The 144,179-nt window shown below is 30.4% G+C and overlaps 9 protein-coding genes and 1 non-coding gene across 17 annotated transcripts; 3 read left to right on the top strand and 7 right to left on the bottom strand.

Annotated features, from left to right (window-relative positions):
- The first annotated feature begins 16,514 nt into the window (after window positions 1-16,514).
- LOC113851757 lies at window positions 16,515-16,621 on the top strand. The gene has a single exon (XR_003502322.1). It is a non-coding gene; the product is annotated as a small nucleolar RNA R71 (small nucleolar RNA).
- Window positions 16,622-45,345: 28,724 nt separating this feature from the next.
- Window positions 45,346-51,142, bottom strand: LOC113851488 (putative disease resistance protein RGA1). Its single transcript, XM_027481985.1, has 4 exons — window positions 51,041-51,142; window positions 47,064-50,183; window positions 46,125-46,199; window positions 45,346-45,657 (listed from the first exon to the last, which is right to left on the bottom strand). The coding sequence occupies exons 1-2, from the start codon at window positions 51,082-51,084 to the stop codon at window positions 47,075-47,077; spliced, it is 3,153 nt and encodes a 1,050-aa protein (XP_027337786.1). The 5' UTR covers window positions 51,085-51,142; the 3' UTR covers window positions 45,346-45,657; window positions 46,125-46,199; window positions 47,064-47,074.
- Window positions 51,143-54,409: 3,267 nt separating this feature from the next.
- On the bottom strand, window positions 54,410-58,253 carry LOC113850621 (probable polygalacturonase At3g15720). Its single transcript, XM_027481201.1, has 8 exons — window positions 58,110-58,253; window positions 57,795-57,921; window positions 56,198-56,298; window positions 55,817-56,024; window positions 55,587-55,668; window positions 55,228-55,336; window positions 54,711-54,835; window positions 54,410-54,581 (listed from the first exon to the last, which is right to left on the bottom strand). Exons 1-8 carry the CDS (start codon window positions 58,251-58,253, stop codon window positions 54,410-54,412), a joined length of 1,068 nt encoding a protein of 355 aa, XP_027337002.1.
- A 6,099-nt stretch (window positions 58,254-64,352) lies between these two features.
- On the top strand, window positions 64,353-67,834 carry LOC113849085 (2-alkenal reductase (NADP(+)-dependent)-like). Of its 4 annotated transcripts, XM_027478693.1 has the most exons (6): window positions 64,428-64,476; window positions 64,618-64,652; window positions 65,221-65,398; window positions 66,329-66,495; window positions 67,054-67,136; window positions 67,260-67,799. In XM_027478693.1, exons 1-6 carry the CDS (start codon window positions 64,428-64,430, stop codon window positions 67,636-67,638), a joined length of 891 nt encoding a protein of 296 aa, XP_027334494.1. In that variant the 3' UTR covers window positions 67,639-67,799. The 4 variants fall into 4 exon arrangements, with proteins under 4 accessions (XP_027334490.1, XP_027334493.1, XP_027334492.1 ...); XM_027478689.1 differs by having other exon boundaries at window positions 64,353-64,652; window positions 67,260-67,834; XM_027478692.1 differs by having other exon boundaries at window positions 64,353-64,652; window positions 66,386-66,495.
- Window positions 67,835-73,376: 5,542 nt separating this feature from the next.
- LOC113849743 (splicing factor 3A subunit 2) lies at window positions 73,377-76,500 on the bottom strand. 3 transcript variants are annotated; one of them, XM_027479870.1, is made up of 6 exons: window positions 76,049-76,500; window positions 75,899-75,964; window positions 75,288-75,362; window positions 75,130-75,204; window positions 74,279-74,441; window positions 73,659-74,230 (listed from the first exon to the last, which is right to left on the bottom strand). In XM_027479870.1, the coding sequence occupies exons 1-6, from the start codon at window positions 76,445-76,447 to the stop codon at window positions 74,007-74,009; spliced, it is 1,002 nt and encodes a 333-aa protein (XP_027335671.1). In that variant the 5' UTR covers window positions 76,448-76,500; the 3' UTR covers window positions 73,659-74,006. The 3 variants fall into 3 exon arrangements, with proteins under 3 accessions (XP_027335669.1, XP_027335672.1, XP_027335671.1); XM_027479868.1 differs by having other exon boundaries at window positions 73,377-74,441; XM_027479871.1 differs by lacking the exon at window positions 75,288-75,362 and having other exon boundaries at window positions 73,647-74,441.
- A 1,202-nt stretch (window positions 76,501-77,702) lies between these two features.
- Window positions 77,703-86,967, top strand: LOC113848899 (protein SCAI). Of its 2 annotated transcripts, none has more exons than XM_027478305.1 (10): window positions 77,703-77,972; window positions 78,576-78,963; window positions 80,284-80,490; window positions 80,641-80,862; window positions 82,416-82,452; window positions 82,605-82,667; window positions 83,157-83,248; window positions 84,031-84,207; window positions 84,333-84,469; window positions 86,449-86,967. In XM_027478305.1, the coding sequence occupies exons 1-10, from the start codon at window positions 77,845-77,847 to the stop codon at window positions 86,672-86,674; spliced, it is 1,677 nt and encodes a 558-aa protein (XP_027334106.1). In that variant the 5' UTR covers window positions 77,703-77,844; the 3' UTR covers window positions 86,675-86,967. The 2 variants fall into 2 exon arrangements, with proteins under 2 accessions (XP_027334106.1, XP_027334105.1); XM_027478304.1 differs by having other exon boundaries at window positions 82,416-82,482; window positions 86,449-86,965.
- On the bottom strand, window positions 86,942-99,875 carry LOC113848900 (glutamate--tRNA ligase, chloroplastic/mitochondrial). The gene is made up of 13 exons (XM_027478306.1): window positions 99,604-99,875; window positions 99,378-99,496; window positions 99,105-99,226; window positions 97,874-98,053; window positions 97,108-97,226; window positions 96,979-97,027; window positions 95,506-95,607; window positions 95,242-95,344; window positions 95,066-95,129; window positions 89,503-89,617; window positions 89,235-89,335; window positions 88,763-88,919; window positions 86,942-88,431 (listed from the first exon to the last, which is right to left on the bottom strand). Exons 1-13 carry the CDS (start codon window positions 99,822-99,824, stop codon window positions 88,204-88,206), a joined length of 1,680 nt encoding a protein of 559 aa, XP_027334107.1. The 5' UTR covers window positions 99,825-99,875; the 3' UTR covers window positions 86,942-88,203.
- A 2,669-nt stretch (window positions 99,876-102,544) lies between these two features.
- LOC113849392 lies at window positions 102,545-106,650 on the bottom strand. Its single transcript, XM_027479279.1, has 5 exons — window positions 106,451-106,650; window positions 106,304-106,353; window positions 105,277-105,382; window positions 105,094-105,152; window positions 102,545-103,078 (listed from the first exon to the last, which is right to left on the bottom strand). Exons 1-5 carry the CDS (start codon window positions 106,556-106,558, stop codon window positions 103,027-103,029), a joined length of 375 nt encoding a protein of 124 aa, XP_027335080.1. The 5' UTR covers window positions 106,559-106,650; the 3' UTR covers window positions 102,545-103,026.
- Window positions 106,651-108,199: 1,549 nt separating this feature from the next.
- Window positions 108,200-114,777, bottom strand: LOC113849390. The gene is made up of 4 exons (XM_027479278.1): window positions 114,630-114,777; window positions 113,096-113,222; window positions 112,907-112,979; window positions 108,200-109,176 (listed from the first exon to the last, which is right to left on the bottom strand). Exons 1-4 carry the CDS (start codon window positions 114,655-114,657, stop codon window positions 108,904-108,906), a joined length of 501 nt encoding a protein of 166 aa, XP_027335079.1. The 5' UTR covers window positions 114,658-114,777; the 3' UTR covers window positions 108,200-108,903.
- A 4,342-nt stretch (window positions 114,778-119,119) lies between these two features.
- LOC113849004 (2-alkenal reductase (NADP(+)-dependent)-like) lies at window positions 119,120-132,506 on the bottom strand. Of its 2 annotated transcripts, XM_027478518.1 has the most exons (7): window positions 132,416-132,506; window positions 122,909-123,209; window positions 122,591-122,610; window positions 120,514-120,691; window positions 120,203-120,369; window positions 119,660-119,742; window positions 119,120-119,539 (listed from the first exon to the last, which is right to left on the bottom strand). In XM_027478518.1, exons 2-7 carry the CDS (start codon window positions 123,135-123,137, stop codon window positions 119,161-119,163), a joined length of 1,056 nt encoding a protein of 351 aa, XP_027334319.1. In that variant the 5' UTR covers window positions 123,138-123,209; window positions 132,416-132,506; the 3' UTR covers window positions 119,120-119,160. The 2 variants fall into 2 exon arrangements, with proteins under 2 accessions (XP_027334319.1, XP_027334318.1); XM_027478517.1 differs by lacking the exons at window positions 122,591-122,610; window positions 132,416-132,506 and having other exon boundaries at window positions 122,913-123,228.
- Between the last annotated feature and the right edge of the window lie 11,673 nt (window positions 132,507-144,179).

The raw sequence follows: 144,179 nt of genomic DNA, 5'->3' as shown, positions 1-144,179 counted from the left end.
AAGTAAATGTTCTTAATTGGATCAAGAAGAAATCCGACTTTGGGAAGGTTATCTTTGAGGGAAAAAGGTGGGAGAACAGAGAGAAAGTGAGGGGGATCATTGGTTTGGTGAGAAATGAAAGTTTTCAGCTCAAAACCCCCTTAAATATCCCTCAACTTGCGATCTTCTCGCTATAGCGAGCATCTCTCGCTACGACAAGATATACCAGATAGTGGAACATTTTTGTTGTCTGTCATTTACGCTGCAGCAAAATTTTTTTCGCTGTAGTGAAAATCTTATCACTACAACTAGAGAGCTCTAGAAGGCCATATTCTGGACGACTCATTCTCGCAACAGCGAGATATCCTACAGTTCAACATCAATCAAAATTCTCCAACTCACACAACATGCATCAAGTTTTTACTCAGCAACCATACAACTTATACATACATGAATTCAAGCCATCTTACACCATAACTAACATACCACATCACATTAAAAACAAAGAGATGTCATAGTTAAATGAATACATTGTTAACTCTAAAAGAAAATAAGTATACACCTAACACAGGCCTGACATCATGGATAGGACCACCAAGGAGGTCAAGTTGACATCATGATCTCTAGAAAGGACGCTTGACATAGACATGTATAGAGAAAGTGAGGATGAAGTCATGGAAACTTAGGTGTTTTCTGACCCCCCAATATTTTTGGTAAGGTTTTGTATAAAGATATGGTGTTATCTGTTCAAAATCTAGATCTAACCCTAAAGGATGAAGATATTGTAAAATCTATTTTAGAATATTTTAATATTAACTCTAAAATTGATGAACAAGATTTACTTGAAAATGATTTTCCTCTATGTCTTGACCATAAAGTCCCCTTTGAGGACTATAAGCAATGGTGCTCTCCATGGAAATATACTTCGATAGTTAAACTGTTAGGAAAATCTTTAAGTTTTAATTAATTTTTTAAATACATGGTCACATTTAGGGTCAGAATAGCACCTTAAAAATTTTAAATCTTAATAACAATTTCTTTTTAGTGAAATTTGATGACATTGAGGATTACAAACATGCTTTATTTAAGGGTCTTGACTAATCATAGACTATTATCTTCTCGTTCAACGTTGAAGGCCTCTATTTAGGCCTAAAGACTATACTATTAGGATACTAGCTGCTTAAGTGTGCATCCCAAATCTCCCCTTAGAATTGACTCCAATGCTTCTTTCCTATCTAGAGGTAGGTTTGCTAGGATTTGTATAAAACTTGACCTTAGGAGAAAACTGATTCCCTTTTTCAATGTCTTGGGCCAAAAATTTTAAGTTAAATATGAAGGCTTACACCTTATATGCTTCCACTATTGGAATTATAGCCATAGGCAAGAATTTTGTCTTGACCCCTACCTACCTACTATAGAGCTTAATTCTAGTCCTATGATTTTAGAAGAAAATGGAGACAAGGATCCCATATCCCAATAGGAACCATATAGGGTAGATAACCAAGGGCCTCATGAAAGTAATCTTGGTGAAGAGTAGGGTCTTTTTAGACCCTGGATGCTAGTTAAAAGACCAATTAGGAAAAAAGTAGGGTCTCAACACCCAAGTTTAAATACAATACAGAATGATATGAATAAGGAACCGTTGTTAGAAACTAGCTCTAGATTTGATATTTTGTGTAACCTAGACCTAAACTCTGAATAGGAAACAAAGGCATGTCTTGAGGGACGCTTTAGGATATCCAAATAGGAATGGAGAGGAATGTAACCCTAATAAGAAAAGAGTAACTAAGAATAACAAGGATTAGGGTAATCTTTAAAGGAAAATCCTCAAAGCAAACCTAAGTACAAAACTGATTACAATAATAAGGAAGAGGAGGGGACTAGCCAGAATAGGATGGTAAATAAGGAAAACACTGAGACTATCATTCAAAACTAGAAAGACCAAAACCATAATGAAATTTTTTTCATTATGCATAGGATGAATAAAGAAATAAATAATAACCTGTCTGGTAGTAGATCCATCCAAGATCTACTTAGAATGAACATTCATAAGTCTTAGAAATTCCAAGACTCTAAAGTTGCCAACCCAACTGACAAGCCCCCTAACCAAGCCCCCTAATGGAGTTGGATACCTCTGCTAAAAATATTAGTCCCTCTGTGACCTGTGAACTCTCTATCCAGACCTCATCCCAACATCCTAGAGATGCTAATAAATACTCCTCTCTCTGATTTTTATGAATTGTCTTTTTTGAAATTGTACGGAAGCTAGAAGTAGATCTTTTATAGACTAGTCAATGACCTTATTGTAACATCTTAAATTTTTAAATTTTAAAAATTGCTTATTCCATTTATACAAACTTAGCATAATATATAAAATTTTCATATATGGCAAATATTGTAAGTATAGATAGATAAAATATCTATTTTATGAATGAGGTTGTTTACTAAGTTTGCCAATCTGAGAAATATTAAGTAAATAGCAGTGAACATAAGTCATAATTAACCGAAATAGATTTTTACAAATATTAGTACAAGACCTGTATTTATACATATTTTATACAGTACTTTACAAACTATTTGTTAAAACAGGTGGAACTCCAAATACTATTTACATTACCAAAATAATTACATTAAAAAAGCAATTTAAGTCCTAGAGCAGCCCCAAAATACATCTAACACTGAGAACTCGATGCTAGTCATTCCCATGCCAACTCTTAATCTCTGCTAAATCCTCATAGTCAAGATCATAATTTGATCCGAGGTATAGATCTCCTGAGTTGGCCATAACCTCAACCCCTATGACTCGTTCCCCAGTAACTTGGGTTAGCCTTCTAAGATGATTATGGTCGTGGTATCTAAATAGATATATGAAGGCTACTGGAGTTTTAACAATACCTCTATAGATATAAATACATAAAGTATGGTGTATTCTACTCATAGAAAAATAAAAAAGGGTGCTATAAAATAGATCCATTTCTAACATGATAAAGTCCTAGGTGCATCATCGACACGGATAGCAAACTTAAAATAACATATCCTCTGATACTCGTTAAATACATAATTAAGCATAACACTATTTTAAAGACTAACATTACAACATAATCATAATCATGGAACAAAAGATAACATGATAACATCAATTTCAACAACAATATATTACGTACATATATATTCCATCACAAGTCATTATATTCCCCTTTTCATATACACACTCCCAATGCACTGTAATCACAGATATTTGATGCCTTCAGCAGTTCTTTAGGTCTTACACAACTAGGTAAATAGTCACTGGTTAGCCTATGCATACGGATACAACGTATACAATAACAGGCTCCTTAGCAAAGGTATAGTTAAGAGTCTAGTTAGGAAACGAGTGTGAGGTCATGCAACGCATTTGCTCTTAGAAAGAGTACACATGCGCAAATGTCGCTCACCACCCTATGTTTTTCCCAGATTTCCCATCGTCTTCGAAGTCTATATCCCTAGTATATCTCTATTACTATTTACACTAGATCCATTCAGCTTTTTACACTTATCCCATACTCCCTTTCGTACTAAACTCATCACTCAAGTATAAAAGATTGTGCTTAGTAAAGCACTTTTGGACTAAGTTCCAGACAAGTATACTACTCAAACATATCATTAACACCCAAAATCAACCAAATATACTTTCACAACAATCCAATGTCAATCAATCATAAAAATCATACAAGAACACATATTATGCTTAAAATCACGAAATAGAGCCCTTCTTACTTTGAATGAAGTTTTGAAAAAGGGTTTGTGAAGGGTTTTGGTGAAAGAAATAAGTTTTGCCTAGTTATCACAAAAGAGAACATTTTAAGAAGGGGAACACAGAAAACAACTAAAAAGAGACAACAAAGCTCTAAGAACTTACTTGGAGTTGATTGGTTGAGTTCCCAAGCTCGGATTCGAAGAAGAGTTGAGATTTTGGGGAGATTTTTTTGAGAAGAGAGGGTTAGAGGTCGAGAGAACAAGGGAGAGCTCGAAACTTGGATTGTAATATAAGTTTTCTAACTTGAAAACCTTTAAATACCCCTTGACTCGCGATATTCTCGCTACAATGTGCCATCTCTCACTACAACAAGCCCTTCTCTCGTTGTAGCAAAAAAACTAGATAAAATTTTACTTTGTTGTTTTTCATTCTAGTTATAGCGAGAGAATCCTTACTACAACGAGAGAGCGTTAGAGAGCCTAATTTTGGATGTCTTTGTCTCGCTACAGTGAGATATCCTGCAGCTTATACCATTTCTCTCTCCAAAACTCAATTAATTTCATACATACAATCAACATTCAATACTATAATAGTAATATAAAAACAAGGATGTTACACTTATAACTATATATAATCTTGATTTTATTGTCCTTTTTGAATCTAGGGTAAGCTCTAAGGATGCTAAGCATATTATTAATAGAATTAATTTTAATTAATAAGAAATAGTGGATGCAATTGGTTATTATGGTGGCATTTAGTGCCTTTGGAATAATAATTTAATATATGCCTCTTTGGTTGCTAAATCTAAGCTTTTTATCCAGTTTAACATTAAAACCCTGGTCATGAGGATTGAATTTTATTCTTTGTGTATATTAGTCCCCAAGAGTATCTTAGAACTAGATGCTGGAAGGAACTTATAGTGTTTAGTTCCTCTTTTAGTTGCCCTTAGAGTTTGGTTGGTGATTTTTACTCCATTCTTTTTAATTCTGAGAAAATTGGGGGAGACCTACTAATCTTGGAACCTTAACTAGTTTTGCTGAATGTCTCCTTCAGTGTAGCCTTTCTAATATGAGTTTTAAAAGCAACATTTTCACCTGGCATAGGGGAACCTCAAAGAGAGATTATAACATCCTTATCTCAAAATCAGTACAATGTATAGATTATTCTAAAACAAGTTATTATTTGCGAAATTCAATGAACTAATTATATTAAATTTATGAACTTCTATAAGATATAGTACCTTATACGAATAGTTCGATATAAATCAATACAAATGATACGACATTATTTCTAAAAGGATGAATTTAAAACATAACCAAATGATTCTAATAAAAAAAATTAAACATGCATTCCATAAAAAATGTATATTAATTTACAACTATTTGTCAAAATATAAAGGACTTAAGATAATAATTACATAACCCAAAATATGTACAACACATACAAGTGCAGAGTAGTCTTCCTCAAAACCAACTCCTGAAGATCAGTCCTACTCATCCACACTGTGTCAGTTTTCTATCTTAGCTAAGTCTTCTGAATCCAAATTCTCGTCTGATCCCAGATAACAATCACCTGAATTAGCTCTAACCTTTGTGCCGGTGACAGGCTCAAAGGTCCATCTGGACAGTCTTCAAAGAGAGTTATGGTCGTGGTAGGTAAAAAGATAGGTGAGGGCTACTGGAGTTCTAACTGTACCTTTATACATATATACACGTAGTGTCTAGTGTATTCTATTTCTAGGGAAATCAAAAGGGATGCTACGAAAGTAATCCATTTCTATCATAACAAAAATCCTAGGTTCATCTTTTACTAATACAGCAAATTTAAAATAACATACTTGTTGATATTCATTAAACACATAATTCAACCTATTATGTACTGAACTATTTATTAAGTTAACTCTTCCTAGAGGCTCTGTCATCCTGATTTCCTGAAAAATATTAGTAAGGATGAGCGTCTATTCTATTCTATTCTTTCTCAAACATTATATCATCAAATCATAATTTATATTATAATGGCAACATATTCATTTTCCCATAAACATCACATTACAAACATGTTCACATATACATCAATCATAATTCACTGTCTATCATCCAATTTCTCATCTCAATACGCACTCCAGTGTACTGTGATCACAGATATTGATGCCTCTAGCACTTCTTGAGGTCTTACTCAACTAGGTAAATAATCGCTGGTTAGCCCATGTACACGAATACATGTACAGTAATCGGGCCCCTTAGCAAAGGCATAGTCAAGAAACGAGTGTGAGGCCATGTGACGCATTTGCTCTCAGAAAGAGTGTGTACACATATGTGAATGTCGCTCACAACCCTACGTTTTCCCAGATTCTCATCGTCTCCAGATTTTATACCTCCAGTGTATCTCTGTAACTATTCACACTAGATCCAATCCAAATTTGACTGTTAGAGTCATTCTCAGAATTATTCTCTTTCTCACTCACAAGATCATGCTTAGTAAAGCACTGCCAGACTAATTCCACTCTAGGCTATTACATATCAATATCATTTCAATATACCATTTTACTCAGATATATTTCATAACATTTCATGATAATCATTCAAAAAATTTAATCATCTTCCACATTAAGTGCTCATCTATGTAATACATATGCACATATATCAACCACTCAACCCAAGCAACCAAATATTCCAAACAATCAAACAAGCATCTTTTCAACCATACTCAACATAGCATATACCATACTTATTTATTTTCATACCATATTCACATAATAGTGCTTTATGAGCACAACATACCTACTATAATAGAAAGATAGAATAGAGCTCTCCTTACCTCAAAGATGAGCTCAAGGAGATATATTGAAAAGGGTCAGAGAGTCAAATATGGAAGTTCTCCTGAACACCAAGAGATATCCATAAGAAACCAAAAATAGGAAAACGATCATAAAAACTCAAGTTTGATCCAAAGAAACTTACGTAGAATCACTTAGCTTTATTGTCCAAGCATGATTATGAAGAGATACCAGAGTTTCTGGGGCTTTTATATAGGTGAAAGGAAAAGAGAGTTCAGAGAAAACTTGAGAGAGATACGCAAGTTTGAAATAGAATGAATTTCTCATACAAGAAATCTCTTCAATACCCCTCAGCCTCGCGCGTTCTCGCTTGAGCAACAAGCATCTCGCCTGAGCAAGATATGTAGACAATGGTCTTGCTTACTATTTTCTGATATACTCGCTTGAGCGAGCTCCATCTCGCCTGACCAAGATGGTGTCCAGAGAGCATGTCATTTCTCCTGTGGGTCCTCACCTGAGCGACCCATCTTGTCTGAGCGAGATCCTCAGCTCGCCTAAGCGAGATCACTCTCGCTTGAGCAAAGTGACAGTTGGGCAACATTTATCTTATCTTGCTTGCGCAAGATCTACTGCACCAAAATCCTTCCACAAATCCTCTATATTCTCTTCTAAATACACTCTAATACTACTTAACATTAAATAAACATAAATTACTGAAAAGTAAAAAGAGAATGTTACAAAGGCTGAATAAGTTATCAAATTATTCTTGATCAAGATAAAACCTTTTGGCATTACCATTATAGAGCCAATTGGATGTCTATAGGGGATCATAAAACTAGATTCTTTCATAGAACTACCATAGGTAGAAAGAACAAAAATTAGGATTGAAGCCCTAAAAGATGATACCCAGAATTAGGTCTATGATACCTCTGAGTTGGAAGCTCTGGCTGTAAACTACTTTACTACTATCTACTCTGATCCTAACCCTTAAGATTTCACCCTTAATACCCACACCTCTTTTCTCCCATTATTAGATTCAAACCAATTGTTCCTCTTCCTACCTGTCTCCATTGAAGAAGTTAGGACTGAGCTATTTAGCATTGGCAACTTTAAGTGCCTAAGACTTGATGGGCTTCATTATCTATTTTTTAAAAATCAATGGCCTGTTTTAGGTCAACATATCTATAATTTTGTCCTAGCTTTTTTCTAGGATCCTAGAAAAATTAGGGATGTCAATGAAACCTGCATCACTTTAATCCTTAAATCTGATAACTCTGTGTCCATCAAAGAGTTCAAACTTATCTATCTGTGCAATGTCAGCTACAAGATTATAACTAAGATACTAGCTAATAAGTTAATAGAGTCTTTGCCTCGTTAAATTTCTATAAACAAGTGCAGTTTTATTCATGGACAACAAAGGATTGATAATGTTCTGATTCTCCAAGAGATAATTCACTCTTGCCATAACCTTCAAAGCAAAAATGGTTACATGATTGTTAAACTTGACCTAAAGAAAACCTATGACAAGCTTAGGTGCAATTTCATCATAGATACTTTAGAAAGAGTTGACTTTAGTCATGATCTAATTACTCTTATCAACTCGAACATTACTTCTCCTTCTATAGCATTAAATTGGAATAATAGTGTTACTAGGACTTTTAAGCTTAGTAGAAGTATTCGCTTTATATCTTTTTGTTTTATGTATAGAAAGACTTACTCGTCTCATCCAGGATAGTATTAGTAAGAATGATTGGAGCCCCTTCTATTTTGGGAGCCATGATATAGGTATCATGATATTATCCTAATTACTAACGCTGACATTGTTCAAGCTTCCACCATCTAGGATATTCTACATTCCTTTTACCAAGCCTCTGCCCTAACAATTAACGCTGGGAAATCCTCTTTGTTCTTTTCTAAGAATACTTCTTTTGATCTAAGAAAGGAGATTGGTGAGGTTTTAGGTATCAAGTCAACAAGCCAGTTTGGCACATACTTAGGCATTCCTATTAGCTGCCATAAACCTTTCAAGTCCTAGTTCTCTTTTTCCATTGATAAGATTAGGAAAAAATTGTTCCTTTGGAAGATGAAAACATTTTCATTAGCTGGCAGGGTTGTTTTAGCTTAATCCTACCTTATAAGCATACCTTCTTATGGTATGCTAGCCACTATCATTCCCAATATTGTTATGGCTGGAGTAAAATTTGTAGACTTAAAAATTAAGGGAGTTTGGGGTTCAGAGATCTTTCCACACTTAATAAAGCCTACATTATAAAACTTTGTTGGCGACTATACATTTCTCCTAGTAACCTGTGGGCGCAGTTTTATGTAAGAAATATAGATTTTCTATTGAACAAAATTTGGAGCTTAGGAGTAATAATAGGGTTTCTCCTTTTTGGCAAAGCATTACATCAGTTTGGCCTCTGTTCTATAGAGGTATGCATTGAGGTTTAGGAAATTGCCTTTCAGTTAGGTTTTCAATAGACCACTTGTGTTCCTAATTCCCCTAACCTGTAATGTCATTCTCTACACCCGATTCCAAAGAGGGATTTGAACATCTCTATGACCTTTTTTCTCTATTCAAGGAAATTGGGATTGGGACAAACTTCGTCCCATGCTTCCTGAATATATCTATGAAGATATTGCTAAAGTTCAGCCTCTTAACCTCTCTAGGAGCAAGATTCTGTCTCCTGGGCTTTATCTAGTAATGATTCCTTCTCCATTAAATTTGCATATTAGTTAATCTCTCAACCCCCATTCTTTCATCTCTCTATATTGATGTTTTTAAACAAGTTTGGAAATGGGATGGTCCTTCTAAAGTGACCTTTTTTCCTTTGAAAAATCTTCCATGGTACACTACTCACAAATGAGGAGAGAGGTAAGAGGGGAATGACTGCTCTTGCTACTTGCCCTAGATGTGATATTGCCCATGAAATAATAATGCATGTTTTAAGATATTGTTATTATGCTAGAAGCATTTGGGATCATTTTATTTTCTCTAATTAGTACGCCTGATTTTCTTCTGTAGGTTTATCTGATTGGATATATAAGAACCTATCTAATCCTAATATTAGCATATTTTCCACTTGGCAGAAATTTTTTATTTCATTTTATGAAATCTGAGGAAAGAGAGAAATGCTTACTTGTTTCATCATTCATCTAACCAGGTTTCAACTCTAATCCATAAAATTTTTCGTGACACTAAATACTTTATTTTTTGTTGTAGGAATAGGCAACTCCATCTTCCCAATCTAGCCAGGGACCAAGCTTGTTTTAAGTGGATTCTTCCTCAAAGGGGTCAACTAAAGTTGAACATTGATGGCATTGTTCATTCTTACTCACATAAGGCTGCTTGTGGAGGCATTTTTCAAGATTGGAAGGGTGATTTAGGGGCAGGGCTTTTCAAGTCTCTGCCTCCCTGTTGTCCATTAGAACTTAACTTTGGAGCATTTTCCATGGGCTTCAGTTGATTCTCCTGCAGCAAACTAGACTACTTTATGAATAGAAACTAATGCCAAAGAAGCGATTAGAAGCATTTAATCTATTCTTACTACTTCACACCATTTTTTTTTATGTAATTTGTAAAATTAAGGATACTGTAAAAGTTGTTAAATCTATTAGTCTGAATCATATATTTAGGAAAATCAACTAATGTGCTGATAGATTAGTTAAACTTGACCTGAAACTTTCTTCTCTTCTAGTCACTTTTAGTCAGGCCCCTAGTGTGCTGCTTCCTTCCTTGTACTTGGACATTTGTGGTATTTGGACCCCTAGGTCCAATCCCTAGTGTGTTATTTTCTAGGCTTCTAAACCCTTCAATAAAAAAAAAAAAACTATTATATATACGTTAATAATTTTATAGTAAACAGAATTAATAGAAAAGTGATTAAGGACAATATATATATTAAATGATTAAATTTATTATTGGTTTCTCATAAACTAAATATTTTATAAAATCATAAATAAAAAATAATATAATGAAATTACAAAGTAAAATAGTAATTTATAAAACTAAATATAATGATAAAATAAAAAACTAAGAATAGTTAACTAGTGTTAAAATTATGGACAATTTGATTTCAATGGAATAATAATATAGTAACAGTGTGTTAAATGCTAGTCAAATGTTGGATTCTATTAAATATTGTTCTTGAAAGTGGCTTACAACTGAGCCGTTGAGAAGATTGATTATGTATGTGAATTAGATTAAAAATTCTTTGACATGTATTTTTAATTTCTTTTAGAGTTATAAAGGGTTGGAGTATTTATTTTTGATTTTATAAAATATTTAGTTTATGAGAAACCAATAATAATATAGTTAACTAATGTTAAAATTATGGACAATTTGATTTCAATGGAATAATAATATAGTAACAGTGTGTTAAATGCTAGTCAAATGTTGGATTCTATTAAATACTGTTCTTGAAAGTGGCTTATAACTGGGCCGTTGAAAAGATTGATTATGTATGTGAATTAGATTAAAAATTCTTTGACATGTATTTTTAATTTCTTTTAGAGTTATAAAGGGTTGGAGTATATTTTATACTCTGAATTTGTCTTTAATAAAATGTTGATACTTAACAAAAAAAATATTAAAATTATTAAATAATGAATAATAAATATTTTTAAAAAATAAAATAAAACAAAATAGCGTCATACAAATTAATTATATCGATAAATATTTTTTCAATTTTTTACTAAATTAATTTTTTTTATTATATATTATTGTTATTTATTACTTTACAATTTTTATTATGATAGTATTATATTACTATTTTTTTAATTTTACAATATTTTGTAATAATATAATAATATTACCTTACAAATTGTTTATTTATTAGTATTTGTGTTTTTACCGTATGATTTACTACATTTGGATGATATTATTTATTTTCAATTCTTCTTTTACTTATTATACGAGATAGAAAATAAAAAAAAAATATTTTATCTTTTCTTGAAATTGATTTCAATAAGATAATATCACATTAAAAAAACAAAAAACTATCGTATTACTCATGATTTCCATCTTATAAATACAAGGAACTCTTGGAACAAAACAGTTAAAGGTTTAAAAATTTAACTCTTTAAAAAATTATTTGAATAAACAAGAGACCCTTGGAATAATAGAGTTAGAGGTTCCATGAGCATTTTTGCAAGAAGCGCAGGTACTCTTCCTAGTTTAGCATAGACAATGTTAATTTGATCCAATACAATGTTGAAACACTCCATGAGCAACAATCTAAGTTAATAGCTTTGTCATCTCAAGATGTTCCTTGAAACCTACTGTCAATGCTTTGTTCTAATTTTCACAAATTCAAAATGTAACTTTTATAAGTTATTAATAGAAAATCAAGTTTAAATCATAAGATAAAATATTAATGTAGAGTCTAAGTATACACCTGTCCATCATATGTTTTTTTTCATTTTTTTTGCCCGAACTACACCTGCTGTTAGTGTTTTTTTTTTTTTTTTCCATTTTTCTTAAGCAAAAGTGAAAAATACCTTTTGTGCGCAATAAGAAAGATAATCCTTTCAAGTAGTGAGAGGTAGAGGAAAAATATTTGCTTTTTCGATATATCAGTAAGCTAAAAATATTTGTTCCATTTTCTATTTTAGTTTTATCTCAAGCTTTTTATCTTTAACTCTCAGTTTTGCCAAGTCACATCCAAATTAATGTTACAGAATTCAAACCAAGAATTTCTAATACATGACTGAATTTTTATGTATGTGTTATTAAATTAAATTACTTGTAAATAAAAAATTAAGAGCATATTGCAGTATTTTTTAAAAATTATAGTTTTAAAAAGAATAAATATTTTTATTATTATTAATAAATATATTATATTAAATAATACTAAATTAAAGAATAATTTTTTTAAATTAATGATTAATTAAAAAATTCTTATATATCAATATAGGTCAAAATTTACCATTGACATTAAGCACAACAATGCTCCCAAATTTTTGTTTATTTGAAATATATTTTCAATTTGATACATTTTATAAAAAAAAATTAAACTTAATTTAAAATCAAAATAAAAAATTATTGGAAAGAATAAAAATTAACAAACATAGTCAAAGACTTAGTGCAAAAGTAAAAAGTTACTCGATGATAAAAATAATAAATCTTAAAAAAATTTCCATTTAAATTAGCAGAATAGATTGAAAAATACAATATCTTGCCACACTTATATTAATTATAGATCTGAATTCTCTATCGTTACTGCAATAATCGGATGTCTAGTTCTATTCTTCGAATTTAGTGTGTTTTTACATGAGAAGAATGAGAGATGTGCTAGGAATTTGGAAAAAAGAGGGTTGGGGATTGGAAAGCGAATGGTATAAGGGTGGAGGAGCTGGTATAGAGGTGGAGAGAGGAAGAGTTAAATATAAAATGTAAAGTGGAAAAGAAGGAGTTGGAGAAAAAAAGATGGAGAGAGAGAAAGAGAGAGAGGAATAGGAGAAGGTTGAAGGAGAATGTAATATCTTTATCTTAAAATCCGTATAATGTATAAATTGTTCTTAATCGTGTAAAACCGAACATCAATTTACTTAATTTAATGGAAATAATTATAGTAAATTAATGAAATTTTTTCTATAAGATATAATGCCATGTACAATTAATTCAAAGTAAATCAAAATATAAATGGTAGAACGGTAATTTTAAAATGCTTAACTTAACACATAATCAAACGATTTAAATTAAGAAATTTTAACATACATTTCTTAGATTGATTATATTAATTTACAAACTATTATTCAAAAATATATGGAACTTAAAATAATAATTACATCATCAAAATATTTATAACACAAACATATACAAATCCCAGAGCAATCTTCCTCGAAACTCTTTATCTCAGCTAAGTCTTTCGAATCTAGATCTTCATCTGATTCCATATAGAGATCTCTCGAATCAGCTCTAATCTTTGTGCCAGTGACGCGCTCAAAGGTCCATCTGGATAGTTTTCCGAGAGAGTCACGATCGTGGTAGGTAAATAGGTACGTGAGGGTTGCTGCCCTCCTAATAGTACCTCTATACATATATACACATAGGGTCTGGTATATTCTAAACAATATCTTTACTTCTCTCTCCTTTCAATCATATATAACTCTTTTTCTTTTCTTTTTTCTATTTTTCATTTTCTTTTTCATACTTTCTTTCTTTCTTTTTGCACGTGAGAGATATAGAGGAGAATTTATCAAACAATTCAACAACTCAATTGCTTCATTCATAAACTCAAGGTTATCAAAATATTTTATAAATTTAATGCAAGGGACCAAGAAAAATCAATAAAGCCCAAAGTGGGCAATTAGTTGTATCTCAAACATGCTGAAGGTCAAGAATAAAAATCCTATTATACATCAATCATATTAAAAACATGCAATTAAAAACAGAAGTCTTAAGTTGGTTCCAAGTCAAGTTCTAGAACACAAATCCTAAGAAGATAATCACACAAAACAATGAGGAAAGGGGTACAATTAATTAAATTAAGATAAAAATCTCCTTTAAGAATCAAAATTCACATCTGTTGGTTAAAGTTTAATGTAGAACATAAAAGTAAGGAACTTAGCTAATTATTAGTTTTCAAATGAAAATAATGCCAATAATAATTACTCAACATGCTCTTCTATCTGTAAAAATTGGGTTCCATGAGGGAAAAAGTTTTAAATTATCATAAAAAAATAGCAAAGACACTTTACTCAAGAACATGCAATAACAATCATATAATTAGGAACTACTCCCTCATAGTTAAAGCAAAACATTGTCCTCAATATTTGAAAGCAATCAAATTAAAAGCATGCAAAGCAGGCAATTGAATAAAAGGAAAGAGGTTCCCTGATAATTCTTAGTGCGACGGCTTCAAGTGAGGGAGTCATGCTGAAATCTTAAACTTTCTCTCACAATTGCAATTGAATGCACGACCAGGTATGGGATGAGCACAGGCATGCTTTCTGATCAGAGCTCAAAAGTGTGTGTGGGAACTATCAACTCAGTTCTTGCAATCCTTCAATATGCTTATTCTTTATTCTAAAAAAAAATAATAGCAAAATTAAAATAAACAAAAAAAAATAAAATTTAAATAAAATAAAAGACACAGGTTGCCTCCTGGAAGTGCTTGTTTAACGTCACAAGCCTGACGTTCCTGTTAAATCATGGTGGGAAGCAGGCATAAGTCTCAGAGGTGATTCCCTTTATATGTAATTGTCTGCCCACCAGCTTTGGCTCTGTAACACCTATTACATCAGAAAAAGTATTTATAAGATGGGGATTAGAATAAAGAGAAGAAAATTTAAGCTATAAATTAAAAGGCTTGTTAATGGATGGTTTAAGCTTTTGTCGTTTCTTCTTCTTATATTGCTTCCTCCTAGGCCTTCTTCTTGGGGTTCCATGCTTTACATAACTTGGAGGAGGAGAAGCAATATCCACAATGCTCACAAAGTAACAGGACTCTTGGCTAGAAAGGTACTTGAAAGAATTGAAAACTTGAAATACAACTTCTTCATCATCTAGCCTTAGTGTGAGCTTCCCTTCTTGTTAATGGCCCTTGCAGTGGCCAAGAACGGTCTCCTAGTATGATGGGGATATCATCATCTTCCTTCACGTTATGCACCACAAAGTCAGCTGGAAATATAAACTCCCCAACTTTTACAAGTACATTCTCCATTATGCCTTTGGGGTATGTGATCGACCTATCTGCCAGCTGAAGTGACATGGAGGTTGGCTTAGGTTTATGCATTCCAAGCTTCCTGAAAACAGAATAAGGCATAAGATTAATACTTGCTCCTAAATCACATAAAGCTTTATCAATATGAGTTTTTCCAATTATGCAAGGAATAGTAAAACTCCCTCGGTCCTTAAGCTTAGGTGGAAGCTTTTTAAGGACTATAGTTAAGCACTCCTGGGTGAGCTTCACAATTTCATGTGCTCTCAACTTCCTCTTATTGGTCAAAATCTCCTTTAAATATTTAGCATATTTCGGCATTTTGGAGATAGCATCAATGAAAGGCATATTGGTGTGCACTTTGCCTAATAAGTCTAAGAACTTGTAAAACTCTTCATCATAAGAAGGGTGACCTTGCAAACGCTGTGAGAAAGGTATCTTAGGTTCATAGGGCCTCGGTTGAACAAGAGGCTCTTCCTTCTTTTCTTTTCTGGCTCTTCGCTTGAAGCACGGTCTTGCTCATAGTGATGCACGGCTGTGCTGTTATCATTGTCATGGACGTGCTTGTATAAGCACAGTCATGCTTCAATTTCAGCAGGGGCATGCTCATCAGTAAGCACAGTTGTGCTTGTAGAATCAGCATGGGTGTGCTTCTTAGTAAGCATGGGCGTGCATGTGCCTCTATTCTACGATTCTTTTCATTTCTTTCCATTTCTAAGGGTGATGGCATTGCATTGCTCCCTTACATTAGGTTCAGGCTGAGATGGTAGTGTTTCCATCACTCTTTGACTCACAAGGTTCGTAATTTGCTCCAATTGTGCACTCATCTTAGAAGAGTTGGCCTGTATTTCAGATTTGACCCCTGCAAACTTTTTATCAGTTCTCTCAATATGTTGGTCCAACTTGGATTCAATCTCTATCATCCTCTTATCAGAGTAATGCACATATTGCATCATTTGTTCTTGAAAGTTGAACTAAGATTTAAGGACTTCTTTCCCTTCTGGTCTTGCTTCTTGATTTTGCATATAGGGAGAGCGATACAAGCTTGAATTTTGACTTCCAAAGCCATTTCCTCAAGAGTTAAAAGGATTACTCCTCCACCCCGAATTGTGATTGCCCATGAAATTTGCCTCTTCTTACTTAAATTATGGGCTTGCAAGAGCTTTTACATGTTGGTCTTAAGCCTTAATTAAAGATTTTAGTTGCTTTGCGAAAGCTGAAAGATGCCATTTCATCTATTAGCTTGTATACATCATCTAAATCTTTTCTTATGAGGGACACTCCTGCTGCGACATCAATTGTAACCCTGGTGGAAATTGATAAACCACTGTAAAAGATTTGCACCTGTCTCCATATTAGGAAATCATGATGAGGACACCTCCATAAAAGCTCTCCTAATCGCTCTCATGCCTCAAATAAAGATTCAGCTTCATGTTGTTGGAAGCAACATATCTCCATCATGAGTTTTGAGGACCTTGATGGAGGAAAGTATTTTTCTAAAAATTGTTGAGTGAGATCCTCCCAAGTTGTGATGGAATTGGCTGGGAGTGAGGAAAATCATGCATTCACCTTTTTAGATACTGAGAAGGGGGAAAGGCGGAGTCGAATAACATCATTGGAGACTCCATTGTATTTGACGGTATCCGTTAATCAGAGGAACTTTGTCATATGGAGATTGGGGTCTTCATTAGGCATGCCTCCAAATTGTATTGAGTTCTGGACCATAGTTATGAGTGCTGGTTTAAGTTCAAAATTGTTGGCCTCCACATTAGGGGCCGCGATGCTTTTAGGGATGCCTCTAGCAGTAGGTGCCATGTAATCTTGAATTGATCTTCTTCCCTCTGCCATTCTTTGCTCTCTCACTTCTTTTCTTTGTCTACGTGTTGTTCTCTCAATTTTTGGATCAAATAAACAAGTTGTAGAGCACTTAGAACGAGTGAGCATACACTAGAAAGAATTGTGAAATAAAATAAAAATGAAAATTATAAAATAAAATAAAAAATTTAACAATAAACAAATATAAAATTAAAATAAAGTAAAATACAAATTGCTCAAATCAATTAAATTTGAGATTTTCTTAATATTGAAAAAGCAATTCCCAGCAACGGCGCCAAAAACTTGTTCGGAGGACAAGTGTACCCATCGAGAAGTAATAAAGGGTTCTTAAATTAAGTTCCCGAAATATCATCCCACAAGGATTATTTTCTAATTACTAAGAATTTTCTAATTCAATTGTTTAAGCTTCAAAAATACGAGATTAATTAAAACAAAAATTTATAAAAGCAATTATAAAGTTAAGATCAAGGAATACAATACACGTCTTGGTTACACTTATCAGAAAAGAACCTAGGACATATGAGTTTTCTCGTTCAATCCTTTATGTTATTTTATTGTTTAACTCTAAATCTGATTTCCTTGTGATTACCAATCATTCATACGAATACTATTAATACCCAATGGTCATGCAATATTAATATTCTTTTATCTAAATTAACATCCTCAATGGTCATGCAAGACATCAATTTAAGAAAGCTTAAGGAACCTATGAACTTGTTAATTTAATAACGATTAGAAGAGAAAGATTAGTTGGATCTACCTAATCCTTTGTCTCGTTTTACCCTATAGATCTAATAACTAACCGAGGTACAGTTGCCTGATGATATAATTAATTAGGATTAATAGAGAAGCACAATAAGATAAAATTTAATCACAAAACAAAAATCCAATTTAGATTCAAATGTCAAAACTCCATAAATTCATAAAAATAGTTCCCAAAGCCCTAGCTATAGATTTAGTTACCCATGCTAAAGAAAGGAACTGAAACAATCATAAACAAAGTCATAATTAAAAGAAATAGCAGAACTAGAGTGTGAGATGTGTTTCCAGTCTTCAAGTACGATCGCTCGAAGCTCCAAGTCCCACTAAGAGTGTGCCAAAGATCACATGCAAGAGAGACGAGATGAGATGTATCCTAAAGCTAAAAGCCAAGGTAAAAATGATGTCAAAAATAGTCCCTTTACGATGCCTGATGTCCCTCTTTTAATAGAGTTTGAAAATCCTAAAGACTTTTCATAATTGGGCTTCCCGCAGCTTAGCACGGCCATGCAAGGCCTTAAGTACTACCACGTATGGGCTCAAAACACCCCCCCCCCGTGCTTGTTGAAAGGGTCTGGGTGTGCTGACTGCTGCGAAACTCTAATCTTCCATCATTTTGGGCCTAAAATGCACCTAAAGTCCACCTGCAACATCTTTACACCAAACTGTGTAATTAATATATAAATAAATTATTGTAAACCCCAAATAAAATATAGGTCAAATATGAATTTATGGATGATAAAATAAGGCCTAATTACAGACTTATCAGGCACTTCTTGACAACTGCCTTCGATACGTGCTTCTTCTCAACTGTTGTTGCCCATTTTTCATAACCGTTCATGATCATGCATTTTCAATAACTGCTATTACCCACGATGTTGTTACCCACGATCGTTTCTTTGTGCCCATGATCTCTAATCTTCAACTAGTGTTAATTGCTAGTAACCATTCCTTTGATAGTCGCTTCAGACCTTATGATTTTTCGTCACATTTCCTCACTTCTTGGACTCCATCTTGCCTGTAGGTCTTAGAATAAATTTCTTGTCATTTTATGTTTTGACAAATTATGAGAAAATCTGTCGAGAACTCTCATGAAAATAGAATATTTTTCCTTTGTTATCCTATGTTTTTGACTAGTTTTGAAAGAAATCTTGTAAGCTCGTTTAGTCTTGTGGACTTAAAATAATTTTTCTATCAGTTTCTATTTTTCTACCAATTTTGGAGGAAATCTTGTTAGCTCATTTAATCTCATGAACTTAAAATAATTTTTCTTGTTGATTATTGTTTCAACAAGTTTTGACAAGCATGGGTACGTTGTAGTAGCAAATTCTTTCTAACACTAACAACTTTAATTTTTAATAAATAATTATTTTACTATTATATATATATATATATATATTTTAAAACAATAAATAACATAATCTCACTTCTTATTTAATAATTTGTATTTGTTATTTAATTAAACTTACGTAAACCTCACTCATACATAGAAAATATAGTAAAAAGAACATATTATTACTAATATATTCCTCGACTTATTTATATTTTATTATTTAAAGTATTAATCTCTAATTCTCGATTGTCCCCGAGTAGATGCTTATTTACTCACAGGCAATGTCTTGATTCTGGCTCCATTTGTGGTTCCCGTGAAGCTGCAATTTTTTACATGAACTTCTTCAATTGTTTCATGACCTTGATTTCTACCAAGACTGCCAATGCTGATTCATTCATAAAATTTTTATGAGAAGTGTCGAAAAGAGTAATCACAAATTTGCAATAACAGAAATATTAATATCAAAACAGTTTCATGTCAAGACTCGTTTATGTGATAATTCCATAAGATACTAAACTTTATTTTCACGTATATATGATTTAATTTGAGGATACCACTTCAATAGATTCAATTAAAATCCTTTGTCAGGTCTATTTTGTAAAAAAGAACGCAATAGAAACTATGATACAATTTGTATATATAGACCTTATCCCACGGCCTGGTCCACAAGCAGCCCCAACAGCACTGATGTTAAAGCAGCCACCATTGATAGCAATACAATCATCCCCTATTTCCAAAGGCAGATTAAATTAATGTCACACTTACAGTAATTACTGAAAGGGTCTTACTAATTACTACTTCCCAAATTTTTAATGCAGAACAAATAATTAATTATGTCGTAAATTTGATACATTAGATAAAAACTTGATTTACCAGTTCCTATAGTGGAATCTTGGATCAAAATATTTTTGGAAGAAGCAATGTCGAATCCATCAGTGTTGGGACTGTGGGCATGAGCATGAATATTGATTTGAGAGAATTTTGCACCCTCGCAACCACCTACAAATATGTGAGCTCCATGAGCTCCAGGGCTATTCATCATCTTAGATATTCCACAGTAAGACTGTTACAATCATGGAAATGCAAGGCGATTAGATTTTTGATTTGTACAGTTAAGATTTGGTATAAGTCTTTTAAACTTACACAAAGAGAGTTTTGGACTTGTAAGTGATGAGAGTAATGTTTTCATATGAAAGTTGGCTTGTGTCGAGCTTCTTCTTCCTTTTGAGCTTTTATAGAGAAAGTTTTCTCTTTTCTTGAATTCCTTCTTATCTCTTTCTTTTCTTAGGTCATTTCTTGTCTGCCATAATAGTCTTGTCTTCCTTCTTTTAGTTCTCCTTTTGCTTTAGTCACTTTTTCTTTTGCTTTAGTCACTTTTCTTTTGCTTTTAGTCACTCTTTGTCTGCCATGGGAATCTTGTATTCTTGTGCTTTTGCCAACACTTTTGTCTTTTTTTGTTTTATTTTTATCTTTGAGAAAAAGGGAAATATATTCCATAACAATCATTCTCATTTTCTTCTGCTAAGTTTTCAAAATCTTCTAGCGGATTTGGACTGTTTTGAGACCGTTCACCTTCTTATAATATTTTTGGAGATATTAATTGGATTATTTTATTGAACCCTTTTTCAGTTTTGCTGAGTGAAGACTGACTATTAATCTTGTTTTCTGAGCTAAAAACTCTTGATTAGCTTTTTCTAAAATAGCTGATCTTTTTAAAGAGTTTTGTAGGTCTTTCATGATATTGTAGTCATTGATTTATTTTTTGTCTACTTAATAATTCTAATTGAACTTAGTCCACCATTTTATCTTTTTTGATCTTACTAGTAATTGGACTGTTTTTTGTTCATGAAGCTTCGCAGAATCATACTCCCACATAACTATCCAAGTTATTCTCATGCTTGCTACAAAGGATAAAACTTGACACTTACGAGTAAAATTTGTTTTCTCTTTAAAATATTGTAAAGAAGCTTTGACTTCTTCTAGAAATATTTTTGTTTCGGCTTCAAAATCATGGTATCAGTAATGGAATCATTTTGGAAATTTTAACGATATTCCTTTTCTAAACCAAATAAACCATGAATGAATAGTTGGTCTGAGATACAAAATATTTTTCCAAGTTGCAATGTAATCAAAATAATTGTATTGTTTTGGCTGATAATTTTTTGTAAAGCTTTTATAATGGAACAAAGGCTCTCCTCAATCTTGTATTGTCAATATTTTATTTATTTTGAATTTAGAAAAAATGATTTCTTTGGTTGGTTAATTCTATTGATTGAGTATCAACTAGAATTAACTCATAGAATTCTCTTTTTTGTTGGGAGGTTGTTGGTACAAAATGACAATCTGGGTATTGAGAACCATTTTGGTTCTATAGGTAGTATTGGAATACAATCTTCTTTTTCAAAATATTGCTTTTCTCAATTAACAGCATTTTGTGAAAAGTAATTGGAATGGGTTGGTTTTGAGAGTATGGTAAACTTATTAGAGGTAAGTTCAGTTGGCATTATTGGTTTTGGTTGGGATTGTAAAGCTTGTAGGGTAGTTAATACCTTCTTTTCTTTGTCTATTTGGGTAGGAGTTGGTTGTGGACCCACTTCTTCTTTTTTGGGGGTCCCAGAATGTGAGCTATTCATTTTTGACATCTTTCTCATGTGGAAATTCTCTAGTAAGATAATCAGGTAAAAACTTTTTGTTTCCTTTAATATGTTCGATCTGAAAATCAAAGTTGGATAATAGGGATTGCCACTTGGCAAAAATATGTTTTGAAATTAAATTTTTAACATCTTTTTGTAAAACTTGAGGGACTGCTTTGCAATAAGTTCTTATTAAAAATCTTTTATTAAAAGGTCATCTTGGAATTTTTATAAACATAATACTATACATAATATTTTTTTTTAACAACAGAATATTTTTGTTGCACATGATGCCATATACCCAAATGGTGTCTTACTATTTGTTCTTTCCTATTACTACCATATCCTAAATTTGATGCATCTATTTCTACAATTAAAGAGGCTTTAGGATGTGGTATTCCTATATAAGGAAGAGTTTTGACTAGAATTTTAATTTTTTAAATAATATTAGTCATGTTTTCATCCCAAGGTGGAGGATTTTTTTCTTAATCTTTTATACAAATGGACACATAATGTTTTGATATCTAATATAAAATTTGCAATGTAATTTGAACACCCTAGAAATCTTTGTAATTATGTTTTTTCTTTTACTTGATTTGGAAATTTTTCAGCAAATTCTAATGATCTTTGTATTGGGAGTAATTGTTCCTTGAAATTTATTTTTTTCTTGGAATATCTTCATCTTTTTAACTGATACCACTAATCTATTTCTTTTTATTAATTCTATAAATTTATTTATATGTTCTATATGTTGTTGAATACCTTTTGAATATATTAATACATCATCTAGATATACTATAGAAAATTTCATATGAGGATAAAAAATATTATTCATAATATCTTGAAATTCACTCGAAGCATTTTTTAAACTTTGTGGCATTACATTCCACTCATAATGTCCAAAAGGTGTTAGATTATTTTAATAATCTTATTATAGTGGCCTATGTAACTTATAGCATGACTCTAATTAATGATTTAACGTGATGGTGATTAAATATAAAATATAGAATCATTGAGGGTATAATTGTAAATACAATTATAAGGAAACCCTCCTCTCTCCCTTCATATAAATAAAAGAGCGGTTACCAAATAGAGGTTACAGCATTCCCTATTTTTCACTTTCACGGTTTTTCAATGAGCTGACGGTAAACGCAAGAAAGGAACTTTCCCTCAACCATCTGAGAGGAGCTAAAAGAGGAAAGAAGAGTTGGGGAAAATACCAAGGAATTAACGACATCAAAGAGAGAGGTAACATCAAGGAACAATGGATTCATGTTAGTGCTCTATAAACCCTTAATTGTGTAAGAACCATATATTGTGTTGTGAGAGCAACGTAATTCAAGATCTCAAAGGAAAAAAGTAATTTCATAATAGTCATTGCATAATAGAAATTACATAATGGATCAAAGAAAATTCTAACAGCTGGTATCAGAGCTAGGTTGTGAATTTTGTTGATTCTCCATAAGAGATTGATTCTCCATTAAAGTTTTTCCCAAATTACATGAACCCAAGATGTTTTATATGATGAATTGGCATTATTTTTATGTTGAATAATTGTTTTGGATACAATAATTCAAAACCCTAAGGTTTTGAAAGTTAGAAACATTGGATTTTGAATCTGTAATATGAGCAGGGTCATGTATCAGTGAGCAGGGCCATATATCAGTGAGCAGGGTTATGCATCATGGAGTAGGGCCACACATCAGGAATAAGTATGACCATGCTTCAACGAAGCACGACCTTGGATATTGTAAGCATGACCATGCATCAATTATAAGCACAACTATGGATCAGGAAGCACGGCCATGCTTTAGGAAGCAAGGGCATACATAAAAAATGAGCATGGCCTTGCTTCATCGAAGCACGACCATGCATTAAGTAAAAGTACAGTCATGCATAGGAATTTTACGACAGAATAAGGAACATAATTCATAAAATATATAGATAATTTTAGAATTACATCAAAGTTAATTTTACTCACCAAAGTGATTAAATTCTCAAGTTAATTAATTCTAAATTACATTATCATAATCAGAACTTCACAATTTAGTGCTTGATTTTAAGGGTAGCTTGTTAGTCACCAAAGTGGCCTAGCTTTAAAAGTTCTTTAAGCATTTAATTATGTGTTATAAATTGTTCTAAATTGTTTGATGCTATATGAAAACAAAGAGTGAACAATTTAGCTCATTAATTATAACGCTAGGAGATCGCCCAAAGGTGGATCATTGCCTATGATTAATGACATTAAGGAGACATGTAAGCACTTCATAATATGTTTGTATATCCAAAGATGACTTGCATATTGGTTTGAGTGACTGGTTGTTAATTAAAGTTGTTTATTAGCATCATTATAGATAAATTGTGTATTTAGGCATTACCCAAAGGTAAACTTAGATGCATAATTGATGATAGTTGACTATCTGAATCCATTAAGTTTATTCAAAGCATAAATGTTTAAGCATGTGTTAAATATTTCAGTCTCTATGAATACGTATAGCATGAGCAATGGCGTAGTCAAGTTTAATAGGCTTAATTATGATGATTGGGCTGAACAAGTTTAATTCCAACTAGGTGTTATGGACTTAGACCCAGCAATCATTATGGAACAAGAACCTGCAGCCATCACAGAGACCAGTACTAAAGAGGAAAGGACTCTTCGTGAGGCTTGGGAAAGGTCGAATAGGCTGAGCTTGAGCTTACTGAAGATGACTATGGCTGAAAATGTGAAGCCATCAATGCCAAAGACTGAAAATGCTAGGGAATTTATGGCAAAGGTAAAAGAGTATGCACAATCGGACATTACTGACAAGTCCATTACAGGCACCCTGTTGACTGAGCTGACTACTAAGAAGTTTGATTGGTCACGGCCCATTCATGACCATGTGACTGACATGATCAATCAAGCGGAAAAGTTGAAATCAATAGGCATGGAGGTAAAGGAATTCTTTCTAGTACAGTTCATTTTGATCTCCCTCCCTCCTGAGTTTGGTCAGTTCTAGGTGAATTACAACACCATTAAAGATAAATGGAACACACAGGAAATTAAGGCCATGCTGGTTTAGGACGAAGGGAGGCTGAAGAAGGTGAAAGAACACTCCGTCCATCTCACATTTCATGAAGGGGCTAGTAGTAGCAAGGCTAAGTCAGGTAAGAAAGACAAGAAGGATAAGGCCTTATTAAAGGTTCGTGAAGGCTGAATCCAGAAGGGTCAAAGATGCTTCTTCTATAAGAAGACTGGCCACTTCAAGAAAGATTGTCTGAAGAGAAAGGTTTAGTTTGAAAGGAAAGGTGTATATTATGTTTCAGTATGCTTTGAATCAAATCTTATTGAGGTACCAAAAAACACCTGGTGGTTAGATTCTGGTGCATCTGCTTATGTGTCACATGTAATGCAGAGATTTCTTTCGATCCAGCCCATAAGTAGAACTGAAAAGTTCTTGTATATGGGAAATAGAATGAAGGCACGAATAGAAAGAATAAGGACTTACAGATTGATCTTGCATATTGGTTCCTGCATAGATCTAGAAAATTGTCTTTATCTTCTGAATGTGCTAGAAATTTGGTTTTTGTTGCAAAGTTGGACGAATTTAGTTTTAATTTGCTGAATCTTTGTTTCATGTTGAGAATACTGTTAGTAGTAATTTGAATGTGCGTAATGAATACTCTGCTTTCTTGTGGCATCAAAGGTTAGGTCACATATCCAAAGAACGGATGATGAGGTTAATGAAAGTGAAATTTTACCTCAATTGGATTTTATTGACTGGGATGTATGTGTGGATTGTATTAAAGGAAAACAAACTAAACACACATCAAAGAATCTAGCCACAAGAAGCAGTCAACTCTTAGAGTTGATACACACTGATATTTGTGGTCCGTTTGACATCCCATCTTGGGGTGTTGAAAGATATTTCATTACCTTTATTGATGACTACTCACGTTATTGTTATTTGTATGTGTTGCATGAAAAATCTCAATCAGTGGATGTCTTACAAGTATTCATTGATGAGGTGGAAAGGCAACTAGATAGAAAGGTAAATGTTGTGAGGTCAGATAGAGGTGGTGAATATTATGGAAAATCTGATGAAAGTGGACAATGTCCAGGTCCATTTGTGAAACTTCTAGAAAGTCGAGGCATATGTGCATAGTATACTGTACCTGGTACACCACAACAAAATGGTGTGGCTGAAAGGCAGAATCGTACTATCATGGAAATAGTTAGGAATATGTTGAGTTACAGTTCTGTACCTATGTCTTTGTGGATGTACGCATTAAAGACCGCTGTGTATCTGCTTAATAGAGTTCTTAGTAAGGCAGTTCCAAAGACTCCTTATGAACTGTGGACAGGAAAGAAACACAGTTTAAGACATCTTCATGTCTGGGGTTGTCTAGCAGAAGTAAGAGTGTATAATCCACATGAAAAGAAGCTTGATGCTAGAACCATAAGTGGTTATTTCATCGGCTATCCTGAAAAATCAAAGGGTACAGATTCTACTGTCCTAACCATAGTATGAGAATAGTTGAGTCTGGAAATGCAAGGTTCATTGAAAATGGTCAGTTTAGTGGGAGTGGTGAAACACGAAAGGTGAAAATTAAAGAGACACGTGCAGAAACTCCTGTAGTTGGTGTCTCTTCTCTAGTTGTTGTTCCTCTTGTTGTATTACGGTCACACAACATAAGGAGACAACAAGTTAATGTTCCAAACCCACAAGAACAACATATAGAGGGTGAACCAGCTAAAAATGTGCAAGTCACAAGTGAGCAAAAGGAAGGTGAACCACAAGAGATAGCATTAAGGAGGTCTGTAAGGCAGAATAGACCGGCTATTTCGAATGACTATGTGGTTTACTCACTTGAGCATGAATGTGACTTGAATATTGATGAGGATCCAGTCTCATTTAAGCAAGTCATGGAATGTTACAATTCTGAAAAGTGGTTGAATGCCATGAAAGAAGAGTTAAAATAAATGAGTGACAACAAGGTATGGGATCTAGTCAAGTTGCCTGAAGGTTCAAAACGAGTCAGTTGCAAGTAAGTCTTTAAGACCAAACGTGACTTAAAAGGCAACGTTGAGAGATACAAGGCTAGACTTGTTGCTAAAGGATACACTCAAAACGATGGCGTAGACTATAAAGAGACCTTTTCTCCAATTTTAAAGAAGGACTCTTCAAGAATTATTATGGCTTTGGTGGCTCATTATGACTTAGAGCTCCACCAAATGGATGTAAAGACCGCTTTTCTGAATGGTGACTTGGAAGAGAAAGTTTATATGGATCAGCCAGATGGCTTCTTGACCGCAGGTAAAGAAAATATGGTGTGTAAGTTAAAGAAATCAATATATGGGTTGAAACAGGTTTCCAGATAATGGTATCTTAAGTTCAATGATACCATCACGTCATATGGTTTTGTAGAGAACACTACTGACCGGTGTATCTATATGAAGGTCAGTGGGAGCAAGTTCATCATTTTAGTCCTGTATGTTGATGACATTCTTCTTGCTACTAATGATGTTGGGCTGTTGCATGATGTAAAGGAATTTCTTTCTAAGAACTTTGAGATGAAAGATATGGGTGAGGCTTCCTATGTGATTGGAATAGAAATATTTCGTAATAGATCACAAGGATTACTGGGATTGTCTCCAAAAGACTACATCAACAAAGTATTAGAGAGATTCAAAATGGGAAAGTGCTCATCAGGGGTAGTTCCAATTCAAAAGGTAGATAAGTTTAGTGAAATGCAATGTCCCAAGAATGAGTTGGAGCATAAAGCAATGGAATCTATTCCCTATGCATCAGTGGTTGGGAGTTTAGTGTATGCTCAGACATGCACTCGGCCTGATATAAGTTTTGCTATTGGAATGTTAGGCCGATATCAAAGTAATCCCGGAATGGACCACTGGAAGGCTGCAAAGAAAGTCCTTAGGTATTTACAAGGCACCAAGGACTACATGCTTACTTATAGGAGATCTAGTCAACTGGAAGTGGTTGGCTATTCAGATTCAGACAATGCTAGATGTATAGACTCAAGGAAATCGACCTTTGGCTACATCTTCTTGTTAACTGGAGGTGCGATTTCATGGAACAGTGGAAAGGAGTTCATTATTGCTACGTCTACCATGGAAGCGGAATTTGTGGCATGCTTTGAGGCCACTATTCATGCTTTGTGGCTGCGAAACTTTATCTTAAGGCTTAATATTGTTGATAATATAGAAAAGCCGCTGAGAATGTACTGTGATAATTCCGCAGCCGTCTTCTTCTCTAAGAATGATAAGTATTCAAAGGGAGCAAAGCATATGGACTTAAAATACTTATCAGTGAAAGAAGAAGTGCGGAAACAGAAAGTGTCTATTGAGCATATTGGTACTGATTTAATGATAGCAGATCCGCTAACTAAGGGATTGCCACCTAAAATGTTTTCTGGCCATGTTGGTAGAATAGGCATTATAGACAAGTCCTTGTTAGCATGATTGTGTGTGATTCACATATATATGTATAGATTGTTTTGCTCATATTATTGTAGACATTTTGCGAATTCAATAAAAGTATTGTTTCTGCTTGTTTACTTGTTATCTGAATTGTGTTAATGTACATGTATGATTTGACTTTGATAATAGATTGAGTGTTAAAAACACATCAGAGTTACAGTTTATAGTATGACTGATTAAAACTATTTTTATTTGGGTTTGTTCTGTGATATTTGGAAGGAATCATGTCGTCAAATGACTTGTGACCGCCATGATCCGATCAACTTAAATCATTAAAAGATGATGACTTAATATTATCAATGATATGCGCACTTATAGTTCATTGAATCTTCAAGTCATCACATAGGCCAAGTAAGAGATTGTTAGATTATTTTAATAATCTTATGATAGTGGCCTATGTAACTTATAGCATGACTCTAATTAATGATTTAATATGATGGTGGTTAAATATAAAATATAGAGTCATTGAGGGTATAATTGTAAATACAATTATAAGGAAACCCTCCCCTCTCCCTTCATATAAATAAAAGAGCAGTTACCAAATAGAGGTTACGGTATTCCCTATTTTTCATTTTCACGATTTTTGAGTGAGCTCACGATAAACGCAAGAAAGGAACTTTCTCTCAACCATTCGAGAGGAGCTGAAAGAGGAAGGAAGAGTTGGGGAAAATACCAAGAAATTAACGATATCAAAGAGAGAGGTAACATCAAGGAACAATGGATTCAAGTTAGTGCTCTCTAAACCCTTAATTGTGTGAGAACCATATATTGTGTTGTGAGAGCAACGTAATTCAAGATCTCAAAGGAAAAAAGTAATTTTATAATAGTCATTGCATAATAGAAATTACATAATGAATCAAAGAAAATTCTAACAAAAGGCACTACAAAAGCAATTTTGTATCTATCTTCTTCTTTTACAGATATTTGATAGTATCTTGATTTCATATCAAATTTTAAGAATATTTTTGCATGTACTAATCTTTTAAGATAGCGTAAGCTATACATAAATCTCTTATAATTTATTGGACAACTGAATGCATTGTAAATCACACATCGACATTATAAAAATTTGTATAATAAAATGAACAAATTATTGTTTATTTAATTTATCAAATTAGAAATATGATTTAAGAAAAATTAAAATATTAAATTAATTCTATTTGATGAAAAGAATAAATATATTTAAATTGATTAAAGAAAATATTTATCTAATAAGAAGATTAAAATTTTATTTGATAAATTTATATTGCATAAGAATCAAGGTAACGTTGGCACACAAGAGTCTTAACGATTTAAAGCATATAAAGGTAGAGATGCTATACAATAATACTGTAAATAGCTGCATTAATATAATAAAAATATTTGAAATGATAGATTTAATAAAATAACATAATTGATTACTTTTAGAAATTATATAAAATTTTCTTTAATGTATTAATGGTGTATAAAACCTTAGGTAATGTTAGTACATGTAGGTTTCAATGATTCATAATACGTAATGGTAGAAATCATTAATATTGTAATTATAATAATTTATGTATTCATTTATTTTGTAATTATAAAATGAATTTACTTTTTCAATCATAAAATGAAATAAAATAAAATATTTGCGTCAAACTATGCTAACTTTACACAGTTATAAAATAAAAAAATAAATATAGACCTTAATACCCAAATTGAGAAGAAAAAAAATTATGATAAAGATAATAATAAACTGACTTGTTTCTTTATATATATATATATATATATATATATATGAAAATATTAAATCAAATAATTGAATAAAGTATATACAATTAACAAATGAAAACATAAAAATAACAACAGTAAAAAATAGAGATAAATGTTTTATTATTACTTATTTTTCTTATAAAGAAGTTTTTTTATTTAAAAAACTTAATTTAACAATACATAATAATAAAACATATTAACATATAAATGATATTCTACTTATTTATGAATATAAATATTTTAATAATTAAAATATATTTTAATATTAAATAATAATACAAAGTTTATATATATAAAAAAAAAGGTCAGTAGATCAACGATGAATCGCTGGCCGAATGTAAAGAAAAGATTTAGTACAGTAATCAAAAGTTTGACAAAATTGCATTGAATAAAAGTTTGGCAAAAGTGAATGCATAATATTATAAACGTAATATACATATTATGAATATTCAAAATATCAGAAACAAGAACGACAAGTGAATCAAGCTGCTACTATTCATCATTTTCCATGTTATTACATATTATATTCGTAGTTTTTTTCACATGAGACTAGATTGCATAACATCGGGGTGACATTGTTAAATCATTGAAATACAGTTCTTTGCAAACTAAAGATACAAGGAGAGGAGATTCATCGTACCTGAAGGAACTTCTTCAACCTGGGAAGTCAAGAATGAAAGTAAGCTAAATATAGATGATCAATCTACGAAAGATTGAAGCTCTCTTCTTCTTTTTTCACTCTTATTTTTGTATGTTTTATCCGTTTCCTTCTTTGAAAAAAAAAATTCTTTTCTTTTTAACTATTCTCCTTCTATCTTATCTTTTCTGAATATCCATCTTTTACTTTTTTTTTTCCTTCTTTCACATTTCTCTAAAATCTCCTTTAAAAAAATAATAAAAATTTGCCGCTGCCCCTTAAATTTCTTTTTTCCCCTCTCCAAAGGTCTCTTACTTTTCCTTTTATATTGGCCCGTTTAGAGTTTTATATGAGGGCATAATTTCTTTGTTTTTCCTTTCTTAAGTTTAAAGTTCATTATGGATGCTTGAAATAAATCTATACACTGCAAAATTTCCATTTCTGGAAGTCAAAAATTATTTTCTAAGTTTTCATTTTTTTTTTCTAAAAACAATATTTTATTCTATAAAAACTTGAGATCAACTGAAAGAGAAAAAAAAAATTGATATTCATAGTTGTGTCTCTTTATTTAGTTCATATCAACTAGAAATATTTTCAAGTTAGAGTTGATGAGAATTGAAGTAAAGAAGTGGATCAATTTTTTGTTTTTAAAACGCCAGGATGCACAAGGAATGAACATATAGCTGTAAGTGAGAGAACATGAGAAGCTTTTCAAAGGAGTCTTGATTCATGGCAATTTGTATTTAATAAACAATAACAAAATTTGAACTTTGATTAAAAACAAAGCTTGCTAGGGAGAGACTGGGCTTATGCTGAAAATAAAAGTTTCAAGTGAAGTAAATCAGGTTCTGGACTTTTTATAGTAAAATGAAAAAGTGAGATCGGTCACTTTTTGGAACTTGACAAAGAAGTGAAAAGTGCCGGTCAAATTTTGTGCTTTAACAGAGAAATGAAATATACTAGTCAAGTTCTGGGCTTTGACAGAAAGGTAAAAAGTGCCAATTTGGCTATGAATTTTTATATAAAAGTGAAATGTGTCAGGTAGGTTCTGGGCTTTGATAGAGAAGGGAAAGGTACCAGTTAGGTTTTGGACATTGACAGAAAAGTAAAATGGTGCCAATCAGGTGCTGAGTTTTGATAGAAAAATAAAATGTGCGAGTTCAGTTTTGTGCTTTGACAAAAAAGTGAAATGTGCCAGGTAGGTTATGGGCTTTGACAAAGAGGAAAAAGGTGACAATCAGGCTCTGGACTTTGACAGAGAAGTGAAATATGCTAGTCAGGTACTGGGTGTCACGACCTCATTTTATAAGGAACCGAGAACATTGTTTCTACATCACATACTTATTTAAGATAAATAAATAATAGAAAATATAAGTATAAAATTCACTTCTCATTCAAAATAAAATAAAGTTTCTTACAACAAATATCCAATAGAACAATATAATATTACATTTAGTTCATAATATTCAAAATACCCAAAATTATACTACGTAACTTCCTCTACATGAGGTCTCAAAATATAAAGAAAAAGGACTTTGATATAATATTACTCGACTCCAGCTTCTAACATTTTTCCACTAGCCTCTCAGCCTGTGAAGTAGATGCAACACCTGCTATATCTGCTCACGTACCACCGTACGATCATCGCAGTACACACGCACACAACGACATAGAAAGAAATGCAAGGGTGAGCTTACTAAAAAATAAATAAATAAAATAAAATCATATATATAGAGCAAAATATTTCTCACAGCAATAGCCCCATGCATTTCCAGTCCATATAATGAACAACACGAAAATGGTTTCCAACTGGTTTCACATCTTAATTAATCCAAAAGGAACCGAGCCAGTCCGAGAGCGACCCATTCCGGTATCTAGATCCAGACAGCACAGCACAGCAGCTCAGCATGAACTTATCGTTACACATCTTCCAACCTAAACATGTAACTCGGCTCTATAATGATGCAAAACATATATCTCAGCATGATGCACACTGCTAAAATTATTTTAACAGCTCAACTAAGGCAAGTTTATAATAGATCAGCCAAAATCTCAGCATTTTAAATTAATTAACAGCAGTTACAGCTTAGAAAATAATTTTTATTCAATAGATCTAACAAAATCATATCAAAACATCTTGAAATAGTATATTAAACCATTCAAAACGTAGTTTATAGGTTAAAGTAAGCTTCCCTTATCTCAGAATGATGATTCATACCAAATCTACCGAATATTACTTGTTTTAATGCAAGATTCACTAAAGATTCGGCTTTAGAACGGAGTTTCTCCTAAGAATACCATGAACTTCTATGAGAAAGAGAAGGAGAAGAGAAATAAACGGTAAATCTAGCTTCAAACTTAAAGAAACTTACTTCAAATTCCTCAGAATAGACATAGAATATCAAATCTGACGAGAAATCTAAGTTTATGAGGGTTTAATATGAGAGAAAATGGTGGTATATGGCCTTGGAACCTTTGAGAACCTTGTATAGGACTAAAGAAATGAAAATTTTGTGTGAAGTTCCCTTTTTATAGAAAATTTTTGAAATTTACTGTTCATTGCCAGAAATATTGTTCACCACCTCACTATTCACGCCGGAAACACTGTTCAGGACACTATTCATGTGCGGAAACACTGTGCACACCTACTGTACACGCACGATACGCGTATGTGACGTCAGCCATAAAGTCAGGTTGATGTCACTGATAATGTCAGCAGTCACTGTACATACGCGATTTTTACTGCTCATACACGGTTTGTATGCGGTTTTACTGTTCATAGGCTGTTTTACTGTTCATTGACACTGTTCATACGGTACTATTCACTATTTTTTTAAAATAATTTCAAATTTCATCTAAATATATTCCAATACCAAATAATCCTTCAATTGACATTTAACAAGTATAAAATATTATAGATTACTCAATAATATATCACAAGCTTGACACTGGGTTTTTAAGAGAATAGTGTAATGTGTCAGTTAGGTTTTGGGCTTTGACAGAAATGTAAAATCTGCTAATCAGGTGTTAGATTTTTTAGAGAAAAGTGTAATGTGCCGGTTAGTTTTTGGGTTTCGACAGAAATGTGAAATTTTCCGATCAGGTGTTGGGCTTTGAGAGAAAAGTGAAATGTGCCAGGTAGGTTATAGGCTTTGACAGAGAGGAGAAAGGTGCCAATCAGGTTCTGGACTTTGACAAAGAAGTGAAACATGCTAGTCAGGTGCTGAGTTTTTGAGAGAATAGTGTAATGTGTTAGTCAAGTTCTAGGCTTCGACAGAAATGTAAAATCTACCAATCAAGTGTTGGATTTTTGAGAGAAAAGTGTAATGTGCCAATAAGTTTCTGGGCTTCGACAGAAATGTGAAATTTGCCAATCAGGTGTTGGGCTTTGAGAGAATAGTAAAATGTGTCAGTCAAGTTTTGGCTTTGACAGAAAATTAAAATGTGTCAGTCAGGTTTTGTGGACTTTGACATAAAAGTAAAATGTGACAGTCAGGTTCTGGGCTTTGACAAAAAAATATAAAAAGACTTAGACAAGAAAGGTAAAGAAAGTCGATGAAGTTCTAGATTGCAAAAGAAAATAAAAAGGACAGTTAGACTTTGGACTTTAACAGTAAAAGTACAACAGAAAAATAAAGAGATTAATCATCTTCTGAATTTTGTTGAAAGGTAAAGTACCAAGTCAAATCCTGGACTTGGATTGAACATAAAGGTTGTGAGGCAGATAATGAATTTAAATAACTTTAAAACGTGACAATCGATAAAAATAAATATATGCTAATATGATGTGATTGCACAAACTGGATGAATGTTAACTTTTGGAATGAAGTTATTGCATGATAAAGTCAAATGCTGTGATGAAACATTAAATCAAAATAAACTCTTTTTTTTTTTCGAGGATTCTAATTTTTCAACCTTATCAAAACATGCATATCAAAATTCATGAATAAGTAAGCTCTTCGGTCAGGATCAATTCTTTCATGAAATCTGAGCTGAGTGAGACATCAATCAAATTGGACTGCCATTTATTTTTGAATTGTCATAGGAGTCAACTTTTTCTGTTACGCTGAACTTATCAGGAAGTTCATCGAACTTACTGTGTGGATTTTTAAAACCTATTATTGTAATTATATTTTCTTATTTTCAACAGTTAACATGCTTCCTTTTAATATAATTACTAAAATGACAATTGAATTGTTGGTTAACATTGTTGAAAAGTTTGAGTAAATTAATTAGTGAGATAGTGCACATACTGAATGAAAGGCAACAAGAAACAATTATTTGAAAAAAAATGGAATCATTATAATGGAGAAGACATGGTTAATTTACAAAGAAGACTTATGGAATGAGTAATGGGAAAAACAACAGCATGAGTAATAAAAGAAGCAAATAAATCAAACAAAGAATTAGAATAACTATAGAATAGTGAAGTATCATGTCGTTTAAGTGACGCCTTCTAGATGAACAGTGCTAGTCTTTCACGTAAATTGACCACCCATTAACAAAACTTCCACATAAAATTGCCCCAGTTTGATGTTTTGGACTCATCTTTTGCTCAACTCAACTTCAACAATTTAAAATTTCCTCTGTTTAGTGTTTTACCATGTCAAATTGCCCCAATCTAGGCCAATTGCCTAATTTGACTTCATCATTCTAAAATTTGCCCCAGTTTAGTATTTCACTATGTCATAGTGCCTCAGCGTGAAAGAAGCATGGAGTACACTGCAGGAGGAGTTTGAAGGAAGCGAAAAGGTACGCGCTATAAAACTCCAAACTCTACGACGAGAGTTTGAATTATTAAAAATGAAAGAGTCTGAGACCGTCAAGGATTACTATTCCAAAATAAAAGAAATGGTTAATCAAATGAGAGCTTACAGAGAAAATATTCTTGACAAAAAAGTTGTTGAGAAATTACTGATTACAGTTCCCCGTAAGTATGATCCAATTGTCACCACTATTGAGCAAACAAAGGACCTATCTACTCTATCAGTGACAAAGTTGGTAGGGTCCCTTGAAGCTTATGAGCAAAGGTTGAAAAGACATGATAAGGATTCAATAGAAAATATCTTTCAATCAAAGTTCAAATTATAGTCTCAGAATAAAAGGAATGAAGCAAGAAAGAATAATGGAGAAACTTCTAGAAACAAAGAGAATTCTAGAAATTTCTCTAGAAATAATCAAGATAAATATCCTCCATGTGGCATCTGTAAGAGGATAAATCATGCTGAAGAAGAATGTCGGTATCATGGAAAACCACAATGTCGACACTGCAAGAAATTTGGACACGTGGAAAAGTATTGTCGCAACAAAAACAAGTATCAAGCAAATTTTGCTAATGAGTATGATCGAGAACCACATATTTTCTATGCTACCCAAGATTCTAGTACTAAAACGAGCAGAAATTGGTACTTGGATAGCGGCTACAGTAATCACATGGCCAAAGATATAAACATCTTCAAGGATATCGACGAATCCATCAAAGTGAAAGTTCGAATGTGGAACGGTACTATCGCTGAGTCAAAAGGCAAAGGCACTGTTATGGTAGAGACAAAAAAAGGTACGAAACTTATTACTAATGTCTTACTAGTCCCCAACCTCAAGGAAAATCTCGAGTATTAGCCAAATGATGGAGAAATGTTGTTCTCTTCACTTCAAAGGGGACACATGTAAGATATATGACAGCAAAAAGTAAGAGATTGGCCAAGTAAAGATGGAGAAAAGAAATCGAAGTTTTCCAATAAGCTTTCAACAAGGCGCTAATATTGCCATGAAAGCAGAAGTTGATACTTCACGATTTTGGCATCGAAGATTTGACCACTTCAATACTCATGCCTTAAAATTGCTACATCAAAAGAATATGATGAAGGATCTTCCATGTCTTGAAGAAAATAATGAAGCTTGTGAAGGATGTTTCCTTGGCAAGTAACATTGACTCCTATTTTCTACTGGGAATGCTTGGAGAGCAAAAGACTTATTGGATCTTGTTCATACAGATATTTGCGGACCAATGCGAACACCATCACTTCATGATAACAGGTATTTTATACTTTTCATCGATGATTTTTCTAGAATGACTTAGGTCTACTTCATCAAAGCAAAGTCAGAAGTCTTTGGAATATTCAAGAAGTTTAAGGCCCTTGTCGAGAAGTAAAGTGGTAAACAGATAAAAGCATTAAGAAGTGATCGTGGCAAATAGTATACCTCTCAAGAGTTTGATAAATTCTGCGAGGATGAAGGCATTCAACAACAACTTACCATTGCATATACTCCACAACAAAATGGAGTAACTGAAAGGAAAAATCTCACGATAATGGAGATGGCTATATCCATGCTAAAGGAGAAAGAATTGTCAAATACCTTCTGGGCTGAAGCAGTTTATACTGCTGTCTACATACTTAACAGATGCCCAACTAAAGTTGTCCAAGACAAAACTCCAATTGAAGCTTGGAGTGGGCAAAAACCATCAGCAAAACATCTAAGGGTTTTTGGATCAATTTGCTATATACACATTCTAAAAGAGAAGAGACACAAACTAGAAGACAAAACCGTACGAGGTATCTTCTTGGGATATAGCACATAGTCAAAAGGATATCGAGTCTACAACTTGCAAACCAAGAAGCTCACCATTAGTCGAGATGTTGAAGTTGATGAAAATGTTGCTTGGAATTAGAAAGATGAAAAGGTTCAGAAAAATGTTTCCATACCAATGCAACAACCTCAAGAAATTAAAGAAGTCTCAAGTGAGAGTTTTTCACCTCCACAGCAACAAATTTCCTCACCAGAGTCTACTCCAAGATGAGTTAGATCTTTGGTGGATATATATGAGACATGTAACCTGGCCATAACTAAACCTGAGAGCTTTGAAGCAACGTCAAAACAAGAAGTATGGGTCAAGGCAATGGAAGAAGAGATAAAAATGATTGAGAAAAATAACACATGGGAGCTAGTAGATTGCCCTACAGATAAAAATATCATTGGGGTAAAATGGGTCTATAAGACCAAGCTTAATCCCGATGGCACAATACAAAAGTACAAGGCAAGGCTGGTAGCTAAAGGATACTCACAACAACCTGGAGTTGATTACAACGAGACAATTACTCCAATAGCCCACCTGGATACTATAAGAACTCTAATTGCTCTTGCTGCACAAAAAGAATGGAACATTTACCAACTAGATGTAAAATCTGCCTTTCTCAATGGCATTCTCCAAGAAGAAATTTATGTGGGGCAACCACAAGGCTTCGTCAGCAAAGGTAATGAAGACAAAGTACTAAGACTAAAAAAGGCTCTATATGGATTGAAGCAAGCTCCACAAGCATGGTATAGTAAAATCGATCAATACTTTACAGACCAATGATTCAAGAGGAGCAAAAGTGAGGCAACTTTATACACCAAGATCCAAGGTCACTATGAAATACTCATTGTCTCTTTGTATGTAGATGATCTTATCTGCACAAGAAACAATGTGAAGATGATAGCTAAGTTCAAAGAAGATATGATGAAGACCTTTGAAATGACCGATCTTGGCTTGATGAACTACTTCCTTGGAATAGAAGTAAAACAAAAGAAAGAAGGAATATTTATCTCACAGAAGAAATATGTTGAAGCACTACTCAAGAAATTTAAGATGAATGGACGTAAGACAGTCAGCACTTCATTGGTGATAAATGAGAAATTAAAGAAAAATGATGGAGCACCGGAAGCTGATGCATCACGTTACAGAAGTTTGATTGGAAGCTTACTATATCTCATAGCTAAACGACCAGACATAATGTATGCTGTAAGTCTTCTTTCAAGATTTGTGCAAAGTCTAAGCCAAATTCACTTTGGAATAGCAAAAAGAATCCTAAGATATCTACAAGGCACAAAGGAGTATGGTATATGGTACCAAACTATGAGCAACTCAAAGCTACTTAGCTACACCGACAGTGACTGGGCAGGATCAATCGATGACATGAAAAACACATCTGATTATGCCTTTTCACTAGGATCAGGAACAATCTCATGGGCTTCAAAGAAGCAAGCAACAGTTGCACAATCAACAACAGAAGCAGAATATGTAGTAGCTGTTGAGACTACAAGTCAAGTAATATGGTTATGAAGAATACTTGAAGAAATGGGAGAAAAATAAAAAGAGTCTACTACAATTTACTGCGACAACAAATCAGTTATAGCAATGACAAAGAATCTAGTACATCATAGTAGAACAAAACACATAGCAATCAAATATCACTTTATCAGAGAACCAGAAGGAACTAAAGAAATCAAGCTCGAGTACTGCACAACTGAAGATCAAGTTGCAGACATTTTCACGAAAGCACTACCAAGACCAAAATTTGAACAGCTACGCACGATGCTTGGAGTTACAGAAATTTGCATCAAGGAGGAGTATTAGAATCGATACAAATTTCTACAATAGTCTAGAAAAATACAAGGAACAATCTTGGAAAAACCATTTGGATCTTCTAGTTTCAAGACACTTCTAGAGGTAGTTCTAGAATATTGTAAATCTTCAAGTTTTTAGATTGTTCTAGTATATAGAACCACCAAAATCTAATGGTGGAAGATGCCTATAAATAGGCAAGTCATCCCATTGTGAACAACATAAAGAAGAAGTAATCAATACATCAATTCTCCATCTCTTGAGTCTCTTACTAAAACTTCTTCAACAACCATTTTCAACTATTTTCCTACTAACATTTCAACTATCTTACTCATCTCACCTATACCAAAAACTATCACTTTCTCTCTTCTTCTTTTTTTTCACTCTTATTTTTGTATGTTTTACCAATTTCCTCTTCTGAAAAAAAAAAAAAAATCTTCTCTTTTTAACTATTCTCCTTCTATCTTTTCTGAAGATCCATCTTTTTCTTTTTCTTTTTCTTTTTCTTTTTCTTCTTTCAAATTTCTCTAAAATCTCCCCTTTAAAAAAAAAGAAAACCAAATTTTCTACTGCCCCTTCAATTTCTTTTTTCCTCTCTCCAAAGCTCTCTTACTTCTCTTTTTATATTGGTCCGTTTAGAGTTTTATATGGAGACAAAATTTTTGTGTTTTTCCTTTCTTAAGTTTAAAATTTATTTTCCAAGTTTTCATATATATTTTTTTTTTGTAAAAACAACATTTTATTTTACAAAAACTTGAGATCACCCGAAAGAGAAAAAGAAAATTGATATTCACATTAAGGAATAGGTCGAAATTAATATAGGAAACTAAACATATTAATTCAAATTTTTTTATAAGTTAAAATATCCTTATATTAATAGTATAAAAAAATTATCCTAAAAACATTATTTATAAAAGCAACTATATCTTGTGACCGAATAAATAATCTGCATTAACTAACAAGTATTCAATATGTTCTATTAAATATTTTTTATTAATTTATAAATCATTTATTACATGAAAAATATATAGAAAATAATTTAATACTTACAACTTTAATTTGATTGATTGAAAGCATTTGAGTCCAATAAAAAAAATATAAAGAAAAGTGTACTTTTTTAATTGTTAATATTTAAATTTGTAAGTATCTCTTTTATTTTTTTTGGTAATCAATGAAATTAGAAGATTACTAAGTAGATAAAGTTTATTAGGTTTAATTATATTTTCAAAAAACCTAACTAGAGTACTTGGTTGTTCAAAATAGGATCAAAAGTTGAGTTATTTTTTTTATTGTTTTAATAAAACTCTGTCTTTTAGAGTCATTTTTAAGATTAGATGCTGTAGAGACTTTGTAGGATAAAATGTTAATCTAGGGGTTTGTTTATTTTTAAATTTTTAAGTCCCATTTAATAATTAAAAAAAAAGGTTATGAAAAAAAATAAATAAAATAAAAAAATTTATTAAAAATTTTCAATTTTATATAAATTTCCTTAATTATATATAGATGTCTCAATTATACTCTTTTTTTTTTAATTCCAACACAGCGGTACCTACTTAACTATCTAAAATTCTGTTCAACAGATGAGTCTTTTTAACTTAATATAAAATTCTTAAAACGATTAAATACAAGAAGATATTTTAAAGTTGTTATATAATTAACTATAATATTTAATTATCTTTAAAAACTAATTAAAGATATTAAATATGTATTGATTAACTAATATGTTTTTGATAGTCATTATTAAGGACTATGTGGATAGAAGGCAAATAACATATAAATCTTGATTTTTTTTTAACATACTAGTTAGTAATTTGTGTAATATATATATATATATATATATATATATATATATATATATATATATATATATATTTAAAGTATTAATTTTTTAAAAAATATTTTAATAAATCCGTTAATTTTATAGAAAATGAAAGTTGACAACTCTGTTAAAATTTATTTTATTAAAATGTAAAGTAAATATAACCTTAAATTATTATATATACGTCAATAATCTTTTAATAAACAGAATCAATTGAAAAGTGATCAAGGAATATATATATATATATATATATATATATATAATGAAATGATTATATTTATTAATGGTTTCTTATAGACTAAATATTTTATAAAATCATAAATAAAAAATTATAATATAATGAAATTAAAAAATAATACAGTAATTTATAAAACAATAAATATAATGATAAAATAAAAAATGAGAATAGTTAACTAATATTAAAATTATGAAAAGTAATGAATAATAAATATTTCAATATTGTAAAAATAAAATGAAACGAAATAATGTCATACAAATTAATTATATCGATAAATATTTTTTTATTTTTAAAATTAATTTATTTTATTATTATATATTATTGTTTTTTTATTACTTTAAAATTTTTATTATGATAGTATTATATAAATATGTTTTGATTTTACAATATTTTGTAATAATATTACCATGCAAATTTTTATTAGTATTAGTGTTTTTAAAGTATAGTTTGTTGGAACTTGGTAGCTAGCTAGTTGGGGGTTGAAAGTTTCATTAAAAGGCAGTCTCCTGTGTGCTCTTACCTGAAGCTTAATATAGATGCTTAATGTAGATCTGCTATTTATGGTGGACTCATTAGGGATAGCTATGAAAGTTTTATTGTTGGGTTCCACATAACTTTTCGCTTGTGCTCCCCCTAGCAGCTAAGCTTTAGAAAATATTTTAGGGGTTAAAGCTTGTTATTTCTAATGATATCCCATCCTGTAAATATTCAGAGTTGTATTTATTTTCTGTATTTTATTATTTGTGCAATTAAAAAAGTACTAAGAGGAATTAGGTTTATTAGATTTAATTATCTCTTGAAAGAGACTAATTAATGTACTGATTGGTTAACTGAAATAAGACTTAAATTTAGGCTTCTTTTATCTATTTTGATAAAGCTCTTTAGTCTTTAGGTCCTTTTCTCACTTTGGATTCTTTAGGAACTTAGTTTCTTAGATCTTTAGTATGTCTAGTTGTGTTTTTAAGCTGTTTAGCCCTGTTTATATATAAAAAAAGAGATTACACAAAAATATAAAGATTAAAAAATATATATAATTCAGATGAACTAAAATAAAAAATTACTAAAATGCAAGAATAAAAAAATCAAGCTTCTACTTTTTAAGCACTCACGTTAATGTGGGAATAGTTAAAAAAAATTAAAAATGTTTATTTTAAAATAAGTGGATTATATACTTATTCAAAGAAGAAGAAAAATGTAATAGGTAAAATAATTTGAAAAAGGATAAAATAAATGAAAATAGAACAAGAGAAAGAAGCAAAATAAAATAAAATAAAACAAATTAACACTCTGGTTATCGTTATCCATGATTTATCTAATGAATATTGCATCATAGATTGCGCTATTGCCTAACTGGACCTTGGTCAAAAACTTTCTATCAATAGTGCTGGCTCCTACAAAAATGAACGAGGGTGCAGTATTTGAGATTGTGTATGCATTTGGACCCAAATTGCCAGCAGTTTTAGACACTAATATGCCCTTTTTAATTCATTGCATGGAAAGCTCCTATTGCAAATGTGTCCTCAAAATAGTGTGGGTAATGTATATCACACTTGAAGGTCCCAATGAGAGGGAAATTATGTCAACACCATCAGCAATTGCTTCATCATACGCTGCAAGGATATCAGCATCTCTACAACTAACCCACTTCCCAACATACTTTATATACAGCAATACCTGCTGATGGAACTCCTCCTCTTGACCCTATTCCAAATAAACTTGCAGATCTAACTGCGCTTGCAGCAGCTATTATTAGGTATATATTAGTATTACACCTGCCGAGGACGTCTTGAACCATACTACTGTGAAGAGACTCTATAGGTTCCACGTCCTTTGGCTTATTGCCCATGTAGACGATGCAAGTCTGCATATAGAACATGATTAGAGAGAGCAAGTTATATTAGAAAATAATAAAAAGGGAATTCAAACGCAAGTTATATTAATTAAAAGTTTGAGAAAAATATTCAACCCCATTTAAATTTCTTTTATATGGTTAATTTTATTTTCATTTTGAAACTAATCCAAACTCTTCTTAAAACTTTAAAAAAATTTGAAAACAGTTCAAACTTTAAATTTTTATATATAAAACAGATTTAAAAAAATAAAAAATATAATTAATCAAGAGTAATAATTTAAAAGATACTTACACAAGTTCTGAAGACGAAAAAGAATGATAAAATTGCGAGAGAGAAAAATAAAACACAAAGGGTGTGCATGATTGTGTTTTTGTCATTTGATTTTTATCATTATGTTGTAAAACAATTTTACAAAACAGTTTAAAGATAAATACTATTTACCTTTGGATCATTCTCAGCAAATGATGGAGTCAGAAGCAGAATGCATATAAGAATTTGGAGCATATGCCACAACCCTAAAGAGATCATCTTTTGTTCAGAGAAATCTTAGATAAAGTTATAAATTATTTAGTTAAATTTATTAAAAATACGGGATATCGCAATTAAAGGTATTCATGCTTTCTGAAGAACAACCAGTCTTACGTTAAAACAAAGTTCAATTAAGAACCACAAAGCATTACATGAAAACAAATTATATACATAGTATAAAAGTATGTTGATATCTTAATAATATAAGTAAATAGTCATATAATAAATATAATTCTTTAATATTATTATCGTTCAACTTGTAAGTGTTGTTCTAAATTAATTTATGGTCTTAAATTTAATTTTTAGTTAATTTAATTATAGTATAATAAATGATAATACTAATACTAATAACAAAAATATTAATGACAATATTGAACTCCAATATGTATTAACATTTATTTCTGTAACAAAATAGAAAATGCCTAAATCAATTATTCATTCACATAAATTTAAAAGAGGGTAAAAATTTAAATAAATTTAACTAAAATTAAAATAACTAGTTAAAAAAATGTGAAATATATAAATATTTTATTTTTTAATAAATATATATAATTTTAATGAAATAATAAATATTTAATAAAATTAAATAATTTTAAAATATACATTATTTTAAAATAATGTTTTGACATCATAATGTCTAAAAAATATTGAAATAAATATCAACAATCAATAATATTTATAACTATAAATTTAAGAGATGAGACAATTAAAATATGTATTTTAAAAAATATTTAAAATTTTATATAAAGTAATAAAAAAATTAAATAACAATTTTAATCTTAAAAATTTAAAATAGAATTGACAAAAGTGTGATAAAAAAAACTATTATAGTAAGAGAATATAAATTACATATTATTTTCAATCAATTTTAATTGTAAGCTATATATATTACAAACTATTAAAAAACTTTATTAACATTTTACTTCTTAAACAATATACTTTTAGGTTGATTAAAAAATAAAATTTATTATATTATTTTTTCTTACTTTTAATTATTGATTTTTTTACTTTAATGTTTTAAAGGATCTATTTAGAACACACTGATGCGAATTTGCGGGTTCCATTCCAGTTATCATTTCCTGTTTGAACATGCAAAATGGGGGCATAAAAGGAAATAAAAAGAACAAATATTGAAACTTGTCACATGAATACGCGTACACGAACACACAAATTGAGTACAGTTCTACATTTTTCTTTTATACAGTGCTGATCTCTGTTATATGAATAATGCAAGTACAGTATTCGTATCTCGTATGAATACCGATGCAAAATAAGACAATTTTTAAAATTAGAGGTACGTGAATATAAATTTTAAATAATACAAATAAATAATATAAATATTAGTAAATGTTAAAATTCTTATTATATATTTCATAAATAAAAATTAATAAATCTGATTAAATAAAGAAATAAATAAAAATTAAGAGAAAAGTAAAATAATATATAAATTTATTAAATAATTTGTTATTTTTTAGAAGAAATAATGTAACTAATATTTAAGTATAATTAATAATATCATAAACTATATTTAATTTCATTAAAGTTATATTTATTTACATACAATTATTTTTTTAAAAATAATTTTGATAAGTATTCAAGTGTACCCAATGAACACTAATATCTTGTATACTTATCAAAATTATTTTTAAAAACTTTCTTTCTCTTACTTATTATTTACGCTTTTTCAACTGTTATATTATAATAAAATTCTTCTCTTTTCTCTTTCTCTTTTTTCTTTCTTTAATAAAACATTCTTTATTCTTTAGTTCACTTGTTGTTCAAGTATCAACAAGAGATGGTGCGCTAATTAATTGTATTGCTAGCAATTAAAATATTACAAATTTTGATAATGACCATTTGCATATGTCAAGATAGTTATCCTCAATGTTGATTATAAACAAGCTTCAAGTGAATTCGAAGAGTTAGATAGATATAGTTAATACTAAATACAATTATAAGTCAAATTTAATGTAAAATTCATGATAATATAGAAAGTAGGAGTATTGATGTCACCTAAACACTAAGGTGCATGTTAGATAGTAACTAGAAAATATACTGAACATAAGGATTAACAATAACATAGTAACTAGAAAATATGAGCATAGTGCAAACACAATCCATCTTGCATTAAGCAGCACCAGCCTCGCAACAGTAGAATTCAACGAAGTTGCCTCATCAGCTCAAGTATCTCTACTTGCATCAATTGCATCAACTAACGTTGGTTAATCTCTAGCCAACTGAAGTGAATCATTAGTCTATTTTTGACAACTTACTGCAACAAAAGCATTAAAGAAAGAAATTTTTTGTTATTCTGCATTATTTAGCCAATATATTTGAAATTATGCAATAAAAAATATGATAAACAAAACTTGAACATGTAGACAACATAATCAATTGATATCGTAACCAAACTTTCATTAACACAGCGAATCTTGAAGCGTCGTTTAACTAATAACAAATCATATTATTTTAAGTCATACATGATTGAGCTTCTAATAAAAATTAACTAATTAAATAACAATAATAATGTAGCAATACCTCATTGTGTGCAGTTGGATATGTGCTACTAGATCAAACAAATCCAATGAACTCTAAAGAAATAAATTAAGAATAAGGTATTTCAAACCAAGTAACACCACACATTATCTATGTTGTAATTCCAAAAGGCATACTTGTGGGTAAAAGCAAGATGAAAGTACAAAAAAAAAAAGGAAATAAGAGCTGAGAAAAAAGGATAACCTGCATATTTTCTCTTGCAGGGTCCCAATAGCACATTGGTGGCAGCATCTGGTTCACTTTCTTCAACTTTGCCTTCTAAAGAGTAGTTTTTATCATAACCTTTCACATTACCCAACTCAAACAAGTATTGAAATGAATAATAAAAAGAACTATGTTTAATATGACCCAATGCAAAATTTGCCTATATACCAACAACGGCTCAACTATTATAATTTGTGATATAAGTACTCATAACATGCCTTTAGGTTCCTCTCACCTTTCTTTGTTAAAAATATCTACACCATCAAACAACTACTGTAAAATTGGCTGCTTTTATATATGTCATCTAAGTTGCAAACCAGTTATCTGGATAATGCACTAGTATCAACTCCATGCCATCCTAAATCACTAATAAAGAGATCTAGATTATAAATATTAAATTACATGATATACTAGGAGAATTTCCTTTCTTTACTATAAATCTTAAAATACCATGCTTTTAGAAGAGAAAAACATGGATACTAGATAGGATAATTTCTTTTCTATAATATTAATATTAAATGTTGTCCAAGATGAGATCTTTGCCTCTTGTTTTGAGAACTTAAAGTGAGAGCTAGCTACTAGGTAATTTAGGTACATCTCTTATTTTTTTTCACGTATCTGATAATAAAATGTGATAGATCCTGAAAGTATATTTATAATTTAACACTTGAAAGTCGCTATGAAATAACTAAACGATTATGACCAACATGTCACCAAAATCTGAAATCAAAAACAACTTATTTACATTAAATATATATGACGGTTAAGATTTTGATAATGTTTAACCATAAATAATTAATATTATTTGGATAATTTGTATTTATAACTCAAAAACTAGTTAAAAATATTTTATTAGCAAAGCAAATATAATACACGACGTTTACATTAAATAAATACGCATCAGAATCAGATTAGTACCTTTATCATCACTAATCATGAAGGATAATTTGTGGGATATGTGCGATTTGGCGACTAACAGCACTTGTCTCTGTTCGGCACTCTTTAAGCAAGAGGGAACACCACTTGACCTCAAAGATCTTTAAGTTCTTAAGACGACTCATTCCTTCGGGCAGCGATGCCAAATTTGGGCAATTGTAGATGTCGATGTGCTGAAGCAATGAGAGGTTGCAAATCCAATCTGGCAAAGCCTTTAGCCTTTCACATGTAACTATGCTTATTTTTCGCAGAGAAGAAAGGCAGTTGGTGTCGTCCTTAAACCCAGTCTCAAATTCCTCCGGTGTTTCACTGTCACACCATCCAATTTGAAGACACTTGAGAGAAGTCAGATTTTGCATCCAACCTTTTGGTAAATTCATAGGAACAGAAATCGCCAATTCTTCGAGTATGGAAAGAGGAGCAGCGGAGGAAGACGAGTCGGCTGAACATGTTGAGTTTAGTGTTGCTATTAATGGCTCTGCACTGCAGTGATACAAGAACAAATTCTCAACCTTTGGAAAAGTAGGCATGCAAGTCAACTTTGGACAGCCATAGACATTCAGTTGAGAAAAACGAGGAAATGAAAGAGATGAGGAGAGATTATGTGAATCATTGATATCGTCTCCTCGCCTGCGCCATCCCCTGAGCTTGGGACAATTAATTAATACGAGGTTCTCCAAAGAGGGGAAGAAGGTTACTGCAAAACCATCTTCGTAGAGATATATGTATTCCAATTCACGAAGAACCTGTATATCAAGTGACTTCAGGGACGGGAGACGTTCCAACGGCGTTAGACAGCGACAATTAGGAAGACAATAGAGACTAATGTCAACAACATTTGTGAGGAGAGAAAGCCAATTTGAGAAAAGCATGCCTGGATAATCAATCACCTTCAACCGCTTGAGATTACGGTGGGGCTGAAGGTTTTCCAATAACTGTAGGCTGTCACTGTTACAGATGTCTCCGTGCTCTTCACTGGACCAATCCAGAGTCAAGGATTGAAGGAATTTTTTTTCTTTTAAATTTACGTGCTGTGATTCCAGAGCCACTTGTCTGACGCGTTTGAGATACTGAATTTCTAATTCGCCTCTTATTAGGTTTAAGTCCTTGAGTTCATTTAGTGTGCCATATCTTATTTCTTGGCTGTCTCCCACAACAAAGGTCGATAAGAATTGCAATGAGCATAATTTTCCCAACCCAATTGCCATTCTACTCAAGGTGTCATGGTAAGCAATACCTAGGCACCTCAGATTGACTAATTTTGTGACTACTTCTGAAAATGATTCTTCATCACACTCCCACAATTTTAATGTTTGTAAGAAAACAAGATTGCTCATAGATTTGGGAAGACTTGTTTGTTGCATTAAATCAAGGTATCTTAAATGCTTCAAATCTTCAGTGGAACCAGAGAGATGATGCATCCTCAAGACACGTAAGTATTTGAACTTTGCAGTAACCGACAGATATTCCTCCACTTCGAAGTGATACGGCAAAATCAAAGGCAAGATCAAAGTTCGCAGCCTGATCAGATCAAATGATTTCAACAAATGAATGGCCTCATAAGATTCCAACGATACGTGCATGGGTCTACCTTCAACTGTTTCTGCCTTACTATCCAAGTAACAATAATCATTGCCAGCAACAAGCATCGCAAGATCATGTATTAAATCATGCATTTTAAAACTAATGATCTCACCGCATTCATCATTTTCTGCATCTTGAAAAAATGAGTTCATCAAAAACATCTTTACAAATTGATTTCCAACATCCTCCATGTGCTGTTTTCCAGTTGAACATTTAAGGTAACCCTGTGCCATCCATAACTGAATCAACTCATCTTTTCGAATTTCTGAATCCTTGGGGTACAAAGAGCAATAAGCAAAACATTGTCTCATTTCTGGCGACAAGTTGCGGTAACTGAGTTTTAGAATTGGCATGATACTCTTTTGCTCTTCACATAATTTCCAGAAGTCACCAAGTAAAACATTCTCCCATTCACTTTCTTCGTTTTGTCTTCTTAACAGGCCTCCCAGGGTCTTAACTGCTAGTGGAACCCCCTTACATTTTTTGGCTATTTCTTTCCCCGTTGATTCTAGATTTTGATTCACTCTTTTGAAATCATCCTCAAATGCAATGCTCTTCAACAAAGTCCAAGACGCTTCATCAGTCAAACCTTTCAAAGGATAGGAAGTGCTAGCAGTCATTGCCTTTGCTACATTTTCACTTCGAGTTGTCACTAAAATCTTACTATCTTGAGCGCCACACATCAAGTACATTCTCAATTCAGCCCATTTGTCATGACTTTCATTCCAAATGTCATCCAGGACCAACAAATATTTCTTACCTCTTACTTCTTCATGAAGTTTTCTTTGCAAGTTGCCTAATGATAACTTGTCTTCAACTTGGTCACCAGTAATTGATTCTAATATTTTCTTCATAATAGTTTTCACATCAAAGTTATCAGAGACACACACCCACATTTGCATATCGAAAAAAGTCTGCACTTCCAAGTCATTATACACCAATTGTGCAAGAGCTGTCTTCCCCAAACCACCAAGGCCAACAATGGCAATAACAGAAATTTTTTGGTTTTCATGAGGTTGTCTCAACAGACTAATAATCTCCTTCTTACTATCATCTCTTCCAATGATATCTGATTCTAATACAAAAGAACATGTTTCTCTCTGTTCACTATTAGTTTGCTTAACCACCGCTGATGTTGGGCTTAAATTCAAATCCTTCATTTCCTTTATCACACCATTAAAACTTTCTCGTATTTCTTTAATTTTGTCAGGCATTTCAGTGTATAAAGGAAGTTGATTTGAAGATGAAATGGAAAGAAGGACCTTGTCTACTTCTTTTCCTTCTGCACCCAATTTGTCTCTCCTGAATTGGATAGCAAGGTCATCTAAGGAGTCATCTGCAGTGTGGAGTACTTTTTTGAACCTTCTGATCCAAACTCGCACACCATCATCTTGATCTTGTTTATCGTCGGCATCACGGAGCTTAGAATTGATGGATTCAATAGTGTTCTTAAGCTCTTCCAAGTCTTCCGTCACATCATATTGAATTCCAAATTCAAGAAAATCTGCGGAAGCCAACCTGAGATTTGAAGTAATAGCAAATGGAACTGACTTAGCCATCGTTAAAATGATTAAGAAAGACTACACATAGAATCATAATTTGAGCAATGTGTAAAAATATTGGCATAAGTATCGAGGAAAAGGAAAAACATGTAATAACAATCTACAAATTCAATTGATTGAATCATGATTTGTTCATAGCCGGCTCAGTTACAAATCCTTACCAATCATAATTTCCATAATTATAAATTTTATTTTTGTTAGTACAAATCTCATTCACACATCTAAAAGTAGATATTTATTTTTTATAATTACATTACAAGAGAGAAAAAAATATCAATTATCACTCCAAAATCTCCTTGTTTAAAATATTTTATTAAAATATTATTATTAATGTAATCCCCTAATAGAATAGGACGAGTATATAATTCCAGGAACATTTTTCCAACGTAACATTATGTTATAACACATAATTATTTTTTATTAATGTTGATCTCATAAAATTTACTATAGAAAGTAATTTATTGTAACTCCGTATCATATGATTTCTCTTGTGTGCACCAGTACGTGTTCATTCTCGAATAAACGAGTACTTTGGAATTTTTTTATATTTACTTGTTTAGCTTCTTTTATATTAATTTTGTTATATTTATCATTTCATTAAGTTAAAATATTATTTTTTAAATTTAATTAATTTTAAAGTAAATTTTAAATTTTTTATCATGACACACTATATTAAATTGTTAGACATAAAAATAGGGGAACTAAGAAAATAAGGAAAAAAATAAAAATCTAAAGTGTAAGCTAAGCATGTTATGGAAGAATTAAAAAATGGATAGTTATTGTTGAAATAGAAGAAAGGGTGGAAAAAGGAACCTGTGAATGAGATTAGACGCAACAGCAAATGGAACGTTTTCCATATTCCTTAGATCTGATGAAGAGAAGAGATTTCAGTGTGTTCAGTTTGAGATTCGCAATGGCTGCAGCGTAAACATTATTGCTCTTATATCTCCCCATCGCAGGGACACTCAAATCATCTTTTCTTCTAAGTCTTCAATCTAATATTATTAAATATACAATAAAGGGTAGCCTCTAACCCGAGTTACCCATTAATTAGTTTAGTAATGAGGGAAGATTGTTTCTGCAGTTAGATATAATACTAATTTAATCAAAGTTGAGATTAATTATTGTGACTTTGCTGTGTAGTCGTCGAGTCAAAAAAATTATGTGCATTATTATAACTCACATTGACAGCTAATGTTGTCTCATCTTTTGGTCATCATTTTATAATTGTTTAATGTAGTTAAAAATTTAAACAACATCTATAATTTTGAGATTATGTATTAAGTTAAATTAACTTTTTTAAAATTGATTGAGATGCTTGGTGATAATGAATTTTTATAATTTATTACTGTTAATTATAATATATTAATTTTTTCATTACTTGTATCATTCTTGTTATGTTTCTAATACCTGATTTGTCTGCGTACGATGCAAGCGGTCATATGAAATTGATGTTATAAGAGTTAGGTGCGTCACTTTTGAATACCTTTATTTTGTTATACCTATTGTTAATGTCTTAATTTTTCTCTTACTTCGTATAATCATACATCATTTACTTTATTAAGAAAAAAAATATGTAAACTGCTACACTTATATATCTATTACCACTATTTTTTTAAAATATTTTTAATCTAATATATATATATATATATATATATATATATATCTTATAACTACACTAATAGTAAAAGTATTTTATATAATTTTTTAAAAATTGAAGTTGAAATAAATATATGGGTGTAACTACATTCTAAAAAAGTAAAATTAGGTATTAGTTTTGATTTATTAGATTTTAATTTTTTTTTTAAAGTTAATAATGCTATAAAATGTATTTGCAAGGTAATAAAATTTACAATCAAAAAGTGACTAAGATACAAAAAAAAATTTACAGAATTAAGTAGTTTTATAACTAACCTATTAGTCCATGTTAAAGATGAAAAAATGCATGTCAAAGTTGAAAACAGAAAATTTCAAACCTCTTTTAACATGTACGCAAGTGTGATATTTTTTCTATAGTTATGTCGGGCCTTTGTTAAATATATTTAAATATGTTTTTTTTTTTTTGCTAATATATGTAAATATGTTATTTATAAAAATAGTATCAATGTAATTATAATAATTAAGTAATCTTATATTTATCTTTAATTTTGTAGCTATGATTATGATCATCATTATTATCTTATACCTTCTTATTTTCTCTCATCTTAATATAGTATCAAGAACTTAATGAGGAGAAAATTCTAAATCATCCTTTTCCTATGAGCCCACTACTTATAGATATAATTTTTTTATATTCTTTTAGGTCAATCCTATAAATAAATATCCTATAAATAAATGAGATGTGTGCAATAATGTGAAATTTAGCATCATTTTTATTTGAAAATTTTTCATATATAAAAGATAAAAATATATCTTCATGTAAATGTAATATTATTTGAATTACTTTAATATTTTGTGATATATATTTCAATTCTAAAATCATTTTCATTACATTTATAAAAATTATCTTTTTAATGGAGATTTTTTAAATTTATATTTTGATTTTACATAAAGTATAAAATTGTAACAATGAATTATCATTTAATTTTTTTTTTCTGTTTATTAGAATTTGACACCTTTATCTCAAGTGAAGGTTAGTAAGAAAATATTTTGTTAAATTTTGTTACTCAATAAGTTTTTAATCTAAATTAGTATTCTTTATCACTTTATATCTATACAAGGTATAAGCTGCGTTATAATCCATAAAATTATAATATATAATATAAATTATATTTATATAGAAATATTTTTCAAATTATTTTATTAACTTAATTTATACAATTTCATTCTGAATTATATTTTAAATTAGAATATTTTATTTATAAAATTATAGTTCAACTTATATTTATATAAATAAATGTTTTTTGTTATTTTTTTTAAATTGTATATTTAATTTATTATTAATTAAATATTCTTAGAATTCATGTATTTCATATTGAAATTTAGATACTAACGTGTTATTAATTATATTGTTATTTATATTTAAACATTGAGTTTTATTTGTCAAATATCCTTTTTTCTTTTAGCATGATATTATTTATATTTAATATTAAACATAATTAAAACTTCATATATTAAATATATTTTTTCAATAAATTTGTATTAATAGTTTTAATAAATTTCTATATATGAATATTTGATAAAAAAAAAAATAGTGTAAAATATTTATTTAATTATATACATATTTAATGATATTTATAATCTTATAAAATGTGATAAAAAAAGGTTTGTTTTAAAATTTTATTATTGTATTATATGACTCAGTGTTGAAAGATGTTAAATTATATATTTAATGGTTGATTATATCAAAATATTTAATTGATTAGTTTAATAAAATATATAAAATGTTCAAGCTATTTTGTTTGATAATTTTGTATATTTTAATGTTAAAATCAATTAAAAATATGTGCAAATTGTTATTTATTGTGATAATATTTTTTTATTTATATCTTTTTAAATTTTAAAAATAAAAGTTGTTACTTATTTTTTTATTACTTTATATATTTTTTAAATTTTTTGTAAATATTTATTTTTGTAATATTTTAATATTAATAAATTTTTTATAAAAATTAAATTATTAATTGATGGATAATAGCTAGAGGTAATTTAGAAAGAAAACATGTACATTATTTTATTAAAAATTAGTCCTCTTATTTTTTTAAAAATATCTTATAATTTACTTTAAGTCTCAATTTATGTTGGGTCAATCCTATCCATATATGGTCAACGTGTTGAAATCACTTGATTGACATGAAGGAGAACAAAACTAGTGATGGTTTCTGTATGTAAAATATTAACATTAAGACTTTTTATAGGAAAAAAATAGATATTTATTTTTAACTTTATTTAAAAAATTAACATTAATGAATATTATCCTTAATATATTTGAATTCTCTTACAGTTTTAATGGTGTGTATTAATATTACTTAAATTAACACATTTGTTTGAATTTGCATCTTGGCATATTCATGGGCTATTTTACTGACTTGAATTTGATAACTATATGATGTGAGTTTTGGCCTCTACAATCAACCTCTATATCTAACTTATCCAAATACAAAATTTAATTTTCATAATAAATTATAAATATAATTATTTATTAAAATATATATATCTTTTCAGATATACAAGGATGGTGAGAATTCAATTCAACAAGCAAGAGACACTGGGAATAGAAGATAAAACGATTCCATGAGCATTTTTGCAAGAAGCATAGGCATGTTTTCCTTGTTCAGCAGAGACTATGTTGATTTGATCCAATATGATACCGAAACAGCCTAATTTACTGCATCGTAAATCGATTGCTTTGGCATCACTCGAAGTTCCACTGAACTCCCGATAAGTCACTTCACTCACTTTCACTGCTGCATCCTATTTTTCCCAATTTCAAAACACAATCATAATAAGAAACAAACAATAAATAAATAAATAAAATTGAAATCACGATAAATAATATGAATATACCGATGAAATGTTATGTCCATAGTATTGGTCTATAATTATTGGGTTACGAGTATCTGTTAGTTTTATTTGCTCGAAGGTGATCTTTCTTGCATAACCTGATCCTCCCTGCATAAATAATTTATACAAAATATTAAAATAGAGAGAGAAAGTGAACAAATAAACCTTTTGTGTTATAGTAACAAAGTTATTCTAACAATTAACAACTTTAATTTTTCAATAAATTATTATTTTTTAATATATATATATATATTTAAAATATTAAATAATATAATCCCACTTCTTATTTAATTATTTTTAGTTGTTTTTTAATTAAACTTACGTAAACCTCACTCATACGCAAAAATATGTTAAAAGGAACATATTATTTAGCTTATTCCTATTTTATTGTCTCAATTATAAATCTCTAATTCTTGATTATACTCCTAAACCAATAGCACACTAAGTTTTATATATCACTGCTCATGCTTATTTCCCTAAGTACAAGCTTGTTTACTCACAGGCCATGTCTTGATTCTGGCTCCATTTGTGGTTCCCGTGAAGCTGCAATTTCTTACATGAACTTCTTCAACTGTTTCATGACCTTGATTTCTACCAAGACTGCCAATGCTGATTCATTCATACAATTTTTATGAGAAGTGTCAAAAAGAGTAATCACAAATTTGCAATAACAAAAATATAAACAGTTTTGTGTCAAGACTCATTTATGTGATAATTCCATAAGATAATAAACTTTATCTTTTCATATATGATTTAAGTTGAGGATACCACTTCCATATATGTGATTAAAACTCTTTGTTAGGTTTATGTTATAAAAGTGAACGCAATAGAAACTATGATACAATTTGTATACATAGACCTTATTCCATTGCCTGGTCCACAAGCAACCCCAACAGCACTGATGTTAGAGCAGCCACCATTGATAGCAATACAATCATCACCTATTTCCAAACGCAGATTAAATTAATGGCATAATACAGTAATTATTATTGAAAGGGTCTTGCTAATTACTACTTTCCAACTTTTTAATGCAGAACAAATAATCAGTTATGTCATAAATTTGATGTATTAGATCAAAACTTGATTTACCGGTTCCTATAGTGGAATCTTGGATCAAAATATTTTTGGAAGAAGCAATGTCGAATCCATCAGTGTTGGGACTGTGGGCAGGAGCATGAATATTGATTTGAGAGAATTTTGCACCCTCGCAACCATTGACAGATATGTGAGCTCCAGGGCTATTCATCATCCTTAGATATTTCACAGTAAGACCATTGCAACCATGGAAACGCAAAGCCTGAATCACATCCACATGAAAAATTTAGTCAAAAAGTGTTCTTCAAAGCGATAATCGCAAGATCTTGAAATTAAGTTATTAATCAATCCTTTGGATGAATTTAATTGTTCTAATTATGTTAAATAATATTGTGCCAAGTAATTGTGGGAGAACAAAGTTTAGAATCATCATACTGTTGGTCGTTTACAACTTTTGCATTGCCACCAAGTAGAACCATAGCCATCAAACATTCCTCTTTTGGCATCAATTGTTAAACCGTTTACATTTGAGATCACTATCCAACTTGAGTTATCACTAATCCATGCATCCTTAGAAGGTGCAATTATTTTCCCTGCATGCTGCAAGAAAATAGGCATTTAAAATAAAAATAAAATCAAATAAGAGAATCAAATAAGTAGCTCTCTTTATGACATGGAGAGTTTTGAATAATTATTACTTATGAAAGAATACTTGATTTGAATTATTTCTTGTTGTTATTCAAAAGTTTTGAACAGTGCTCACCAAAAAGAATGACTTACATTTTCCTCTCACTCTCTTTTTCTAGAAAAACTATTAAGGAGGGTATGTTGAAAACAAAATTTCATTTGATAATATGTACAATATCAAAATTGCATTGAATATTTTTATATTTGATTTTATTTTATATTTTCTTCATTATTCAATATGGAAATACTTTTCAGAAACTAAAATATATATATATATATATATATATATATATATAAGTGATTGTTATGACATACTATAATGGAAATAGCGATAGGGAAGTTATTAAAATGAAGAAAAGTGAGACTTATTAGGCCTGTTTGTTTTCTCTTTGTAAATATAATTTTGTTTTTAAAATTGAAAAACAGAAAATTTTATTTATTAATGTAAGTTTTAAAAATCAATTTTAGAAATAATTTTTATTTTCAGTTTTGAAAACTGAAAAAACAGAATTACTGTTTGGATACTTTTGTTTTTATATTTTCTGTTTTTCTTTTTAAAATTAATAAAAGTTTAACTGAAAGCAGATTTAAAAACTAAATTATCAAAGAAATTTTATCTTTTTAAAATAGATTTATAAAATTATTTTACAATATAATTTTTAAAAATTAAAAAATAAACTTAAATCAAACGAGCTCTTAGTTTTATTCCCTTCCGTACGTCGTTGTTATAACATTCAATCTTTTCATATTTGTTTATTGGTACAAGGATTTCAGAAATTGATCTAATATTCAAATTGTAAAAACTAGATTAAAATAAATTCAGCATAAATTCATCTTTGCTCTAATTTATTATAAGAATTTCACAAATTTATAAGGAAAGAATGTATGTATTTTTTAATTTATATGAGTCAATGTATTTATATTTATTTAAAAATTCAAATTATTATACCCAATAATTATAAATTGAACTATACAATAGCTTACGATGAAATATTGAACATTTTATATAAATTTCTTTCTTTTTTTTTTTTTTTGGGTATTCAAAGTTTTATTTATTATATGTTGTCTCTAAAAAGAAAAATCAAATAACCGACCAGATTAGATCCAATTTAATATTACATTTTATCTAATTAAAATAAATTAAACTTTATTTTCATAATCGAATTGAATGAAAATTTACTTAAAATTAATCAAAATTAAACTGCAAAATACCCCTACCTTATCATCAAAGCCTGAATGAATGAATATCAAATAGTTTTCTCACAACATGCACATATGTTTCCAAAACACCATTAACATATAGTAATCCGATAAAAAGAAAAGGATAGTAGCTATACCTCAATGCGAATATTTGTGGCCTTGCAAGGACCGTTTAGGTTTAATTTCTTCACCAAAAACACTTTTCTTGGTGGTATGAACAGAGTTGCTGCACTTTCTGCTTCACACGTGCGTTGCCATGCACTTAAAAATGCCTATAACATCAATTAAAATACATCTTATTAGAAGGGTCACTCAATTGGTTGAAACTATCACAGTCTATAGTATCAAATGCTTTATTAGATATAAACTTCTCCTTAAATAGAAGCATTAATGTTCTCATGATGTATACATAGATTAAGATTATATTGACAATAAAGCAGAAACTCGTATATATACATACATGTGAATCATCCGTTTTTCCATCGCCACGAGCTCCATGTTCCATCACATTAAAATAAATCGTTTTGTTTGATCCAATCCTCCTTAGACACAAAGAGGGTGAAACAAAACAAAGAATCAAAATACAAGCGATTAACCCTTTCATGCTTAACTAGAGTATATGATAGTGAATAGCACACTTAGGAAGATTAAGAGTGCTAAATTGATTTGCGAAGGGAGAATAAGTGTAGGAGCTCATATATAGAAGCTTGCTTCTCTAAGTGGAAACAAATGATTAAGGAATAGGTTGAAATTAATATACGAAACTAAACATATTAATTTGAAAAAAAAAATTATAAGTTAAAATATCCTTATATTAATGGTATATTAATGGTATAAAAAAATTATCCTGAAAACATTATTCATCTTAAAAGCAACTACGTCTTGTGGCCAGACAAATAATCCACATTGACTAACAAGTATTCAATATGTTGTATTAAATACTTTTTATTGATTTACAAATCATTTATTATATTAAATATATAGAAAATAATCTAATACTTACCACTTTAATTTAATTGATTGAAAATATTTAGTTGAATCCAATAAAGGAAAATGGTAAAGAAAAATGTGATTCTTTAATTGTTAATATTCAAAGTTGTATGTATCTCTTTTTCATTGTAATCAATGAGATTAGAAAATTACTGAGGTAGATAAAGTTTGTTAAGTTGAATCATATTTTCTAAAAAACTAACTAGAGTACTTGGTTGATTAAAATAGAATAGAAGTTGAGTTGTTTTTTTTTTATTGTTTTGACAACAGACTTTCTTTTTTAGAGTATTTTTAAGATTAGCTGCTTTAAAGATTTTGTAGCCTAGAATTTTGATTTACGGGTTTGTTTATTTTTGAATTTTTAAGTCTATTTAATAATTAAGAAAAAAGTTAAGAAATGAAATAAATAAAATTTTTCAATTATATATAAATTTTCTTAATTATATATAGACGTCTCAATTTTATTTTATTTTTCAATTCCAGCACGGCGGTGCCTATTTAACTATCTAAAATTTTGTTCAATAATGAATATTTTTAACTTAACAAAAAATTATTAAAATGATTAAATATAAGAAAATATTTAAAAATCATTAATTAATTAACTATAATATTTAATAATTATCTTTAGAAACTAATTAAAGATTTATTTATTTATTTATTTATTTATTTATTTTTGCTAAAGGAAACTAATTAAAGATTTTAAACACATTTAATGAAAGATATTAAATATTTATTGATCAACTAATATGTTTTGGATAGTCATTATTATAGGCTATGTGGATAGAAGACAAATCACATGTAAGTTTTGATTTTTTTTTATTTTAATTATTTTAAGATTTTTTTTTAACATACTAGTTAGTAATCCATGTAATATATATATAATTTTAATATAATTATATATAATAAATTTATTAAAAAATTTATTTTAATAAGTCCGTTAATTTTATAGAGAATGAAAGTTGACAAGTCTGTTCAAGTTTATTTTGTTAAAATATAAAGTAAATATAGCCTTAAATTATTATATACATGTCAATAATCTTCTAGTAAACAGAATCAATAAAAAAGTGATTAAGGACAGTGTGTATAATATTTTATATATATATATATATATATATATATATATATATATATGAAATGATTAAATTTATTAATGGTTTCTTATAAACTCGATATTTTATAAAAGCATAAATAAAAAATATAATATAATGATAAAAGAAAAAAAAGAATAGTTAACTAATGTTAAAATTATGAAAAGTAATGAATAATAAATATTTTAATACTGTAAAAATGAAATGAAATGAAATAGTGTCATACAAATTAATTATATTCATAAATTTTGTTTTCAATTTTTTACTAAATTAATTTATTTCATTATTATATATTATTGTTATTTATTACTTTTAGAATTTTTATTATAATAGTATTACATTAGTACGTTTAATTATGCAATACTTTGTAAAAATATTACCTTAGAAATTGTTTAATTATTAGTATTAGTATTTTTACAGTATGATTTATTACTTTTGGATGATATTATTTTATTTTCAATCCTTCTTTTACTTATGATACGAGATAGAAAATAAATAAAAATAATAATATTTTATCTTTTCTTGAAATTAATCTGATTTTCAAAAAATTTATAATACCAAATAAGTTATACAAATATTGTTAAGCATTGAACAATTTAATCTTTTATATTCTTATTTAATCTTTCTATTTAATATATAATTCTTCCTATTAATATTTTACATTCTTATTTGATATTATAATCTTTGATGAATAAAGTCTTTTAGGTTAGAAAAAAAAGGGAAGAATTGAATCTATTTTATAAATAACTTTTACAAACTTAAAAATAAGTGATTTTTTAAAAATGATAAGTTCAGTTTAACATTAAAAAAATAGTTATATCATAAAGAAGTAAAACTATAAAATTTAACAATTTCTTTTTTGTTTTCTCGAGTTACTTCCGATCTTTAACTTTAAGTAAGGCTTTTACTATTTTATAAGAAATTATCAACCTACATTATCAAATATTATTACACATTTCTCTGTGCACAAATGGTTTCCACGTATTATTTTTATAAATGTTTATTTAGGTAATTACACTCCCTAATATTACTTTCTTCAAGTTTTCTATACATCGAAACAGTAAATTTTTTATATAAAAAGATTAAAAAAAAAAAAGGGCTTTCATTACTTTGATAGTTTGAGATTCACTACCTTGGTCTTTTTCGTGTTGTGCAAGGATGTGTGTATCTTTGTTATATAATATATATGTGAAAAATTTATGTTACACACATTCATCTTTCCTTTACATTGAAGAAAGCATTTCATTGGATCATCAAACTCGTTTTGCAAAACATCTTAGTATAGATATTTAAAAAGTGACAAGTAATGAAATCAAATCGAGCAACTAATTATTCTATCCTTATTAATGAAAAAAACTCATTAAACAATAAAAAAATATATGCAAAAATCACAATTACAAGTGTATGACTCCTCCTAAGCTTTGTTTAGAGGTTTGGAGTGAGGGAGAAAAGAAAGGCTTAAAGAGGAAGGGAAGGGAGGGAGAAGGAGGTTAAACTCCTCCCTTGTTTGGATGTTTAATATTGAAAGGAGAGGGTGATGGGAGGTTAATTATATAAATAATATTATATTTTATATCTTTTATTTATATTTTTTATTCTTACAAAAAATTAAAAATAAATATTTTTTTTCTAAAAATTAATATTTTTAAAATTACTATTTTTATTGTTTATAATTTTTTCAAAAAATAATCACTTGAAAAATTAAATTTTTTTTTTTTAAAAAAAGTTAGAATCCTATTTATGAAAGAGTATTTAAAGAGTGAGAGAGAGAAAAGTTCAAAATGGAAAAACTCAAAAAAGAAGGGTTAGGAAGATTTTAGAGGATTTAGAAAAAATCTCCCAAAACCTTCCCCTCTTAGGCTATGCTAGTGAGTTAGGTTTAGGAGGAGAAGGGAGGGAAAGAAATGTGATAGAAAAGAATTTAATCTTATTTAAGAGTTGCTTAATTAAGAGAAAAAAGCTTTGGAGTTTTTTCTAAATCCTCCTAACCCTTCTTTTTTGAGTTCCTTATTTATTTGAAAGTTTTCTTTCTCTTACTCTTCAAATACTATTTCATAAATAGGATTCTAACTTTTTAAAAAAAAAGTTAGTTTTTCAAGTGATTATTTTTTAAAAACATTATAAAAAATAAAAATAGAAATTTTAAAAATATTAATTTTTAGAGAAATATATTTATTTTTATTTTTTGTAAAAATAAATAAATAAATAAATGATATAAAATATAATATCATTTATATAATTAAACATTCATCACTTTCCTCTCTCAATATTAAACATCCAAATAAGGGGGGGTTTAATTTCTTTCTCCCTCCTTCCTTTCTCCCTTCAAACTCTTCCCCTCTTTCTCCCTTTAAACTCCTAAACCCCGGCTACCATAAAAGCTAATGATAGACAACAACTCCTCCCAAACATAACTTACAACTTTCATCGTATTATGCTCTCCAAAGAGCAACTTTTTTAAAATCTCAAAAGATGCTGAATTTGAATCTCATTTTAATTAAGGATTCTTGTATTTATGGAGAATCCAACTAGGAATGGAGAACTTTTTCTCTCTCTCCTTTTTTGCTCGACTATTTAATCTTAAAAATACTAATTTTTAAGAATGAGTGATTGCCTTTATCTAACTCTTACTGTCCAACCTGAGAGCAAATAGCTAATGCCTTCCACTTTTTGAACAATATTTTATGGTTGTTCTGCAACCCTGGGATGTCGAAGGCGTCCTTAAAATGATCTCGTAGTTCCTTTGGGTGGAGATGATGGGATCAGTCTATGGATTCTTTTTATTTTTTATTTGCCACATTTCACTCAAAGAGTTAGAAGGGTGATAGGGCATCAAGAAGCCTAAGGTGTTTTATTTTATTTTATTTTTATCATCTTACAAACAATTTTGAAAACTAAGTTTTACTCTCATTTTTTTTTAAAAATTAAATTAAATTATTTTAAAATATAAATTTTAAAAAATAAAAACCAAAACAGGACAGACTTGTGAGATTAATATTTTCGTTAAGAATACCCTGCACCTAAAATTATATTTCTAGAATTGGAATCCCTTCTACAAACTACAAACTCCCGCTGAATAAAAGTGTTGCTTTTACTTAATGAAAAGGATTATTTTTAAGTAATTATACAAAATTAAAATTGTTTGTTTGGATTGGGTTATATTATTACTCAGATTGGACTTCCGAACCATATTATGAAATTCCTAAGTTTTATTATACAGAAGATTTTTAAAGTGCAACACCTCTTTATATCTTAAACAATCTTTAACGGCATATTATATTTTATTAGTTTCTTAATGTTCACGGGTAACAATCGTTCTTTGTTTTTTGTAAAAGTAACGTTGCTGATCTTTGAAAATTGGACTAATTTTTTATTAAATTTCTTGTAAGTAACGGTTGCAGGGTTAAATTTGATCTTAAAAAAAAATACATATTTAGAATATGTTTGATTTTTTTTTTTTAAAAAAGTTTTCTATTTTTATTTCTAAATATAGTATAAATTTATACTACATTTAAACAAAAAATTAAAAGAGAAATCAAACATACCATGTCTTTAACGGTACGAACATAGATATAGTTGAATACCAAGTTTAATCAACTTCTTATTTAATATTTTTTTAAAATGATAATATATATAATAAATAATTAGAATAACAGCGTGACCTTAAGAATTATCAAACGAATCAGCAACATCAACGGTAGCATGCTGGGAATTTACAAACTCATGCATAGCAAAGAACTTTAGTCTACAAATTAGTATGGTCATTCTTCTCAGTCCTCTAACTAGTCCTGAAAGCCACTGCTAGTTGTTCCCCAAAGCCTTGTGCTTTCCCAACCAAACCTGATTCTAACTTATCCCTGTGTTATATATTATCAAGTAGCATCACTGTCCTAAACATCAACTTCTGAAGTGAGAAGTGACAATCAGTGTTTGTCCCTTCCGCACTCCGGAGGCTACAACTGAATACAGTTGTTTGTAGTGTGCTCAATCTGGAGTGTCCTTCCTTTGTGCCAATAATTATAGAAATAGGATAAGTATCTTTGCTCACATCTTTGAAGCACTAAACCACCAAATGCTGCACTTTTAAAAGAAGGATCATGAGCAATTACAAACTGGCAAATGGACATCAACAAAAGAATCTTGAAATTTGAGTTACTCTTGTGTTGGAAAATTAGTTAAGAATTAGTAGATGAACCAAAAAATCTATTATAATATTCTATAAGAACATCGTATCAGAAGACGAGAAAAGAAATTATAAAAGATAAATATATTCTTAATAGGAACGAATAGTAATATACTTTAATTTTAAACAAAAATCTATTATAATAAATTTATGTGTTTCACTAAAGTCTAATTATAATAATTTTTAGAATTTATTATAATCAATTTTTGTATAATAATTATTTAAAAAAAAGTTAATTAAACTTTTATTTATACAATTCAAGACGTATTTGTGAACATATTTAAATAGACCAATATAAGTAATTTTTTATTTTATTTATGTTAAAAAGCCTTTTACCCATTTCAATCATTTGTTTTCACATTATCCTCCTTTTAAAAATTTATTTTTAAATTTACTTTTCCAAATCAAAAGTCTTTACTCTAACTTCATTTTCATGTTGGATCATGATCTCTTTTTTTATTTCGCTGATCCTTTTGTCTATCAAACTGAACTAAGTTCACCCAATTCAGTAACTAAGATGGCGCAAGTCAAGAACAAGCAAGTGCTCCTAAGGGACCATGTCACTGGTTTTCCTAAGGAATCGGACATGAACATCGTAGAAAGTACCATAAATTTGAAGCTTCCGGAAGGTTCCAATGATGTTCTTCTAAAAAATCTATACTTGTCTTGTGACCCTTACATGCGGGATCTTATGAACAAACCAGAAGGGCTTCCCAAAAGCCGTTCTTACACTCCTGGCTCTGTAAGTCATCTTTCTTTATTGCAAAATATATAATTTTTTTTTTAATTTGATTTTCAAAATATATAATTTTTGTTTATATAAATTAATCTTTGAAAGAAGAATTTGTTGGCCTGATGGTAACATTGGAGGCTAATTTGCATAAATTAAAATTTTTGAGAATATGCAACACAATTAATGAGTATTAAGTACTGTCCAACGCCTGGATCAAATGGCATAGAGTTATTTAGCTTGATTAGTGGTCTTAAGTTCGCGTATTGGGTATGGAGCTGTGTTAAGTACTGAGATTCTACGAGCCTCGAGTAAGATTTACCTGATAGAGGATACCTGTGGTATTGACCATAAAATGAGTATTGAGTACTTTGTTTGAGAATTCAAAGGAATTGTTGCATATTAGGAAGTTGGTTATACAATTTGAGGTTAAAAATCCTTAATCTTTGTGGTTTGTTTTAGTATTATTTTTTTTCATTTTTTAATTTAAAATTGAAGTTAATCAAAGAATGTGCAACATTGAAAATGCATTTGAAGCATAGATCTTTGCAGCCAGTGATGATTGTTGAGCAATTTGCAGCCAATAGCAGGATATGGTGTGTCTAAGGTCCTGGAATCTGGACACCCAAACTATAAGGAAGGTGATTTGGTGTGGGGCTTTACCAAATGGGAAGAGTATAGCTTGGTCCCTTCAGCTCAAATACTTTTCAAAATTGAGCACACTGATGTCCCACTTACCTACTATACTGGAATTCTTGGTTTGTATTCAATTATTTCAGTTTATATTGTTTTTGAATGAAGCATGTACTTGATAGTGATAATGATTTAAACTGCAAGTTGCATAAGTGATAAATGGCTACTCAGATTACTGTCATTAAGATAATGAGTTAGCCATCATCATGGAAGAAACCTGCTATGTGGTGGTGGTTGTCTCTGCCTTTTATTCCTGTACCCGTTGTCCATCATCTTCTTTTGTTCAGTGAAGGTTATATGACTTGAATTGATCTTTTGATTCATCAGAGTATTTGGAAGCTTTATATAGGAAGAGAAAACTGTATTAAATGACTTTTATGCTCATTTGGAATTCAAAACTCACTGTCTTTTATAAATCTGTTACAGCCACTTATGGGTGGTAAACTCCTCAGTTTATATTATTTATTTTGTACTTTTTTTTTTGTTTTATTTTCTGAGTATACATTTTGCTTCTTCAGATGACTGTGGCAAGAATGGAAGAAAGATTTTATGTTAATTACAAACCTTTTCTCAACATATGAAGTTTTTATGCGATAATTAGGCCCTTGTTATTCTTGTATCATTAAGATTAGGGGTAAACTTCATAGAAGAACATATTGTGTAGGACTTGGTTTTCTAGTTGTTTATTAATATGTTCCTTTTCCATTTGCTTTTTTTGTTCACTTATATTTATTTGGCTTGAATTGATCATTGATTCACTAGACTAGTTGGCTGACCAGGTTTGTTAAGTGAATAAACATTACATAAATGGCTATTTTCATTTGGAAGTGGTAGTTAAATTCTTTTGTTTATCTATTGCAGCACATCTACAATTCTGTCATGAACTCTTCTCAATTTATATTAGGCTTTTTTGTTCTTAATGTTCTGACTATACATGCTTCCTCTTCATTTTGTTGTGTCTTGATTTGATAATGCATTTTCATCTTTTAACACAGGTATGCCCGGAGTGACTGCATATGCAGGTCTATTTGAAGTAGGCTCTCTCCAGAAAGGAGAGAACGTTTTTGTTTCAGCTGCCTCTGGCGCAGTTGGTCAACTTGTTGGGCAATTTGCTAAACTTACTGGTTGTTATGTTGTCGGAAGTGCTGGAACTAAAGAAAAGGTATTTTTGTAATTATTGAAGTCATATATACCTGCAATCTGGCATAAGTCAGCACCACCTATTTCTTATTTGTTTGAGACTACCTTTTTTTTTGGTACAAGAAATACTCCTTTTAAAGTTAGCTTATTTAACTTATAAAAATATTCCTGCGGATCTTTTAGCTTGAGCAATATTCCCCTTACATAAGCCACTTCTTGATAACACTCAGACACCTTGCATACATTTTTTGGTTTTCGATGATTATTGGTGGACCTAAAGTACATGAAATTTCTTTTAGTCAATGGAGCATATGGTTACTTATGTCAAAAGAATGTATTACTCTGTGGTTCTAAGCACAAATTCAGCTAAACATTCAACTCCCTCCCCCTCATCAAAAGAAGAAGAATCTAACAAAATAAATTGTGACAGAGATTATTAAATATTGTTTTTCTCCTAAACTTATAATATAAACAGAATATAGTAAAGGATAATGATGGCAACTCCTGAAATAGATTCAGTTTTATTAGAGAGAGAAAAGAACATAGTCCTTTCACTTGAATGTTTGCCTTTTACAATCAGGTGGATCTACTGAAGAATAAATTTGGATTTGACGGCGGTTTTAACTACAAGGAAGAGCCTGATCTCAATGCAGCTTTGAAAAGGTATGTACTTACCGGTTTTATTTTCTATTTGACTTTTTTGATGCCCATAAAAAAGTTAAATTACTGTGGCGAATAATAAAACACAGTACAGTAGTGACTAGTGTATGTCAACATATAAATCAGGCACTTTCCAGAAGGCATTGATGTATACTTTGAGAATGTTGGTGGCAAGACACTTGATGCTGTACTCCTGAATATGAGAGTCCATGGCCGCATACCCGTCTGTGGAATGATCTCGCAGTATAATCTTACTCAACATGAAGGTGTAACAAACTTACCCCATATGATATACAAGCGGATCCGGATGCAAGGTTTTGCTTTCCCTGATTATTATCACCTATATCCGAAATTCTTGGAGTTTGTCCTGCCTAATATCAGAGAGGGGAAGATTGTGTATGTGGAAGACATAGCTGAGGGTCTTGAGAATGGCCCTGCAGCCTTGGTTGGCCTTTTCAGCGGCCGCAATGTTGGAAAACAAGTGCTTGTTGTTGCACGAGAATAGAAGAATTTGCATTTTCATGCACTGTTATATTGTTAGTATTTTTCTTTTTGGCTTTTTGTTCAAAAGTTGTCTTTGTATCCCCCCTCCCAGTTTTCATCTTCATCAAATCTATGATGATGCTCTTTGTTCCTGTTAAAAGTATCCATGTATTATGTAGTTGTTCCTCATGAATAAAAGCATTTACCCTTTTTTTTTCTATACTTCGTTATATTATCAGTTTTTGTTCTTTATACTACATTTAGAAAAAAAAAAATAGAAAACTCTTTTTAAAAGAGAAATCAAACATATTTGGTTAGTTTTTTCTTCTCTCGTTTCTTGAGATAGTTTTGATTTAATAAAATGGTTTTTTTTATCAATCATTATGGAACATTCATTGAGATTAGGTACTTAGTGGGGTCAAAGTTATCCCCAAAGACTCATGGTGAACCATAGTCCATAAACTTGGATATTATTAGCTAGATCATGAGACCAACCCTTTTGAAACCCCCCAAAAGAAATCCTTCACAAAACAAAAAAATAATAATTCTGCAAATCCATGTATAAATTAATATAAATTATGTATTTTTATTGAAATATGTATTTTTTATTGGAAAGTGTGAAAATTATTCTTTTCACCCTTTCATTCCTCTAGGGACATCAAATAAATTTCATGACTTCAAGATAAGATGAAAAGTAGTGACAGATATTTGACTAATGATTTTCGTCTTTCGTCAAACCAAGACGCTTCAACAGCTCTTGGTGTGGAAATGAATAGAATAAAACAATTTGTTTTGTTTCATTTTCTTTAGTTTTATCTGGAATTCAGCTATTTCACTTTTTTTAATTCTATAAATATTTTGTTCTGTTTTAAACATGCATCATGCATAAAATAAAGCTTACATATTTAGTTGTGTCTCATTTTAGTAGGATCATCAAATGCTACTGATGACAATTCTGAATGATTTGGTAGTTGAAAATAAATTATTCTTATAATCTATTTAAGTACATAAAAAGAGATAAAGCATCACTGCAATGGCTTATACCTTATAGACATTTTTTTAATTCTTTTTCTTTTTCTTTTTTCTTTTTGTTCACTTGAGGTTTGAACTCGAACAAGAGGGACGGGCACCTACTACTGACCCAAAATGAGTTGATACACAGCACATGCCAAGAAAAAAAAATCTCTCCATAACAAAGTCGAGGTTTTAATTTATGACAATTTTTTAAAACAAAAAATAAATTTTATATATATATATATATATATATATATATATATACACGGAACGTGATCATTTTATACTAGTAGTGTAAATTTAAAAACTCTTCCCCTCTATCTAAGGCTTTTTTGCCTAGCTAAGGCTAAAGGAGAAACAAATTCTCCAAATAGGGTTGTTTCATAATAAATACGGCTGACGTGGAAGTAGTGTCGGAAGATACATAGCCGACACAATATTATTTTTTTTTTGAAAATTAATAGTGTCGTCAAATTGCTGACACAATTAAAAAATTAACGGACAGATTTTTAAATTATTGATTTACGGTTGCACACCAAACACGTGGAGGCTGTCTAGTGTGTCGGACGGCTCAGATCTGACTTTAGTATCGGTATTGCTTTTGGCGACAAAAATGTCAGTATGCTCAGGACCGACACTCATATGATTGGTTCACGTGGCACTGCTGCAGGAGGTCCCGCTCGCCCCTCCCTCTCTATGCCTTTGTGCTTCATCTTTGCATTTCTTCATCTTCTTCATTCAGAAAATGAAGAGCTTCATAAAATCTGGCAAAAACGAAAACGCAGAGGGTAAATATTTTGCCATTTTAAAATTTGTAAGGTAAGAATAAATGACTTTTTTCTATATTAGATATTAATATCAATATATTGTTTTAAAAAACTAATTTTGTTTATCCATTTTTGTTGCAGAATCTATTTTAGGAAGATTGCAAAATTGAAAGGGGCTTTCGGGTGGTCCACCATTTCCATTCTCACGTGAAAAGGTTAGTGAAAATGAGGATTATAATTTATTTTGTTGTTTTCTGCATTTAAAAAATAAAAAAAAATAAGAAAATATGAAAGTAGGAAAAAGATAAAAATAGAAAAATAGAAAAATATTTCAATTAAAATTTATAATATTTTTGTTTTTTTATGTAGAAATTGTATTTAAAAGTAAAAATAATGATAATATTATTTAGTTATACAAATATTATTATGTTAAAATAACAAAATTTTTAACGTATATAAGTATAAATTAATTGAGAAATATAAAATAATTAAATTAGATAAATATATGAGGAAGAATTATATGTGATTATTAGAATGTTACTAAAATAAAAAAATAATTATAATAAAATAAAATTGAAATAATAAGAATGAAATATGTTAATTAATAATTTTACATTATTAAAAAAAGATGCAGTTGTTAAATTTGTAATAATATTTCAATAAATATTATGTCACATAATTAAGAAATTGTAAATAATTTAAAATTGTGGAAGATAAAAATTTAGTTATTCATCACTTAATTATAAAATGAATTAATTTGAAATTGAAAAAATTTTAGAGTGAAAAGAATAAGTAATTAAGTGAAAAAAAAGATAAATATATAAAATTTTAAATTAAATTAAATTAAAAATATTATTTTAAAATATAAATGACTGAAAAAAATAATTTGATAATTAGTAATTTAGACATTTGAATCTTTTAAAAAGTTTGTAGTTATTTATATGATTTTAATTAATAATAATAAATTTATGTGATAATTTAAGTTAAAAAAATAATTGTTAAATACATTAGTAAGAATTTAGAGGTTAAATTTTGTATAATGATATCTTGAAAATATAATTTTTGTTGTAAGCTATGATTGAAATATATGTTGTAAATTTACTAATTGTAGGTAAAGTTAGGAAAAGAGTTTTTTTTTTGTTAAAGTAATAATTGATAGAGTCAATTTTAAGATACAAATTGTTTAATAATGAAATGAATTTATTTTTATTAAATTTTTTTGCTTATATTTTACTTGTTTAAATAGATTTTAGATTACATCATCTTCATCTCGTGGTAGGGTGTTAAATCCCGGGCTTTGAGAATGACTCATTATTGCTTTATCAGTCAATTCATGTTTCAGAGCATATTTGGGATGACTGTGAATACCTAATTTTGAGAGTAAAGGGAGGTCATTTCATACATGTTGACATGGAGGGAGTTCCAGTAGAGATTATTTCTCATTTGACACTAGCAAGATTTGCCAAAGTAGCACAGTTAGCTAGTATTCTTGTTGATCGCCAACTGATTACAGGTTTGGTAGAAAGATGGAGGCCGGGGACCTATACGTTTCACATGCCTCCTGGAAAGTGTACTAATACTCTTCAAGACATTGTTATTCATATGGGTCTTCGTATTGATGGAAGACTAGTTATTGCCCCTACAGAAGGTGACAGGGCACAGATTGTTGAAGATTTGTTGAGAATTATACCACCTAGTTCTACATATTGAAACTTACTTGGTTGAATGAACATTTCTCTTTCATCTTCATAGTCATCATCGTACTCATCTTCTTCATCTGTACATGCACTAACAAATATTTATTAATAAATTATAAAATTTTAAACATAATATAATTTAAATATATATTATACATTACCTCTTCCAATTGCATACTCTTTTTCATTATCACTCATTTTAACAGTTGGGAGTGATAAATTTAAACATAACGAAGTTTCACCAATATGAGAAGTTTCATCAACCGCAATGTTCATATATAACTCAATTACATTTCTTTGATGTCGTTCTTGACAAGCACTTATCATATAGTCAATGTCTTCATCGTCACATACATATAAAACTGTGTAGTTTTCATTCCTTGCATCAACTAAAATTCGTGAAATCAATCTAAAAATTATATTACTGTTGCATAATCTCAATTTTGTATGTATTTTTTTTCAGCATCTCAAAAGTAATTCCACGTTCTATTTTAATCATCTTCTTATTCCTTTCAAATATTATACCCTCATTTTCTTCATACAGTCTTCCATTCCAATATAAAATAACAACAATTTCAGTCATCCTACATATTAAATTAAAAAATACAGCCAAATAAATTACGAAAGTATACCTAAACAAATACTAACAAAAAATATTACAAAAATATTAAAATAAAAATATTTATATTTATATTTTCAATAATATTATATTAACATTAAATAATTTTATTTATTACTACAAATATTTTTAGTTTCATTAATTTATCATAATATTATTATTATTTTAAACTTAATTACAATAATTAAAAAATTAAAACAATAACTTAATAATAACATTCTAACCTTTAGCTTCAGCTTCTCCTATACTCAGCAGCTTTTACAAAATATTTGACAACCAATACGTTTTGCCCATATATATATATATGCAAAATTAGATAAAAACTATGGGATAAAAGATTGTTCTTTGTGTTGCCCAAGCGAGCAGAGGATCAAACTAGGGCAGTGTCAGCGTCAAAGTTGCCGACACAATGTAAGTGTCGGCATTATACCTACCGACACATTAGTGTCGCTAAAGTGAAAGACGACACACATGTGTCGAACTATATTGAGCCGATACAACTGCAATAGTGTCGCTATTTTTTTGGCCGATACTTTACAATCTTACAACACTTTGAAATTACCCCAAACACGGTATTTTTTATTACACAATCCTATTTGAAAATTTTGTTTCTCCTTTAGCCAAGCCTCTATCTACTAACCCCATTCTTCTCTTAAAGGGGTATCTCCCCGATGAAAATTCCAAAGCAACACTTTAGAACTAGAAAATCAAGAAACATTGCCAAGTAATAAACGTTATTTATGATAATGAAATTTATTGACCAACCCCAAGACCTAACTAAGGTAGTAGAGTAAAGTTGTATGAATGTATGCTGCTAAACCTTCATCTGTCTGGTGTTTAAGATAAAAGGACATAATAAGATAATTTATCCTATCTTTTTTTTTTGCTAAGTAACATAATGTGATAGTTTATTTTATGAAGTTGTCATATTTTATTTTAATATTTCAAATTTTTATCCTAAAGGGGATAATGAGTTAAGAATCATTAAAATATTTTTTTTTCTTTTTTGCTCATACTTTTATACTCTTTTTATTATTTCACTTAAAAAAATATAGTTTTAATACTTTTATATAAAAATTATTTTACTCATTTTATAAAATATAATTTTAATTTTTTTATAATTTTTTTGGTTTTAATTCTAATTTATTACAAAAAAATATGTTAATTTTTAAAAATTGTATATAATTTAATATCAAAATTTTAATATTTTTGAAGAAAAAAATATTTTTTAATTCTAAATATTTTTTAATATATTTTTTATTGAAAATTAAAAAAGTTAAATTAGAAATTATTTAAATAACAATAATAATTTTGATAAAAGAATAATTTTGTGATTTAAATATAATTTATGTATTATTTTATTTTTTATTTATCTCAAACATTAAATAAAATGTGAAACTATTATTTATTTTGCTACCCTAATGTACATAAAATAATAAAATTTTATCCTTTTTTTATATCATATTCTGTCTTTATCTAATTCTAATGTCTTATATTTTTTATACTATCATGTCTATCAATTAGTCCATACTTCATATTTAGAATCACGGCAATGCTATATAAGACTCACATTAAAATTCTACTTCATATACGAGACTAAATTCCAACATTCAATTGTGTTGCAACATTTACAACATACTGGTTCTCTACAACATGTAGTTACAGTTTAACATCAACATTTTGAGTAGTTCTGAGTGAACACAACAATACCAATGTCGCTACCGCAAGCTGCTCATTTGCAGCTGTTGGACATAATGTTAGACTGATACCTATTGATATAACCTTAATCACACAATAATATGAAGGGTTTATTTCCTCTTCTTGACCATACAAGGACTAAAGGGATCAGCTTTCTCTCGTTCCTCTTTTTCTAAAATCCCTTCAATTAACAAATATGATTTCCCGTTCTTGTTTTAATATTCGGTCTTGTAATGATCAAATAGTTATTACAACTAAAAAGTGATCCGATCAAGCATTAAACCCAGAATTATTCACAACACCCAAAACTTTCCAACCATTTCAGGCGGTATGAGACCTCAATTTCTGTGGACTTTGGTCTATACTGGAAAGGCATCAATACTAAATAGCAAAAATCTTGATACTGCAACATCTTGAGTTGTAAATAAAAAAATGACACACAATAAACAGTGTACATGTAATTTGGGGTGTTGCTGATAAAAACTAGCTTCTAACATACAAAATAGTAAGTCCTGAACGGACAAGGGACATTCCACTACAGTTGTGTAACACTTCCAATGATGCTTGCTGTTATAGCCTAGAGCCTGAGGACCTACTATCCCATGTTAGGGGGTGGTGGAGGAAGACGGACACCCTGGCTCTGCATTTGTTGGGCTGGAAAACCTTGTGGAGGTGGCATTGACGGAGGTCTAGAACCCATGTTAAAACCCGAAGGTGGGCCACTGCCAACAGGGGGCGGGGGTGGGACAGATGGCATTCCACCAGGTGGAGCAGGTCTAGGACCATTTGCAGACATAGGAGGAGGAGGTGGCATTGATCCTGGCATTGGAGGTGGAGGAGCTCTAGGAGGATTTGTTGTAGGTGCACCAGGAGGGAGCCCTTGTGGAGGAGGTGGAGGTGGTGGTAGTGGAGCTTGGGGTGGTGGAGGCAATGGCCTCGGTGGCACACTGGATGCTGGGGTGCCATTAGCTGTAGAGGGAGGCTGTGGTTTGTTTGCCTCTGGTGGCTTGGTTTTAAAATACAATTGCAGCTGCAGAAAGGTATCAATTTCATCATTAGCGGCAGATAGTGGGCATTAATGAATGATGCACATTGCATCAACAGAAAGAACAAAGGAAAGAAAGTATGAAAGAAGAAAGGAGATTGTCAACCTAGTTCTGCTGTTAAATGCCTGATCCTGAATCACTAGTTTGCATCAATAGTAGAAAAAGGGAAAACAATGAAAATGCAAGAATGTGGATTTAATTGACCAATCTCATGTTTAGATGTCCAAGGATTAAGTACATGTGCACATTACTTAAGGTAAAAAAAATGCTTTAATCAATAGCTTTGAGATAAGCTTTTGGATAAAAAGGAATAAAATAGACTATTTCTTTAAAACAAACACTTCAAACAAGCAGCAAGTCCATCATAGTATCATAGCACCAAACACGTGTTAATTTTTGCATGCTCTGAGGATCATGGCATAAAGTTTCATTGGCACATACAAGTCTACAACTAATAATCATGAATGGGTTTTAATGTTTCTTTTCTTAAAAAGTACAAACCTATCATTAATTCTTAGTACCCCAAACACGGCTGTTTTTCCCATCAGTTTTTTTTTTTTCCATTTTGTTTTTGCTTGGATATCGGTGACATCAACTAATTCCCAATCACACATACAAAACATGTAAACACTTGGTCCATCAACAATAGGAAATACTAGTAAATGTACTAACTGTGAACATCTTTGAGTCAGGGTCCCAGTGTGAGAAAAACTTTGGAGTGGACTTGTCAATCTCTGTGCTAGGTACCTGAAATTGTAGATTAATCACTACAAAAGGAGAATTTCCAGAACTCAAAAACATAGGGACCATAGACAAAAGCAGCAATTTACCTTGAAAGCAACTATTTCATATGGTTCAGCAGCAAACAAAAGATACTGATATCTTTTATCAAATGGTTGCACCCTCTGTGACCATCAAACATAACCAGAGAGGAAAACAGAAATATTAAAACAAGGCCGTATTGACAACTTCATAACACTGAGAGATAGAGGTAAAGAGTAAACTCCCCCAAGTCAGTCCACAAGTTCACGAGGCATCGTTTTTTTAAAAAAAAAATTATTGAATAAGTGCTTAAATAAGCAGTTACCCAAACACACCATCAAGTGAATGTCATATTGCAAAGTTAAGGAGTAACTACGGTTTTTAAAATCCCACATACTAAAATACTGAATACCTATACAATCTCAAGAACTAATACAAGACTTTCCTAAGTAAATATTCATTTCAGTCCTTCAAATTAGGCCTATCAATTACTATAATCATTAACTCCACAAAATCTCACTTACATCCACGATTCACAAAACGACATTTATTTCAGTCCTTTAATATACAGAACAACAATTAAAAGTGAAGTAAAAAATGATGATACAATTAAAACGAGAAAAAGTGGATAGTAACTTAGGGCTTACAGGAAAGGTAAAATAAGGAAACGAGAGTGGACCTGCTCATATGAAGACATAAACCGGTGCCTGGGTTTCGTAAGGTCTTCAATCTCAGGATATTCAATCTAAAACAACACAAAATTAGAAAACAAAATCGAGAGAGAGAGAGAGAGAGAGAGAGAGAGAGAGAGAGAGAGAGAGAGAAGAACCTGGAAAAGGAGAGATCTCTGCTTGGTCTCAGGGTCGAACTGCTTAGTGACGCGATAGCCAGGGCGACCAATCTTAACGGTTTTGCGAAGGGAAACTTTGCGTTTGTGAGGTTGGGGTTGGGCGGGGGCGTCTTTGGCTTCGCGAGCGGCGCGTTTGGCTAAGTTGGTTTGGTGGCGTTTGCCCTGCGTGTGGGCGAGGTAGTTACCTTCGTTGTTGTGGAGTGTCAGACAGAGTTTGCATTCGTAGCTTCCGAGGTGGTTGCGCATGAAGTATGGATCCTTCGCTAAATCTATTGTCTCCAACGCCAGTCGCCGGAGCCGCTCTCGCCGGTCGATGGCTTCGTTCTGCGCCGAAGCCGCACCACCGCTTCCCGGCTTCGATCCCCATTCTCGATCCATCGTATCGTTCTATTGGTTTGAAGATGAAACTTCGGCTTTTATTTTGTCATCACTTTCCTTCCCTTCTCTGCGTAGCATCCTTATGTTCTGCTATTGGGCTTTCACGGTTGCCTCTAAAGCCCACCTTGTTTTTGCACTTTTTTCTTATTAATTATAATATTTTTTATTGTGTAGGATAAATTAAGAGAATATCATATATTTTTTATATATAAAATAATTTTTATTATTAATTTTATATTAATTAGATAAAATAAATAATAAATATTTTATAAAAGACATAAATTAATAGTCTATTTTAAAAAAATATATAAATATTTTTTAATTTTTAAAATATTAAAAGAATTACAACTGTTAATTTAAAAAAATTATAATATATTTTTTAAATTTATAAGTATTACAGTGAATATTTATTATTATTAGCCTCATTTAATTTTCTTTAAAAAAATTATTTTTTAAGTGGTAACAATTTAAATATAGTTTTAAAAAATATTGTTAAAAAATATACTTTATTATATATGGTGAAATTAAATATTTAGATGAAAAAAGAGATGTAGTTTTTTTTTCTTCACTTTCAAGGGCCTAATTTGAATATTTAATCTATTCTTTATATAAAGTTATTAAAATTTAAGTTAAAGTTGAAATTTTAATATAAATAAAATTTTTAAAAAATTAAAAATTAAACTTATCATAATTTAAATTATTTTAAATTAAAATTATAAATTTTGATAAATTTAAAATAAGCTTAATAATAATGAGTAAGTTCTCAAATTATTTTCCAAAATTATATAAATCATCCATTTTGGTTTACAAGATTTAATAAATGTTTTGTTAATTTTTAATTTTACAAAGTAGCATCCATTTAATGTTTTTAAGTATAAAATAACATATAGAAGACTAAAATAAATGTTTGTTTACAGAATAAAAAATTAAGAAATTTATCTTTAAAAGTTTTGTAATTAAAATGCATAATTTATATAATTCCAACTATTAACGTGACAAATTTTATACTAATAAATTTATATTTAATTAAAGTGGTTTACTTTAATAATTTATTTAAAAACTATATCCATTTAATTGGTTTATTTTCATTAATTAATTTTCTATTAAAACTATGTAATTTTTATTTTAAATTTGTTTAATTTCAATCTATTTCTTTAATTTATTTTCACATAATTGTAGTCAAACGAAAAATAAACATATAATACAAAAAAAAAACACTGATATTTATTTATTTATTAATGATGTAGGAAAAGACACAGATGGTATATGGAATGAAAAAGGAGAGAAAAGAAACGTTGAGAAAAGCAAACCCAGTAGTAGTGGAGTAGTCGGAGGGGTTTTCATACTTGAACGACGTCGTTCATTGAGGTTTTCTCTTTGCCGATCGAAGGTCGAAGATGTCGCAGCAAATGCAAAGCAGCAACAACATGGGAATCGCAGTGAGCGAGGTGTTTTGGACCCTCGTTGATAAAGCGGACAAAAAATTCTCCAAAATCAGAGACTTACCTTTTTACCAGCGTAGCAGGTTACCCAATTCATTTGTGCTCACTGTTAACATATATTGTTTCTAATTTATCTATCATAATTGGATTGGGTGCATTTTTTGTATTCATTAATTATTATTTGTAGGCAGATATGAGTTTGGTGTTTTTTAATTTAGGACACAAAGTTTTGTTTTTTTTTTTTTGTTTTTTACATGCACTAGTGGAATGAAATAAGAATTGGATTAATGTTATGTACTATGCTAAGAAATAGGTATTCACTGACTCATTGAGAATTGAGCTTTAAGTTTAGAATATTACATGTACCCCGAGGGTACCTATTGGATTGGTTGACCAACAAAGCAAAATTGTTCTGGTGGTTTAGGTTTAGATATGATACATGGTTTTTAAGGTGTTAAGTTTACATATAGTTGTGGATGATTTGGGCGGTTTTGTATTCAAATATTTAAGCCTTACATTGGTGGTCTGAATTTCATTGTTTTTGGATTAATGTATTGGTAGTTAATAATGAAGTGGCTTCTTGTAAATTTTAGTTAGTTTTCCAGAATAAAAATATGTTTAGAGGTTGCTATTGGCTTTGGTTGATCTCTAAAAGCAAGATTACTATGCATGTGGCTTTGCTGTAGGCATGATACATACTTTTTCAAGGTGTTCAAGGTGTACACACAGTTATGGAAGTTTCAACAGGAGAATCGGCAGAAGCTGGTTGAAGCTGGGCTTAGGAGATGGGAGATTGGTGAGATTGCATCTCGCATTGGGCAGCTGTATTTTGGGCAGTACATGCGCACAAGTGACGCAAATTATCTATCAGAGTCATATATATTCTATGAAGCCATATTGACTCGGGAGTATTTTAAGGAGGGGTTGTTTCAGGATGTGAATATTGCAAACAAACAATTGAGGTTTCTTGCTAGATTCATAATGGTGTGTTTGGTTTTGAACCGAAGGGAAATGGTGCAGCAATTGGTTAATCAACTTAAAGTATTAGTTGAAGAATGCAAGAGAACATTTCAGGTTTGTCCTTGTTAGTTTTCTCTCCTATACTTGGCTGAAACATAATTTAATTGCAATAATTGATTATGATATACAGGTACTGTATTTGAAAATTTTGTTTAGTCGTTCTGGTTTGTGCAAATGCCTATGTAAAGATTTTGCTTGTTCTGAATGGTGGCCTTGGCTTGTGGCATTGTCAATGGCTGTCTATTGTTTACAACCATGTAGACAATATGTTCTTTGAAATATAGGTCTTGCTATCTATTTGCCTTTGTATCTTGGAAGTAAATCATTTAGGTAGATGAGAGTAATTCACAATTGTGGTAAGGAAAAGAACAAATAGATTTAGCTACATAAGCTGACTAATATGGTTTCTCTAACTTATGACCACTGAGCAATGTAAATATGCTGGCCCAGAGAAGGATTCATTATGGCAGAGTTCCCAAATATGTCTTAGAATAAATATATAACCTAGTTTTACTGTAATAAATTTTGATGATTTATTTTTGGGGGCCAATTATTTTAAAAGATTTAGTTATTAGATAATAACTTGTATGACTGGTATAATATCTAATATGGTCCTTGTACTTGAACCTTTTGGGGTTGAATTGAAGTGTGGACAATGCATATGTCTATTTTACCTTATGTTAAAATTCAACTATGTTTAGAAGAATAGGTGTGGCAGTGATCAAACTTCCAACCTCTTGGTTAAGGATCAAGTTGGGTAAATAACATAGTTAAGCAGTTATTCAAGAAGAGCTTGCCACATGAGAGTTTATAGCTTACTTTGACAAGCTTCATCATGAAGCATATTAAAAATAAGCTAAAAAGAGCTTATTGGAAGGTAATAAACAGCTTTCATAAGCTTCATCACTCAGAAACTCTTCCAAAGACCTTAAAAGAGACTTTGATAACAGGTCAAGAACCACAAAATCTTAAGCTATTAGTTGAAGGCTTATATGAATGTTTTAATAGTTAACATTGGTCTGCTGTCTTGCTTGTGTTGAATGAATGGGTTTGGTAAATAAATGAAAAGCTAGCCATTGTAGTTGGAGAGCCGAAGGCCTTATAAACCCCACACTAGAATCCCATACTTTGAATGTGGGACTCAAGTCCCATAACTTGCAATTTGATTGTCAGAATAAACATCAAAACTAACTTCACAGATGCACAAAAATATTGATGTACTGCTTTAGAATAGAATAACTAAGCTACATTATACTAGACTGCTAATTGGAGTGTTCCATGAAAAACACGATGCTATCCAGTATCCAGAATATATTTTGATAGATTGATGTTTGCAGATGTATTGGAAGTGACCTTCAAACAATTTGGTTACAGGAAAGTGACTTTAAAGAATGGAAGCTGGTGGTTCAGGAAATAGTCAGATTTTTAAAAGCTGACTCTGCTTTTGTGAATATCCGGCCCTTGAGATATAGTCTAGTTTTGGACCCTCATCCTGATACTTTACCACATGTTGCTGCAGCCATCACAAAGCGACATTTGAAATTACGAGATGCTGTATTAACTAGTTTCCATCCAAATGAGGTAGGTATCCTGGACTCTCTTGTTTATCTAGTATTGAAGAACAATTGTTGAAAATAATAAAATCATACGGTAGTTTATTTACTGCAAGTAAGATATTCTGTAAAATGTTATGATCTTTTGATATTGTTTTCAAATGTCATTCCTAAACAGGTAAAGTTTTCAGAGCTCACTATTGACACTTTTAGGATACTTCAATGTCTGGAGTGGGAACCTAGTGGCTCATTTTACCAACCTAGTGGTTCAAAACTTAGTCAGAATGGGGCAACTGGAACTAGTCGTATCAGTTACATCCAAGATATTGCTGATCCTACCTTACCAGCAAACCCAAGGAAAGCTGTGTTGTACCGCCCTTCACTGACACACTTAATAGCTGTAAGTATGAAAATATGCAAGTTATATTTTCATCATATTTCAATAGTTTTTCATGTATGCATTGGTGCCTGGATCAAATTTACTTTGACTCCATGATAAAAACTCAGGAATTTAATGGAAAAGGATATGATATTTCATTAATTAGCTCTAAATAATAGTGAAATGTAATGTAATGCATAGCACTGATTTTGTAAACACTTACCCCACTATACCATTCACAATCTAGGTCATGTATGCATTGGTGCCTGGATCAAATTTACTTTGACTCCATGATAAAAATTCAGGGATTTAATGTAAAAGAAAAGGATATGATATTTCATTAATTAGCTCTAAATAATAGTGAAATGTAATGTAGTGCATAGCACTGATTTTGTAAACACTCCCCCTCCCCCCCTACTATACCACTCACAATTTAGGTCAAGTACAAGTGTTGTACAACTAGTACAAGCCTAACTCAGTACACTTGTAATGTAGTAATAATCCTAATTCTAACAATTCTAAATTGGACATCAGAAGGGGATGGAGTTTGAACTGCAATACCTTCTCATGTCATGAGAAAACTAATAGCCAGAAACTGGAAGAAAACAGTGATAGTGTGATAACCCCCCCGCCCTCCCTGGAATCTTCTATTTCACAACCTCCTGTTTAACATCCTCTATATATGCTTGCCTTTCTGGGCTGTCCTCTAACAGAATTTTCAGAATCTGTGTGCCTCATATTCCAGAAGAATCACCTCCCTACCCCTAACTGATTTTTCTCTCTTGCACTATCCTTCCCTTTGTTCCTTCTTGAGCAAACCAGACAATTATGTCTTCTTTCTTTGCTATAAAATGGACTGTCATCATTTAGGCTACATTTGGTAGTAGTGTCTTTGTACCTAAGACATGGACACTAGTGAGTGTGTATTGTGTTTGTTAGTTTATAGACATGTCCATTAAGTTGTGTGCTTGTACGTTGTTTGGTTGTTTTAGATATAGGGACAGACAATATAAATTGACACAATTGCATTTGGGTTTGAAATTTTATTCATTTGCTGTTTTTGTCAATTTAGTAAACTAGTGAGGGCATTTTAGTCATTTTGTCACTGTGTCTGTGTCTCCCTGTCCTTCGTGTACCTCGTCTCCTGAGGGACATGGATTTTGTGTATTCTGTGTCCATTCTTGTCCCTCCGTATCCATTGCTTTCTTTGTCTTTCGTCCACCAAACCCACCTGTGGGTGTCCGTGTCCCTGTCCCACGAATAGAGCCAGTAACACCAAACGCACGCTTAGAATTGGGCCCAAGTCTGTGTCTAACATATTCCAAAGGAAGCAAGGTGCTACTCAGGTTGCAAGGTCATTGGCCAACATTATAAGGCCATTTGCCACTCTCCATAGTTGAGAGTATTAGACCATCTGTTCTGTGTAATATGTGATGAATTTGGATTTTCCTGCTTGTTATGCAACTGAAATAAAAAGGTTCATGATTAGCATCAGAAGGACTATTTCTCACATTATTGTTTTTTGGCTTTCCAGATTATTTGACTATAATTTTATTTTCCCTTTTAATGGTTAGGTTCTTGCCACAATATGTGAGGAGCTTCCTTCTGATGGTATTCTGCTTGTATATTTGTCTGCTTCAGGTTAGATATTGTCTGTTAACTAGGAATGCTAGTATGTAATTGTATAGGGTTATCTTACTTGTTATGTCAAACTAAATTCCTTTAGGGAAAGGTGAACTCTGTATTTTCTACATCAAATGCAGGGTCTTTTGGTGCTGCACAGAATGAATCTGGCTGCATACACTTTGGTCTTCATGGAGATAGAGGTACATCTCGGACATTTTTCGTGTATTTCCCATTCTTGTACTGCCTGATACGTATAATGTCAAGAGACAAACCTCTGCATGTATAATGTGTTGCTCAAAACCATTGTTGGCCCTCCATGTAACTTTGTAAGCTTTTAGGAAACTTGGTTCTTTTTATTTTCACAAATGCTCTTGGTGGGTCTATTAGTGAAGCTGTACACTTTCAAATTTCAATGTGAAATGTTTCATGCTTTCTTTAAAATTGGTTCCTTCCATTAATAGCCTTTAGTCACACTGTTAATTTTTCTGAAATAAGTCCAAGCAGATTGAAGAAAGGAAATAAAAACGCAAGGATTTAAACATTAATTATAGTCATAGGTATAGATTGAAAAAAAGTCTTGTAATATCTCAATAATTATCCAGCTCATAAGTTTGCATAATGATGATAGTGCTCATATTATACATGGTTCTGTTGGAATTGCAGAATACTTTAACCCAATCCCTTTTCAGGATCAAACTGCATATATCCGTCTGACTTTCTACCATTTACTAGAAGACCACTTCTTTTAGTAATTGATAACGACAGTAGCAAAGCTTTTAAGGCAAGCTTTATTGCCTTACATACTTTATTTATTTATCTCTTGAATTTTATTTTAAATAATTTATTTGAATTTACTACTTGGGTCTATAGTATTTCATATGTGCTTGTTGAGATTAATGCAAATGAATGAGGTAATATTGCAAATACAGTAACTATGTAATTAGCATGATTCTATATAATTTTAAATGAAGTATTCATTATGACTTATTATTATAAATAGATAGCTCCACTATGTATTCAAAACACATGGAATCATCTTATTCCTTCCTGGTTCTCTCTTTTTAAACATGGTATCTAGAGCTTAATGAGAGGACCCTAATTTGTGCATTCTTGGTCGGCCTACTGCCCATTGGCGTAAAATTTTCCAGAAACTGTTTCATTACAGGTTTCTGGTTCGTTTCCAAAACTTTCTTTCCCTGTTTTGTACTGTTCAAAGCTTTTTTCTCTCTCTTCCACACTTCTCATGGATGCCACGATGAGATAGCGCCCAACTGCATAGCTATTGTCAAGTTGTATGAAAAGTTGTTTTATCCACATAGACTGTGCTATTGCCTATTAAGTACTGAATAATTGCAATCTAATTACTTGACCACGACCAGTTGACAAGATTAATAAAGAGAAAATAAAAAAAGCAAAAGAATTAAAAACGTAATTACTTTAAATTAATGAATTCAAATGCTAAGTAACTTCTAGGGATTAGTCATGAATAATTTTTTTCTTCGCATCATATGATCATATAGATTACTCTAGGACGTTTAAAAAGTAATTGATCAAAATGTGCAGGTCATAGCAGGAGCAGAAAAGGGAGAGTCAGTTGCTATGCTCCTTTCTCCAAGCTGTTCACCTGCTGTGTCTGATTGCTCACACAATTCAAATGGGAGTCTATTCACCATGTTCCTTACAACTCCCCTGCAAGCTTTCTGTCTGCTGCTAGGACTTTCAGGCAATGATATTGATATGGTCTGTTATTATCATCCCTTGCTCTATACTAGCAAGTTCCTCTTTTCTAAAAGAAATATTTCTCATGATCTGGAGAGTGGGAAGTTTCTATGCTTGATCCCTCAGCTACTTAAATTTGATTTCAGGACACATACAACAAAGCTGAAATGTTGCTCTCGTCTTCATTAAATAACTGGGGGCTAGCATTGGCAACTTCAGACACACTTGATCCTGTTTGGGGACAGATATTAGGTGATCCCTTCATAAGGAGACTTCTTTTGAGGTAAAACTTGTCTTCATTTCTGTTCTGATTTTTTTTTTTTTATTATTATTATTATATGTCATAGTTCTCTCACTTCTCTGTTCCAAACTGTCCTACCATGCCATCTGTGACACATCTTGGCATTTTATCTTTCTATTGTGCTTCTCTTGGTGTTCATCAATTCATTATTATTGATGATTTATTGCAACTGTAAAGATTGTTAGGCCCATCGTTAAAACCTGAACACTGATTTAATGTGCAATTATGTTTTATTTGAGGAAATTTTGGTTTCTTCTGTTATTCTGACTTGTGAGGCCTCAATATTACATTCAACACTTTTTAATTTGGATTTTAGATTCCAGTTTACCTTGAATGGTTATTGTGTTCACATCCCACAACTACAATCCTTGAAATTTTTCATTTCATTCTCTATTATGGTTGTTTTCAGAGATCATATGTTCTGCGTCAATATATAGCTCTATCTACATCCATATTGCTGGCACTAGCACAAACCACATTCCATCCAATAGCTGTAAATGATTTTGGGATTTTTTAGAACTGAAGGACCTTCTTGCTAGCTTAATAATTCCAGATGCAGGTTAATAAGAGCAGCAGTCACGTGGATAGGATATCCATGAATGTGCTCAAGGAAATTAGTTGTATGCTCCAAAGAACATCAGGTCCTTGTGGATAATCCTTGTTTTCTGTTGGGGGCATTCATCACAGCACCAAATCTCAGACTTCAGTGGGATAATCACTGTATTTGTAGCAGTAAGAAATTACAAGATCCCTTCCCTTGGGATATTGAAGGAATGCTCTTTGGGTTGCCCTTGATTCAATTTTTACATGTATGAGATTATTTCAAGCAACCATCAACATCCTCATGAATCATAATTATCTTCTGTTGACTGTTGTCTTTTGCCTCAAACAAACTCATGGGTGTAATCTCCTTACTCCCCCTCACTATACACATTACACAACATTTAGTATGGGTGCTGCCATTACCATTGATCCAATAATTCCAGAGAATGACCAGCTGAGGAATGGGTTCTTATGAGTCAAATTCGATCTAAAAGAATCATGGGGACCCAATCACTTTGGATAGGCTCGCACAAAACAGGAATTAAAGAGCACAAATGATGCAGTGGTGGCACACAACAGGGAGTGTGTTGGTCATCAAGAATCAGATTCCCAACTGCTTGGTTGTGGAGGCTCTAGTACAATGTTAAAAACAAGAACTCTAGTTTAAAGCTGTGTGATGAAGGTCTAAGAATGATAAACTTCCATTACAGTTGATTCAGAACTACGCCATCTCCCTTTGCCATATTGCTCCGTCAATCTCAATTGGATGGTTTACATACGCATCTTCAATTATTCTGCTTCATGGATATCCATTGACAATTATTTTTCATACATCTCTTTTTAGGAAAATTCCCTAGAATTTTTGAAATCTCATCCAGGGAGGTATAATTTGAATATCTCATCTATAGAAAATAATGTACTGTTACAATTCTATCCATTTATTTTAATGTCCAGTAATCCAGATGCAGCAATGCTGGCAAAGTAATTTGAATTACGTGCTCAGATTATTTTATCTAAACTGAACCTTGGACAGATTATTTTATCTAAACTGAACCTTGGACTACAATATTGTTTGTTGTAGCAATGAAGAGTTAGTCTAAACATTCTAGTGTACACATTTCTGTTATTTTCCCTGGAATTGAGGCTTACAAATTGTCTCAACCAACTCAAAACTCTAACACCTGAAGTTTCTACTGAAAAATCTCCAAGCATTGAAGTACTTTTACATCATACTTTAAAATGACAGGCTATTGAATAATTGTTTTACGTTCATGAATTTATTGTTGTGACGCTATCAATGTGTTTATGCCAAGCTTGTTCTGTTTTGCGTCTCTGAAGCATCCTTTTCCTTTTTCCCTTATATTTTGGTTGATGAATTAAAGTTAGCAAACTAACCTTTTGTTTCCCCTTTGGTGCAGATTCATATTCTGCCGGGCAGTGTTGACCTTGTATGCACCAGTTTACAATAAAAGTGAATTTCTTCCAACATGTGTTCCTTCTCTTCCAATGTCTGTCCTGCCCCCAAGTTCCTCATATCAGAGTGTAATTCTGAGTCTAGCCACAATTTTTGGTGCAACTAAGCACTTCATCTTCTCAGAGGACATTCTTCCTGAAAATATACAAACCAACGTGAATCAGTTGTGAACTCTATGAAGTTTAACTAGAGCTTTGCTTCAGAAGCACAATGTACACAGCTTGTTTGTATAGCAATCAAAAAATGAATTTTATCAAAATTACTATTTGTTCTTGGTGGGTTTCCTCGAATTTAAATTCAGCCTTTGGTGTGAACATGGTTTTTTATTATTAAACTAGTTTTTTTTTATCTTATTTTTGTGCCTTTGACAACTAATATGTATTGAAATTCAACATGTTCTTTACATGACAAGTGGCATTCCTGTGAACAAGAATGGAATATAACAATGCGAAGGAAGTTGTTGAACCACGTTTTTTCTTTTATTTGAAACCAACATATTTCCTTTTTAAATATTGGTATTCATGAGCATCTTCATTAGGTTCTTTGTTACTATATTTTTCTGCATCCATTCTTAGAATTTTTTTAATAAACCTCCCAAGTTAGTCCTCGATATTGTACAAGTTGTGTGCTTCAGTTCTTGAAATTTTGAAAACCTTTTGTTAGCCCTTGTTAATCATTCTAGCCACTTTTCTACTATCATTTTGCTAAAAAGATCAAAAAAATAAATGTAATATCATGAAATCAGGGATTGATAAGGAGTTTTTAAATATTGAGGACCAAGTAGTTTTTTAAATCTTGAGTACCTGATAGTTCAATTATATTTGACATTATAAAATATTAATTTATAATTGATATTTATTATCTCGAATGTTCAAAAAATAAGATTTTATTGAATTTCAATTTTCTTTTTTAAGCTGATATTTTTTATTTCAATCTACTCTTCTATTTTTCTTTTAATTTTAATCGCTTATTTCTTTTATAAATTTCTATTTGTTAATTATAACAGTGAAAAGATACAATTAACAAAATAAAAAGGTCATTTTCTAAATCACAATTTATAAATAAAACTAATTTCAAATCAGAGAAATAAAGGACTAAAAACAAAGTTAAAAACTAAATTGAAATAAAACAACAAGTTTATAGAATATAATAATATTTTCAATCCAATTTTGTTAGAATAGAGTGAAATTAATTTAATTTAATTTTAGAGGCTTCAATTGATGATATTCATATTGATGTTACCACTTCAACCGTTTAATTAATGGAAAGTAAATAAAACAATTAAAATCCAATTTTTTTAAAAAACAACCAAATAAAAAAAAAATCAATCTTATTTACAAAACAGCGAGCTAAAATGTTTCTCCAGCCCATATTTTATTAAATAATTTTAAAAACATTGAAACTAAATAGTTGCCATTACATATTTCACTCTAGAGAAATAACAAAAAACTTCAGAGGTACCTCATTAGAAAAACAAGAAGAAAACAAAGTAACATCATATATATAATCTCACTGAAACAAAATCCTAAACATATCTCCAAAATAAAAAAAATAATAACTGAAACTCACTATGACTAAACAAGATTCCTCAGTTACTATTACAAATCAGAATTCTCCAGTCAAAAAAATTGCATAAATGAAGGCTCCACACATAAGTGGAAAAACATGGTGTTATTAACTAGTCCTTGAAAGTGAATTCTCAGTTGACAGAAGTAGCAGTTTCTTTGACAGGTTGATCCTTGGACAATGTTTCCCAGTTGATTTGCCTAAGCATTTTAAATCTTTCATCCACTGTTACAAAACCAGCTTCAGGAGCAACTATACCACCACTCCCAGCTTTATAGAGCAATACAACACTAGCCCCCATGTCAGGTCCATGGAGTTTTCCGGTCAGCAGAAGTCGGAGTGGCATGAAAAGCGATTTTCCCTTCAAGAAGATGACAAACATATATTTTAAGTTAGTAACAGCCTAAAATATTAGGTTAGTTTGAGAAAATATATTTTGATTTCATTTCCTCTTTCACAAAATAATTATTATAATGCCACCTTATTTCACTTTGTTTTTTTGTTTTCAAAGATTAATACAAAAAAGAGTGAAAATGGGTTTTTTTTGTATTCATTTCTTTTTTTGTACAAATATTTGAAGCGTGAAACAAAGTGAAAACAATATGAAAATTTTGTAATTATTTGTCATGAAAATGTATAGAAACAGAATGTTTTCTGAAACCTCTCAGTTAAAATATCCAATTCAGCTTTACCTTGCGCTTTAGCGATTTACCAAAGCCTTTCACCCATTTTTGCCAGCCAGCTTGGCCTTCTTCAAGGGCTGCTACTAAATCACCACTATCATAGGCACCCAAGAGGCTACCAGCAAATTCAGAAAGATTATCTTGCAAGACAGATTCTGCTTCATGGCTGCAAGTAACATGAAAAAAGTTGTGATTAATAATATAACAAACATGAATCAATATATCACATTCTACATATATAATAGGAAAATTCTAACCAGTGCCCTAAGATTATTAGTTAAAGAATAAAAAAGGACTTATTAACAAGTATCATTAATGCAATTGCACCATGATTTCCAATGCACTCCCAATGTGTTTTGAAAAACTTTCTATTTAATGATTCCTTACCAATGCCCTCAACAAGACCCTATATAATCAAATTTTTAGCAAACAACAATGTGCTGCTATTAAGAATCTCCCCTTAGAAGAATATAAGCATCACCTCTGTAAAGTAGAATGCAAAGGATAAGAAAGCAACTTAGAAAGTGCCTCGTCTGCTTCAGGTATCAAATCAATCCCGTCCTTAAGTAGTTGCACTGCTTCCTGTTAGTCAATCAAGCATGAAACATGTATTATCACTTGCTTTTGACTCCATTTTTACAAGATGTGACAATAGCATACTAAATAAATCATTATGCCTCAGAAAATGAAACTAAACCAATTCTATTGATAAGGAGATTGAATCAAGAAAGCATGCAATTAGAACACACATCAATAAAGGGCCCTGCTGATATTGTAAGTAAGCCAGATGTCTTCCAGTGCTCTCCAATAAGTTTGGTCAGCTCCTCTGACGGACGAGCTCTTAAATGCTGACCATTCATCCACCTAAATAGAAAACAAAGAAAATTACAAGATCATTAGTTATAATTTAATTGTTTACTTTTAGCAACAATGCTAGGGAAGGGAACAACCCCTTGTTGTCATAGAACACCAATTTTACAATATGACTAATTGGAAGAAAGATGATAAAAATATATTTCTGATTGATTTCTCACTGTACATAATGGCTTATAATATATATACAATGCGAGATACTATTCTTCCTAAAAACCAGCAATTACATCTAATCATATCTATCACTATAAATGGAATAAATCTGTAAATAGAATAAATCTACACTAAATCTGTACAATATCTTAACAATATCTCAACACTCCCCCTCAAGCTGGTGAATGGATATCTATCATTCCCAGCTTGCATGTAAGTTCTTGAAACCGTTCCATGGGAAGTCCTTTAGTTAACATGTCTGCCAGTTGGAGCCCTGAAGGAACATGTGTTGTGGCTATTAATCCGCTGTCCAACTTCTCTTTGATGAAGTGTCGGTCAATCTCAACATGCTTAGTTCTGTCATGTTGGACCGGATTATGAGCAATACTGATTGCTGATTTGTTATCACAAAACATCTTCATAGGAGCTTCATATTTTATTCTCAAGTCATCTAGTATGATCTTCATCCATAGCAATTCACAAACACCTTGTGCCATAGCCCGAAATTCTGCCTCAGCACTTGATCTAGCAACAACATTTTGCTTTTTACTTCTCCAAGTCACCAAATTCCCTCCAAGAAACATGCAATAACCTGATGTTGATCTTCTATCAATAAGGGATCCTGCGTAGTCAGCATCGGTGTATATTTGCATGGATAGGCTTCCACCCCTTTTAAACAACAATCCCCTTCCAGGTGTGGCCTTAAGATACTGTAGGATCCTATCAACTGCCTGCATATGTCTAACCCTTGGATCATGCATAAATTGACTGACTATACTAACAGCATATGCCAAATCTGGTCTAGTATGTGCTAGGTATATCAATCTTCCTACTAGTCTCTGGTATAGTCTTTTATCAACTTTAGGACTCTCCTCATCACTTCCTATTCGATGGTTTTGCTCAATGGGAACACCAGTAGCCTTGCAACCAAGCTTTCCAGTTTCTTTGAGAAGATCTAAGATGTATTTCCTTTGTGAAATGAAGATACCTTGTTTAGAGTAGGCAACTTCAATTCCGAGGAAATACTTCAGTTTCCCAAGATCTTTCATTTCAAACTCAGCTGCTAATTTTTTCCTCAGAAGCTACTGCTCAACCAAATCATCACCCGTTATGACAATGTCATCAACATACACTAATAAAATAGTGAGTTTTCCATCTAGTGTATGTTTAAAGAAGAGGGTATGATCTCCTTGACTCTGTTTGTATCGCAATGAAGTCATCGTCTTCGTGAACCTTCCAAACCAAGCGCGAGGGGATTGTTTCAATCCATACAATGCCTTTTTCAGCCTACACACTTTGTTTGTCTCGCCAGTGATGTTATAACCAGGTGGAGTCTCCATGTAAACCTCCTCCTCTAGGTCTCCATGTAAAAAAGCATTTTTTACATCAAATTGATGTAACTCCCATCCAAAATGAGCAGCAAGGGAGAGCAAGATTCTGACTGTGTTCATCTTGGCTACTGGGGCAAACGTCTCCTCATAGTCAATCCCATATGTCTGTGTATATCCCTTTGCGACTAATCTTGCTTTATATCGATCTAATGAACCATCAGATTGATATTTCACTGTATATATCCATCTGCATCCAACTGATCTTTTGCCATTAGGTCTCTCAACAATCTCCCAAGTTCCATTCTTCTCTAATGCTCTCATCTCCTCATTCATAGCTTGAACCCAATTCTCATCCTTCAATGCTTCTTGTACGGAGGTTGGGATTTGGATAGAGTCTATGGCTGCAATGAAACTCTGGTGCTGCAAAGAAAGGTGTTTAGAGGAGACAAATTGAGAAATAGGATACTTGGCACAAGTCCTTTTTCCTTTTCTCACTGCAATTGGTAGAGTATCTAGGTTAGGCTCACAAGTATTCAAAGGATCATTTTCCAAGTCAGGAATGAAAGAGTTAGTACCTTCAATACTTACCATAGGTTCAGACTCTTGAAGTTGTTGTTGGTTTGATTCAGGTTTCCTTCTCCTTTGATACACCAAAGTTGGTGTAGCTGCTTTAGGTGGTGGAGTAGAGAGTATCAATTCTTGGGTAGAGTCAGATGAGTTTCTAGTAGGAAGTAATGGCTCTTGCGTATTAGTGAAAGGTAAAGGCTCTTGTGTTGGAGGAAAAAATAGGAATGACTCAGGGATAAATGACTCAGCTTCTGAAAGACTCTCCCCCTGAAGCTGAGGACGGAAGAAAGACTCAGTCTCATGAAAGGTGACATCCATGGAAGTGAAGAACCGACGACTGGATGGGTGAAAACATTTGTATCCCTTTTTATCAGGAGCATAACCTATGAAAATGCACTTAACAGCTCGGGGATCAAGTTTATGACGATGTTGACGATGCACATGAACAAAAACCACACACCCAAAGATTCGATGTTGTAAAGTTTGCATAATAGGAACAGAGGGGAAATGGGATAACATAAGTTGCACAGGGCTCATATTTCCAAGAACACGAGAAGGCATGCGATTAATTAAATAGGTAGCAGTTAAAACAGCTTCACCCCAATATGAATTAGGGACAGACATCTGAAAAAGTAAGGCCCTAGTGACTTCTAATAAATGCCGATTTTTTCTCTCAGCCACACCATTTTGTTGTGGAGTATCCACACATGTAAATTCATGAATAATGCCATGCTTTTTAACAAAATCAGAAAATTGTTGATTCACATACTCCCTACCATTATCAGAATGCAAACGTTTGATAGTTTTGCTAAATTGTGTTTGAATCATATTATAAAATTGGACAAACAATTGAAAAACTTCTGATTTATCTTTCATTAAAAACAACCAGGTTACTCTTGTGCAATCATCAATAAAGGAAACAAACCATTTAGTGCCAGAGATATTAGGAATAGAAGCAGGACCCCAAACATCAGAGTGAATAAGTGTGAAAGGCTCGTCACATTTATTAGAACTAGATGGAAATGACACACGATGGTGTTTTGCAAATTGACAAACATCACAATGAAAAGACTCAACTGACTGGTTGACAAACAATGATGGAAACATAGACCTAAGTAGGGAAAAAGGCGGGTGACCAAGACGCTTGTGCTGTAACCAAATTTGAGAGACTGTAGACTCTGAACTTGTTTGGTGACATGAAGAAAGTACCCTCTGACTGGAACCACCTATAGCTTGTAACTTGAGGAGATAGTATAACCCTCCTGCTTCCTTAGCAACTCCAATCGTCCTCCCCGTGGCAAGATCCTGAAAGACACAATGGGAACGGAAAAAAATGACTGCACAATTATTGTCTTTGAGAAGTTTATGAACAGAAATAAGGTTATGGGAGAGCTGAGGGACATGAAGCACATCATGTAAGTGTAGGAAAGGGTGAAGGGAAACAATACCGGAGCCTGCAACTGAGGTACGGGAACCATCAGCTACAGTTATATGGCGTGTGCCTAAGGTGGAATGGTAAGAAATAAAATGTGGGGTGTGAAAGGTCATGTGGTCAGTTGCACCAGAATCAATTATCCATAAATCCTCAGGTACAATACTAGAAGCATTAAAAGATTGAGAATAGAAATTCTTACCAGACAAGGTTAGAGAGCAAGAGCCAGAGGGCTTACTGAGAGAGGTGAGGAGAGTTCTCAAGTGGGCAAGCTCATCTTTACTAAGGGCTGGAACTTCATTCTCCACTGGTGTATGTTCTGATGTGATGATATTTTCTGAGGTAGTCAGATTGGCCTGACTAGGGGACAAGCCTCGAAATCCTCCCATGCGACTAAGAACATTGTCCTTGCCATGAAGTCTAAAACAATTCTCCTTAGTGTGTCCAGGCTTCTTGCAATATGAACACCAACGATTATCTCGGGAAGGCTTCAAAGAGGTTGAAGAAGGTCCTGATTTTGCTGTCTTACCTGCAACCAAGGCGGATCCGGCCGTGGGTTTGTCGTCAAGCATAACAGCTCTACGACTTTCCTTGCCTCGAACAGTGTAAAACACCTCAGACAATGAGGGTAGTTTCTCTTTACCCAGAATCTGAACCCGAATAGGGTCATATTCTGGATTCAAGCCAGAGAGAAATTCAAAGACCCTATCCCTGTTAACAAAATCTGTCAGGATGGAAGCATCTTTGCTACATTCCATCTGCAGATTCTGGTATTGATCCAATTCAGCCCATAGACCAGTAAGAATCCCATAGTAATCTGTCATAGTCATTGCTCCTTGCTTGATTGAGAAAATCTTCGTCTTCAACTCATAACAAGTAGCAATATCTTGCTTCTTAGAGAAAGTCTGGTGAAGGACATCCCAAATCTCACGAGAAGAGGATAGGAACATACAATTACGACTTACATCGGGTATCATAGAGTTCCACAGCCATGTCATAATAAGAGAATCTTCATCATCCCAAGCCTCAAAGTGAGGGTCTTCCTTGGTAGGAGGATTTCCCTCAATGTGGGATAATTTTCGACGACCTTTGAGAGTACGCCGGATAACTTGAGCCCATTGCAAATAATTTTTCCCATTCAAGTGATAGGTAGGGTGTAGGACAGGAAGGTCATTAGGATTTAAAGGTGTAGGTGGATTGGGAGAGGAAGTTGAAGTGGAATGGGTAGCATTAGTGGTGGTTTGAGGGGTGATTTTAGGTGTTTCGGATTCTGCCATAGGTAAAGGGTTGCCGGAGGTAGGTCAGAGTGATGCTGCGGTGGTCGGATATGAAAGAGAGGTTGGAGAAAAAATGGCCAGAAAGTTGGCCGGCAGCGGTAACAGTGGTGGGTGTGGGAGAATACGACGGAAGAAATATTGGGAAAACAAAAAAAAAGAGGCGTTAGGGAAGAGACAACAATTAAGGTTGTAGAAATTGTCCAGCAATGAAGGCTGGAATGCAGCGGAAGGTGTTCAGGCTCCCAGGTCGGGAGCTCTGATACCAAATTGGAAGAAAGATGATAAAAATATATTTCTGATTGATTTCTCACTGTACATAATGGCTTATAATATATATACAATGCGAGATACTATTCTTCCTAAAAAACAGCAATTACATCTAATCATATCTATCACTATAAATGGAATAAATCTGTAAATAGAATAAATCTACACTAAATCTGTACAATATCTTAACAATATCTCAACATGACTAAATAAACTAATTATACATACAACAATCCAATGCAAATAAAATGTAAAGAGTATCCAATAATTGACAGAGAAGAAACAAGATTTCACATTCAGAAAATTGTATGAAACTTGACCCATTTCACCTTAAAATGTAGGCTACAGTAATACTATGGGAAACAAAACCCAGGATTTATCGATATAAAGTAAGGCAAAAAGCAACAATTACCTTAACTTTGTTGAGTCAAAAATAGCACCACTTTTGTTAACACGTTCAATAGTGAATTTTTCAACTGTTTAACATAAGGAAAACATTCATGTATGTAAGAAATTCCCATGTGAATTAGATAACAAACTATCTGAATAGCATGCCAGAAAAGTAGAGTTCAAAAAAAAGTCACCAACCAAGTTGATCAAGAGTAAAAAACTCATTTTCAGTCCCATCACCCCAACCTAATAATGCTAGGTAATTCACCATTGCTTCAGGTAGGTACCCCATCTCCCGAAACTGTGAGTGAGAAGATGAGTTTGAAAATAATTATCATTACAAGAGAAAAACCTTTCCAAGAACTTATATAGTAAAATTAAAAAGAAAAAGAGAGTCAAGTGAGACCGCATCACATAACTTCAACATGGATAAAATATGGAAAAATGATAAATCAACCTCACCTGACCCACTGATGTTGCCCCATGTCGTTTCGATAATTTACTCCTGTCAGGAGCTAAAATCAATGAAACGTGTGCAAAGTAAGGCATGGGAAATCTTAGTGCCTGTAAACAAATTCAAGCAGAGAGGCAAGGCAAACCATAATCAGTAACCAATATTATTGCATAACCCAAGGAAGAAAATAAAAACAAGAATTACAAGAAAGTGAGGAAAATTTGAAGTGAAACATGGTAGTGGTACCACCACATATTGACTTATCAATCCCTTGTTGGGAAAGCTACTCATTGTTGCTTCTGATAATCAGCACAAATCTGATCTTTTTTTTTTCAAACAAATTTATCTAAACAGTTTTAAAATGTTTCATAAGTGTAAAAAGGATCAGCATTATTTTAAAAGAAAAGAGTTTAAACAAGTAAAGAGTTTAAACAAGTAAACTCTTAATCAAGCAATCTATTGATTACTATTCTCCCAGTTGGAATTTCTCAACCTGGATTTCATAACTCAATTCTTCCAAAGAAAAAGATCCTTTTCATAAATGACAAATTTTAGAAATAAAAGAGAGAAAAAACAATAATCAACAAATGCATTCGGGCAATATAAACTGACATGCCAGAATACTAAGAAAATACTTAGAAAATCAGAAAATTAATACAACTTGGTCAACACTTTTCACACTCAATCTCATATAATTAACCTATCAAAACTTTTTCCAACCATCTTTTGTTGTCCATCATTTTGGGGTTGTGATTTACATCATTAAATGTTAGAAGATGTTTTTCATATAAAACCACCACTAAATAAGGTCTATCATAACCTAGACCACTATTTTCTTTCCAACCATTATAGTTCTCTGAATTCGAACATCACTTTTCTCCTCTCTGGCTCTGATTTCACACTTCCAATAGAACATTAGTAGTGTGTTTGGATAAAGAATTTGAAAGAGGTAATGTATTTTGAAATTATCCATCTACAGACAGTAAATTTTTCTTCACACTACCTCAGTTCAACTCCTCAATCCCAAAAACAACAAAAAATCAAAGTAGAAAAAATTGTTATTCTTGCTGAAGCACATCTTCATTGCAAAGCTAGTAATTAAAGTTATTCCACTCAGATATAAGTCCTCAATTTCTCACCCCTTCCCCGGGTCTCTGTCTGTTCATAGCGTCAGTGCCATATCAGAATGAGTTTTTCAAAGCCATGAGAATATCGCACATAGATTTGGGCAATTGACTATACATGAATCACTTCTCAAAAATACAAATGAGATTTTATAGGATGATACTATACATATTGAACTAGACATTTCTGACAAATTAATAGGGCGGATAAATACCAACTTCATTCACAATATTTCAATTTTTCGGATTTAAGTTTGATGTTGTTTTGAATTGAGAAACAAATAACAGACACTGAGTTTGAAGGAAAATCTGATGCTATAAAAGATGATATGATATAATATATGAGTTGAACCTTACCTTGTATATTAATGCCTGTCTTAGAGTGTTTGGCAAATGCTCCTCTGCCCTAAATTAAAAATATTTTATGTAATAAATTAGCAAAAAACATTTGTCAAAACATTTTGACTAAGAAATTATAATCACTACCTGATAACATGGGAAATAGCCATGGTAGCATCATCCACCGTTACACAAAAGTTATAAACAGGCTGACCATTACTCCTCATTATCACAAAATCTCCAAGTGTATCCAAGTTCCAACTAACCTTCAAGACACTACCAAGGAAAGTTAATAGCTAGTCAATGTTATTTTGAAAGAAATGCTATGCATCATCATTTGCCATATTTTATAAATGAGTTTCACATCTCAATCGTGTATAAGAAAAGATTAAATATGTTCTTCGTCCATGAAAAAAATTAAGCAAATTGATTTTTTCCCCAATGAAAAAATAATTTTGTCATGATCCCAGATTTTACTGTAATACATGTTTTTAGTCCCCAACATTAGATTTTCTCCATAAAGTTACAACATGGCATAATCAAAAGGGATGCCATGTGTAGGTTATCTGTGAGAAAATATAACTGCAGAAAATATAAACACGTGAATGAAAAGGAATTTTTTTTTATTAGTGACCAAAATAAATTGGTTAATTTTTCAGGGATGAAAAACATATTCAAACCAGGAAGAAAAAAAGAGGCTAAATTTCTGTCAATATATTATTCTTCCGTTTGGATAGCAGATTATAGGATGAAATAAAATACTCCCAAGATATCAGTTGACTTTTGGATTGAAAATAACATATTTAAAAGAAATGCAATAATTTATTTGTACTGCACAAAGTAGAAAATCATCAATCATACCACTAAAGAAGATAAAAAGAAAGAGAACTGGAATAGGGTGGAAAGAACTCACTTCGCCTCGTATTAGGTCATTAATCTTTAAACTTCCTTCAGGAACACGAAACCGGTATGTATATGGAGTTCCTTTTGACAGCTCTTCTTCTACTTCCTCATTTGTTGCACTTGCCCATTTACCCGTGTACACTGGAGGCAGTTGCTTTAATTTAGCATCCTCCTTCATTTTTTCTAGTTCCTGTTAAGATGAATAAGAATCAATTTTAACAAGTAATCTTGACAAAATATTGATCTTAGACATAAATGCTCCAAAACTTGAACAGTAAAAGATGACCAAACTCCGGTGGCACAAACTTCATAATTCTTTTTATGTGGTACACATCTCAAAAATAAGAAACCAAAATGGAAGAATTTTTTTGATAAACTGAATCAAAAACGATTATCATGGATGCCAAAAGATTATAAGGTCCACTTTGGGGAAGCTTTTAGATAAGGCCTTATAGGAGAAGAAAATCAATATGAAAAATGAATAATTTCTTTTTCATAAACTAAACACAACTTACACTCAAGTTTTACAGAAGTTAAATAAGAGAACTTTTTAAGAAAATAGAGACGCGTAAGTTGATTTTAACTTATGGGAGGATTTTGATTTATTTTACTACTTAATTTTTTACTTTGATAAGTACTTATTGAGAAGTTTATCCGAACTAGGCCTAAGTACAAGTGAGCAAACCAACTTGAAGCTAGAGAAGCTTTTCCCACAGATCAAATATATTTAAAAAACCAGCACATGACAACACAATACAGCCAATATGGTTTCCTGTTGCTAATGCCAATATTTGAATGACGAGCAATGAATGGAAAACTGTCACTCAACAGACACTTTGAAGTGCATGGGCAAAGTTCCCACTCCGTATCTTAATTAAGTGTGCGCTTTGGATTACCTTATTTTGGGGACATGTATGACTTTTTTTAATGCAGCTTCTTAGCGGAACTCTTTAATAAAAAAGGATTTCTCATAATTTGTTACGATGTCTTCAAGCTTAAAAAAAGTGATTCAATGATATAGCTTTCTTTCCAGCAGCTACTAACTTATGAGAAAAGCACTAAAGCATTTTTGGTCTCCTTTTTCATTCCCAAAACACTGACATATAATATTATATATTTTTAAACACATTTAATAAAAAAAAGTCACATGCACAAACAAAGGGCACTAAAACCTTCCCAAACAGATGCTAAGACAATAAAAGTTACAAGTCCAGAGCTTCTCATGAAGCAAGTTCCAATACCTCATTAGAACAGAAGCAGCGATAAACATGACCCGATTGGTGGAGTTTCTCAGCATACTGTTTGTACAAAGCGTTTCTCTCAGACTGCCTATAGGGACCATATTCCCCTCCAACACCGGGCCCTACAAGTTCACCACAACACACACTTAAAATATCAACAAAAAAAACTACCAGAGCAAAAAACATGAAAATGCACACACACTTACTTAATCATCAACAACAAAATGTTACCAAAGTAAATACATGAAAATGCACACTCACTCAATCACTCACCCTCATCATAATCAAGGCCCAGCCAAGAAAGATCTTTGAGCATGGCCTCTTCAGATTCCCTTGTAGACCTCTCCAAGTCAGTGTCCTCAATTCTCAGCACAAATTTCCCACCTTTGGACCTGAAATTACATATCCAAAACACCAAACAACACAAAACTCAAAACCAATCAAAACCCAGAATTGAAATCAATTTTTTTTGAGGAAAAATGAAAAAAAAAAAATGTACCTGGCAAACAAGTAATTGAAAAGGGCCGTCCTGGCACCACCAACATGAAGGTTACCAGTAGGAGAAGGAGCGAAACGAACGCGAACGGGAAGGGAAGATTCTGAGAGAGCAGAGACTGTGAAGGATCTTCGGAAGAAGGAGGTTCGAGTGGTGTATGAACGATGAAAAATTGGAGGAGCAATAACCTTCGACCATGGAGTGCCACTACTCAACAACGCCATTCTCTTTCTCACTGTATCTCTGTGTTTTGCTTCGACTCTTCCAACTGGGATAATGGCATTTGTTCTGTTTTGTTTTGTAGGATAAAAAATAAATAATTTTAATAACTTTTCTTACAAGTTAAAAAAGAGTAGCTTACGGGAGAGGAAAGGAAAAGTTATATTATTATAAAATTTAAAGAATACTTCTAAGGTGGTGTCGGTTCATCGTAGCTTAACTTAAATTATTCTAATAAAAACATTTTTACATTTATCAATTGAGTAAATTTATAATGCCGTTTTAAACCTTTCTCCCATGTTTGAACGAAATAAATAGTATATAAATAAATAGTGAGAAAGAAATAGATAAAAATAAATTTAGTTGTTTGAATAAATAGAAACAACAACAACAATAACTTAAAAAATATTTTGTGGGCCATTTTAATCTTCATACTAGGATTAGTTACTTAATGTTAATAGTTTTATTTATGTGACAAATTAATAATTTTAATATTTTAAAAATCTTAAATTGAAATTTTAATATTGAAAGTTGGAATTGAAATTGAGTTCCAAAGTTTTAATTATTAATGTTTGAATGTTTATTTAGAATTGAGATAATAATTATATAAATTTAATTTCATAAAATTTTATGACAACTAAATTTGTTCTACTTCAATTCTAAACTTGTACTTTAGGAATTTAATGTCACAATTCACATATATACTCGCTTATCACCACTTTTTTGTCTCTTGTATTCTTCATTTTCGTAGTTCTTATTTTTCTCTAAATAATTTCTTTCTTAATAGTTTCTTCTTCTCTCTCTTCGTTGGTTCTTTCTTTCTTTGTACATCATTCTTTTTTTATCTTTTAAACTTTACTTTTACATTGATTATTAATATCACTTTTTTTCTTATATTTTTTATTTTTTTCTCTATTTTCTTTTTTCTTGTTTTACATTAGTTATTAATGAAAGTAGTTTTTTTTTCTATTCTTCTTCTTCTTGTTCTTTCTATTCTTTTTTTACGTCTTTTTTTTTTTACATTTGTTACCTGTTTAATATGTCTAATATATTTACATTGTTGTGACATATTACTAGTATGCACTTTTTACACTTGCCGTAAATTATGTTATTTATGTTAATTGTATAATAAATTATTTAATATTTTTTCTATTAGACGTCGAAGGAAATATTAAAAATTAATTTAAAAATTTTTGAAAGTAAGAGAAATAAAAAAGATAAAACGAGTGCTAGATGCAAAAGAGTAAACACACGTTAAAAAGTATATTTCTAAGATAATTATATCATATTATTATAATCAATTAAGTTTTACTCAATAAGTTTTTTTTAACTTTTTAATATTTTATGTGAAAGAAAAGGACTACATAACAATGTTTTTATTTATCTTAACTTATAATCTCAAAATGAGAGTTATTGACGATACTTATATTCAATTTATATTTTTAATTTTAAAAATTAAATTATATTTGTGAGTATTCTATGCTTTTATCTAGTTTATAAAAAAGATAATCTGTAACATTAAATTTTAATAATAAATTAAACATAAAAAATAAATTTACTATGTCATGATTTTTAAAAAAGAAATATTAAATTATCATATTTAACAATTTATTTAATAATTATTTTATATTTTCAATTAACATATTATTTTTAAAAAAATTATTAAATAAAATTTTAATACAAAATTAAATTATTTTTAAAAATTTAGATATTATATTACATTATATAATTTAATTTTAATTTTAATTTCATGCACTAAACGAGGCATAAATGTAAAAATTGATAAAAATAAATAAATTCAAAAGTATATTCCTTCGATCAATCTAGTTTGTCGGTTACTATTGCTCACGTAATGTTAGCAATCATCCTCAAATGTCATATAAAGTATCTGATGAGATCCTTATGTAATTAATATTCAGATACTCCTATCTTTTAAATACCAAATTGATGGTATAAATAAGAGTTTTTTTTCCCTCTTTTAATTTTCTTTCTCTCATATAAGAATTTTTTTTTGTTATAACAAGTTTTATGCTTTCTTTGGATGAAATAGAAAATAGTTTAAAAAATAAGTAAAAAAGAAAATAGTAAAACAAAAATAAATGAAAAATACGATAGAAAACATGTATTATTTAGATAAATAAAATAAGAAGCTTAAAGATAATAGTTTGCCTTTCAAAATAGAAATAGGAAGGTTTAAATTGCTCAAATCGTCAAAGTCTAGTGAATAGCAAAGGATCATCCTTTAGAGGGAACTAACCTAATAAATTGATGAAAGAAATTATAATTGAAGTCAAAGAAATAGAATTCATGTAAACAAATTATTTTTTTTCCAATCCAATTGAATTAGTCTTTCAATATTAATTTATGTATTAAGCTTGTCCTTTTAATTACCACTTTGAAATATTTATAAATGAGGAACCAACTTGATAACCCTTACCCCTTCAAAGAACTAAGTACAAAATAGCATTCATTCAATCTTGAAAGGAATGGGAATCCCACATAATAAACTAATAATAACAACATAATAATGCAATCAACATAATGAATACCAAAACACGATCACATGTGATCACATTTTACCCTTGCCCATTTTTATTTTTCTTTTAGTATTCAGTGAGAAAAAAAAAGTCAAATTTTCAGCTAAAATTGGAGAGGCCTTTACACTCATCAATTATATTGGCAGGTTCATAATGTCTCTAGCTAAACTCAAACCCTTTCCACTAATTGCTCAGGATACTTTTACCTTAAGGTGGACACTGGAGGAAGTAGTTCATACCTCTAAGCCATTAAAAAATCAATAAGATCAGAGGGATCATAACCTTCAAATAGTAAAAGAAAAAAACAAAAGAACAACACTTATGACAAATAACCAGAAGGGTCACCCTCTAGTTCTGCCCCTAACATCAACAGTGAGATCATTGGTCAATTAATAATTGAAAAGATACACAGGAAAAAGTAACTTGCATGCTACCTTTACAGAATCATGAAGAATACAAAACTAAGCCACTAGCCTTTTGAGAAACGTTGTTTGGTTCTAATTTATACTGGATTTCTAAGACAATATATTTGTGTTTGGTTTATTTATAATTAACACCTCAGAAGAAAAAGCTCTTGGGACTCCTGGACATTTGTTATAATCTAAATTCAATAGGGCAATTAAATTTTCCATAACTTGTTTTTGCCTCCAATTCTGAATTTTTATGTTGATTAGTGGCTGAAGGCACCCTTAACACCCTCAAGACTCTCCCCCAAGGACAACCTGCAAGTTAAACATAAATAATGTTTAGAATAAAAGTTTCATCTATATGTTGCTCCCTCAATATATTAATTATAGATGCAATTGTAAAATAAAATCATTGACTATAAATGAATAGCTGATACAAACCCAATCATGTCAATACAACTTGTTGAAATTCCTGAGGAAAAGAGGGGGAAGAAATACTCGGAATAATAAAATATATTTATAGCATAAGAAGTGTTATGATGTGATATAGAAAACAAATCAGTAAGCTCTATTTTTTTAGAATAAAAGTACCTATAAGTATCTTCCACAAGAACCAATCCTATTTGATCTTATACATTCACAACATGGACGTAGGGTTAGCTCTCGCAGCAAGAATATTTTCCATACACAATGTTTGAACCTAAGACCTTGCTTATGAAAAATCAAGTATGTACCAAACAAAATCACTACTTGTTCTATCATTAAGTTCTATTTATGTTAACAGAAGGCTCCTAAATCCTAATCCTAATTAAATAAGCAAAACTCATCAAATAAATACACTCTAAACTATGAGATATCCTCTAGATATTCTAACACAATTCAGAACAATATTTATCAACCATAAAGAGAATATGTCAAAAGAGAAAAAGAGAACAAATACTGCTGCTTTGAAGAAAGAATATATTATGAACCCAAGAAAGAGAAATGAGAAATTGATAGAAAGAAACAATTATATTGAATGAGTGTGAATAGGAGGAAGAATTCTCCTCCAAAGGTTGGCCTTCATAAAAGGTTCCTCCTTCATACCAACTTTCTTATTCCCTAAATCCATCCTTCATACCAACTTCATAAAAGGTTTGAAACTAAGGCCTAATCAAATACTGAAACTAAAATAAACTAGCTTACCCAAAGATAAAAATACAATATTAAATTATGAAAAATATAATGACCATAAAAAATTATACTGAACATGCTTATCCCCTCTGCATTACAATGTTGTGTAATCCAATATATTCCTAAAAATAGTGCAAAACATATGATAAAAATATGCTGCCATCAGTTCACAGAATAAAAAGAATAAAAAACCCTTTAACTTCTTGGTGAAATTAGAGAGCTCACAAAATAAACAAGCCAAGAACAACTTTTAATTTTTCAAGTGCAATCAGAATTCTCTTTTACTAAACAAGTGAAGAGTTTGGCTGCTCCATTATATTATGAAACAAAGCCTAATCCCTTTTGAGACATAGAGATCACTAAAGTAGACTTTACCTTACCCAACAAAGCCTTTACCATAAAAAAGAGAAAGAATAAATTGCAAAAAATGAATTAATTTTGTCACAACTAAAAAGAAAACAATTACTATCTTTGTGATTTGCCGAACCAAATTGAAGGTGTTAAAACTTTAGCAACAAAATGAAAACAAATTGACACATTTGTAATTATTTGTGAAAACAAGAAATAAAAACAACACATTTTTGCAAACCAAATCTGCCATAAGTTTTAAAGTAAGTATACAAATAAAAAAATTCAAATTCTAACTTCTAAAACTCAATTTCTTTTGATATCAACACTTGGAAGGCATGAATGACATTCAAGATTATCAAAACTAGACACCTGGATTGGATGCATGCGAGACAAGCAGTTGCCAGCTATGAATCCTTCTACTATCTGGTAAAAACTAAACATCACCAATCTCTCTAATCTAGCATTCCCTAGAAACTATAATACCCCTGCCACAAACAACTCAAGGTCCAATAATTTATGGTAACTCTCAAGAAATAGATAAAAGTAATGATATGGTGGCTTTCCAACAAAACAATGAACTGTTGAGATCCATTGTTTGTTTCTATTTTCAATAATCAATGTATCAATACATAAATCATAACCAAAACTGATTCATGATTCAACATATTTTACTTTCTCAGACCAGCCACATCAAATCAATCATAAGAAAATTTGTATTTAAACCCATGCTTTGCAGTTTTCACAACTTCAATTTTGCTAAATGCATTTTAAAATTTTGAGCATCAAGGTGCAGAAATTATACGTACTTATGCATACAATATTTGAATTCTTGGCTCCGAAAAAAGTCCTTTTCTCCCTCTTCAAGCTACAAAAAAAGGAAGAAAAAAGAAAAATGCAACCCAATTGAGCATCTTTAGAACACAAGAACCATAAAACACTATTAATCTCAATCCCATCAAAAAGGGTATCACACACAAAGTTAGCCTCACCGGGTCACTCTCATATATGAGCTCATAACAATCGGGCGAAAGGCATCGCAGAGCACAATTCTCCCTTGCTATCATTGATGATTTGCATGACCAACCCCACAATCCACTATCCACCAAAAAAAAATGGTAATGTGCATCAATAGTTGCCAAACATCACACATTCCACAACCTGATTTAATTTCCAAGGAAAAAGAAAAGCAGCCCAAACACAGAAATAGTAAAATCAAGTGTGCATGCCAATTTCAACATAGCACTGAACTGGAAGCAAATATGTTTCAATTATAATGGTAAAAAATGAGTTTATAACAATAAACCTGTATCAACAACAGTTACCACATATCACATACATTCTGCAGCCCAATTAAATTTTCAAGAAAAGGAATAAGAACCAGAGCCATAAACAGTAAAACCATGTGCACCTGTGCATAAAAATTGCCACAGCTCTAAACTTGGAGGCAAATATTTTTCATTCTTTCAATTATAACGGAAAATAGCTTCGTGAAAAATTGGACTAACAATACAATTAGACCCTAAAAGATGTTACTTGCCTTGACAAAATATCTCAAACCACATCCCCAATATACCCCTTAACTAACAATCATGACCCAATCACCCTTCTAATGCCTTTTTCCTCACGTAAACACGACCCCATCTTCCATGGTTGCCTTCATGCACTAAAGGCTCACTTGATTCACCTCCAATGGCTGTATCAGTCCTCCAAACTTTCCATCTATAAAATCACTCCACAAAATTCTCAACTTGCTAACAAATTCACTCAAACAATTTGTCAAGTTCATCCCTTTAGATACTTCTTTATATAAACAAAATAAGTAAACTTGAGATTGATTTGATAAGTAAGCTTTACCCTAACAAAATATGTCATATATCACACATATTCTATAACCCAAATCATAAGTTTATAGAATATATGTGATATTTGGCATATTCAGATATCACATATATTCAACCCAATCCATTCTTCAAGAAATAGAGAGAGAAAAAAGAAAAGAAAAGAAGTGGGATGAACCTGTCAATATCAGCATAGCACTGAAGCTTCATCTTCCTGACTTGAGCATCCTGCATGATATAAGAGATACCAAGAACCGAAAATGAATAGAAACACGAAAAGGGTAACAGAAACACAGATCAAAGAGGGATATTGAGAGATGCGTACGGAGATTGGCTGAGGAGACTTGGCAAGGATTGGTGACAAACAGAAGAACAAAAATAGAGACGATATAGAGACAAAAGATACCAATGAATTTCGTGCTGCAATCACCATTGTGAGTGTAACAATCAAGGCAAATTACAGAATTCGAACTTGGAATGAAACTAAAAAAACCTAATCACTCAGTGACAGGGAGTGCCATCGCTCGAAGATGATGCTCTGTTTTTATTTTTATTTTTATGAATTACTAGTTTTCATTAAATATTAATATTTTTTTTAATTACATTTCCTGTATCTTTAAAATTCTTTTACTTTTAATTTATATTTTTTTAATCTTTTATGAAGTCCTTAAAAATATTATGACCTTTTTAAAAAAATTTCTCGGAATACAAGAAATTATATATTTAATCCTCTTACAAATTACTTTTTTTATATTTATTTACTAGTGAGATTTAGAAGAATTAAATAAAAAATAAATAAAATGAATTAGTTGGTAATAAAAATATTTTATAAGAAATTCACAAAAAAATAAAACTAGAAACTAAATAAAAACTATAATTCTTTTATAGAAAAAATTATTAATCATGAAAATTATCAACCATATTTTTCCCAAACTGAAAAAAAAATCAATAATTCAAAATAATACGAATTAAATATAAATTTAATTAGTTCTCTTTCATTTAAAATTAATTTCGTGTATTATGCAAATTTTTTAATTTAATTAAAAATTTAAATAAAAAATAATTAAAATTAAGAGAGATATACTAAATTTAAGTAATATTTAAAAAACATATATTAAAATAGAAAAAATTAATATTATGAATATTAGATAAGAAATCAATTTCTTCTAAAAAAAATATTATGCATAGTATATTTTGTGAATGATAAATAAAAATTAATTTTTTTGAGGCATAAAAATTACAAAAATAAGTTTTTATTTTTTTAATAAAATTAGTTTGGTGAATTAACTCAATTAATAGTAATGTATAAAAAATTAGATTAAACAATAAATCAGCAAAATATATTAAATATTGTCACATAGGAATTATTATTATTTTATCACGATAATCATTAAAATTTATCATATGACAATATCGACCATGTTGTATTAATTTACATTGTGTTAGTTAAACTATCACAACACAAGTAATTTTTTTAAATAATTTTTCAAAATTACTCTGAAGTGATAAAAAAAAAAAAAAACTTTTGGAATGAATGTCTTGTATTCAAAGATTTAGCTAGGACTATAGTTTTTTTAAAAAAATTTATATTTAGCCTTTTCAAAAGTGTAAATTAGCATGTATTATTGTTACAAAAACTTTAAGGAAAATTAATACTTCCTTGAATTATTTTTATAAAAATAACTATTACTATTTCTTTCTAATTATAAGCAATGAATATTCATTTTTAAATATATTAATTCTTAAATCATTTTTATAAAAAGTCACTTATTATCTATATAAATAAATTACTTAATATATACGTTGTCAATTTAATTATTTAATACTATAGTTATTTCTAGATTATAGTATAAATTTATGATAGATTATTATTTTATATTAATATTGATGAATTAATTAATTGTTTTTGATAAAAAGAAATTGGAAGGAGTATTTATGTACAGAAGTTTAAACATGACTAAAACATCATGCGTTTATTTATCATACACGCTTCAATTCATAGAAACAAAATTCAGGGGTTCAAGAAGCACGAAAACGAAATGGAGGAATATGAGAATCTACTTCACCTTTCATACAAAGCAAATTCCAAATAATTGAGTGTAAAATGGGTATTGTATAAAGGAAATTGAATTTAAAAGGAAAAATTAACTTCAATTTAAAGTGGCCAAACCTAATACCCAACATTCAAGACTTTTCATAGATTAAATAGGGCATCTCGTGCCTATGATAATCTCATACATCAATGAAAAATGAGGCACCTTAGATGTTACTCGATAGATATGTACCAAACAGTTCCCAATTTCACATAGGCATTTACTTTCTTACTTTACAAGTCTGCTCACCTTAGAGGAGCCAACTATTTTTTCTTATACATGTATTGCTAGCATGCTAAAAGAAAAGAAGTAAAATCTATACAATGTTAGGTATGAAAACTTGTAAGAAAGCAGTCTTCACCAGATAAAGTCCTCTTGAGGTTTCATTTCTAACATCTTTATCAGTCAGATCAAGCTCATGATAGAAATCAGTAAGACATGAGTAAATGTAAAGGAAAACAAATAACTTTATATTTTTATACAATTTTATTGAAAACAGTTTATTTACATGCATAACCTTTGACAGACAAATCAAGAGTTGATCACTTGGCCAAAATGAGAACTGCAACCATTGTTTTTATCAACTGCAATTGTATGACTAACATAGAAACAGTGTCAATCCCATGTATGTGTACAATCAAGAGAGTTCTTCTATCATTCTGCTAAAAGACATGATGTGCAAGGACTAGAGTGCAGATTCCTGCCCCCTTTTCTGGAACCACACGGCTGCGATTGTCACAAGGGAAGCAAAAACCGAATTGGGTAACCTTCGCACCACTTTCCCAACACCTGGGACACCTTCAGTGGCTTTCTTTGTTGCCACTGCAACTGTTGGTGCAACAATCAAAGTGACAATAAGTTTTTGACTAACCACAGTGAATGTATCAGCTGTCATTTGTAGGATGAAATCAAAAAACTCGTCATGATCGATTTCCCCATCCAAGTTGATGTCACAGTTCTGCACATTGTCATATGAATCACACCAAATACCAATATGCAAACAATTATAATATACAAGAAAAATTTTCAATGTAGTTGAAGCAATTCACATATTCTGTTGGCCTGAACAAAGGTGTAGATTTAGCTTATTTTCGAAGAGTTGTTTTTTTAACATGGTTAAGCACGAAAGAAAGATGTGCCTCTCAACTCCTGCTACATTATCAAAATTTTCCGAGTTCATTCTGATTGAAAAACATAATAAAGCTTCATATATAAATAACATAAATTAGCTAGTAAAAAATATAGCAAAGCTCTAATGAAAAGTGCAAAACACCTCTGATTATTTGTGCAAGACGAGTGTTAATTCGAAACATACTCTCTTAACACACTATCATTGGTTGAAATTTTTTCAAAATCACAAAATTATGAACACACTCGTTATATAGGACATAAGACCCACATACTTTCACAATTGCCAATAAGAAAAAGTGTGTTTAAAAGAGTGTGAAAGAATGTGTTGCTAGCATTTCTCCTTTTGCAAAGGCATTTCCATCTAATTCTGCATCTCATAACTTCATAAAACAGTATGTATTATGCAGCAATTTCTACAAAGTAACAGAATTTGAGCATCCAAATTTCCAAAAGTTTCAACTGTACGATCCAAGTTTTATTTACCGATTTTTTCATCAGTTTCTTTAGTCAACACCTATCCTCTCTCCACCTCATACTTCAATGCACCCACTTATTTATGTTTTTCAGTTCTCACATTTGGTTAAACTTACAAAAACCCCTAGTCAAAAACTTACTAATTTGAAAATAGCAAAAGCCAGAAAGATTAAAATATTTCACATTCAAAAGTTTGACATCACATTATAGGAATTGGATATCTAAAGAGAATTGAAACTTTTGGGAAGCTGTTAGGAGTATATTAACTAATAAGTGACTATTCAACAAATAGATGTCAACAATGATTTCTTGAATGGCAACCTAGAAGATGACGTATACATGATTCAGCCTCCTGGATTTGAGGTTGCTGACAGAACTTTCGTCTCTAAACTGAATTAGGCCCTGTATAGCCTAAAGCAGGCTCCTAGATCCTGGTTTGAGAAAATCACTAGGACTCTCCATAGCTATGGGTTCAAAACCACCTGCAGATGTGACTCTCCTCTATTTATTTTAACTACTAACTACCTTGGAACACATATAGTCAACCTCACCTAATGGGATAAGGCTTGGTTGTTGTTGTACCTCTGAACACATCATCTACATATTAGTATATGTTGATGATATTCTAATCCATCATGAAAACTCATTCATTCTGATACAAAAATTAATATCTAGACTCAACTCTACCTACGCCTTTAAACAGTTGGGTCCAATAGATTATTTTTTTGGAGTTGAAGTCAAAATTCTTTGATAGAACACTCTTAATCAATTGATAGGAAATATAATAAAACCCAGAAATACAGCAATTAATGTTGCTTTCCCACAGTTTTAGCATCTCCTACAGAGCATAATCTCTGTCCAAGAGAAGAAAAATACTAGCAGAACTGTCTTTACCACAGAAATTTCACATCATATTCTAAATATACATTACATTCTGAATACATAACTGCTCACTCCAATAACTGTGACATAATAGAATTAATTTTAATTCCTATGCCTACCATAATAAACCAGTAACATAGGTGGTATGCTTGAGACCAAGATTGGATCCATGACCCTACCACTCTTCCTAATGGCTCTCTACTTTTGTCTCAAACCAAGTATGTTGAAATCTAATATTCAATGCTAAGATGCAAAAGGCTAAAGGAATAAACACTTCCATGGTTAGTGATTCCAAACTTTCAAATTTTGGTTCATATCATTTTTCAGAATCCAGTCTATACAGGTCAGTGGTTGGTGCACTACAATATGCAGCAATAACAAGACCTGAAATCAGCTGTAGTGTAAACAAGGCTAGTCCGTTTCTCTCACAACCTCTAGAGAGTCAATGGAAACTTGTTAAAAAAATTCTAAGATACCTACAAGGTACAATTACCAATGGTTTACATTTTTGGCCTGCTGTTAACAAGTCTCAAATCTGTATTTGAGAATTTTGTGATGCTGAGTCTGACCCTGAAAACAGAAGATCAACCTCTGGATCATTCATTTACCTTGGCCCAAATCTAGTTTCCTAGTGGTCAAGAAAACAATCTGCTAGATCCAGTGCTGAAGTAGATTATTGAAGTCTAGCTGCTGCAGTGGCAAAAATCCTATGGATAATAAACTCCTCTAAAAGAATTGAAGGTTCCCATTATACAACATATCATATCCTGTGACAACCCATGTACAGTATCTCTTGCTCATTATCTCATTCTTCACTCAAGGATAAAGCATATGGAACTAAATCTGCAAATACATTTTATCAGACAAAGAGTTATCAATAAAAGCTTCTGTGTGTATCACTACCTTCTCAAAATCATATTGCAGATATTTTAACTAAAGCTGTTGGAAGCACCGGTTTTTGTCATTTTAGAAGCAAACTCAATATTGTTGATTCCCTTACGGTCAATTAACCCACTTGAGTTTGAAGGGAGAATGTTAGGACTTAAGAGTAATATTAATCATATGCTTTTACTGTACTGTCCCAGCATAGTTTAGCTGATATTCTGTTTGAACTAAGTCAGTCAATTGCAACAGTCTAATCAAGGCCCAGTTTAGATAAGTTTTGAATAATAGAAGAAATCAGTATAAAAAATGAATAATTATTTTTTTCATAAGTTAAAAGAAACTTATACTATGTAAGTTTTAGAAATTAAAATGAGAGAATTTCTAAAAGAAGCATAAATTAACTTTAAAGTTATGGGAAGAGTTTGATCCATTTTACTAAATATTTTACTCCTATAACAATAAGTACTTATTGATAAGTTTATCCAAACTGGACCTAAAACAGTTTGTTAATCAGTTAATAGCAGTATAACTTCTCTATATAAACTTCTTGTACACAAATCAATTCAATGAAAATTCACTCTAGATTCATTTCTCTCTCTCTCTCTCTCTCTCTCTGTATATGTGTGTGCCCGTGCATGTGTATCATGTTCTCTGTTTTATAACAGAAGCATTCAGCTTGTAGTCATCCTCAACTGGAGTTGTTTGGATTGTTTGTTCAACTTTCAGTAACACTAGGTATAAAACCTTAATCGCATATATTTTTACACTCAGACCATGTGAAGATAATATAGATATCACCCTCTAGGTCCTCAAATTTTCTAATAGAGGTCTTAAAAAATTATATAACTTTAACAGCCATCCTTCTAAAATTGTATAGTAAGATTTATTAGTCTTTTCATATACATATTAAAACTTTAAGGAGTTATTAGTAGAAAGGAGAATGGTAGGAATTGAAGGGGAGGAGAGGACATTAGCAATATATTTTGACTTGAAACATGCTTTAAAGTGTATTATATTTTCACTTGTACTAAGTACTCAGTTAATTCTAAAAATACATTTTTGACAGTAATCGCTCAAATGAACCAACACTATAAACAGCTCAATACATGGTTGCTTCTCAGATTCAAACCATCCAATGTTATCATAATGGAATAAATGCATAGGTTAACCTCTTATTAAAAAGACAGAAATTCATGTGCATCATATGGTTATAAGAGAAATCAACAAAGCGAAGATTCATTTCCAGAGAGTACTATTTTCATATTTGTAGGTAAATAGAGTTCCTAGTTTTATCTCATTATGACACAACAAAGTACCTTCATGAGTTCTCTAACTTTCTCTTTTGATGGAGGATCAAAATGGGGACCAGGAATATACTTGTTGATATCACTACAACATAGAAACAACTCACTTTTAGAAGAACTAATCAAATTTATTAAGTATTTCAAAAACATATCATCAACTTGGCTAAAATGTCAAATACAATAATGAAGCAGGCTTCTTACTTGTACACAAGTAAAACAGCAATATACAGATCTTCAAAACTCAAGTTATCACATTGCCTTTGATTCTGTACTTTCACATAAACTCGATCAGTTATCTTCCTTATTTGCCTTTTCCTCCATTCATTACCTGTGTAACGTGCAAAGCTATTAAACAATAGCAATGGCATTGAACTCTACAATTGTATCAGTCAATGGTATGGCATGTTTAATATTCTGTATCTTACATAGAATGTCATGTCAGTCTAAAGAAGGCATAAAAACTGCATTAGCTTACCTTGAGTTCATGAAGAATGAAATAAGAATGTTTTCAACCATCAAGGAAGTGGGTTTATTGAAATACCAATTATTCAGAACAGAATCATTAATAGTTTAGTGGCTAAATTCAACAGCTAAAAGTTTGAATGATTTAAGAAATAATATAAAACTAATTTCTCCAGCCTAAAGTTAGGCTATTTGAATATTTGATTAACAAGTTTGCATATCTTATTCTCAAAGAACTGAAACTATCTTTGTTAATGAACAAGTCAAATCTTAGATGGAGAATAGTAAGCCCATGTTTGGTGACAGATTATTCTGAAAAAATAAATCACTTGTTTTCAAATCTCTCTGAGAATTGAAAAAAAACAAGCACTTGTTTCTCCAAAATAAATTAAACTAAATACATACTAAATTACTGGAACTGTTTATGTTCTCATAATTTCTCTATCTTATCCTTTATCCACAATTTCCATCTATCATTCCTTCTTCTTGTTCTCACTTTAATTGGTTTTCCTTCTATCCTACATCACAAGTTGAGCGACATAACCAAATCCAGATATTTATCTGGTCTTCTCCCACTGTGAGCTCCCTTGTCCTCCCAAATTGTATATGTAAGTAATTAAACCATAAGCTTCACACATTCTGGCCATCAAGTCAGAGACGTTGTTGCTGTATACACAATACAAATGATGATAGTGACCATAATTTATCTCAAAATGGCACAAGTTCCTTCAAAATAAACATCCAACACATCTAAAAAAAACTAAGAAAGAGAGAAAAGACAAACCTGCAAAGGGATTTATACAACTTTCCCGTTTAAAAACCAAACTTCAAAGCTTAATTCCCAGCAGCAATAAAAAATAAGAGCTGAGCAACTCTCTTGTTACTACTTTACCAGAGTTATCCCATTCAAATTCAACCCAACCCCATTTAATAACCATAATTATTTCCTTCAAAAACCTCGTTTAATAAACATACTTGTACAGTATGAAACCCCAATTTCCGCAGATTTTATAATTTTCATGCACAACATGGTAAATTAAATTCAGTCATATATATATATATAAAGAGAGAGAGAGAGAGTCCAGAAACAAATATAAATTTCATGTCTTTGAATTATTATTATTATTTGTGAGCAGAAACACAAAAGGGCAATTCCAAAACAGAAAAGAACATGAAGTAGGGAACAAATGAAAGAAAACTGAAAAAGAGAAAATTGAAGAGAAGGCAACAAGAAATAATGAATGATTGAAAAGGAAAATAAGAGAGTGAATACCCTGAAACTTGTCAAAGACTTGGCCCATGACACCAACCTCTCTGTGTTCAAAGCTTTAAACACTTGGAAGTGAAGCTCCACAGAGATGGTACATTGGTAGGAATAACGTATAAATTAAATTAAATCATCACAAGCACTTTCATCTTCTGAACCACAGGCTTAGATCACTACTCCTTTGAATCAATCCAAGCACCACATGCCACGTCATTTTCTTTTTTGAAGTAATTTCTAAACTCATTAAAAATATATTTAATTATCTTTTTATTTCTCAAAATATAGTTTTTTTATTAAATACTATTATTTATTCAACGATTTGTCAGTCAATTTTCCTTTTTTAATTTTAATTTCATCCGTTAAAATAGTATTATGAATTTTATATTTAATCATTTCAAATTTTTTGAAATTTTATTTTTAAAATATAACAAAAAGTATAAGAAATTAATTTTAAAAAAATAGATTTACAAGTTATAGTATTGTATTTACAAGACTATTAATTAAAATATAAAAACATTCACTATATCAAAAATAATTAATACAGTTTCTTTTTTTTTAACCTATATTCTTAAAATATATTTGGACATTATTTTTTCAAAATTTAAAATGAAACTTTACATTGTCTGAAATTAATATTGCGACATTAAATTTAATGATTTTTTTTAGAAAATATTAATGAAATATTTTAAAAATTATACAAAATAATAGTAATATACACCTATTTTAATTTATAATATATTTTAAACTAATATTTATATAGTTGAAACTTAAACGGAACGATAGCCGTTCTTTACTATAATGGAGACAAACCATGTTGAAAGCGACGCCGACAAGTGATGCAGAAAGCGTGTCAAATACTAAACATTTTTTTTTATTATTGTTAATAACGCTTAAAATTTACTACACTAGCATTATTTTGGAAATTTTATTATTCTTTAAATTTTATTTTAAATATATAAAATAGTAAATATTTATTTATATTAAAGTAATTTACTTACAAATTTAAATACTTAAAATTAGTTTTTAGGATTAATGTTAATGTTTTTTTCTTAAACATCCCAAACTATTTGTTATTTTATTAATGACTCAAGTTCAAATTCACCTCACAGTGACAACAACAATTTATGTGATATTGGTGATAGTTATGATTGTTGCGTGGTTTAATTTAAATTAGTTTTGACTTTTGAGATAAAATTTTATTCAAATTAATTATAAATTAAAATTATGATTTAATTTGCATAAAATAATATTAAAATAAAATTAATCTAACTCAATATTTTTTTGAGTTTGAATTCAATATTTTTTGTATTTTTAAGGGACACATATTTAACATTTATTTGATAAATTAATAAAAATCTATTAACTAAACAATGAATATAGTCTAAAATAAGAACAATTAATTTTTTAGTACCTTATTTTTATTTAAGAGATAATGTTTAAAAAAATTAAAATATATATTTAATATAAAAAAGTTGGTTAAAATTACTATATTTCATCATAAATTACAATCTAATTTAAATTATAAATCACGTCAAATTATATTTTAGATTAGTATTTATATAAAGATAAAATAAAAAAATTAACATAAAATTATTATATCTGTGATTTGATTTAATTTTAAATATAAAAAGTTAAAAAAGAACTAAATTGCATAAGAATCAGTATTTTTCTATTTTTTTTAGTTAACAATTTATGCAACATTTTAATTTTTTTTTCCAATAAGTTTAGTTTTAAGATTGAGTTAAAAAAATTATACCTAGTATATATTTTGTTTTAAAATTTTTATTTGAAAACTGAAAATTCGCAACGACATCAATCATATCTATCACTTAAGAATGTCTTAATATATTTTTTAAAAAAGTATTTAATCACCTTCAATTTTATTGTCTTTGCAAATAAACACTTTAAACTTTGATTTTATCCTAATTATATTCTTAAATTTTATCAGTTTAAACACTTCATACTTTGGTTTTGACTAAATTGGTCTTAAACTTCATTAATCTTGCAAACAGACATTCATTTTTAATTTAATTAATCCTTAAAATTTATTTATTTTATAAATAGACAATTTCATAAATTAAGTTAAAATTAAATTACCAAAAAAATTTAGTCATTTGTTTACCTTGAAACTCAATCATTTATTAAATTTTTGCGTGGTATAATTATTTTTTTCTAAACATTAAAACATAATAAAAATTATAAATCCAAGAAATAATAATAAAATAATCAATATATATATATATATATATGCTCTTTTTTTACTACACTTTAGTGTATTTTTTAATTAAAACTTCTAATATATTTTGATGTTTAGAACAACAACAACAAAATAGTGAATAGCCAAAATTTAAGCTAAATAGAAGGTTAATTTTTTCCGATAGTAATTTAACTCTAATTTAGTTTACAAAAAGAGTGAAAAGCTTATAAATTATTAAAATAAAATTAAAATTAAAGATATATATTTTAAAAAAATAGTAAAATTTAATTATGAGATGAACCAAAATTAACTTTAAGATGTCCATCTCATAATTCTCTTTGTTGCTAAAGAAGATATTTGCTTCAATATTCATTCTCCCTCTCAATCATTGCTTTTGCAGAAGTGCTCATAAAATGACTTCATTTTCTTCTCCATTTAAACCGTTGCATGCATTCAGCAAGTAAAATCATGGCCATAGATGATTTTCACAAAGAAAGAACAGAGACAGCAACACCTAAGCCAAAATTAAAATTTATATTTTATTTTTAATAGTTTTATTAACTTTGACTCTTAAAATTGATTTTAAGTAATAATAATATTTTATTATATTTTGTGTTCTTGATATTAAAAATATGTCGTTTTGAATTGTTTAAAAGCAATTTTAAAAGGTAAAAATAGCATTTCATAATTCTCTCTCGCTTAGGATTAGTATACACTTGCGAATCTCTTTATCTGATACAGAATGATTGCTAGCTGAAGCAACTCTCATTCCTCTTTTTGTTACTTTGGTGTTGTCTTCTAGTCGTGTAACTTGTTTAGCAGCAGTTGCTCAACACAAGTCACTAGACAACAGAAGTCACTCACTCTGCATAAACTTTATTTCAACCAATTTCATCACTCAATTGATTTAGAAAATGATGAATTTTTTCAATTTGAATAAAACTAGTAGCACAAATATTATTATTAATTGTTAAGTTTTACTAAGATGAAATGAGTTATACTTTTTAATAAGCATAAAATTTAACTCAGAATAAATAATTAAAAAGTGTCTTATTTAGATTATTATTTTTGAATTCCAACTAATTTAGACCAGTTATATCATTATTAGATTAAACATCTTTTTAATTGCAATTTTTGGGTGAAACTTTGATTTACTTTTTCAATTTATTTTAGTTTTAGTTCTTGATTTGTCTAAGTCCAATGACTTTGGGCGCTAGTAACTATGTAACTATCTAAAAGTTTATCATGTATTAATTTTTAGGTTTTGTTAATCTTAGGATAAATAATTAATAATAATAAATTTTTATTAAAAAGAGAAGTATTTATTATACTTTTATAACTTTAATATAATAAATATGTATTTTTTTCATAAAAAAATTTATATTTATAAATGCTTTAACTCAATCTCAATCTTAATAGTACAAAAGTCTTAATTTTTTTTATTAGATTATGTCATTACTAAGAATCAAAAGTACTAAATTTAAAATATTGAAGACTAAAATAAAAAAAAGTATAAGCTAAAATCAAAGTCTAATAATTATGTAAAGACTGAAAATATACTTAAGTTTATATTTATTTCTATTTCAAGTTTATATAAAAAATTAATTTAAATACACTAAAGCAGTGCAAATATTTCTTTGATTGTCATTAAATAATAGATCGTCGTATTAGTAAAAATTATTAATTTTTATAATTATTATATGAAAAATTCATATTCAAAATGTATTATAATTACTAAAAATATGTATTGGGTTTGGTGGTCAAATATCAGCTTCATTGATGGCAATAGTAGGTCTATGATTCGATATGCTCAAATGCTCAAATTGATCCCAACATCGGTGGAGGTTTTGGCTGTTCGATCGAGGTTAATTGTGTTAAACTTGGGTAATTGGAGTTCATGTAATATTCTAGTTAATTGTATATACATGCTAAAGAGAAGCCATAAAATAGTTATCACCTCTCATTTTCATTTTTGACATGAAATTTTGAAGTAACAAAAAATTATATAAAAAAAACTGTCAGATTAAATTAAATGATTACTTCTCAAATATATCATCATTTTTTTTCGATTTAGTTCTTATAATATTTTTTAGTTTTCATATTCAACAACAACAACAAAAAATACATAGTTCTAATACATAGTTTTCATATATTTACAATTTATGTCGTTGAAAGTTGTAACTTTAAAAGAGTAAATCACAAAGAAAGCTATTTGAATAATTTTTTCTTAGATTTTACTTCAAATGCCAAACAAAGAGCCCTAAATATTCAACATAAAAATAGAACAAAAACTTGAGAAGTTGACACCAATGTCCAACAAAAAGCATTTGCATATTGTATTCATTCACTAGCAAGAACAACCACTTGTTTACCAACATTACGACCACTAAAGAGGCCAACCAAGGCTGCAGGGCCATTCTCAAGACCTTCAACTATGTCTTCCACATACACAACCTTCCCTTCTCTAATATGAGGCAGCACAAACTCCAAGAATTTTCCATATAAGTGATAAAATTCGGTTACAAGAAAACCTTGCATAAGAACCCTCTTAAATATGAGATTTGCCAAATTTGTTACACCTTCAGGTTGATTAAGATTATACTGTGACACCATTCCACACAAAGGTATGCGACCATGGACTTTCATATTCAAAAGTACAGCATCAAGTGTCTTCCCACCAACATTCTCAAAGTAAATATCAATGCCTTCTGGAAAGTACCTATTGCATCAAATGATATCCAGAAATAGTTACTGTGTAATGGGTTAATAGTCATAGTATCTTATGGCAATGGACAAATTTAATTAAAATTTATCTATAATAAAACTTTTAAATGCTAACCTTTTCAAAGTTGTATTGAGGTCAGGCTCTTCTTTGTAGTTAAAAGCTTCATCAAATCCTAACTTATCCTTCAAGAGATCCACCTGGTTGTGAAAGAACACGTTCAAATGAAAGAAGAACTAGATATCTTTGTTGGAGAGCATATGCAAACTATAAAATTCAAGGTCTTTTTTTGGGTAAAGTAGAGAGGCAAGAGCTGGATTGCTACATAATAGGATACATTTGGAAACAAACTCATGCATATGACCACGCAGTGATATAATTTTTGGAGGTATAGTAAACATTCAAGTGCATATTTTGATATTGGGCACAAATGATGCTTCCATAAAAATTTGAAAAAAAAAATCCCATGTATTTTAACTCTAAATCTTTGGAAATTTACAATTAACACAGAATATTATCTAAGTTTGGAAATTGGCAAAAGCATTTCTATAAAATATTTTGGTAATTAAAATAGTAGTACTTTGAGTTTGAACAGCATAATAAATATTTAAAAAGTTGATGTTAATTTATCATGCATGCAAATAATAATAAGATAAATACCTTTTCTTTACTTCCGGCACTTCCAACAACATAACAACCAGTCAATTTAGCAAATTGACCAACAAGTTGACCAACTGCACCAGATGCAGCTGAAACAAAAACATTCTCTCCTTTCTTGGGAGAGCCTAAATCAAAGAAACCAGCATAAGCAGTCATTCCTGGCATACCTGTGTCATAGAAGAAACTAACATGAGTTCTAAAATGACACTAAACATAGAGAAAACAATGCAACCAACATTCATCATGAAGAATCAATATAAATTGCATATAATAAAAAGAGTCAATATAAATTGTGTTTATTGAATACATACCAAGAATTCCAGTATAGTACGAAAGTGGGACATCAGTGTGCTCAATTTTGAAAAGTATTAGAGTTGAGGGAACCAAGCTGTATTCTTCCCATTTAGTTGTACCCCATACTAAGTCACCTTTCTTATAATCTGGGTGTCCAGATTCTAGAACTTTAGACACACCATAACCTGTTAATGGCTGCAATTACTCAATGGTTACTGACTGCATAAATTTATTACTCAAATGTATTTTCAATATATACTACACTACAAACATTTTTAACTAAAGAGGATCATTAATTAAAATATGCACACTAAAGTTTTGAACCATATCACATGTATACATTTTATTAATATAGGCTCAATTAAGTTTTCAGCTCTAAAAGAATTTGAGATTTTTTTTTATTTAGTCTCTCATTTTTAATTGTTTATAGATGAATACTCATAATATATTTATTTCCCCAAATGATCTCCTCATAATTTTTATTTTTCATATGATCCTTCTTAATATCATTAAATTTTTTGCTGAGTTATTTTAAGTATTACGAGTTTTTTATTTAATTCTTATAAATATTATGCATTTTTATTTGATCCTTCTTAAAATTAAAGAATAAATTAAAAATACATAACATTTGAAAGGATTAAATAATAATAAAAATATTAATGTTTGCTATAGTACTTGCAAAGTTATGATTCTTCTAATATCTTAAAGATTAAAAAATATTTCTATTTTTTAAAATATATCACTAATTCCAATTATCTATTATATATATCTAATATAAAATTAATGGTGATAATTATTCGTACATGTATAAGGACATATAAAATACCTTCTTATTACAATGCACAATAGAGATTACCAAAACTATTTTGTAGCAAAATTTTTTTTATGTAAATTTTAAAAAATTAAAAATTAATGACCAAATAAATACATTATATTTTTTAAGTATTTTATCAGTCCAATCTATTGTACGTTAAATAATTAAAAGAAAAAAATTATTTAAGTATCAATTATAATTTTTAATTTATTTAATTAATATTCTTAGAGCATTCATTAGTAAGATTTAAAATATAATAATACAGTTTTGTTAGTATTAACGTTTGAAATTAAATTTAAACATCTGATAATTAATTTTTGCCAAAAAAAATTATTACACTTTTACATTTTTAATATAATAAATAATTTATTTTTAAATATTATTTTTAATTATTTAGTTTTAACTTTTTAGTCTAAGACTTTGTTTAGAAGTTTTAAGAGGAGAAAAAAGAATATTTAAATGATAAGGAATGAGAGGAGAAAGGAAAAGAAATAAAGTTAATTGATATAAAACTCTCTAAATTAAGGAAAGTTAAATACACAAGATTAAAGTTATTTGATAAAATAAGCTGAAAAGTGAAAACTTGTAATTTCTAACTGCAAAACTAGCTAAGAGTGGTAAACTTAAAAGTGAAAGCTTATTAATGTATAAATAGTTTATAAAATTAAACTATCTGTCAAACTAAATATGCAAATAGCTGTTTTATGTTAAATTACATAAAAAGATGTATAGTATTGTATTAATATAATATTAAAATTAGATATAATTTATTTTAACATCTTATTAATCAATATGATATTATTAATTTAAATAATAACTTAATTTTATTTTAAAAATTAATTTTAATATATTATATCAATAAATATTACATGGATTGATTCAAATAATTTATTTTTATAATTTACTTTTATTTAACAAAATATGCTATTAATTATTAATAATAAAAAGATTATTAATGGCCGGTGGTACTCATTTTTTACAAAATTTTTTAACATCAAATTCTTCTTGTATAATAACATATAATCATTAAATTAAATAAAATACTATATTTTATAATTTATTTTTAATATAAAATACATTTAGATAAAAAAGATAACAAAGCAAATTAAAAAATAAAGACAAAAAGTTAATATGATAAAGAATAAAAGTTTTAATTGTGTAACATGTAAGTTAAATTAAAAAGTGTAATTAATAAGTTATTTTTGAAATTTTTTAAATAATTTTAAAAAAACCAAATCTTAAAAATTTCAAATTTTTTTATCTTATATTTATCAAACTACTCTCCCTAATCTGAAATCTTCTTAAATAAAGATAATTATCACATAAACTTTCATCCTTTCTTATTTTGTTTTTTCTAAAGCTAACTTCTACACAGTTAATATATTTTGTTTTTAAAAATGTTTTCTGTTTTCATTTTATAGTTTTACTTTTAATAATAAAATTGTCATCTATTTTTTTTTCAAATTTTAAACTTTTAAAAAAAAGTTGAATTAGAAAAAATATTCGTTTCTATTAAAAATGAAAAACAAAATAAAAGAGAAGATATAGTCCTAAAACTAAGAAAATGGATGAAAGAAGAGTGAAAATGATTTGATTACTCACAGTGGCGGGGCTATAGGTACGAAATCCGTCAATGGCTTCCGTCTTGCTCATGAGGATTCGCATGTAAGGGTCACAGGACAAGTAGAGATTTTTTAGTAGCACCTCATCGGAACCTTCTGGAACCTTCAATGTTATGGTACCTTGTACGATGTTCATGTCGGATTCCTTAGGAAAACCACTGACATAGTCCCTCAGAAGCACCTGTTTGTTCCTCACTTGCGCCATCTCGATTTCGCTTCAGTGTTCCAACGAATGGTGAGGGATAAGATCAATGGCCTAATTTGTGGCCAATGTTATAAGTCAGCTCTAGTGTTCTATCAGGACACGTTATCTCCTACTTTTATTCAACTCAAATTAATTCATCAAGTTCTTATTTACAACGTGCTTTAATTGTGTATTTAGCCTTTATAAATGTAGTATATTAAACTTTTATAATATTTTTTTAAAATTTAATCTCTAAAAAGTTAAGAAATTAAAATTTTATCTCTATGTTAACTCTCTTTTATTAAATATTGAATCAGTTAACAGAATACCAACTCAGTACACATATGTAACATTACATAGCATACTACATCATTTAATTTTTTTATTATTTAAAATTATATAATTACAAATAAATTTCTAAATATATTTTATATAATTGTAAAAAAGTTCTTTTATCTTTTTTCCTTCTCTGCAGCCCCTCCCCTCCCCTCCCATCCCATGACCCCATTCAAACTTCAAAAATGCATGATGAAGAATTGATATTTTTCTAAAGTTTCTTACCAAAGTAGAAAATCATCAACACTTTTTTATTTTTCATTGCATTAAACTCTTTCTCCACCTCATATTCAAATCATTTATTTTTAAACTTTATACACGTTTCAAATTAATCTTCCCTCACCCAGTATAGAACTTTCACACAACTTATCAATATTTAAAACACAAATAAAATTTTAATAGAAAAAAAGTGATGAATGAATTGGAAATGAAGATGTGGATTGGGGGAAAGGAAAAAGATAGAAATGAGGGTAAAATAATAGGAAAGGAGTTGGGGTGAAGGAAAAAAGAGGGTCTGAGAGTGAAAAGGTGGTGCAGGTATGAAAAATGGAAAAAGGAAGAAGAGGAGATAAGGGTGGTACATATGGGAGGAATGAAAAGGGGATAAGGGAGAGAGGTGGTGTAAATGAGGTAGGAATGTGGGCGATGGAGGGAGAGGGGTGTGGAGAAGGGAGAAGGGAAAGGAGTAGTGCGGATAGGAAAGTGAGAAAGAGTGGTGCAGATGAAAGAATGGAAGTAGATGGAAGAGAGGGATGTGAGGAAGAGAAAGGGATGATGTGGATGGAAGAATGGAAAGAGGCAGTGGGATGAGGGTGAGAATGTAAGTATCGGAAGGAGAAAGGGTGTGGGAAAGGAAAGAAATAAGAATGGGTGGCACGGATGGAGGAATGGAAGTGGGTGGGAAAGAGGAGTAGTGAGGATGGGGCCATGAGAAAGAGAAAGGAGGGGTGACGTTAGGAGGGAGTGGAGGTAGGGGATAAAGGGATAGGTAAGGGTAGAGGAGAAGGAGAATGAAAAAGACTTTTATACAATCATATAAAATAGATTTAAAGATTTATTTGTAAATCTTAATTTTAAATAAATAATAAAAAAAAGCAAATAACGTGGCATGTTACGTGATGTCACGTGGAGTGACTAAAATTAAATCTTAACAAAAAAATTTATAAGGACTTATCACAAAATGACCAACATTTGTAGAGATAAAAAAATATAATTAAATCTTTAAGATAAAAAAATAATAATTTAATGGTTGAATTAATAAGTTTTATATTTTATAAAAAAAAGTTATTAAATAATGATCTAAGTTTAATATTTGATATTAATGAAGACTATAAAATAAGTAAAAAATAAAAATTAATTATATACAATATTAATTTATATAATTTAAATTTAATATTATCACATATTTTGTTTAAATATAATTTTTAAATTATAATTTTTAAGTCACTTACGTAATTTATTGAGATACTGTTAAACTATTATTATTAGATAGAACACATTTATTAAAAAGAGTAAAAATAATAAATAGTGAAAAATAGAAATTGTCTTAATAAAATATTTATAAAAACTAAATTAAAATTATGTATTTTATTGTATAAATTAAATAATTAATTAATTAAATTAAATAATATTTTATATATCAGAAATTAAAAAAATATGTTATAAAATTAAGAATTAAAATAACATACTCTTGACGTATACTAAACTAAAATATGGTTTAAAGAAGACAAAAAATCTATTATTTGAACTTCAATACAGTATTGTCCAACCGACACAATTTGTTTCAAGATTGGAAAGTTGATCACAACTGGAAGTAGTATTCCGAGAATGGAAAAAGAAAACATGCCATAAAAGAAATATTAGTGAGCTTAAATAATTATGAAGTGTTTGATGTTATAAAAATTTCATAAGTTGAAATTAGTTTTATAATTGTTTTTATTACGATGTAATTTTTATTTTTGTATAAACTATTAATTTTTTTTTCTGATATAATATATTAAGATATTGTCAAATATTAATTTTTGGTTAGATTATATTAGATAAAAATAATAGTTTGTAAAAGAATAAAAATTATATATAAACTAAAATATTTCATAAAAATTAAGTACAAATTGTGTAACTTTTATAAGGCTAAATATTTAACTAAATCTATAATTTTAAGCAATTTAAATAACAAAGTTGTTTATTAAATCTTCCTACTTTGACATTTTGTTTTATTTTGATTTTAATAAGAGCTGTTATTATTTTTATTGCAAAGTAATAAATTAATTTAATTTCTGAAATTTAAAATATTAATTAATTTAATTTCCTAAATTATAGAAATATTATTTTAATGTTTAAATTTATTAAATATTTGTTATTTTATTTTTATATTTGTAGTTTTAATCATTTTAAAACTTAATAGATTTATTTATAATGTTAAATGTTAAATTAATTTATGGTATACCGAAATAAACTGATATTACGGATCAATAATACAAATCCAATATAAGTAATAATGTGTGTTTTAACAATATTTTCGAATAACAATAATGAACGAGATGCAATTTTTAATTTATGATTCCATCTTCAACAATGATTCTCAGCAACTAAACCTTTGAGAAACTTCACCTAACTAGAATAGGACTTTTTAGAGAAAATCAAGAAGAAGTAGAGAGAGAGAAGCTCAGGAAGAAAAGAATTATCAAGGGAAAAATCATACCAAATTTTTTCATGCCTGCTTATGTCACAAAGTCCTTCAAATATACATTCTTCCTTCGAATTCTATTAGTTCTTCTTAATTCTGCCACTTCTATATCTTTTGCCACTTGTCCTGCCTCTGTAACTAACTATTTTTTTTTTCACTTTTCTTCCTGCGCTTGAGATGCATGTTACATATACTTTTATAGAAGAATAAAATATAATTATTATTTATTATAATAAAATTAATTTTAAATCAAATTTTTATTATTAAATGAACTTTACTTAAGATTCGTTAAGTAACATAAATTTCATTTATTTTTTATGAAATTTACATAAAAGTAAAATTCATTAATTAAAAGCACTTGGCTTATCTATGAAAAATAATCTTTTTAATTTTTCTCAAACTAATAGTCATTTATAATTTTAAGATAGATTTAATTTTTGTAATTTTACTTTTAAAATAATTATTATTTTAAAATTTATTTTCTATCTTATTTTTTATTTATTGCATAAATAATTTTAAAATGAGTATAATAGAAAAATTTATAGAGTAAACCTTATACTAATCCTTAATTTTGTGAGCATCAAGTAAATTAGTTCCTATAATTTTTAAAAATAATTGTTAATCTCCGACTTTACCAAACGTCAATTACGTATTAACTTTTCCTATTAAGTGACATTTTCAATATCAAAACAACCTGATTCTTAGAAACTAATTTATTCAATTTTTGTCATTATTTTTACTATTATTTCTAACAACTCCTCTCTTTCCCATCCATGATTCTAGCGGCCATAAATCTCCACTAGTTTAAGTTTTAGTCTTGTTTTTCTCCTCTATAACATCACTTCCCCTCTCGTCATAAGCTTGATGCTGAAAATCAGTAAGCATTGTACCAACAATTTGAGACAAGCTTGAGTGCACTATATTCAAGAGATGAGAGAGGGCTTTGAGGCAAGAAGAAATAGAGCCGTCCAAAGGGTCAGGTTGGGCAGGTTTGAGTGTAGTTGACCCAAGAACAGTCCAAACCGACCCTTGCATTGTTGGGCCCGTAATTTTCTGCCTAGAAATTCACCTTTTGAACAGGTTGTGGGTTATACAAGTTGCAGGCTGAGCAGGTCAAATAATCGAGTTGAGCCAATTTAGGGCCAAAATAGTTTTTTGCCAAAAACGATAAAAAAAATCTTATTTGTTCATTTTTTAAGTTTAATTTCAATTTTTTTTTCTTTATTTGCATATTTTTTTCCAACAAAGTACAATACAAAATTAGAATTTATAGAAAAACAATGTATGACAAATAATAGATTAAAATAAATTTTTATGTTGAAGTCAAGTCATAGTTCAGTTAAAAAAATAGATCTAAAATCATAATAAGTCTAAATCTAGTCTTACAAAGAAAATTTTAAATAAAATAAAAATAACCAATCCAAACCTACTCATTCACATGCATTTTAGGAAGAAAAAAAATTAGAAATATCAATTGGGTCCTAAATTTAGTCCTCAAATATACAAACTATAACAATAAGTCCACATGACACCTCTTTTTAAACTGTCCGGCAAAATAAATCAACAAAAGTACCAAACCAATATAAAGATATGAAAAAGTATTGATTGGCAACAACATTGATTAGCAAGAGACAAAAATTCCTCCAACTCCTTAATTAGCTCTTATCTCCTTCCTGTTTGTAGATCCATGGAGGAACACTACAAAATAGTGATAAAAATCCTTAGTCGGTTAATAAATTTAACTTGCAATAAAGTTGAGCACATGAAGAGAATGAATACTAGAAGGGAATGTCATTTACCTATCTACGATGATTGCAAATGCTGAGAATGATAATTTGATATGGTGAAGCAAATCTTGGCTTAGGTTTCAAAATGATCATCAAGTTGAGAGCATAAAAGTAAAATTTATAAGATAAAATGAAACAAAAACAGTGACATGCATATTGCATATTAATATATGAATGTATTTAGTGGAGAGAGAGCAACATCTTACTATCAACAACATAAAATAAAAAGGCTTGAATGGTTACTGTCCAAAATAATTCAACAAAAGCAAAATAATATCTGCACAAAAATAAATTAAAGATCAGTTCAGAATTAGTTTAGAAAATCACTTTACTTAAACATTTGACAATGTTAAAATGAAAAAACAAGAACATGCATTTTGTCCTCAAGGATTCCACATAGTCCTTAATCCAAAATAAACCCAATTGATATTTGCATATATTCAAAATAATATTTTCATATCTCAGGCTCCAAAAAGTCATGGCTAAAAAAATAATAAGAATACCAAGGCAGAAAGTTACAAAAACAAAGTTAAATAAAAAAAGTGAAGAGGCAGTATGTTAAAAAAATAAATAACTTACCCTATAGTCAACCTTAGCTAATATTAATTGGCTGAGATAGACCAGTAGAACTTTTAGATCCAATCCCTCTAGCCACAGGTGCAGCTCCTCCAACAATTGACAAGTCTTAAATGCATGAGATCAACCAAAAAAATATTAAATTACTAATGAATCCACATTTTATTGGATTTTTACTTGTCATTTTAGTGTTCTTTAATAGAAAAAGTAGACTTAGAGAGTGTAAATAGCATAGAAACATTATTTTGGTCAAATATTATAGGTTTCTTAATTTTTGGCTAATTTACATAAATATAATTTACAATTTTGATCATTTAAATAATTGTGCAGGAATTTCTAGACCTATTCTATGAATTTTTAGCCTTTGAGAATATTTGAGTTGAAAGTGACCATTTCAGAAGGGATAGTGGACACTACATCAAGCTAGATCCAGAGGGTAGACCAAAGTGACTACTTTCAGAGTAATAGTGGACACTACAAAGACCTCATACTAAAGAAGGCCTACGCGTAACCACTTTAAATTCTATAGTGGACACTTCAGAGAGGGCCAAATTGACCCAGTAGAGAGGGATGATAGGATGGACCATAACTAACAGTAAAAAATCCTACTAATGCATGCCACTTAAGCGTGAAAAATTGCGTGCCTTAAGCATAGGGTTCCATGACTAAGAGTCTAAGACATGAAAAACCCTAGCAAAGTATTTAGTTTAGGAATAAAATCAAAGAGGTAGAAGAGAAGAAAGACCAAAAGACTAAAAGAACTAAGAGTGTTTGCCTTAGCCAATTAGCTTTAGGGTTCCATGACTATAAGTCTGAGAGATGAAAAACCCTAGCAAAGCACTTAATTTAGGAACGAAATCGAAGAGGGAAGAAGAGAGGAAAGACTGAAAGATTGAAAGAGCTAGGTCCCATGACTAAGTGTAACGCCTAGATTTCATTTCAAATAAATAAATTTTGTAAAAATGGGAAGGACAATAATTTTTATTTAAGTAATTTCCAACACATGGTTCATCATAGTATTTTAAAATAAAGGAAAGGATTACAAGTTGATATCAAATGACTGCTGCTACAGAACTATTCTAAATACATCATACTTTCAAAACAATATTATAAGTCTTATAGTAATTCCGTCTGTCCCTTCACTGAGTCCGGTGCTGATCATCTTGGTCACTTAAAAATTAAATGTAAGGATGGGTACTCTACACTATCAAACATGCACAAGCATAGAAACTCACCTGACATACTCTACATGTTTCCTAGCATAACTCAAATCAAGCATCAACAGACACAAGTAACATTTTCCAAATATTCTATTTCAATTCACAAAAAGGTGCACTCAATACACCAACAAATCATTCCACACACACGTGCGCTTACTGTATGTAGCCACGCTCACTGTGACACTGTGATCACAGTTTCCTGACGCCCTCAACCTTAAGAACTTACTCAGTTTCACGCCATAATGGTCGCTGGATAACCCCTGCCTCACAGATACGTGTGCGGTCACGGGTTCCTTAACAAAGGTGTTAGTCAGAGGCCGAGTCAGGAGGAGAATGTATGGCCTGTGGTGCACCCATTGTTGGTGTCACTACTACCCTTTCTTCCCCAAGGTATTTCTATTGCCCTTATTTTCCACACTCCTAGTATATCGCTGAACTATTCATAGCTTTCCAACATACTCAAACACATTCACAATCAACATCAGCATGTCATTCACGCACATTTCCAACCATTCAATTATTTGCAATGGCATGTTAACACATAGTTTCACCCACAATCTCAATCACATCACAATATTCACTTTCACACACGACACGTATGACCACATCCAATCACATCACATACAATCACATAACATTTCCAACATGATTTCGAGTACAATCAAACCATTCTCAACACACGCACTATTTAACATTAACCACATTGTAACCAACTACACAATTTTCATCACATTCCCTTACAAATCATGTCAACACGAAATATACATTAACACGCATATCCTTACATTTTATCCTAACCACATTGCAATACATAGTCAAATAAACGAATTCAAAGCACAATGAAATATGGTAGAGTCCCCCTTACCTTAAAATGAAGACCCATAACGTAAATCAACAATGAAAGTGTCCCTCACACAGATTTAGTCCTTCAAGCTTCCCGAACACAATATAAACCTTCAATCCAACTTACGAACGGCTTTGGAGGCAGTTTAATCGGTAAGAATGGATTGGAAATATAAAGAATTGAAAGAGAGATAAAGAGAAAAGAGTGGGAATGTGTTTCCCAAATTTTAAACCCCTCAAATACCCTTCTGGTCACGACACTCTCGCTACAGCAAGCCATCTCTCACTGCAGCGAGACCCCTTCTCGCTATAGCAAATATCTCAGACGATTCTGCACCCTAAGTTCTGCATAATCTCGTGCGAGATTCTCTCGCTACAGCGAGACTCTCTCGCTACAGTGAAACCCTCTCGCTATAGCGAGATTGCACCCAGAAAATACCCTCTTTGTTGCCCTTTCGTTGCAGCGAGGGACCTCTCGCTACACGAGAGCGCAACAGATTCACGCCCTTCTCCCAAGGCTTTCTAACTATAGCGAGAATACCCTCGCAGCACATAATTTAGCCTATATATTCAATCAATCAACAATTATACATACATATATATTCATCTACACATATTCATGCATATACTCATACATTCACATCATCACACTTATCAAATACCCATTCATATGGAAATTCGCAATTTACATTAATAACTCAAAAATATTATTATTATTACAAATTCTAGGGTGTTATACTAAGAGTCTGAGAGATGAAAAACTCTAAAAGTGCACTTAGTTTAGGAACAAAATCGAAGATGGGAGAAGAGAGGAAAGACCAAAAGTATGAAACAATTAAGAGTATGTGCCTTAGCCTTAGGGTTCTATGACTAAGAGTCTTAGAGATGAAAACCCTAGTAGATGCTGCAAAGCACTTGGTTTGGGAATGAAATCAAAAAGGGGAGAAAAAGAGAGGAAAGAAAAAAAAAATGACATGCAGCGCTAAGGAATAGAGAAAAACTTACTACATTTTAGGTTAAGCAACGACTAAGTATGCGCCCCTAGGGTTTCATTTTTTTATTTTTTAACATTAACTTAATAAATGGTCGGGTCAGGTCGGTTCGAGTGTCAGTTCCCTCACCCGAGCCTGACTGCTTCTACCCTTAGAATCTCCTTTTCAATGCCCCGTAATTCCCCTAAACAAGTTGACTTGACCTCGTCCGTATTTTGGGCCTTTGATTAGCCCGATTTCGGACGAGTTTGGCATTTTTGGATAGGCCTAGGAAGAAGTCTGACAAGACAACAACGACAAAGGGTAGGAAATGACACATGAGAGTCTTGTGAGAGAAGAGAGTGAGAAATGAAAGTGCCAGCATTGAAGACATGGAACATAATAGTGAAGGTGGTTAGGACATTGAGAGGAGAGGAAACATGCATGATGGTAAAGACAAGATGTTGAGAGAAGAAGAAACATGCATGATGATAAAGGGAATATGCATGATGGTAAAGGTAAGACGTTGTCGATAGAGAGGAAATGAAAATAACGTTATTTTACTTGTCATATAGTAACAAAAATTAACACCATTACAACAAAATTATTAGTTGGATTTACAAATTTTTAGAATCAATTTAGTCAACTCTCACAAATTTAAGGACTAATTTAAAGATTTACTCAAAACTTAAAATATTTTAAAAAATATAATAATTAAATATATTTATTACTTTTTTATTATAACCTTAAACCGTTATTTTTCTGAGGAAAAAATAGAAGTGTTTTTAGAGAGTAATTTTAAAAATACTTTAATAAACTTCGTGATTTGAAACTACCAAATATCTTAATACTTTGTGAACACCTTTAAGGTGCTCATAACCTAATATCTAAATTATACTAAATGTCATACTCCATGGTCCACTTTTCAGCTTACATCTACATAGCTAATATTTTATTGTTTTATATACACTTATTATCATATAATACCCAAAACCTTATGCTGTTATACCTCTCTTGTAACTTATTTCTACTGTTGTTTTACTGCTATATAAATATTAACTTAAACATTAGAGCATTTTTACACTTGCGTTATGATTAATCACTTCTAGTTTTGATTATGGCTACGTTATGATTACAATTGCCAATGCTATAACTTGTTCTCTTCTAATATTTGTGCCCTAAATTTTTATCAAAATCTTCCCAGAATTTGCTGGAACAATTTAGGATTATCAGTAAGTATTCCTTTTAATCTGCACATTATATTTTATATTTTTCTTAAAATCTCAATTTTCTCAAAACAATTGCTATAAATTAGTTTTTATATTAAAATTAACTATAAAATATAAAATGAGTGATACTCAAAAAATAACTATAACTTGGTCGCTATTTATTTCTCACATGGAATTGTTGCCTCTACACTTTCTCCCTCATTTCACAGTTAAATTACTAATAGTTACTTTTAAAATAATAATAAAATATTTAAAAAATAAAAAAATTAATAGAAATCGCCATTAAATTTTTTTAAAAAAATTATATTTCTATAATTTTGCTAAAAATCTCATATTTTAGTAATTTAAAAAAAAATTGTATATAAAAAAGTTAACAAATATCTCATCTTAATAGTTTTATTTTTATTCTAGTTTCGATTAAATTATTACCGTGTCATATATAAAAAAGGCATTAAATTGATTTTTTTTATTTATAATACAATATAAATTATTGATAACATAAAAAGTTAAGAATAAAGTAATGAGGGAAGGGAAAAAAAAAAAAAAAAAAAGAGAGAGAGCTCAAATGCATTGTTTCATCCGAGTAGGAGATCACAGTGATTGACCCCAATCACAAGAGTTATTTCATAGCCCCCTCTTTTAGATGCATGGGAATCGAATCCAGGCCTCCAACGTTGCAGGGTAATATTCAACCACTATACCATTGTGCTTCTATGCTTTTAAATTCGTATAATATTATATAATATAACCACAACTTATCCAGTTCGAATTCTAGATATAAATATTAATAATAATATAAAAAATAAATACAGGTTTAATAAGTTTAAGTCTAAATAGATAAATACCTATCAAATTAATGATTTTGGTTACCAGCCTTGTCCGTTAATTTTCATCTTTTATTCCTGGGAGAAAATAAATTTTCATATTAAATATAAATTTGATAAAATGAAACTTTTAATAAATTTTATTTATTAAATTATATGATATTATTTTATTAATAAAATTTATTTAATTTAATATATTACTCATTAAATGAAATAATAAAATCAAATACCTTACCAAATTTAACAAATTTAATACTTTTTATATAAATTGTTAATATTATAATTGGAATGATCAAAATTTATTAAAAGTATTGCTTTTCTAATTTGATATTTAAATCTAAATTCATCCAATCAGTTTGTTTAAAATTATGAATCATGGTGTTCTCCATAAAAATATACTTTGATAGATAAATTATTAAGAAAATCAATTAGCTATAATTACCTTAACCAAAAATTAGGTAATGTTTGAAAAAAAAATGACTCTTTAAAAATTTTAGATCTTAATAATAATAATTAATTTTTGATAAATTTGATAATATAGATGATTACAAGCTTGTTTTATTTGAAGGACTGTGACTTATTTTAGGCCATTGTTTCTTCAAAAGTGGAAGTCTCTGTTTAAGTCTAGGAACCATACTTAGGGATAGAAACATGCCAGGTCAGGTCAGACTTTACTCTAAATAAGCTTAACTTGTAATATAATTATTAGGCCTGAACTTGACATGTTACCTGTTAAAGGCTTTATTTTAGACCTGACTTGACCTATTTAAGTGGCTTGGCTTGACCTGACCTGAAACATGTTAACAAAGCCTATTACAAAAAAATATATGTCATTAATAATTAGTTTACATATTTTTTTAATTTTCATCTATGTCATTAATAATTATTAAATAATTATAATAATATTTATATATTTTATAAATAATTTTTAAAATATTATATAAGCATTAATTATAAAATATTTTATATTAATAAAATTTATATTTATATTTTTCTTGATTTATTTTTAAAAATTATATAAATATTAAAGATTTTAGTTTTATTTTAGAAACATATTTTGTTTATATAAAGACATCTTATATTCAACAAATAAAGTTATAGTAAACACATAAAATTGATCACAAAAAATAACATTCACACAGTTTATTGAATCAATTAAAAGAAAATTATTATGTTTTGAAAAATAAATTTATATAATGTTTAAATAAATTTAAACCTAATGCAATATATATATATATATATATATATATATATAATGACAATAACAATAATTATTAAATTAAAAAAATAATTACAAAATATTTAATTTTATTTATTTCATTAATTTGTTATTTTAAATTAACAAATAAACATAAAATTAACTACACTATAACATTAATGTAATATAATAAATATCACTGATACAATAAATTAAAACACATACTTATATATTACATATAAATTGATAAATTGATAAATTAACTAATAATTTAATTAAAATATGTGCAAGTTACAAAAATATATATTATTATATAATTTATTTATAATTATATTATATATAATTATATTATTTGTATTATTTGCTACATAGTCTGATTATATATATATATATATATATATTATAATAAATTTTTTATTTTATTTTGTTATCATTTTTTTAAAATTTTTACTTTCAAATAAAATATAATTCATATTTAAGCAATTTTTATTTATTATAAATAAAAAGAATTATAACATAATATATTAATATAATAATTAAATATTAATAATAATAAAATTAAAATATAAAAAATATATTAAAAAAATATTAATATTTATTTTTAAATTTTAATTCGTTTAGTTTTAATTATGTCTTATTTCTGTTCAAATACTTAGATATTTTTCAGCTTATTTAAATGTAAAAAATGTAATAATTTATAATTAAATAAATTTATTTTTTAAACATGTGTAATCGTGTATAAATATATATTATAATAAGTTTTTTTATTTTTTTTTGTTATAATTTTTTTTATAAATTTTTACTTCCAAATAAAATATTATTCATATTTAAGTAATTTCTATTTATTATAAATAAAAAGAATTATAACATAATATATTAATATAATAATTAAATATTAATAATAATTAAATTAAAATATAAAAAATATATTAATAAAATATTAATATTTATTTTTAAATTTTAATTCGTTTAGTTTTAACTGTGTCCTACTTTTATTCAAAGACTTAAACGTTCTTCAGCTTATTTAAATGTAACAAATATAATAATTTATAATTAAATAAATTTATTTTTTAAACATGTGTAATCGTGTATAAATATTTTTAGTTTCGAATACAGTATAAAATAATTAAAATTTAACATATTTATATTTAGATGTGTGGCTGTGTGTTATGGACGTTCTATCTAAATTTTTCTTTTATAGGTACTTTAGTAAAAAAAACTTATTATATTTATATTATTATACATAATTTATTTAAAATTATATTATTTACTATATGGTCCTATTATATATATTGTATATTAAATTTTTTATTTAATTTTTCTATCATTTTTTATAAAATTTTAGTTTTGAATAAAATATAATTCATATTTAAATAATTTCTATTTATTATAAAGAAAAAGAATTAAACATAACATACTAATATAATAATTAAACAATTAAATTAATAATAATAAAATTAAGAGTCTAAAAAATATATTAATATAATTTTATTATTTTATTTTTAAATTTTATTTTGTTTAGTTTTAATTGCGTCTTATTCTTGATAAAGACTTGACTATTTTTTAACTTGTTTAAATATAAAAATTATAATAATTTATTATTAAATAAATTTATTATTTAAAAAGTGTAATTGTGTATAAATATTTTTAATTTTTAATAGAATATAATTTCTGTTTATTATAATTATAAACAAAAAGAGTTATAACATAATATATTAATTTAACAATAACAGAATTAAGAATATAAAAAATATACTATTAAATAACTTTATTATTTAAATATATTTTGATATCTCTATTTTTAAATTATAATATATATATATATATATATATATATATATATAACTGATGGGAAAGTAAGAATATAACTGTTGATCGTTTATAATTATGTTCTTCTAGAACTGGATATATTTTCTCTAAAAATTTCTGTAACCGTGGTTTATCGGTTGGACAGCTGACAGGCTCCTCAGGTGAAACCGTTATTGGTCGTCCCTATCTGTAACAATGCCACGAACTAATGGTCCAGAAATACTGTATAAGATTTAATTTTCAGGATGCGTTTTTGCTGGAAGCATAGCAGTTCTTAGTTCTTTTGAATAGGGCTGCAGCAGTAAGACCCGTGATGATTTGGAGGGCAGTAAGGCTGATTCAACGATGCTATATTCAAAAGAAACAAAGAACATAAGATGCTGGTGGCTATAGTTAAAACAATCCAAATTTTGTAAATGTAAAAAAAAAAAAAAGTCCATAAATAATCAGTTATAGTCAAAAAGGTTACAAATGATTAACAAATATATTTTTATGGAACCAAATGAAGGTGATGAACCAGATATGTTTCTATGATGTCTCGTTTCCTTCGTTCTTTTTTCCGTATATCCTTCCGTTCTAGTTCTAGCTCTTCCTCCTCCTCCTCTCTAACCAAAAATACACTCTTCAATGACTAAGAGAAACAGTCTCTTGAAATTACACCCAAACATAATCTCTTTGACGAAGAAGTTCGCTTTGAAGAGATCAATCAAAGTATGGATGATTGGACTATTCCAGAAATTCCTCAGGACACATTATATGTTCCTAAAGAACAATCTAAAAAGAACAGTTCTGATTATATTATCAAGACTGTTGAAAACAATATCCCTTTAGGCAAAGATATAGGATTCCTAGAACTGTTTACCAAACTTCCGATAAGGAAGAAGAAAATCAGAGTATCCAATCTTCAACTTATTCCTCCCTTAATAAGTCTTATGATATTGTCTCATAAATTCATTATAGATAAGGAATCCTTTAGGAAAGATTTATACTCTTAGGATTGGAAACCTCAAAAAGAGTGGTTTTTCCAGAATTATAAGGGTAAAAATATATCTGATATCCAAGAGAAGTTTTATAAATTTCTCGAAAAGGTTAAACAAAATATCCTATTTTTTGATTGGTTTCATGCTTATACCATTCAAAATAATATTGATTATCCCTAGCAAGAGGATGTTATTACTACTTCCTCTGCTAATGTTATTTCTTGACATATTAAAGATGGACAAATTGTCCAGAGTGACCTGCCACCTTCAATTCTATATCAGTTGTCAAACTTGAAAGACAAAGGTGTTAATCCTGCTACTGCTACTCCTTTCAAAACTAAAAATCCTGATTAGTCTATTACTCCCAGTGATATCCAAGGCCTAATAGAACAGGCTAATTATACTAATAAGTACATACAGGTTTTAGGAGATAAAATCTTTGTTAAACCTGTTAAACCTAAAAAAGAGGAAATAACTTTCTCTTCTCAAACTCAATTAGAAAAAACGCTCTTCAAACCTTTCAAGATTAATGTCAAAGCTAAACAAAAAATCTTAGAGCTTAGGCAAAAAGAAAAATCCAAAGCTATTGAGGATAATCAGAATGAGCTAATCAGTAAGATTAATAGTATGCTTACTATTGTACCTGATACACCTCAAGCCTCTGAAGAGTCTAGGGCCAGAATTAAGACTAGATCTCTTACTAAAACTGTCAATGCCATTTCTAAAGTTGATTCGGAACAATGTTCTGAAATAGATTCTGTTTTAGCAGTTAATCCAGTTTATACTAACAGTAAAAACTGGAAAAATTCTTCTAAGTTTTATTATAATAGAGCTACTGCTCCCGATTTAGTTTTAGAAGATAGTCATAATCATCCAATTTAAAGTTTCAATTCCAATAAAATTTATATTTGGAATATTGATGAAATGTCTGAATATAATATCATTTCTAAACTCCAACATATGTCTGTTGTAGCTATGGGTTATTTTACCAAGAATAATTATGATGAAGAAACCATCGTTTACATCTTAGTGGCTAGATTTACTGGCCAACTCAAGGGTTGGTGAGATAACTATCTCACTAAAACTGACAGAGAACATATCCTCTCTGCAGTAAAAATTGATGACAAAGGTAAAAGCATTGTCAAAAATGATCAACAACTTCCTAATGCGGTATATACCCTATTATACTGCATTGCTCAACATTTTCTTGGAGATCCTTCTTTATGGTCTGGAGAATTATTATGCAATCTTAGGTGTGGAACCTTAGGTGAATACCAAATTTACAAGGATACTTTCATGTCTAGGATCTACACCAGAGAAGATTATAATCAGCCTTTTTGGAAAGAAAAATTCATTGATGGACTACCCAATCTTTTGGAGACCTTATCAGAAGTAAGCTCCGAAATTATTCTACTAATGGAGACATTCCTTATGATAGTTTTAGCTATAGCCAACTTAGTGCTATTATTATTAAAAATGCCATAAAAGTTTGTCAAGAAAACAAACTTCATAAACAACTGGCTAAGGAAAAAGCCTTAAACAAAAAAGAGTTACTGTATACAGCATCTTATGTTCTTTGTTTCTTTTGAATACAGCATCGTCGAATCAGCCGTACTACCCTCCAAATCATCACGGGTCTTACTACTGCAGCCCTATTCAAAAGAACTAAGAATTGTTGTGCTTCCAGCAAAACCGCATCCTAAAAATTAAATCTTATACAGTATTTCTGGACCATTAGTTTGTGGCATTGTTACAGACAGGGACGACCAATAACGGTCTCACCCGAGGGGTCTGTCAGCTGTCCAGCCGATAAACCATAGTTACAGAAATTTCTAGAGAAAATAAAATCAAGTTCTAGAAGAACATAATTATAAACAATCAACAGTTATATTCCTACTTCCCCATCTAACTCTGATACTAGATTACCCGAAATGGATCAAGGGAAGAAAATATATATTGAAAGGAAAAAAATATATATACAAGTTGGTCTGTCAGACTTAACAGACTTTATAAACAACTCAGGCCTGATTTGTTTACTTAAACAGGCCCCAAAAAAAAGTCTAAGCCTTGTTTGTTTATTAAAAAGGTCAGGCCAGGCCACAGGCCCCTGTTAGGCGGCTTGACCTGTTTCCATCCCTAACCATACTCTTAGGAAAATAACTATTTCGATGTGTTTCTTAACTTACTTTTAAAACTATACAATGAAATGTTTTTGTAGCAAGTTGGTGCCTACCTGGGTTCAATGTTGAAATTCTTTGAGTTAGATTTTTAATGCAACAAGAATCACTGAAAATTTTTACGTATATCAAGAGTTATGACCAAAATAGTAGAAAAAGATCAAAAGTATTGAAATGCAAGAATTAGGTAGAATTATTAATCAAGTCCCAAATAGGCTCAAACTAATAAAACTAGCTTAAAATCACAAAGTGATCATAGAAATAGTGTCAAGAGATAGTTATTAAGGATAATATGTGATTTCAATGTAGCATGAATCATAAACATCATGTTCAAAGTCATCTTGCTGTCTATAATTTTTCCTATCTAAGGATGATAAATTTTGCATGTACCTTTTTTTATTATGATGACGAAACATTTTTCTTGGAGTTGACCTATGCTTAACAAATTGTTGGTTAGGTCTGACACAAAGTAAACATCAATCACAATTTGAGTTATTTCTTCCACTTCAAACCTAACACTTCCTTTTCCTAACATAGGCATTATTGAGTTGTTTCCCAATCTAACAATATGTTTGAAACTTTTGTCTAGTTCAACAAACCACCTTTTAGTTCTTATCATATGATTTGAACAACATGTACCATTAGGAATAGTTACTCTTCATCATCAAATGTTGCATAGTTTGCTTCCTTTTCTAGACTTGGACATTCAAACTGATAGTGTCCTAACTTTTCACACTAATAGCATATAATAGCATTTCTGTTTACAAATGTTTTGGCTCTTCCTTATCTCCTCACATAGTTGCTTCTTTCTTTTTGAAAGGTTTTTCTTCCTCTTCCATGTCCATAACGTGTGCCTTGCTCAACTTGCAAAACTTGTTCTTCACTCCTTTTCTCTGTTACTTTTTGTTCATAAACAAGTAGTAAACTTTGTAACTCATCCACAATTAAGAGATCAATGTCCTTAGACTCTTCAATTGAGCATACAATAAAGTTGAAATTGTCTATAAGAGATATAAGTATCTTCTCAATGATTTTCACATCATTTATATCCTTCCCACAATTTCTTATGATGTCATTTGTTGTTTCCATCATACTTTTCCAAAATAAAGAGTTACTGATTCACCTGACTTCATTTCTAAGGTTTTGAATGCTCGTCGAAACATCTGTAGCTGTATGCGATTCACCCTAGTGCTTCCTTTGTACTTGACTTTCATAGATTCCCATAGTTGTCTAGTTGTTTTTTTTCTATGTAATAGGCTTAAGAATGGATTTGTCAATTACCTAAAATATATATAGTTCTTTGCTTTCAGGTCTTTAAGCTTTACTTCATCCAATGCTTTCTTCTGTATTGCACTGAATGACTTATTCTCCTTTGGTTCCTTGATTCCATATTCAATAACACTCAAATACTCCTTTGATCGAAGTAGATTCTTTATGATTAAACTCTCGTGATCATAGTCTAATGTGACTCTAATGTAATCCTAGGAGTCATTTGATCACACATGTATACACTTTTGTACTTACTTTATTCATGTTTAGAATAGTTTGTTTTGGGCCTTGTATTTTGGCTATAGGCATGGGAAGCTCATTGGGCTTTGGGGTGGACTCTTTTGTATTTTTATTTGGGCTTGTATTAGGCCATGTTTTAAGGCATATATTCAGCCCAAATCTCTACCCCCTTTCTTTCCTTTCTTTTGAGGCCCATTAGAGACTATTTTGGGCTTTGAGTTAACTTGCCTATATATAAGCTAAGCTCCTTTATAATTTTTAGATTTAGAATTTATTTGATGCAAATGTGCATTTTTCTTCTCTTATGTGAGTTGAGTTTTTTTTTCTGAATTTTTTCTTTAGAAAATTCATAACACTACTCTTATCATGGATTCTTCCATGTGGTGAGTACAAACCTTGACTTATCTTCAATCCTTTGAAGTGACACTACACCGATACTTTCTCTTTCTATGCTTTTCATTTGCGTTTTTCTTCCTTTTTGCTGGAATCCTTGAACTTGAAGCATGAATCTAGCCAAAATCATGGCTGGTCTACCTCTAGGAGATTCAATTCTTTAGTATTTCTTGAAGATTTCTTCAAGGAACACATCATAGTCTCCATTAAATTTGGACATACATGGTGTGGTGAAATGAAATTACTTGATATTACCATTTCGCTTCCTTCACTCACTCTAGTGTTTTTCCTCTCAAGCATGTTTAGTTCACTCAGTCTATCAGGATTAGTGGTGGAGCTCTGATACCAGACATAGAAGCAGTAATATGAACTTTAACACTACTAATAAACTGAAATTATTTTTTATTATTGCAAAACTCTAATAAATTTAAATAAGCTTTACAACTGCAATGTAAACAACCTTAGAGAAAAATTAAAAATAACAAACCTAACAAATTAGAATAATTCAAATACTTATTTAACTTTTAAAAGCTAACTCGTTAGACGTAACCAGACCTATATTTCAATAAAGAATATTTTCTAATAAAGATTCCAACAGTGAGGTGTTTCAAAAATGGTGTGCACACATAGGTATGGCTGGGTTCGAGTTGATACCCTCTACCGAGTTAATCTATGCCCAACTTGCTCCTCTCGAGGGATTCACTGTCAACTTCAAGAATAGTGCCATTTTCTTTGCATGGAAGGGAAAAGCTCTCACATTCGCATCTTCTTAGCGTTAACCAACTTCTTTTTTAATATCTCTCGACATTATGTTACATGCAGAGAGAAGAAGGCCAATAAAGATGCTGAGGTGGACACAAAAAAGGATAATAAACGTGCTGGGGGAGAAAGCGAGCAAAATGGAAAGTTAGTTAGAGGAGGTGGACACGTGGTAGCAGACCCGAATATTGAGTGCATCAGGAGAAGCACTAGGCAGAGGAAACCAAATAAGAAGTGGGAGGAATTCATTAGAAAGGGGGAGTTGATTCTGGTATAATCTCCTTCTGCTCATATTCTCTACTCTGCCTTTCCTCTTGCTATTCTCTTCTTCTATCTATCCTGGTCTCCTAATCTCATGGTCTAACATAATATCGCAGGTGTAGAAGATCAATGGCGTAGTGATTACGGTCCATGCCATCCTTTCTTTGCCGCTATTTCTTATTCCTTCGATTGTTATATAGCATTACCTAGTTGTGGGTTTACGTATGTTATAGATTTGATACCTCTATTATGCTTCATTCTCATACTGACATATATTCAATCACTTGGTTGGTCATTAATTCATACACGCAAAGTATTACGTTAGATTAAATTCTGAAGTATAGGACTGTTGCATTGGTGCTTTCATTGACCCATGGCTGAGAATACTCGCTTGAAAGAAGTACAAGCAGAAATCAATAAGCTGAAAGAATTACCCGTTCAGGTTCATAACCAAGGTCAAGAAATCAAGCGGATGATGGATCTATTGGAATTACGTGATCGCGAACAACGGGCCCATTCAGCCCAGGTCTTGGCTGATGCTAACGCTAAATGGGAACAACTACAACAGTCCATTCAGGCATTGGCAAACAACAACTCTCAGCCCCATAGATCGTCATCGTTCTCAACTCCGCACAATCCACGTAACAATAGAATGGGATTTCAGGTGAAGGATGTTACCTTGGAATTCCCTAGATTTAATGGTCAAGATGTCTTAGATTGGATTTTTAAAGCTGAGCAGTTTTTTGATTACCATAATACTCCTGACGAGGAACGCGTAGCTATAGCAGCCATCCATATGGACAAGTTAGTGATTCCATGGTTTCAAATGATTCAGAGAATTACTCCCTTCAGTTCTTGGCAAGCATTGACTAGCGCGCTGGAAACACAATTCAGACCTTCACCCTTTGATTGTCCTATGCAGGAATTATTCAAATTACAGCAAACAAGCTCTGTTGATGATTATTATCTGCAATTTATGGCCCTTGCTAACCGCTCTTTTGAACTACCACATGAGGCTGTCTTGGCTTGTTTCTTAAGTGGGTTACACACGGAAATTCGGAGGGATGTAGTTGCCCAGTCCCCAGTGTCATTGCTGCGAGCTGTGGCTTTGGCGAAGTTGTATGAAGAAAGACATTTCCCTAAGAATAAGCCATCTCAATATTCCTATCCACCCAAACATTACCCCACACACTCCTATACGACCCCCTCTACCACACCTATTCACAAAACTCAGCCTAAACAGAACCTACCACCCTTAGTTCCCACTCCATCACACATTAAACCTACACCTATAAGAAAAATCAGCCCAGCTGAAATGCAGCTACGGAGAGAAAAAGGACTATGTTATTTCTGTGATGAGAAATTTACCTTCAACCACAAGTGTGCTAACAAACAGTTCCTCATGTTACTGTCAGAAGAGGATGAAGCGACTCCTAATTCCGACCTTGAACCAGAACCTCCAGATCAGATGCCACACTTACATTAACTCGATTCCACCGATCACC

Source organism: Abrus precatorius, unplaced genomic scaffold (genome assembly GCF_003935025.1).
Source record: "Abrus precatorius isolate BTA unplaced genomic scaffold, Abrus_2018 Scaffold9, whole genome shotgun sequence".
Lineage (NCBI taxonomy): Eukaryota > Viridiplantae > Streptophyta > Magnoliopsida > Fabales > Fabaceae > Abrus > Abrus precatorius.
Note: the sequence above shows the minus strand (reverse complement) of the source record. Positions and strands in the feature narration are given on the sequence as shown.

Excerpts from the sequence above, each read along its gene's own strand:
- LOC113849004 (XM_027478518.1), bottom strand. The coding sequence starts at position 123,137 with ATGGCGCAAGTGAGGAACAAACAGGTGCTTCTGAGGGACTATGTCAGT. Across the intron at positions 122,611-122,908 it reads CTATAGCCCCGCCACTGTGA|AAGATTTCAGATTAGGGAGA; the intron begins GTAATCAAATCA and ends TCTTTATTTAAG. Across the intron at positions 119,743-120,202 it reads GTGCCGGAAGTAAAGAAAAG|GTGGATCTCTTGAAGGATAA; the intron begins GTATTTATCTTA and ends TTTCACAACCAG.
- LOC113850621 (XM_027481201.1), bottom strand. The coding sequence starts at position 58,253 with ATGAAAGGGTTAATCGCTTGTATTTTGATTCTTTGTTTTGTTTCACCC. Across the intron at positions 57,922-58,109 it reads GAAAAACGGATGATTCACAT|GCATTTTTAAGTGCATGGCA; the intron begins GTATGTATATAT and ends TTGATGTTATAG. Across the intron at positions 56,025-56,197 it reads AAAGTTGTAAACGACCAACA|GCTTTGCGTTTCCATGGTTG; the intron begins GTATGATGATTC and ends GATGTGATTCAG.
- LOC113851488 (XM_027481985.1), bottom strand. The coding sequence starts at position 51,084 with ATGGAAAACGTTCCATTTGCTGTTGCGTCTAATCTCATTCACAG. Across the intron at positions 50,184-51,040 it reads GCGTCTAATCTCATTCACAG|GTTGGCTTCCGCAGATTTTC; the intron begins GTTCCTTTTTCC and ends TTCAAATCTCAG.
- LOC113849743 (XM_027479868.1), bottom strand. The coding sequence starts at position 76,447 with ATGGATCGAGAATGGGGATCGAAGCCGGGAAGCGGTGGTGCGGCTTCG. Across the intron at positions 75,205-75,287 it reads ATGAAATAGTTGCTTTCAAG|GTACCTAGCACAGAGATTGA; the intron begins GTAAATTGCTGC and ends CTACAATTTCAG. Across the intron at positions 74,442-75,129 it reads CTGACTCAAAGATGTTCACA|CTGCAATTGTATTTTAAAAC; the intron begins GTTAGTACATTT and ends ACCTTTCTGCAG.
- LOC113849392 (XM_027479279.1), bottom strand. The coding sequence starts at position 106,558 with ATGGTGATTGCAGCACGAAATTCATTGGTATCTTTTGTCTCTATATCG. Across the intron at positions 106,354-106,450 it reads AGTCTCCTCAGCCAATCTCC|GATGCTCAAGTCAGGAAGAT; the intron begins GTACGCATCTCT and ends TATATCATGCAG. Across the intron at positions 105,153-105,276 it reads TCATATATGAGAGTGACCCG|CTTGAAGAGGGAGAAAAGGA; the intron begins GTGAGGCTAACT and ends CTTTTTTTGTAG.
- LOC113849085 (XM_027478689.1), top strand. The coding sequence starts at position 64,428 with ATGGCGCAAGTCAAGAACAAGCAAGTGCTCCTAAGGGACCATGTCACT. Across the intron at positions 64,653-65,220 it reads GTTCTTACACTCCTGGCTCT|CCAATAGCAGGATATGGTGT; the intron begins GTAAGTCATCTT and ends AGCAATTTGCAG. Across the intron at positions 67,137-67,259 it reads CTCAATGCAGCTTTGAAAAG|GCACTTTCCAGAAGGCATTG; the intron begins GTATGTACTTAC and ends CATATAAATCAG.
- LOC113849390 (XM_027479278.1), bottom strand. The coding sequence starts at position 114,657 with ATGGGCCAAGTCTTTGACAAGTTTCAGG. Across the intron at positions 113,223-114,629 it reads AGTCTTTGACAAGTTTCAGG|GTAATGAATGGAGGAAAAGG; the intron begins GTATTCACTCTC and ends CACGTTACACAG. Across the intron at positions 112,980-113,095 it reads GCTGTTTTACTTGTGTACAA|TGATATCAACAAGTATATTC; the intron begins GTAAGAAGCCTG and ends TCTATGTTGTAG.
- LOC113848899 (XM_027478304.1), top strand. The coding sequence starts at position 77,845 with ATGTCGCAGCAAATGCAAAGCAGCAACAACATGGGAATCGCAGTGAGC. Across the intron at positions 80,491-80,640 it reads CTAGTTTCCATCCAAATGAG|GTAAAGTTTTCAGAGCTCAC; the intron begins GTAGGTATCCTG and ends ATTCCTAAACAG. Across the intron at positions 84,208-84,332 it reads CAGGCAATGATATTGATATG|GACACATACAACAAAGCTGA; the intron begins GTCTGTTATTAT and ends ATTTGATTTCAG.
- LOC113848900 (XM_027478306.1), bottom strand. The coding sequence starts at position 99,824 with ATGGCGTTGTTGAGTAGTGGCACTCCATGGTCGAAGGTTATTGCTCCT. Across the intron at positions 97,028-97,107 it reads GCTATTTCCCATGTTATCAG|GGCAGAGGAGCATTTGCCAA; the intron begins GTAGTGATTATA and ends TTTTTAATTTAG. Across the intron at positions 95,130-95,241 it reads TTTTACTCTTGATCAACTTG|TTGAAAAATTCACTATTGAA; the intron begins GTTGGTGACTTT and ends TATGTTAAACAG.